The 126,356-nt window shown below is 40.4% G+C and overlaps 2 protein-coding genes across 2 annotated transcripts; both read right to left on the bottom strand.

Moving 5' to 3' along the window:
• Window positions 1-12,652: 12,652 nt before the first annotated feature.
• LOC308687450 (uncharacterized protein) lies at window positions 12,653-90,358 on the bottom strand. The gene is made up of 20 exons (XM_081360013.1): window positions 90,260-90,358; window positions 89,825-90,157; window positions 85,825-86,133; window positions 69,477-69,508; window positions 65,390-65,461; window positions 65,045-65,234; window positions 46,263-46,610; window positions 44,927-45,244; window positions 37,908-37,939; window positions 33,074-33,145; window positions 32,730-32,919; window positions 21,478-21,597; window positions 21,171-21,352; window positions 20,900-21,061; window positions 20,618-20,824; window positions 20,308-20,540; window positions 20,158-20,224; window positions 19,984-20,075; window positions 15,734-15,884; window positions 12,653-13,032 (listed from the first exon to the last, which is right to left on the bottom strand). The coding sequence occupies exons 1-20, from the start codon at window positions 90,312-90,314 to the stop codon at window positions 12,898-12,900; spliced, it is 3,300 nt and encodes a 1,099-aa protein (XP_081216139.1). The 5' UTR covers window positions 90,315-90,358; the 3' UTR covers window positions 12,653-12,897.
• A 13,989-nt stretch (window positions 90,359-104,347) lies between these two features.
• LOC308687451 (adhesion G protein-coupled receptor E3-like) lies at window positions 104,348-125,118 on the bottom strand. The gene is made up of 11 exons (XM_081360014.1): window positions 124,640-125,118; window positions 122,849-122,920; window positions 122,504-122,696; window positions 121,422-121,541; window positions 114,527-114,708; window positions 113,974-114,417; window positions 113,664-113,896; window positions 113,514-113,580; window positions 113,340-113,431; window positions 106,493-106,643; window positions 104,348-104,943 (listed from the first exon to the last, which is right to left on the bottom strand). The coding sequence occupies exons 3-11, from the start codon at window positions 122,670-122,672 to the stop codon at window positions 104,809-104,811; spliced, it is 1,593 nt and encodes a 530-aa protein (XP_081216140.1). The 5' UTR covers window positions 122,673-122,696; window positions 122,849-122,920; window positions 124,640-125,118; the 3' UTR covers window positions 104,348-104,808.
• Window positions 125,119-126,356: the final 1,238 nt, after the last annotated feature.

The following is a 126,356-nucleotide window of genomic DNA, read 5'->3' as shown; positions in this document are numbered from 1 at the left end:
AAATGAAGATAATCTATTGGACAGTTCAGGGTCTAAAATCTGTCAGTGAAGAAGACATAGGCCTTAAAGCAAACCTACTGCCAGTAGCTGATCTTCAGTCTCTGCAAAACTTGGAGGAGCGATTGAGAACATTTCCTGACTTTCAAAAGCAATTGGTAAGTCAGTTATATTCAAGATATATATGTTTTGTTTAAATTATTAGTTCACCTCAAAATGAAAATGTCCAAATAATTTCTCTTCCACTGAGGAAAGAAAGACATGGATATCTTGGATGGCATTGGGGTGAGTAAATTATTAGGAAATTTTCATTTTGAGGTGAACTAATCCTTTAACAACATTTAAAAAAAAAAAAAATTCTGCTGTGTTCAACAGAAGAAAGAAACTCATACAGGCATGGAACAAGTGGAGGTGAGGAAATGATGGCAGAATTAACATTTTTGGTTGAACTATCCCTTTAGTGGATAATTGCCATTTTATTTTAACAATTAATAAAATAAATGTTAATTCACAGATAAGCATGTTGCCAATGAAAAGTGGGACAGACACCAGAGATGGAGTTTGGAGAATAATGACAGCAACAATCACAAACTCCCTGGCCAAGAATATAAATATGTGTGCTTTTAAAGGCAAGGTAGGTAGGATTTTTCTAAAAAAAAAAAAAAAAAAAAAAACATTCCAAATTTGTTTAAACTGCCTTTATATACCAATACATAATTAAAATGTAAGTACTCTGAAAAAGAGAGTATACAAATCGAGTGTCTGTAGACCTCTCACGACTGTTGTAAACACAGCTCATTATTTCCATTCACTCCACCCCCTCCCTTCTGGGCTCCTTCCTATGTAAAATACCCAACTTTATCACTATGAATATAAACAAATAAGATTTATTTTAGTACTCACTATCAAGCTAGCATATCGATACTGGTAAAGTTTAAAATATAGCCTACTTTGTTTGATTCGGTAACGAGCTATATTTATAGGTAACGAGCTATATTTATAAGGCAAAGCTAAAAACAGGTTGCATTGATACACGTTTTTCCATTACCATCAGTTACACTGTGATGAAGGTGAATTTCGTTTAAGATTCATAACATATACGGTGTTTTGCGAGTTTCCATGATGAAAACATTGTTGACTCTAATGAGGACTACACTCCGGTGACAAGTACCGCATCGTCGGTTCGACGACAGGTCCGGGGTCGAGGGCGAAGCAGAGGAGGTCGTTCAAGAGTGCGGCCAACCAGGGTCCGAGGAAGTAGTTTTTGACTTGTTTGCCTTCGCTGACTGCATATGCAGGTGCTTTGAATTTTGAATGCTCTTTCTCTGCCATAATTTTACTCTTCGTAGGTTCCGCGCCTCTCTTGCACTCCTCAAATCAAACGGGTGCGCGCACATGGGCAGATCTAGCAACAGGGGTGGTAGCCATGGTTGCGAGAGTGAGTGACAGTCGCCCAAACCAATCAATTGTTTCGTCCCGAATGGAAATAATGAGCTGTGTTTATTGCAGATTAAAAGGTCTACAGTCACTCGATTTGTATACTCTCTTTTTCAGAGCACTTGTAACTAAATTTGTTTATTCACAAATTCTGTGGGATACTTCTGTGGGATCTTTTTGGATTGTGAGATTATGAGTTAGAAATATGGTTTGAGTTTTGAATAGATTGTTTAAAGAAAATAAGGTTTGAAATGATTTATGATTTGCTTATAGGGACCAGTTACAAAAGAACGAAGCATGGGATAAAATAGCTGGGATAGTAGATGATTTATAATATTTTTAACTAGTACTGATAGATACTCAAATTTGTCTCTGTCTTAGCAGTAGGGCTGCACTATGTATCGTTTAAGCATCGATATTGTGATGTACGAATCATCGATCGTCACATCGCAGGATGTGCGATGTCAAGAATAGGTAGGCTATCATAGTTGATCCGTGATTCATTGACCGTACGGGCCAGCTGCTCGCATGTGATTCGCGCATGTGATTCGCGGATTAATTGCACAGTTTAACCATCATAGAGTGAAAGTTTATCATTTGCCTGTGTTTTTAAGTCCTGTCAGTTTAACAGGGCGCGCTTGACAGGGCATATATTAGAAAGAGCAGAGAGAGAGAGAGCCCCGGCCGCACTCACCTTCACCCTCTTCAAACAACACGAGAGCGTCAATGTATTGCTTGTTTTTTTTCTGTTTACATTTCATGGTGTGACACTTCTCTTCTCCCATGATCGAACATAGAATGCTGCTACGTCAGAGCGGCCAAAGCGTCAACAAGCTTCCACGTACTTTTTGACAAGCGTCCTTGACAGGGCGGCCAGAGTTTCTTTGCAGCTCAAGACGGCGGTGGTGTGTATGTACAGTTAACTCCCCAGAGCCATGTGGAGCACTTTTATCATGAATGGATTATCAACAGAAACGGCCATTCACTGTCATTATAAAGCTTGGAAGAGCCAGGACATTTTTAAATATATCTCTGATTGTATTCGTCTGAAAGAAGAATGTCACATACACCTAGGATGACTTAAGGGTGAATAAATCATGGCTAATTGTCATTTTTGGGAACTAACCCTTTAATTTAAAGTAGGTGAGAGATGATTTTCTGGTAGTCTGTCTGTACTGATTGTAGCGACAATGCCTGACATGCGGTCACATGCTGTTCAAATTAGTAATTCCTTGTTTCCAAACACATCCTTCGTTGTCTTTTTAGACAACGGGTCTCTCCACGGCGTCACTAAGTCTGCTTGGACATGTCAAAATGGCAATTTGGGGCTCCCCAGAGGGACATTTTTAGTCACAAAAGGAAACCTGTTCTGGACAATCTCCTCTAAAACCCCCATTTCAGCATGGACTTCCTGTGACTTTTACAGCCTCGTGACATTCCACACACACACACACACTCGTGGACTTTCAACCAGAAACCCACCACGAGATGCAACTGAAGCACATTTCCATATATGGACATCCACATAGTAAAATTTCATTTTACCATTCATTACAAATTTATAATAGAGGTGTGACTTGCTAGAGTAAAATCTTTAATTCTGAAGGTTCATGAAAGAAGTTCCTCAATAGTGTCTTGTGGTAACCCTACCTCAGACCATAAAACCTTACAACCCAGGAAAACTAACATTCCAGCGAGTCACGTCCCAAACGCATCACACACACACGCACACACACACAGAAACACACATGGATCCTACCACGCGTGATCAAAATCATTTGGTACAATGTTTAAAATGTATTTTCTTGATGTGTGCATGATCCCTTGTCCCAAATATTATGCCTATATAACTTTATTGGTTTGTAATCAATGTGATGTGACTATAATCGTGTATCTGTGTGTAATTATGTCATAGCAGTGCCATTCATGGTATCGTCTTGTTCCAGATATCCCAACGGTCTCGAATGTTTAACGCAACATATCAGAGGATGCTTTGTTTTATTAATACCAGTGATATTAATGTTACGAACGAATCTATCGTTCCAATTTCTAAGAGGAAGGGGGGTATAGATCTCGAAACGTCAGGAGGTGTGCCCGATCCGTTGTTAAAGACGGTTGGCCCACGTCCGTGAGAGGGCGTGAGTTTTGGCCCCTTCAAAATATCATGCTTCCCTTCTCTCTCTCTCTTCTCGCTCTTATCCCGCTCTTCCTTCTTCGCTCACCTCTTCTCCCATCGATCCCGCTGACCTCCTCCTCCTCCACGTGCAGCGCTGCTCCAGATGAACGGGCCTTGCCTTGGCCTCTGGGACACATGGCCCGCACCATGAAAAAGCCTGCCGTCTCTGCAACCAAGATCTGAAACCTCTCCCCGTCCCGGGAGACGAACCTAATTTTCGCGGTAACTTAAATTCAAGTAAGCCTTTACATCGTCTTGCAAAACAACCCAGAAGACGAAGCCAGACGCAAACCAGCCGGACACGCGCGCCTCTTTTACAGCATCGCACTGAAAGAGCACAGAATACTACAAGCAGTGGCGTAACTTTGTTTTAAAAAGTGGGTGGGACGGTTTATTTATTTTTTTAACGGGGGGGGGGGGGGGGGGGTTATGAATGCTGAATCATAAATCGATGTATGTACAATAACATTACGATGTCCAGCAATCGATTGAAATAGTGCATGGGTTTAATTTGTCGTTTAATGAGGTTTGATATGTTGGTGTGAGTAAATCCATAATATAAATGTGTATATTGAAATGGTCCAGTGGTAGAATTTTTGCCAAGCGTGTCAGAGGTTGTGGGTTCTAATCCACACTCGTATAGGTTTTTTTTTTCTCTTCTCATTAAAACCGATTATGTTTATCAGTGGTTGTATATCAGGCAAGCATACGTTTGTATGCATTTTGTTTGGTAATTTCACCGGAACGAATAGAGATCTCCACAACGGATTGAAGCGCGCGTCCGAGTGAAGACTGTGCGCGAGCCACAAGAGAACACAGTATCCGCGCCACTGATCGCAGCGGCAACGAGCACTGTCTTTGACCACTTGATTTCAAAAACAACACATTTCAGCGGTAGATCGCCTCTTACAAACGAACTAAATGAATGCTCTGCTAGTTAACTGGAGATGTTTTATTTATTTGTATTGGTACATTCGTGCCGCGAGATGTTTCAAAAGTGGTGGGGAAAATATCGACCTTAGCAAAAAGTGGTGGGGACATGTCCCACCCGTCCCACCCGCAAATTACGCCTATGACTACAAGTATACTGAGTTGATAAAAGCTGTTTTCCTGGTGTCTATCTCTTAGGACTGTGAATTAAGTTCCCCTTCTTCCTCTTCTCTTTTCCTTTTTTTTTCTTTCTTTCATTTCATTCTGATCACTTATGTTATTGTTTGGTTATATGTTGTTTGTTTATTGTTTGCATTGTTACGTACGTTTATATTCGTAGCTCATATAATCATAGTTTTGCATTTATTAAAATTCATAAATACTTTTCACTGCCTCAGTGTTTGAAAAATCCACCTTATAAGTCAATGAATCTAAAAAGATCTAAGCTACAAGCTCGATATTAGACTACATCCAGTAGTTTTAATTAATAAACTCAGGAAGTTGGGTGTCTGTGGCCAAGACATGAAACTCTCCTGAAGTTGGTGAATACCTCTTTTTGACTATAATGATTTTACATTTGTTTCGCTGGACGAATCAAATGTTGGTCAGATAGTTATAGAACAAGGTAATCTCGATAATTGATCAAATAAATGTACATGCGACTTATGAATTATGACCATGAGTCATAAATATTAATATTCCCAAGATTCCCCATATTCTTGAGCTAATTCATATTTACCCCGAGTCGTAAACGCTACAGTTTTGGTGGAAGAACGCTTGGCAGTTTCAAACGTTATTTGGTGGAACAAATTCAGTTTCAGTGAATGTGTATTATTGGTATTAATAATTGTAACGTTACACGCGCGTTTTGAATTGTGAGGTAAGTCGCTATAAGGTGAACTCACCCAGCTGATGGTATAGGCACAAAGCCAGCTCAGCTTTATATATATATATATAAAAAAAAAACTGCAGTTCATATTACAATTGTCTCTGGACATGTAATTTGATTTAAACCGACTAAATAAGACGAAGAAATCGCTTTTTAGTGCGAAGGCGTAAAACTGACCTGGGCAGTGCCTCAGTTTCAGTCGTAATAGGCCTTATGATAATACGTTAACGATAAACTCCTGGTCAGAAATTGGCGTCGCGAACCAATTTTGAAAAACCTACGCATAAAATCATAAAAGGGCTATTTTGATTAATGCTTATGGGAGATGAGTAGATGATAATTCCTGCTCATAGCTGTTTGATGCATGTGTGCTCACGGCTTAAGTTCACAGATGTCTAATTCCTGTCGTGCTCATAGCTCTAGTGATTAAAACAAGAAGTTTTAATACCTGTTTTATTGTAAACAGTTTCAGAGATAATGTGTAATTGAAGACCAGTTTTATGAATTAAGAAAAGATGATAATCCCTGTTCTTATGCTAAAACCGTCTCAATGTGTAATGTAAATGTGTAATATAAATGTGTAATCCCTGTAGTTACATGTTGTGAAACTCGCATTTTCCGCATGCAACAGAACGCGAAATACTCGTGATTTCCCCAGATAAAAAAAATCTGCTGTCTAAATTGCTGAATCACGTCACCGACACTAGAGGGCAGCCTCTAGGTGTGTGGCAGTTCTCAAATCACGCGCGCCCCACCGACGTCATCCTGCGTGAGTGTCGCCTCCCACTGACGTCAGCCTGCGCGAGCGCAACTACGCCATCTCGTGGCGTTCTAAGATAATACCTGCTTTCAATTTATTTTTCTCTCTGCATTCATTTTCTCTCTCAAATACTTAACTGCATTCAAGCTTAGCTTATGCTGATATTATTTGGAGTTAGACAATTCCTTTTTCTGTTTTTGACTGTCACACTTTAAGTTAAGTTCGAAAAAAAAGAAAACTTTTCGAATTAAAAACTTAGATTTGATTCACTCAGTTCATTGATAGGTCCACCTAGGAAGAAGCACGCCACCGTGTGGCCATCTTGGGTCGACTTATCAATATCTGTTTAACCCCCAGTCTGCAATTGAAGTGTCTCATTGCTAACCTTTTCGTTTGATTAATTTTTTTAATCAATAGTAATAACTTCAGTGTTATTGTAAGGATTATGGGAAGTCATTCTGAATTTCAGTTTAATTAATTTTAGTATTGATACATCACTGTCATCATTCTAATTTTCTTTCCTTCCTTATTTTTATTATTTTGAACCTCCCCTTGCATGCTTAGTTGAATTTCAATTCAAACTAGTTTGAATTTTAATTCAAAATTGTGTCTAATCAGCTAGGGAAGACCACTGAGAAGACATACGGCCCTCACCCTAGTGGCACAAACCCACTGCCGGGGCCTATCCCTCTGCCTGCGTCTCAAGCCTGTGTTGTTATTCGCATTTTATTTCATTGATAATTTTTTTTTCTCTTCCCTCTTTTCTCCAAAGGGGGGGGGGGGGGGGGGGGGGTAGGTTATTCTGATAAATCACCATCAGTTATCATAATTTATTTTTTTTTGTTGTATCACTATTTTAGTAAAGCCTTTGCCTCTGACTCCTGCATACATATTTACCCAATTTGATGAAACCAGAAAGCCTTAATTCACATTAAGTCCAACCTCTTAATCCCTTATTGTGTATCTATTGGCAGGACTCAGTCAGTGTTTATAGGCTTAGGCCTCTTTATTTTTATTTATAACACTCCCCGTGTTATTGTTTGTGACATTTCATTGCAGACCAATTCACTTCCTTGTGTTGTGTTTCCCTTTTCTTCCCTACCTTCAACTTTGTTGTTATTTTAATTTTTCTCCATTTCTGTTGTGATTTGTTTCTCTCATTTCACTTACAGACAGAACCTGAGAGAGACCCCAGGAAAGCTGAGTAATAGAGTAAACAATCCAAGCGGGCGTCTTTAGACGACTCCCAGGCTACCGCCTGTCAAAATCTCTATTGTGGGTTTAGCCATACCCACGAAATTGGCTCCGCTAACTGTCGGCATCAGTTAGCCCGAAATTCTCATAAACGGCCTAGCCCGTATGAGTATAGCTCATTTGACCCTAAAACAAACTTGCATTTTGTCTCTTTTTGTGTGTGCTGTGCTTCTCTCGCCAACAGTAAGCCGAGATGTCGAGCTCACCCTGTCCTGCAGTCCGCTGGGACGACCTTGAGGCATGGCTGAGGGACATAACAAAGACCGTGCTGCCCCAGGACCCACATCGCTCGAGCCAAGAGCAACGGGACACAGACCTGAGCCAGTTCGAGTCCCATGATCCAGCCCAGACATACAGCCATGAGCAGCTGTCCAAAATCTTCGGAAACCTCGCACTCAAACTCGTCGCCAGGGCCCGGGACAGTGAAAGAACCAACCTCGATCTGGAGCAGAAGGTAGCCGCACTACAGCTCCAGGCCAGAGGCCCTGAAGGACCGAGCACACACACAGAGCCATCTAGACCAGCTCCTCTCCCTGACCGAGGAAGAGGACGAGACGGACACAACACTACAACAGGAAGTTGAAAGACTTCAAAATGCCCTAGACGATCTTCATCGGCACACAGACCAAAGACAACAGTCGGAGGAACTCACCCGGAAGGAACTCAACTAAAGGCTCCAACGGGCTGAAGCTCTCCTTGAGAGAGCAGAGACTAAAATCCATCAGCTTGCTCAGCAGAGACACGAGCTCCAAGATGAACTTGACACTGTTCATGCAGAACTAAAAAATGCTTACAGATTGCAGAGTGGCTGGAACAGAGAAACACACCTCACAGAGTTTCTCCCAATCAGCCACCCCAACCCTGTCAGCCAAAATCCAAAGGCTGAAGGGGGCGGAGTTGTAAAGGGTCAGAATCCTCTCCAGACGGATTGGGCCCCCAGCAACAGCTCTCCTCCCAAAAGCCTTGACAAGCTGGCCAGACACATTCCTACGTTTGCCGGAGACGGCAGTGTTTATGCGTACCTTCAAGACTTTGATTTTCACCTGCAAACTGTCGCTAACGTGACAGCTTGGTACAAGTTGTATTTGTTACGAATAACCGCAAATAGAGAAGTGCGTAGCTTCCTGGATCGACAACCAGAGGCTGTCAAAGCAGATTACAAGCAACTGCGAAAAGCTTTGATTCGTGAATTCTCTGACCCAGAATCAGACCAAGGGTTTATCAAGGCCTTTGACGTCAAACAGGCCCGACTTGAACACCCCCAGTCCTACTATGGCCGACTTCGACAAACGTTCTTCGGAGCAACCAACGCTCCACATTTGGAAGAAGATGTAACTTTTAGAACTTTGTTTCTGCGAAATCTACATAGCACTGTGAGTAAACATCTTGATGTGCTTGTCTGCCCACGAACCATGTCCATTCGAAGACTCAGAGACTTAGCCCACAAGGCTTACACCAAGCAAAGGGCTATGGATGAAAAGACTGTCGAAACACACACCATTTACTCCGTCTCTGAGCACTGCTCAGAGCCAGACAGCAGGTGGCAGCACGACTGTGGCGGTGCTCATCCAAAGCGTCGGACCAAGCGCTCAGAAAGATTCTGGAACCAGCATCACCCGCCGTCCAGAACTCCAAGCCCTGACCGTCAAACCTATAGCCACTCTCTCCAGAACCCTGATGAGCCCGCGTCTTCTTACACAACAGATGAAGACGGTGCAGCCACGTCTGACACCGACACAGAAAACGAACACTGACACCTGCTGCTTCAAGGTCATCTCTGACCTGCAGCTGTGCAACCAGACCAATGTCTGCGCCACATACCTACCACCATCACGATTGCAGTGACTACACAGCACGAACAAACTTTACCAACTACACTGCACGCCTCAGAGCCGCTTACGCCACCTCCGCTGTGTACAAAGATAGGTCATGCGGACCTCTGATGAACAGACCTTTCCTATGCCAAGGGTGCCCATGTGTTGAACACCGCAGCACGAAAGCCACGCATGGCACATCGAAGCACGTGGCATACCAACCTCAGCGAAGCAACTAGACTGTCCTAGCCAACCAAGGACATCCATCGCTGAAATTTTTCCTCCCTTTCTCTCTCTCTCCCTTTTTCCTCTAACAGGATGCTGTGGTGGTTCGCGAGGAAGCAGCCACAATCGGACATCACCAGGCCCGGCATCCGGCATCGCATTAAGAGAGAACACCCCCGACTCCTGATCACCAAGGCAAGACTCACACTCAGGAAGTCTAACATGGTGATGGGCATCTCCACGGTCACCGACCATGCCCCGACACTCGTCTTGGCTTTCATCCTGCACCAGACTCAACCTCACTTGAGCTGAGTCATCAGCCTAGCAACCACCTGCCATCTGACCATCGCTACCGTGATGAGTCGACTAAGCACATACACGCCCGTCAACTCCTCAAGGGGGGAATGTAACGCAAAGAAGATGATCAGATTACCAGCTCTCTCTCTATATATATTTAAAATTACTGAAATTACCAACAAACGGACTCTGTCCTTCTTGAACTGTCTACAAACAACAGATGGCATCTATCAGCTCAAGTAACTCATTGATGGCTGTCTATAGACACCTCTTTTATGAGTTTACACGGGAAGCCACGAGCGCAAGGCGCCCCGATGTCTGAGATTACGTAGATCCCCTAGGGGTATTCTTAGACACTGATTTATACGTCAGAAAACAACAAGACTTTGTCCGGCCAGATGTGCTGGCTAATGATCTCATCAAACCAAACACACACACTCGTGGACTTTCAACCAGAAACCCACCACGAGATGCAACTGAAGCACATTTCCATATATGGACTTCCACATAGTAAAATTTCATTTTACCATTCATTACAAATTTATAATAGAGGTGTGACTTGCTAGAGTAAAATCTTTAATTCTGAAGGTTCATGAAAGAAGTTCCTCAATAGTGTCTTGTGGTAACCCTACCTCAGACCATAAAACCTTACAACCCAGGAAAACTAACATTCCAGCGAGTCACGTCCCAAACGCATCACACACACACGCACACACACACAGAAACACACATGGATCCTACAACGCGTGATCAAAATCATTTGGTACAATGTTTAAAATGTATTTTCTTGATGTGTGCATGATCCCTTGTCCCAAATATTATGCCTATATAACTTTATTGGTTTGTAATCAATGTGATGTGACTATAATCGTGTATCTGTGTGTAATTATGTCATAGCAGTGCCATTCATGGTATCGTCTTGTTCCAGATATCCCAACGGTCTCGAATGTATAACGCAACATATCAGAGGATGCTTTGTTTTATTAATACCAGTGATATTAATGTTACGAACGAATCTATCGTTCCAATTTCTAAGAGGAAGGGGGGTATAGATCTCGAAACGTCAGGAGGTGTGCCCGATCCGTTGTTAAAGACGGTTGGCCCACGTCCGTGAGAGGGCGTGAGTTTTGGCCCCTTCAAAATATCATGCTTCCCTTCTCTCTCTCTCTTCTCGCTCTTATCCCGCTCTTCTCTCTCCGGTCCCTGACCTCCTCCTCTCCTCCCCGGCAGCGCTTCTCCAAGGATCATCTGAAGAAGGCCTTAGTCTTCTCCTCGGACAACACATGTTCGAGTCGTAGCTGCCGTTCTTTGCAACTAAGCTCATCCGTGCCTTTCCCCTCAAAAAGGGAAATGATCTAACTTTCTCGGTAACTTAAATTCAAGTAAGCCTTTACATCGCCTTGCGAAACGACCCAGAAGACGAACTGAACCTTCTCGGTAATGTTACATGCAGTGAGCCTTTAAACTTCGCGGCACCTGAAGACACAGCAGAAACAGGATCGACATCGTCACGCTGCCCTGCCTCAGCCTCACGCCGAACAGAGAACAAACGTGCAAGTAAAACATTATTCTGATAAAACTGCTTTCCAGGTTGTCTCGTGAACTTAGGTTCTATTTGTATGTAATAATTACTAGCTTCCCCATTCTCTGCCTTTCTTTCTATCTTTCTTTCATTTCATGTTACTTCTGATCACGTATTTTTATTGTTTGGTTATCTGTTTGTTTGTTTATTGTGTGCATTTTTACGTACGTTTATGTTCGTAGATTATATAATCATAGTTTTGCATTTATTAAAATTCATAAATACTTTTCACTGCCTCTGTGTTTGAAGAATCCACCTTTTAAGTCAATGAATCTAAAAGATCTAAGCTACAAGCTCGATATTAGACTACATTCCGTAGTTTTAATTTATAAAATCAGAAAGTTGGGTGTCCATGGCCAGGACATGAAACTCTCTTGAAGTTTGTGAATATCTCTTCTTGACTGTAATGATTTTACATTTATTTCGCTGGACGAATTAAATGTTGGTCAGACAGTTATAGAACAAGGTAATCTCGATAATTGATAAAATAAATGTACATGCGACTTATGAATTATGACCATGAGTCATAAATATTAATATTCCCAAGATTCCCCATATTCTTGAGCTAATTCATATTTACCCCGAGTCGTAAACGCTACATGATTCAAACTACTGATATTGTGGTTCATTTCTTATGCAAAATCATATGGAACCTTTTTCTGTTTTATTACAGGTAATTTATAGCCTGGCTAACGTCAGACCAAGTCTCATTTGAGACTTGGTCTGGGAACCACGTGTTCATTTTCTCGTATTTGAGGCGGGGTTTATGAATGCCCAGAGCCGTTTATTGGGCGCTATGAATGTCTATCAAATGCGCCTGTATGTATCTCATAGCCAATCGCTTCAATTATACCAGATGACGTATGTAGAGTGACAGAAATCCGACGAGGAAAAAGACGATGGGTCAAAGATTTATTTGTACACGATGGCGTTTAGCGAATATTACCGTTTGTGCAAGATAAACATGAGGTAGAAGGTAATGTCGAGTCTGATGCCATGTTGGATCCATAGATATAAACAAACTGCTTCGGTGTCGTCATTGTCTTGCTGCTCCCTCCCCGTTCTGTGATTGGTTCCCTTTTTCAGGGGAAAATCTGGTCCATGGTGTCCAGACTGCCTAGCAGCGTGAATAAAATCTGCGCTGCGAGCAAGGCAGTATGGGGAAACCCAGGCTAGGTAATTTATGTTATTGTTTTTAATTGTGAAACTAAATTTGTTTATTCACAAATTCTGTGAGATACTTCTGTGGAATCTTTTTGGATTGTGAGATTATGAGTTATGAATATGTTTTGAGTTTTGAATAGATTGTTTAAAAGAAAATAAGATTCGAAATGTTACAGATATCACACTGCTTTAATAAAACACTTTAAGCTGAAAAACAATTGCTTTATCTTATTATTTTTTTAGCGTATTAAAAGTGTAACCCAGTATACAAGCCTCTAAAAATCATGGTAGTTCCTCTACCAAAGAAATGTTGCACTTAAAGAAATTTATAGATTCACATAAGTGTATTGACTGCTGTAAATATATAGCATGTTAACTAGTTAAATTTGTAACTGAGACGGTCATGTCACTTTCATAAGAATGGCACTTCCTTTGCTGAATATGGATGCTTGTGTCTTCACTGTTTCTTGATGGACATCTGAAGAACTTCCTGTACTGCTGCCTGACCTGGACAAGAATGAGAAGAGAAATAGTTTTAATTTCTGGTTAAAAAAACAAAAACACAGAACATGTCCAGGTTATTTTTCAAGAATTTTTCAAGAATAGAATATGAGAAGAAAAATTAACTTAACCCTTTAGAACCTGAAGCTAAAATACACTGTAAAAATTAATACGCTATATTTACTCAATAAAATTGTGGCAACAGATTACAAGCAATATTATTAATTAAATTGAACAAATTAGAATTGAGTAATAATTAATCAAATTAATTGAGTAAAATTTACATAAAAAATATTGAAATAACAGACAGAGGTCAAAGATGAATTAAGAACTCTTTATTTTTTATTGGCAACATTGAAGACACCTGATGTTAACAAGCAGAATCACTGAAGGAGAAAACCGTAATTGTAAGTCACAGATCACATCTGATCATAAGCTCATTATATATTCATGCAGCAATGCATGATGGGAGCCATGAATGAGTTTTGATTGGTGGAACCCAGAATGCACTGAAACATGCTTCATAAATGTCACCATTGTTGAGAATCACAGGCTGATTATTGATGTCTGTGTATTTAAAAATGAAATTGATTTTTTTTTTTGAATATTAGACAATTAATTATAGCAGCTCTGTCCCTGTACAGTATAATATTTTTAACTATATGAGTTCAGAGAATCAGGTCAAATGATTGTGAAATAATGATTATGTTAAAACACAACCAACACCATCAGATCACCTTTTCTCATTGTTCATCTGGCTGTTACAAGTCAGGTTCAGCAGCCAAACAAAATCTAAAGTTAATGATTTAAGGTCAAGAGCCCAACTAAAACACACACTGATCAACATAATGGTGACTTACAATTACGGTTTTCTCCTTCAGTGATTCTGCTTGTTAACATCAGGTGTCTTCAATGTTGGCAATAAAAAATAAAGACTCCTTAATTCATCTTTGACCTCTGTCTGTTATTTCGATATTTTGTTTAATTTTTTTTTTAATTTTACTCATTTTAAATGGTTAACTTTTAAGGAATTAATTTGATTAATTATTACTCAATTCTAATTTGTTCAATTTAATTAATAATATTGCTTGTAATCTGTTGCCGCAATTTTATTAAGTAAATATAGCGTATTCATTTTTACAGTGTAGGTGTTTTTCACATATTTTGATTTTTTGACTGTACAATTCTAAAACAATGTGCTATCTTAATGTGCAAGAAATTAAGGTTGAAATTGCACATTTCTTTTTCAGAAAAATATAAGCTTTCAATAAATGACAGTTATTGACCATTGTGTGTGGTAAGTTTGTAAATAGAATTTAAATAGACAAAAATAAAAAAAACGAGAATGAATTTACTGATTTTTATTTAGAAAAATAAACAGAAAAAAATCAAGAACAAAAGAAACTAACACTTTAAAGTTGAAAGACGAACTATAATACATATAAACAAGTCTTTTTTGTGACATTGGGTGGCACAGTTTTCATTTAGGACACTTTTTTTCATACACGCACACATACAAATACACGCATTCATAGGCACGCACACATACACATGCACTCACTACATGCTTAGATACGTGAAAGAGTAACGGCCATCCGCTTCCCAAGTTTAATTAAAAATCATCCTTATCCCCTCTTCTGCTGTCTAACACTTCTTTCGCCATGTATTTGTTCGTTTCTTTTATTATTTTATGCAATCCAAAACACTCTAACCTGCTGCTCGTCGTATCTCTCTGTTCAAATCCTCCTTCCCGCGCGAAAGCATGAAATTACGTAATAAGCCATATATTGCCGAAAAGTGTATGTTATCTACTGTCAGGGGCAATTTGAATGGTTTTGATAGTGCAAACGGTTGAATAGTTATGGTCAAATGAATACAGCTTGCTGGTATGTGTCGGCGGCGACACAGCCGGTTCTAAAGGGTTAAAGGGTTAGTTCACCCCAAAATGAAAATTAGCCCATGATTTACTCGCCCTTAAGTCATCCTAGGTGTATATGACATTCTTCTTTCAGATGAATACAATCAGAGTTATATAAAAAAAATGTCCTGGCTCTTCCAAGCTTTATAATGGCAGTGAATGGCCGTTTCAGTGAAAGAATGACCTTTGACCTGACGTGCAACGTAATGACGAACACGGAGATCGAGCAAAACAAAACACCAGTCACAAATTAGTTTAAAAAGAAGAGAAAATATGAGAGGAGCTTGAGTTTGTTGCCCAGCCCTGTTTGTTTGAACCGTGAGAGGCGTCAAAGCTTACGCCACTCCTACATCTACGTCATACATGCGTCACTGGTTACTCTTTTGGTGCAAGTCGACTTGAGTACGGCTGTCTGCCGGAAGCTAGTCGTTTTAGTCGATATATTTTTCTCACACAAACACATCGCTTCACTTCAGAAGGCCTTTATTACTGTACGTACACACCGCCGCCGACTTCAGCTTCCAAAGTTACCGGAAGTCATTCATTTTCAAAGGAAACTGGCTTGTTAACAGAAACGGCCATTCACTGCCATTATAAAGCTTGGAAGAGCCAGGACATTTTTTTTATATATCTCTGATTGTATTCATCTGAAAGAAGAATGTCATATACACCTAGGATGACTTGAGGGTGAGTAAATCATGGGCTAATTTTCATTTTTGGGAACTAACCCTTTAATATAAAGTAGGTGAGAGATGATTTTCTGGTAGACTGTCTGTACTGATGTCTGACCTGATCATTGAGGACACAATAGACCAGGAACATGAAGGTTCCCTGCTGGGAGTTCAAGATCAGGAAGAGGATCTCCAGCTCCTTCCAGAAACCCAGAATCCAGGAGCAACCAAGAACCACAAACTGAGCCAGTGTTTTAAATGTCATATTCCTGCAGAGAAAGATGGAGAGTTAATATATATTTATTGATTATATTGATCTGGAAAATCTGCAATTATCCTGTTTTTAAAAAGTTTTTTTTCCTGTAGAACACTTCTGTATTGTAATCAACCACACTGATTTATGAAGAAAAACTCTGCAATTGTTATTGTACACATTTGACTTTACCTAACCTGTATGGAAGTAAAATAATGTCAAATGTTTTTGAAATAAAAAGCCTGTTGAATTGCACTACTTGAAAGAAAATAGGCATTGCATTAACCATGCTTGCATTTTAATGCATTGTATTTTTAGGGCTTGCATTTTTATGGGCTGAAATTCAACATGGTTGAATATTTAAGCTGTGAATATTTGAATTAAAAACATTTCAAACACCTTTTCATTATTAAAAATTCAATAATCCATATTCACCTTTCATATTTCACTTCCAAAATATTCAAACTGTTTAAAAAAACAACCTATAATATTCAACAGGCAATTTTCGGTCCATTTTATTTCGCTTTGCAAATTCGCTTCCACAAATTCAGTGGTTCAAATTCGACAGTAAATTCAACATTGATGTCCAGGAACTGCAGGAAAAATAGTAGATTGCCGAGCATACTCTCCATCTGCTGTTAGTCGACCTCACCATCAGATGGTGCCAAAGCGCTTATTGTTGACGAAGACATTCATTCATAAAATGGAAATGATTATGTGTCAGTATATGCGGAAAAGATGATAAACACACAAAAGCTGTGTTTATGTTTCATTCAATAACTTCATTGTTACTTTCCCTGTGTATTCTACATGTCATCAGCTTTCTCTACCATGAACAGGATTATAATCGTTTTCCCTCAATACCTCATACTCAAGGATTCACCTTCCGTTGGGACAAAACGCTTAACACATACAGTGATATGAAAGACCAATCTTGCACCTTATTGGGGATGTAGGCTGTAGGCTATATAGGCTACAGGCAAGAAGATGGACTCAGAATATGAACTTAACGCACAAAGTTTCATGCTGAGCGTTTTGTGATATACTGGCATAAAATCAACACTTGATCAATTAATACTAACACTTTCTATTCTATTCTATTCTATTCTATTCTCTTCTATTCTCTCTCTCTCTCTCTCTCTCTCTCTCTCTCTCTCTCTCTCTATATATATATATATATATATATATATATATATATATATAGTATGCCTACGTGTATTGCATTAGCTTAAACTGTCATAGCACTTGCATATTGTTGTCCTATCGTTAACTGTAAATCGCTTTGGATAAAAGCATCTGCTAAATGACTAAATGTAAAATTGGCTTGACTTTGGACATTCGCACATTTAGGGACCGTCTCTAAAGTTGCATACAACATTGGCATACACGTTTCTAACTTCAATAGTAGGGCTGTGCGATATATATCATGAGATTGTTATGCGCATCTCGTCAGTAAAGCCGGTTCCTTGATTAGTAGTAAATCGCCATCACCTGCTTTCAGATGGAGCGGCATTTACTACAAAGAGCCGTAATTAACTGACAAGCTGAGCCATATCGCATTAATATCGCGGACGTATCGCCAGCGATACTTAATGCGATATGGCTCAGCTTGTCAGTTAACTACGGCTCTTTGTACACAGCAAAAACTCCAGTGTTAAATTAACACTCCTGGGAGTGTATGAGTCCACACTCAAGAGTGTTTAAGTTAATGAGATAATTAAGTGATTAATTTAGTGATGATTGAACATTATTGAAGACTCCTGATGTTAACAAGCAGAATCACTGAAGGAGAAAATCTCAAATTGTAAGTTACCATTAAGGTGATGGGTGTTTGCTTTAGTTGGGCTCTAGACCATTATATGTTTACTTTAGATTTTATTTGGCTGCTGTATCTGAGTTATAACTGACAGATAAACAAAGAAAAAAAAGTGATCTGATGGTGTAGGTTATATTATGACAATCATCATTTGAACTTGATCACTGAACTCATTAAAATCCTTCTTTCTGACTTCAATTTATGTTGTTGGTTAGTGAATCTGCATAAATGCCCAGCATTTTTGATATAATATAAAGGATTTCTTAAAAGTTGCTTAAAAAAAATCATTCTTTTAGGCACACACAGATGTCAAGATTCAGTCTATGCATCTCAACAATGGTGAGGAGCAGAATATTCAATTAGGAAAAGTAAATTATATAGACAATTCAGATCATAATTTATTCATACCGCAATGCATGATGGGAGCCATTAATGAGTTGTGATTGGTGGCAGCCACTGCAACATGCTTTATTATTGTCACCATTGTTGAGATTCACAGGCTGATTATTGATGTCTGTGTTTTAAATGAATTTATCTGAATGTCTTTTGATCAGAACAATGTTTATTAAATATTTAGAATTATAAGTAAAGTACTGTTAATCATAGGTTGAAGAATCACTAAACTGCTGCTAACAAGTTAAACCAAACTATCTCAATAAGTTTCCTTTTTCAGATCACAGCATGATTATATCAAAACATAACCAACACTATAAGATAACATTTTACTTTGTTCATTTAACTGTTATAAATCAATAACAGCAGACAAACAACAGTAAATATTAAAGTAGACATATAATGGTCTAGAGCCCAACTAAAGCAAACACCCATCACCTTAATGGTAACTTACAATTTGTGATTTTCTTCTTCAGTGATTCTGCTTGTTAACATCAGGTGTCTTCAATAATGCTCAATCATCACTAAATTAATCACTTAATTATCTCCTCAGCCCTAAATGCCGCTTCATCTGAAAGCAGGTGATGGCGATTTACTACTAATCAAGGAACCGGCTTTACTGACGAGATGCGCATAACAATCTCACGATATATATCGCACAGCCCTATTCAATAGCAAACTTAAATTTATTTGAATAAATATCAAAAATCCAAAGGGTGCGCATTATGCCTGACACTACATGAACACGTTACAGTTGGTTTTATGACTGTACGTCGTTCTATTCAAATGCTATCGGAGTTAGAAACGTGTATACCAATGTCGTATACACTTTAGAGACGGTCCCTAAATCTGCGAATGTCCAATGTCAAGCCGTCTTTATGCCAGTCTATCACTGGGAAACGCTCAGCTTTGCGCGTTATTCTGAGTCCATCTGCTTGCCTGCGAGTTTGGTCTTTTATATCACTGTAATTAGTCCATTAAGATACGTTAAGCATTTTATATGTCCAGCAGGGGAATCCTGAAGTATTGAGGCAAACCCAATAGCCTGCATGAGGCACATCGCCACAATATAAAGTTAAGGCAACTAAACAACCAAGAAAAATATATGTCAACCTCAAAAATGTAACATTGGACCTGTACATCCGCATCGGGGGAATAACATTATAATCTCGTTCACGGTAGAGAAAGATGCATGTAGGCTACACAGGAAAAGTAACCGTGAAGACACTGAATTTAACATAAAACAGCCGTCATAATAATCACAAATACATTGCTGTAAATGAGTTTTATGAATGAATGACATGCTCTAATTTTGCTGGTCTTCGTCAACAACAAGCGCTTTTGCACCATCTGATGGTGAGGTTGACTAACAGCAGATGGAGAGTATGCTCGGCAATCTACTGCTTTTCCTGCAGTTCCTGGACGTCAATGTTGAATTTACTGTCGAATTTGAACCACTGAATTTGTGGAAGCGAATTTGCAAAGCTAAATAAAACGGACCGAAAATTGCCTGTTGAATATTATAGGTTGTATTTTTAAACAGTTTGAATATTTTGGAAGTGAAATATGAAAGGTGAATATGGATTATTGAATTTTTAATAATGAAAAGGTGTTTGAAATGTTTTTAATTTAAATATTCACAGCTTAAATATTCAACCATGTTGAATTTCAGCCCATAAAAATGCAAGCCCTAAAAATACAATGCATTAAAATGCAAGCATGGTTAATGCAATGCCTATTTTTTTCAAGTAGTGCAATTCAACAGGCTTTTTATTTCAAAAACATTTGACATTATTTTACTTCCATAACCTGAGAATAATCAAAATAAGGTTAAAGGTAGATATGCAGCATATAACAATATATATATACATATTTCATGGAGTGTTCAAATCATATTGTTTGTTACTTGGTTCGTTTCATATGTGAAACTTCAGCGTTCAGATTTTTCAAGGTGGAGGTCAGACTGATGATGATGTAGATGAAGAGAATCATGTTTAACTGCACAGTAAGAGAAACAACAGTAATTAATCTTTAATCACTTTTCCTTTTAACACAAAGTCATGATGAGAAATGTGCTTACTGCTAGTATGACGCAAACAGGTCCCTGAAAACTCCAGTTAAAGCCTTTATCCATTTTAATCCAGCACCTGTTTAGAGGAAGAAAAATAATGAAATGAACAAACATGAAGGATGAAGGTGTTGATCTCTGAGTCGTTCAAACTAAACTCACTTTTCACTTCCGTAGCCTTTAGGATTCACCCCAGCAGACACAGCCACCACAACCAGAGCAACCGTATATCCAATCACACACAGGAATCTACTGCTAAGCACCCCCCTCCTTTTGGAGCTGATCTGTGATAGGTTCTTCACACAGATGAAGAGCAGCACAGCTTCAATGAACATCCACACAAAGCCGGAGAGAAAGAGGAAGTGCAGCACACCTGCTATCACGGCACACAACACCTGGAGATCATGAGAGACGGTTATGATGATTCTCAGTGAGACTGTGCTGAGCTGTAGAGCTCCTTCATCATTCTCACCTGATGAGGGCGTATCAGGCTCAGGAACTGTTGTGTGAGCAGGAACAGAAGGTGAGCCAACAGAAGACTCACGCAGAGGTTGATTCGAGCCACATTATTCACTCCAGGACTCCATTGACAAAGGGCAAAGGTCAACAGGGTCAAACTGAAGAACACCAGCCCCACGATCACACACACCAAATTCAACACGTTCAGCTTTGAGTCGCTCTGAGGAAACATGTCAGAGTACATGAGTGCCAAATCTGTGCTGTTCTTCAATGCTCACTATAAATGTTCTCGTACCTCTGATGGGCGGCTGGTTTGCATGATGAGAGCGAATGTGGACAGATGAACACAGGAACACACAGTGTAGCTGCTGTTGGTCTCTAAAACAGAACAGCCATCTACAATCCACTCGCTGATGTTCCAGTACACACAGGACAGAGGACTGCCGGGCTCAAACTCCTGCAAAAAGAAGAAAGAACATGCAGAAAATAGTATAACACTGAATATTAGATGTTTTCAGATGTTCATCAGTTGTCAGGTTGGACAAAAACACATTTCAGTCTCTCACGCTGATGTGTTTGAGGGTGAAGTTGACTGGTTTAGTGAGTTTAGTGTTGGTGGTTTTGGGAAGAGTAACTGAGATCACAGTGGACATCATGGTGTTATTCGTGTCATTTGATGTGTTGAAGAAGTCTGGCTTCAGTAAATTCTCCATTGTGTTATAACTCATGAAAGCCACAGCAGCTGATCCTGTGTGACAGAAACAGAAGAAACTTGTACTGAACACATTAAAACCTTTAGTTAAATGTGGTTTAGTGATATATCTTCTAAAAATGTATTATTTAAAATGTTGTATTAAAACACATCTCACATACTTGTTTCATTGTTGTTCTTGGCGATCCCAATGAGATCGATGTCCACAGAAGAATTTGTCGTGACAAGTCGAGGGATTTTATCTAAGGTGACACTGGGTCCAACCATGAAGACTTCAACCTCTGATTTAGAAAATAAGCAGTTATGTTTTGTTTTTTGTTTTTATTAAAGTTGATTCAATTTGCACAAATGTGCAAAAAACAAAACAATAAAAAGACTAAAATAAAATAACTATTTAATCTAATTACTAGTTTGAACTAATCAGTTAACTTTGTACACAGCAAAATCCCCAGAGTTAAATTAAGTCAAGCTGGTAATGCTGTTTGTGGAGTTGTTTAATCCTCTTCTGCTGAGATCTTTAGAGTTGTAATGTCTTCTTTTATCTTTAGTTGATTCATCTTAGGGCAGGGAAGACCGGGGAGTGTTGCAACAGGGGATGGTTGCAACATGTCATTTTTCTCCAATCAGAAACAGGCTAGAGTGATGATACTCATACTGCACATGCACAGTTTGACCCTTCCCCCACCAAGAAGACAGTAGACATATTCAGCATCTGCTGCTGCATTTATTGAATAAAACTTGTTTTGGAGGTATGAAAGTAATTTTTTTCATGAGATGTATTTTTGTCATACAGTCCTGACATTTTGTATGAATTAATTAAAACTGTCAAAGTCAGTGTGTCATGGCTGATAGGTTTGGGGACAGTTGCAACAAGTTATAAATTGCATGTTTATTAAAAGTTTGTTGCATTGCAAATTGTTCAATTCTTCCTGTCTGGCACTGAAATATGGAGAGATTGAATAGCATCTGTAATACCTGCACACTGAATATATGTAGACCTATGTTCTACACATAAACAAACAAAACTCATTAACTGTTATTTGATAAATATCACTAAATAAATAAATAATAGGCTACGATAATATTATTGAAATAAATAATACTATAATATTATAGTAGGCCTAAAACAGTTAATATTTTCAGAATTCTATATGCTCATTGAGACAAAAAGCTAAAGTTAATTAGTGAAATTTAAAGTAATTTTAACATGTTGCAACCGTCCCATGGTTGTGTTGCAACTGTCCCCTGGGTTGGGGTCAGTTGCAACATCTGGCTTCTTCCAATTAAATAAATACTGTGAACGATATGTCATATATAATCATCTTTATATGGTATGGGTATCTAGCAGACAGATGCAAGTTTAATACACTGCTCAAAAAAATAAAGGGAACACTTTTTAATCAGAGAATAGCATCAAGTCAGTTAAACTCCTGGGATATTGATCTGGTCAGTTAAGTAACAGAGGGGGTTGGTAATCAGTTTCAGCTGCTTTAGTGTTAATGAAATTAACAGCAGGTGCACTAGATGGGCAACAGTGAGACAACTCCCAAAACAGGAATGGTTTTACAGGTGGAGGCCACTGACATTTTTTCCCTACTCATCTTTTCGGACTGTTTTTCACCAGTTTTGCATTTGGCTAGGGTCAGTGTCACTACTGGTAGCATGAGGCGATACCTGGACCCTACAGAGGTTGCGCAGGCAGTCCAGCTCCTTCAGGATGGCTCATCAATACGTGCCATTGCCAGAAGGTTTGCTGTGTCTCCCAGCACAGTCTCAAGAGCATGGAGGAGATTCCAGGAAGACAGACAGCTACTCTAGGAGAGCTGGACAGGGCGGTAGAAGGTCCTTAACCCATCAGCAGGACCGGTATCTGCTCCTTTGTGCGAGGAGGAACATGATGGGCACTGCCAGAGCCCTACAAAATGACCTCCAGCAGGCCACTGGTGTGAATGTCTCTGACCAAACAATCAGAAACAGACTTCATGAGGGTGGCCTGAGGGGCCGACGTCCTCTAGTGGGCCCTGTGCTCACTGCCCAGCACCAGGGAGCTCGATTGGCATTTCCCATTGAACACCAGAATTGGCAGGTCCGCCACTGGTGCCCTGTGGTTTTCACAAATGAGAGCAGGTTCACCGTGAGCACGTGACAGACAGGAAAGGGTCTGGAGAAGCCGTGGAGAATGTTATGCTGCCTGTAACATCGTTCAGCATGACCGGTTTGGTGGTGGGTCAGTGATGGTCTGGGGAGGCATATCCATGGAGGGTCGCATAGACCTCTGCAGGCTAGACAATGGCACCCTGACTGCCATTAGGTATTGGGATGAAATCCTTGGATCCATTGTCAGACCCTATGCTGGGGCAGTGGGTCCTGGGTTCCTCCTGGTGCACAACAATGCCCGGCCTCATGTGGCGAGAGCATGCAGGCAGTTCCTGGAGGATGAAGGAATGATACCATTGAAGGGCCACCACGCTCACCTGACCTACATCCAATAGAACACCTCTGGGACATTGTGTTTCGGTCCATCTGACATCACCTGGTTGCACCTCAGACTGTCCAGGAGCTCAGTGATGCGCTGGTCCAGATCTGGGAGGAAATACCCCAGGACACCATCCGTCGTCTCATTAGGAGCATGCCCCGACGTTGTCAGGCATGCATACAAGCACGTGGGGGCCATACAAACTACTGAGTACCATTTTGAGTTGCTGCAATGAAATTTCAGCAAAATTGACAAGCCTGCTGCATTATTTTTTCACTCAGATTTCCGGTGTCTTTGAATTCAATCCTCTGTAGGTTGATCATTTTCATTTCCATCAAACGATGTGGCATCCTTTCGTTCATAACACATTACCCAGTCCATATTAGTATAGATATCCAGCATTATCTTTTTCCACATTGAGATCTGATGTGTTTTCAAAGTGTTCCTTTAATTTTTTTGAGCAGTGTATATCCAAATTGGGTTGGTCTAGTCCCAATAGTCTCTGAGTAACTGAGAGAAATGCAAAAAGTGTTGCAACTGTCCCCGGTCTCCCCTACGTTTAAGTTTTTTAAAACTTTGCATTTTCAGGCACCCAAACTGACTCTTTGTTGTCGTGGAAACGAACGGCCAAAAATTATAAAAAGTTTTACGTTTTTAGCCGAGCCCAGGACTCTGATAGTGGGGGACTCCATAATCAGAAACATTAGCAGCAGGGATACAACTACGTGCTGCCTTCCACAAGCAACAACTTCTGATGTAAACAGGGAACTTCAGAACATTCTGATGAAACATAAGACTGCAAATCGACTCATCATTCATGTGGGGAAGAATGATATTCATAAAGAGCAGTCAGAACGCCTTAAGAAGGATTTCAATTGAACTTTTTTAAACACTTAAAAGACTGAAAGTTCAAACATTCATCAGTGGACCACTCCCAGCAAGAGGAACAAACAGGTTTTCACGGTTGCTTGGGCTAAATACATGGCTGCAAAAAACCTGCAATATAAAAGGAGTAAACTTCATTGACAATTTCAATCTTTTCTGGAGTTAGAGACAACTGTTTCATCGGGATGGCCATCACCCAAACAAACTTGGGTCAAGAGTGTTAAAGGACAATATCTACTTCTCCCTCAATCATCCTTCTGCAGTGTGTGCCAATCCACTCAATCTGAACGGTACACACACACCTGGACACAGTATGAATGACCACAGGACTTTACTTCAGCAGCAAAATGGACATGCGGTTGACATATCACATAAGGGCAATGATAACACCACTCCGCCACAACAACCTCTGCTCATGCACCCAGTCTCAGCTGAGCCCTGCCCACAGAGCTCCCCACAGACAGACATATTAGAACTGCTCCAAGATTCAGCACCCAAGGACATCTTCCTGGAAAACAGCCAGGGAAGCCAGGACAGCATATTACAGCCTCCGATAACACCAGAGCAACAGCCCCTTTCACCAGACACTTTTTCCCTCTCTCCAGCATCGCCACTTCTCTGCTTCTCACAGAAAATGGAAGAACTGGTGTGTGCTGGAACCAAACTATCCCACTCTTTTGCTGCAAGCCCCCAGATACCAACCAAAAAACGGCAGGCACCTCAACCACCAAAGCCTGCGGGCCCAGCTCGCCCTCCCCCATCCTCCTGTGAGAGCTCTTCGGCCTCTGCCACAACGCCAGGGCCCACACCCTCCTCCATCTGCTCGAGGTGAACCAAAAACAACTGATACCAGCTCTTAGTGATATGTGTCGGGTCTCCGCTCTGATAACAGTAACTTTCTCAAATGTTTACAGAACAAGCGGGAACCCAGTGTTCCTGTATCATCTGTTCATTCACATGTTAGAAAGTCTAAGGCCTTTAAAAGCCGTACAGCAAACCCATCTAATCTGGTGCCTATCACACGACAAACTAAGATTGTGGACACAAAAAGCAAGACTGTTAAGTTAGCACTTTTAAACATTCGCTCACTTAAAAATAAATCACTTCTAGTCAACGACTTAATAACCACAAACAACCTGGATTTTATGCTTCTAAATGAAACCTGGCTAGAAGACAGCTGCAGTGCAACAGTCCTCAATGAAACAGGCCCTCCTAACTTTACTTTACCTTTTTTAACTTTACTACCTTTTTACTAGTAACCAAAAGTCCAAATCATAGTCTCTGCTGCACCAAATTAACTGATATAAATACTAGTGTAGAACATTGCATAGAAACTGTGTCTATTCCTCGTTTAGTGCGATCAAATAATAAATCTACTGCAGGATCTAGGAAAAATCTAATTGTTATTAAAACAGAAAATGTTGCTATTAGTAAACAAAAACAATTTCTAAAGCTAGGTCTTTTAAACATTAGATCACTCACACCTAAGGCAGTTATTGTAAATGAAATAGTCACAGATAATAGCATAGATGTACTTTGCCTTACTGAAACCTGGCTTAAACCAAATGATTATTTCGGTCTAAATGAGTCTACTCCATCAGGATACTCCTATAAGCACGAGCCCCGTCTGATTGGTCGTGGCGGCGGTATTGCAACTATCTATAGAGATATTCTCAATGTTACTCAGAAAACGGGTGATAAGTTTATTTCATTTGAAGTACTTGTACTAAATGTTACGCTCTTAGATGATAGAAAAACATCCCTATTATCTTTAGCCTTGGCTACCGTATATAGACCACCAGGGCCTTACGCTGATTTCCTAAAAGAATTTGCAAATTTTCTCTCAGATCTATTGGTCAATGTCGATAAAATATTAATTGTTGGAGATTTTAACATACACGTAGATAATCAAAATGATACGTTAGGGGCTGCGTTTATAGACTTATTAAACTCCTTTGGGGTTAAGCAAAACGTTACCGGACCAACTCATCGTTTTAATCATACACTCGATTTAATTATATCACATGGAACCGATCCAACCGATATAGATATCATTCCGCAAAGTGATGATGTAACTGACCATTACATGGTAACTTGCATATTACGTACCCCGGTAATATATCATGCTGCGCCGCGTTATCGATTAGGCAGAACAATCCTTCCATCCACCATAGATAATTTTTCAAATTGCTTATCGGATCTGTCTCAGCTGCTGCCTGAACCTAAACAAACAGATGAACTAGACGAACTAACCAGCACTATGAGCACCGTTCTCTCTGGAAAATGGGATATTGTTGCACCTATGAGACTAAAAAAGGTCAGAGAGAAAATTAAAGCACCATGGTACAACAATACTACTCGTGTTCTAAAGAGAGAAACCCGTAATTTAGAGCGTAAATGGAAACAAACTAATTTAGAGGTTTTTAGAATCGCTTGGAAAGACAGTACGTCACGCTATAAAAAGGCCCTAAAAGCGGCCAGGGCTGAGCATCTCCGCAAACTAATAGAAAATAACCAAAACAATCCTAGGTTCTTATTTAACACCGTGGCTAGACTAACAAATAAACAAGCGTCACCTGAACAAAATATTCCGTTACAGTTTAGTAGTAATGATTTCATGAATTTTTTCACTGAGAAAATAGAAAACATCAGATCCACAATTGTAAACGTTCAATCTTCAATCGCGCCTTATAATTCAGCCTCGATTATCACCCCGCAAGAACAATTACAGTGCTTTACAACTATAGAACAAAAAGAGTTAAATAAACTTATCATTTCCTCTAAAACAACAACATGTTTATTAGATCCCATACCAACTAAACTATTGAAAGAAGTGTTACCTATAGTGGAAGAGCCTCTCCTCAATATTATTAACTCGTCTTTATCTTTAGGTCATGTTCCAAGAACATTTAAATTGGCAGTTATAAAACCTCTCATTAAGAAACCACAATTAGACCCAAATAACCTAGCAAATTATAGACTTCCTTTTATGTCCAAAATATTAGAAAAAGTTGTGTCCGCCCAACTGGGCTCTTTCTTGCAAGAAAATGACACCTATGAAAAGTTTCAGTCTGGGTTCAGGCCGCATCATAGCACTGAAACTGCGCTCGTTAAAATCACAAATGATTTACTCTTAGCTTCTGACCAAGGCTGTATCTCAATACTAGTTTTACTTGATCTTAGTGCTGCGTTCGATACTATAGATCACACAATACTCTTAGATCGGCTACAAAACTATACCGGTGTTCAAGGACAAGCATTAAGCTGGTTCAGATCATACCTATCTGACCGCTACCATTTTGTCTATTTAAACGGAGAAAAATCGATCATAACTCCAGTAAACTATGGAGTGCCGCAAGGATCTGTGTTAGGCCCTCTATTATTCTCAATATATATGCTGCCACTTGGAAATATTATAAGGAAACATGGAATTAGTTTCCATTGTTATGCTGATGACACTCAACTATATATTTCATCACGGCCGGATGAAAACGCTAAATTATCCAAATTGACAGAGTGTGTTAAAGATATAAAAGATTGGATGACGCACAATTTTCTTTTATTAAATCCAGATAAGACAGAGGTAATACTTATCGGTTCAAAAAACCGCCCACAAAACCTCTTACAATACAACTTTAACATAGTAGGGTGTCCTGTTACTTTATCCTCTACAGTAAAAGACCTGGGTGTTATATTAGATTGTAACTTGTCTTTTGAAAATCATATTTCATATGTTACAAAAACAGCCTTTTTTCACCTTAGAAATATTGCTAAATTACGTAACATGCTATCTGTTTCTGATGCAGAAAAGCTAGTTCATGCATTCATGACCTCGAGACTAGATTACTGTAATGCTATATTAGCTGGTTGTCCTGCATCCACAATAAACAAGCTACAGTTAGTCCAAAATGCCGCCGCTAGAGTTCTTACTAGATCAAGAAAGTTTGACCATATAACACCAATTTTATCATCACTACATTGGTTACCTATAAAGTTCCGTATTAATTACAAGGTATTGCTACTGACTTATAAAGCCCTAAACGGCTTAGCTCCAGTTTATTTAACGGATCTTCTATCGCCCTATAATCCATCGCGCTCTTTAAGATCACTAAATTCGAGGCTTCTGGTCATACCTAGGATATCCAGATCCACCAAAGGAGGGAGAGCATTTTCACATTTAGCACCAAAACTCTGGAATAGCCTTCCTGATACTGTTCGTTGCTCAGATTCGCTCTCCCAGTTTAAAACTAGATTAAAGACGCATCTCTTCAGCCAGGCATTCATATAATATTTTAATCTTACAGTTAAATCCGGTCTCTACTTCATAAACGCCAGAGGAGAACTGGCCCCCGACTGAGCCTGGGTTCTCCCAAGGTTTTTTTTTCTCCATTAGGTCACCTGATGGAGTTTTTTGGTTCCTTGCCACTGTTGCCTTTGGCTTGCTCAGTTGGGGATACTTAAATTGATTAATCGATTCACCAGTGCTATTGATCTGCATTACCAAACGTGGATGTTTTACACCAGAAACAAACACTGATGTACTATTTTATTTAATACTGTGAAGCTGCTTTGATACAATCTGTATTGTGAAAAGCGCTATATAAATAAAGTTGACTTGACTTGACTTGACTTACTTTTATGAGTGTCTGCAGAGCTGTAAAGAGAGGTGGGGGTCTAGCTGCTCTTTTTAAAGATATCTATCAATGTAAGCAAATATCATTTGGGAATTACCCTTCTTTCGAATAACTGGGTATTGTGTTAAAAGGTGCTCCACGCATTTTACTTACCATTATTTACAGGCCTCCAAAATATTCTCCAGCCTTTGCTGAGGACTTTACAGAACTGTTATCAACAATTACCTCAGAGTTTGACTGTTTTGCCATTGCTGGAGATTTTAACATCCACATAGATAGTGCAGAAAACAATATGGCAAAAGAAATCAAAACTGTTTAAAAAACTTTTGATCTGACTCAGCATGTACATGGACCCACACACAATCGTGGACACACTCTAGATTTACTTATCAGTAAGGGTCTACATTTCATCGATTGTTATTAAGGATGTAGCACTGTCTGATCATTTCTGTATTTTCACTGAAGCTAGATCTGTGTGTGTCAAGAAGAGATGCTTAAATGAGAACACTAGAGTGCTATTTATGAAGGCTATATCCTTAACGCCAAGCATATCTGCAGACTCTGTTGATTTTCTCCTTGATTCTTTTAACTCAAAAGTTAAAAGTGTAATTGATGATATTGCTCCTGTTAAAGTCAGGAAGAAGAGTGGCAGACAAAAAGCACCTTGGAGAAACTCAACAGCAGTGCAAAATATGAAAAGACAATGCTTACAAACTTGTAGTCCATTATAACATCTACAAAGACAGCCTTCATGCTTTCAATATGGAACTAGGCAAAGCTAGACAGACTTTCTTCTCAAATATAATAAACAGCAATTTAAACAACACATGCACTCTTTTTGCTACTGTAGAGAGACTGACAACCCCCCCAAGCCAGATTCCCAGTGAAATGCTCTCAGACAGCAAGTGCAGTGAGTTTGTAATAATATCAGAAAGGTGATCAGCACATCCTTGAGTTGCACTGAGGTCAGACAGATCAAACCACCTGAGAAAGTAGTTACTATGTCTGATTTCAAAGAAATTGATGGCAAAATTTTGGAAGAAACCGTACAGCACCTTAAAACATCAACCTGCGCTCTTGACACACTTCCCACATCTTTTTTCAAAAGTGTGTTAAACAGTTTAGAAGCAGATCTTCTAGAAGTGGTAAATGCCTCACTTATCTCTGGGAGTTTTCCAAACTCCCTGAAAACTGCAGTTGTCAAGCCCCTCCTGAAAAAGAGCAATCTGGATAAGACCATATTAAGCAATTATAGACCAATCTCAAATCTTCCTTTCATAGGCAAGATCATTGAAAAAGTTGTCTTCAATCAGCTGAACAAATTCTTATGCTCGAATGGATACTTTGACAATTTTCAATCTGGTTTCTGACCGCACCACAGCACAGAGACAGCGCTCATAAAGATAATAAACGATATTCGCTTAAATACTGATTCAGGCAAATTATCTGTGCTGGTGCTACTCGACCTCAGTGCTGCATTTGACACTGTCGATCATAACATACTTCTGGACAGGCTGGAAAACTGGGTGGGGCTTTCTGGGACAGTCCTAAAATGGTTCAGGTCATACTTAGATGGGAGAGGTTATTATGTGAGCATAGGAGACCATAAGTCTGAGTGGACATCCATGACATGCAGAGTCCCTCAAGGCTCAATTCTTGCGCCACTCCTGTTCAACCTGTATATGCTCCCAATGAGACAAATAATGAGAAAGAACCAAATCTCTTACCACAGCTATGCAGACGACACACAGCTCTACTTAGCCCTATCGCCTAACGATTACAGCCCCATTGACTCCCTGTGCCAATGCATTGATGAAGTCAAAAGTTGGATGTGTCAAAACTTTCTTCAGTTAAACAAAGACAAAACTGAAGTCATTGCGTTTGGAAACAAAGATGAAGTTCTCAAGGTGAACGCATACCTTACTCTAGGGGTCAAACAACTAAACATCAAGTCAGGAATCTTGGTGTGACACTAGAGTCAGACCTTAGTTTCAGTAGTCATGTCAAAGCAATAACTAAATCAGCATGCAAGAATTAGATGCTTTGTTTCCAGTCAAGACTTAGAAAAACTAGTGCATGCTTTCATTACCAGCAGGGTGGATTATTGTAATGGACTCCTCACTGGCCTTCCCAAAAAGACCATAAGACAGTTGCAGCTCATACAGAACGCTGCCGCCAGGATTCTGAGCAGAACCAGAAAATATGAACATATTACGCCAGTCCTCAGGTCTTTACACTGGCTCCCAGTTAAATTTAGGATTGATTTTAAAGTATTATTACTGGTATATAAATCATTCAATGGCCTAGGACCTCAATATATTGCAGATATGCTCACTGAATATAAACCCAACAGATCACTCAGATAATTAGGATCATATCAGCTAGAAATACCAAGGGTTCACTCTAAGCATGGTGAGTCTGCTTTTAGCTATTATGCCAGCCGCAGCTGGAACCAGCTTCCAGAGGAGATCAGATGTGCTCCTACTGTAGTCACTTTCAAATCCAGACTCAAAACACTTCTGTTTAGCTATGCATTTAATGAATGAGCACTGTGCCACTGTTTGTCCGACTCTTTGTACTGTACTGTATTTTATTTTTCTAAACTGTTTTAATTATTCATATTTCTTTTTATTATTTTAATTTCTTCTATGTAAAGCACTTTGAATTGTCATTGTGTATGAAATGTGCTATATAAATAAACTTGCCTTGCCTTGCCTTGCCTTGAAAACGGTGTCGTGTAAACAGATCCTAAGGCTGTGGCTGAAGATATGATTGAATGCTCAATCATATCTTAATTAATCACTTAATTATCTCATTAACTTTAACACTTTTAACACTCTTTAGATTGGGACAATATGTACTCTGAGGAGTGTTGATTTAACCCAGTGGGCATTTGATGTCAATTTAACATCAATATGACATCAAATTGATGTCAAAATTACGTCAAGAAATTGGTCAAAAATGAAAGTCAAATTGATGTCAAAGTGTTGATGTCAATTTGATGTCAAGATTTGACCTCTGCTGATGTCATTTTGCCAAACAAAAAGGTGAAACGCATGGCCGTACACTTATTACCAGCTTCACTTACACTAACCAAATTTACAATTTGACTTTCCTTTTTGACCTATTTCTTGACCTAATTTTGACATCAAGGTGCCCGCTGGGAACTCTGTGTGCCTGTAACGTTGTAGTAATCATGAAGACATTGATTAGCTTGTTCAGGTGTGTTTGATTCGTTTTGGAGCTAAACTCCAGGAAAGTGGATCTCGTGGTCCAGAGTTGAGAACCCCTGCGCTAGACTATATAAACTATATCATATATAAGCTCAGTTTCATCATCAATAATAACAGTTTTTTATATAAACTATATCATATATAAGCTCAGTTTCATCATCAATAATAACAGTTTCTCCACTCACCAACAGCAGCAAGAGTAAAATTGACTCTGTCATGTGTGTCTGTCGGCTTCACCAATGTAGAGATGAGTTTCTCGTTGGTTTTTATCACACGGTTTCCGTTGGAGGCTAGTACAGCTAGGCTGACTGATGATAAAGACTCTGAAATCTCTCCTGAAGCGTTGAGGACCATATTCAAAATATCGGTCACATTCTAATTTATTGATCAGAAAAAAAAAAATACTTTAAATGTAAATGTAAATGTATTAAGAAATTAATCACACCTGCAATGTCAATAATGTAACTGACAATTACTTTTGATTTGATTATTTTATATATATATAAAAAAAAATATCTTGAGGACTTACAGTCAAAGGAAGCTCTTGAGCTGTAATGTTCTCGATCTGCTCTAGAAGATTTTGAAGCTTTTCAGTCTGACTCTGAAATCAAAATTGAGAAGACAGAATTTGAGGATGTGTGAGTGATGACTTTAACCGGGTATGCTGAGTGCCTCTGAAATGAGACACAGACAGTGTTTTTGAACGAATTTCTTTAACAAATGATTCAATGACATATTTTTTTTAAACATTTGTCACCACCTACTGGTGGAAATAAAAACACTTTTCCAAAGGTGCTTTTCAGTATTTTGCTCGCTACAGTGGACAGTGTTTGTATCCAAACCAGTGCCGACCCGAGCCTTTTGGGGGCCCTAAACAGAATTTGATTTGGGGGCCCCCTCCCACCACGCGGAGTCACCTGTGCTTGACGATTAATGACACAAATATTACGCTATAATGTTACATTATAAATGAATACAATGAGGTTACACACACCGCTATGAGGCGCCACGTAGGATTTAAATCAAACTTCGCTTATCAATACATACATAACACACGTGCATATACACCTATAAATTACTCGCATATACATGTATACTATTGGATGTTCAAAATACATATATGAAATACACGTGCACACTAATATGAAATCCATACCAATACATATTATGTTAGTCATGAATACATATACACTTGTGAATAACTTGCATATACATATAAACTTGACGCACGCATACACCTATAAACACTCGCACATACATATATACTTCCATGCATATACACCTATAAACACTCGCACATACATATAAACTTCCATGCATATACACCTATAAACACTCGCACATACATACGCTGTAAGAAAAGTTTAATTCCATCACACTGTAAAGTGTTTTTAGATATTAGCCTACATATAGATTACAAATACCAAAGATTTTACATATAAACTGGGTCAGCATACTGTTAATTACAGTTAGTACCATGGGAAGTATAGGGGTGCTGATGTGACCCCTGGAGTGGAGCCCATGAAGAAATATGGTTGGGGATAAAAGTTCACACAAACAAAACCAAAAAACTGTGGTGTTTAGCCTATAGGCATACATATTACGTGTGTTTGTTTTTATTTATGCAGTATTATAAAATACCCATATTATAACAAATAAATAAAATATATTTGGAAATTGCCCTTTAAAACGAAGGCTCAGTTTGTGGTTCACAATTGTTTGATTAAAAACAACAAAAACAATAAAACAAAGACAAAGTCACTTATATCAAACACTTTTTTATTGATATTTTTGTTAACAGAAGATATATCTAGCACCTTTAATTGCCTCCGCTATCATCCTGTCAATCATCTGTCTCATTCTCGCGGGTCGCGGATATGATTACAGTTTCAGTAAAAATGTATTTCACCATCATCGGTACCCACCCTCAGCCGATTGGCATTACAGTATTTGCAATCACCATCCCGTGGCAAAACGGAGCGTCTAAAAGAAAAGTTCTGACTGCTGATCTGAACATTGGTCCGGTGAGCCTCTCCCGCTCGGCGCTGTCAAGCGGATTTAACTCCGCACAGCTAAATAAAACAGGCTGGTGGCAGACTAATAATTAATATTTTTGATGTAAAGATTTCTGTGAAATGCGTAAAGTTACACAGAAGAAAGCCCACACAGCAAAAACTCCAGTGTTAAATTAACACTCCTGGGAGTGTATATGAGTCCACTCTCAAAAGTGTAAAGTGTTAAAATATGAGTGTTAAATGAACACTCAACGGTGTTAAAGTTAATGAGATAATTAAGTGATTAATTTAGTGATGATTGAGCATTATTGAAGACACCTGATGTGAAGCAGAATCACTGAAGGAGAAAATCTCAAATTGTAAGCCACCGTTATGGTGATGGGTGTTTGCTTTAGTTGGACTCTAGACCATTATACATTTACTTTAGATTTTGTTTGACTGTTATATCTTATAACTGCCAGATGAGCAAAGAAAAAAAAAGTGATCCGATGGTGTTGGTTATATTATGACAATCATCATTTGAACTTGATCACTGAACTCATTAAGACCCTTATTTCTGACTTAGATTTATGTTGTTGGTTACAGCATAACTGTGAATCTGCATAAATATCCAGAATTATAGATGTAATACAAAGGATATCTTAAAAGTTGATTTGAAAAAAAAAAATCATTCTTTTAGGCACATACAGATGTCAAGATTCAGTCTATGCATCTCAACAATGGTGAGGAGCAGAATATTCAATTAGGAAAAGTACATTACATAGACAATTCAGATCCTAATTTATTCATACCGCAATGCATGATGGGAGCCATTAATGAGTTGTGATTGGTGGCAGCCACTGCAACATGCTTTATTATTGTCACCATTGTTGAGATTCATAGGCTGATTATTGATGTCTGTGTTTTAAATAAATTTATTTGAAAGTCTTTTGATCAGAACAAAGGTTATGAAATATTTGTGGATTATATGAAAAATACCGAAAATCATAATGTAGAATCACAGAGCTGCTGTAACTATCTCAATAAGTTTTGTTTTACGGATCACAACATGATTATGTCAAAACATAACCAACACCATCCGATCACATTTTTTCACATCTTTGTTCATCTGACTGTTATAAATCAATAACAGCAGACAAACAAAATCTAAAGTAAATATATAATGGTCTAGAGCCCAACTAAAGCAAACACTGATCGCCATAACGGTAACTTACAATTTGAGATTTTCTCCTTCAGTGATTCTGCTTGTTAACATCAGGTGTCTTCAATAATGCTCAATCATCACTAAATTAATCACTTGATTACCTCATTAACTTTAACACTCTTGAGTGTTCATTTAACACTCATATTTTAACACTTTACACTTTTGAGAGTGGACTCATATACACTCCCAGGAGTGTTAATTTAACACTGGAGTTTTTGCTGTGCAATAGGACCTGCCCTGTACAGTTTAAGAATCTGTAGCCATAGTACTAGAGGACTATTATTTTGTTGAACAGACCCGAGCAACAACTGATGACGTCACATGCTCAGACTTGCTTGACCAATCGGCGTAAGGGGGTGTGTCAGGCCACCCACATGTGGAAAACGAATTTTGAAGTCATTTATTCGTTTTTTGCCTGTGAACTAAAAAACGAAAAATCCAGCCGAAATCTCGTTTTTTTTTTTTTTTTTTTACAAAAAAATGAATAAAGGGGCGTTTTCTCGTTTATGCTTATTTCATTTCAAATTGGAAAACAAACTATCAAAATTACACAAATGACTTCTACACTGAAATGCCTTCCGGTTACACTGAAATGCCTTCCTTTTACACTGAAATGCCTTCCGGTTACACTGAAATGCCTTCCTTTTACACTGAAATGCCTTCCGTTTGCACTGAAAAGTTCACGCACATCCACATATGAAATCACTCGCATATACATATATACACAAAGCATGCATCCACGTTTTATTTTGAATGTGCGAGTGTTTATAGGTGTATATGCATGGAGGTTTATATGTATGAGCAAGTGTTTATAGGTGTATATGCTTGGAAGTTTATATGTTTATGCGAGTATTTATAGGTGTATACGTGCCTCAAGTTTATATGTATATGCAAGTTATTCACATATGCATTCATGACTAACATAATATGTATTGGTATGGATTTCATATTAGTGTGCACGTGTATTTCATATAAGTATTTTGAACATCCAATAGTATACATGTATATGCGTGTAATTTATAGGTGTATATGCACGTGTGTTATGCATGATAAGCGAAGTTTGATTTAAATCCTACATGGCGCCTCATACACCGCGCCTCACACACACACACACCATATTCCAGCATTGCAATTCTTGATATCACAGCCTGTTCATTATAGCCGTAATAAATATATAATAATAAAATAGTCAACCAAACAAAATTACACTGCTCTGTTTAAATAGTCAGTAGTACAATTTGTACCATTCATGGTAAGCACCGCTCCACTGTGATGTTTCCAAGCACATTTTTGCGTGTGAAGAGGATGATTTTTTCCGTCAATATTGGAACGTGAGTGAAGTACAAAGAAGCTTATAATAAAGAATATTTTACCATCCAAATACATCGCGAATGTTGAAACATTTTGATTCTAATGAGAGAGATACGTGAGCCCAATGCCGCTTACTTTTACTTTCGCTTTAAATTATTTTGTTTTGGCTTGTTTATAGTTACTTTTTTATTCTTGTTCTGTTCTGAATGCCATTAAATTTAAAGGATAAATCATTGATTTAAATGTCAATCATCAATCACTGATCAAACATTACCGTGACTTTGCACACGAATTGTCTGCACGCGAGGTTATGCGTATGACTCAAACACTGGCAGATACAGCAGCAGTTGTAGGCAGGTATATTGATCATGAAATCAGAAATTTACTTGTCTTGAATTATTCATTCATTCATTCATTCATTCATGTCACTTGTTTATGTTAATTAATTTGTAAAAAATCATCATCACAAACTTTTGTCACAGAAGTACTGTAATAAAAGTATATGTTTGTACAGGTTATGGACAGTTACGTATTTCCAACATTTTATTATGTAAGCTTTATGTTACTCCTCAAATAACAAGAGAATTTGTAGTAATTTATAGTGTTAATTAATTAGCGAGTCCACAAGCTCATTCTTTCAATTGGCTTTTGTATGCAGAGTATTCACAGCTTATATGGACTGAATGCCCCATAAACCATCAGCAATTATTAGAAAAGCACATTCATATTTCAGATTACACAAATATTTAAAATGCACATGTTATTGCACTGCTTCAGTTTGGACTATTAATGATAGGACTCTCTACAACTTCAATTTCAGAAACTCAACTTACGTTGCGTCCTTCCAGCAGTGTTATATTTATACCTGCAATGACAGAAATCAGAATGAAGACAATAATATAATAAACTGCAAAACTTAAAAAAAATTACTATTTTATTAAGCAGCAATTTCAGCAAGATTGTGGATTCAGCAAGATTTCAGTGGTGCGTACCTCCTTCTGCGTACCCCTTCTCTTCCACTTAGACTTCAGTCATACCTTTTCCATTAAGGGACAATATTTGCCCCCTACATTTATTTCCCAGTGCTTTTTTTACCTTTATGAATAACTTTATGAAATAAAAAATGTTTTCAATGAAAAATGTTCAATAGAGCAATATGCAATGACAGAAAAACAAAGTGATACTTTGAAATATTAAACTAAAACCAGTAAGTCAGTGTCTTCTCAATGAGCGAGTCATTGAGTCATTCTTACATTCAGTAACAAAGCAACTAGCTGTATTTATAAATGAATCATTGAATGATTGACTCACAATTTTTCAAAGCTGCAGAATTGTTTACGAAACACCGGTGTGTGCTGTAGTTCTGATGTGTCCTTCGTTGGAACTATTATTTTGTTGCAAAATAGATTAAGTACTGACAGTACTGTGTTTAAAATACACGTTTTGTGTTTCAGATTTTGTTGACCTGTTGTATGATAATCAATGTCACGTTTGCCATCATGTGGATATTTGGGAGCAATTGCATTCTTGCTAATTATCAACATTAAATACAACAACTCGCACAAGGTGTTTTTGTATCAAAGAAAGTTTGAGTCTTAAATTTCTCACTCTGTGTCTATATTTGTTCTTCATGTGAGTACGTACTAAATCCCCACTTTTAGTGCGTTGTCAAGAACGACAGTAATGTAGCGCAGCAATACTCTGCAGGCAATCTGTCATATGCTCACTGCCTGTCACTTATCACTTATCAACAGATAAGTAGGAGTCAAAATGAAAGAAAGATTCAATTTGTGAAATATTGATCCAACACACATAAAAAAGTACAATATTGGAAAATCAACCATGTGACCATGTGAGGAGATGACCAGAAATTGACCTATCGGTAAGCTCCGCCCCCCTTAGTTACGGTTGCTAACTCGAACAAACAAACGGAGTGGCTAACTGTCTTACAATTAGTGGTGGGCGATATTGCAAATTTCGGTATCAATCCGAGTAAATACAGGGCCAGTATCGCCGATATCGATACCGATACCAATACTTTTTTCATTTTAAAAGCATGCACTTGAACTTGTATGCACTTTCCTGTGCTAGAGCAGTGTGTCATGATTTATGAGGTGAATGCATCATTAATATGCTAAATCTGAATACATTTTCATGACTACTAAATATTTTTTGATTTGTGCTCTCAACTTTTACAAAACTACCCTAAGTATAATACTAGCCTAATAGTACTAGCCTACACAATAAATTCCAACACACACACACACACACACACACACACACACTCTAACATCAAGAATCAGCTTATGAATCACAACAATGGTTACATGCTTCATGCTGCAATGCATGCTGGGAGCCATTAGTTTTATAATATGGTGGCTCCCAGCATGCATTGCTGCAGGAAGCATGTCACCATTATTGAGATTCATATGCTAATTCTTGATGTCTGTGTGTGTCTTAAATAATTTGCTCCACAATGTTTGCAAAAAAAAAAAAAAAACATTCAGAATGTCTGTTCAGTGGCAAGAAATTATCATTGGTGAAAAAGTTATCTTTTAATAACAAATACCATTTGTTATACCAATTTATGAGATTAGTGAATTGTTCGACTTCATGATGGTTAAAACTATATCACTTGATCATCTTTGTTTCTGGCATACTTTGTAACAAAATTATGTGTTTTGGTAAACACTGTCACAAAGACCACAAACTTGCATTGCAAAGCCAAGAGTCAAACTGCCCAACTAAAGCAAACACTGATCACCATAATGGTGAATTTACTAAAACATATTATTTCCAATAAAACATCAACATCTACACCTCTATTAATTGTCAATAACTAGTTGTTAATAAGTGAAGCTGGTAATGCTGTTTGTGGAGTTTAATCCTCCTCTGCTGAGATCTTCACAGATTTAATGTCGTCTTTTATCTTCAGTTAATTTCATCTCCAGAAGTCAGTTGTAGTTCTTGTGTTTCTCTTTTCTTCAGTGATTCTGCTCGTTATCATCAGGTGTCTTCAATGCTCAATCATCGCTCAATTAAACACTTAATTATCTAATTAACTCTAACACTGCTTCAGTGTTACTTTTAACACCCTGCTGGTGGTTCCCATATGAACACCGAGCGGTGTTAAATTTAACACCAGGGAATTTACTGTGTACTGTTCAAAAGTTTGGGGTCTGTAAGATTTTTAATTCTCTTCTGCATTTATTTGATCAAAAATACTGTAAAAACTGTAATATTACAATTTAACATAAGCTATCTGTTTTCTATGTCATAGTAAACTGTAATTTATTCATGTGATCAAAGCTGAATTTTCGACATCATTACTCCAGTCATGATGATAATTCATTCTAATATGCTGATTTGCTGCTCAGGAAACAATTTGTTGAATTGTTGAAAACAATTTCATATTTTTGTGTAAACCATGATACATTTTATGCTTTAAAGTTGAAAGAACAGCATTTATATGAAGTAGATTTTTTTTTTAACAGTGTAAAAACCCTTGAATGTCACTTTTGATCAATTTAATGCATCGATCCTTGTTGAATAAAAATATTAATTTCATTAAAAAAATCTTACTGATGTCAACATTTTGAACCGTTATGTACACTTTTGGTTTGTTTTATTGTGAAATAACTCCCGATTGTTTCTCTGTCATCCAAGCAAGGCTTCGTTTCCCAAACGCACTGGGCCTGTGAGCTCAGCGAAGCACCAGCATCGAATGCTCTCTGTGATTGATTGGTTTCGTCTTGTATCCAGATGACTAGGAGAAAAAGTTCTATCCTACACAATTATCCTACACACACACATATTGCACACTGAACGGCATTATAGAGAAAATAATTGTGCCTTATGAGATCAATGCACTGTGTTGTCATTCATAAAAGGACATCATAGGGGAGACCGGGGACAGTTGCAACACTTTTTGCATTTCTCTCAGTTACTCAGAGACTATTGGGACTAGATCAACCAAATTTGTATATATTAAACTTGCATCTGTCTGCTAATTACCCATACCATTTAAAGATGATTATATATGACATATCGTTCACAGTATTTATTTGAATGGAAGAAGTCAGATGTTGCAACTGACCCCAACCCAGGGGACAGTTGCAACACAACCATGGGACGGTTACAACATGTTAAAAATACCTTAAATTTCTTTTAGCTTTTTGTCTCAATGAGCATATAGAATTCTGAAAATATTAACTGTTTTAGGCCTACTATAATATTATAGTATTATTTATTTCTATAATAATATTATTGTAGCCTATTATTTATTTATTTAGTGATATTTATCAAATAACAGTTATTGAGTTTTGTTTGTTTATGTGTAGAACATAGGCCTACATATATTCAGTGTGCAGGTGTTACAGATGCTATCCAATCTCTCCATATTTCAGTGCCAGACAGGAAGAATTGAACAATTTGCAATGCAACAAACTTTTATTAAACATGCAATTTATAACTTGTTGCAACTGTCCCCAAACCTATCAGCCATGACAGACATCATATGCCTGCTAGACACACTGACTTTGACACAATGCTAACTATGTCACTTAGAAGTCAACAAAACAATAATTCAAACTAAGTAAGTTTTGATTAATTCATACAAAATGTCAGGACTGTATGACAAAATTACATATCATGAAAAATGTACTTTCATACCTCCAAAACAAGTTTTGTTCAATAAATTCAGCAGCAGATGCTGAATATGTCTACTGTCTTCTTGTTGGGGGAAGGGTCTAACTGTGCATGTGCAGTATGAGTGTCATCACTCTAGCTTGTTTCTGATTGGAGAAAAATGACATGTTGCAACCATCCCCTGTTGCAACTGACCCCTGTCTCCCCTACCTATTATGAAACAGCGCGTCTGTCATAACTCCACTGAAATCTCCATGTTAAGCAAGCGTTCACAATATAACATCCATCTGCAGTTTTTACACGTTTTTAAACATATTACATATGAGAAATATTGATATTCCGTCGGATTTTGTATAAAATAATCATCAATCCTATTGTTTTTCAATAATTGCGCACGCAGCGCGATTCTACTATGGAAAAAGCATACGCGATCAGGGCAGTTAGAGTCTCGTGTGTAAAACAAACCCACACATATTATGATTAATATGATTAATCATATATATTATGATTAAAATGGAATTTTGATTTTGTGATGAAAATTCTCTGTCTGTTTTTTTTTTTTTTTTTTTTGCTTCTTCGCCATTTTGAATTTATACATTTCTCATATTTGTGTTATTGCTACTATTTGTGTTATTGACCTTTCAGTAATAAAAAAAAAAGACTTAAAGGGATACTTCAGGATTTAGCATTAAGCTTTGTATTAGTAGAAAACCTGTAGTATTTTCGAATTACCATGCTTTCCACCCTCATATCCCTCTGAGACAAGAGATTTATGTATTTTTTGTCTGGAAAAAATCCTCCGATGACGCGATGTCGTCCTTTTGCGTCATCAGAGGATTTTTTGGCCAGAGGCGAGAGACTACAGCCAGTAGAAGGCGTTGTTCCGCATGTTTTCAGCCCGCCCATAGAGGGTGGGATCTCACTCACAGAGTGTACACAGAGTGTCAGCCGTCTTTCTTTGGAAGCTAAGCTAGCAGGCTCTTGTTCTGTGGAGAAAGCTGAGTAGTAGGAGAAAGCTGAGTAGTAGGAGAAAGCTGAATAGTAGGAGAAAGCTGAGTAGTAGGGGTTACCATCCTCTTTTTCCCTATGTCCGGCCGTCGAGATCATCCAAAATGTCCGGGATTCAGCTTTTGCTTTCTGCGGTCGCCATTCATTGTTTACATGCACACCTTTTGTTTCAATCTAACTGAATTCATTCCGATTGGTGAATCTGAACATGAACGCTAAACAAGTGATCGCTTGATGTGCGTTTTACCATTGCTAAGAAAATTCCCGCTCCTCTGTGAGAGATACGAGACCGGCGCGTCTCACGTGTTTCGCTCATCAGTAATCGTGTCACCGGCCTCGCGCCGTTCTCCCTCAGCCTCGTCCTGCTCGCCACAGTAAACATAATGAATGGCGACTGTAGAACACAGAAGCCGAATCCCGGACATTTTGGGCGATCTCGAAATCCCAGGCAGACTCGTCACAGAGACTCACTAGTAGTCTAGTCTTGTTCTTTAACTGCGCGCTCTTACCGGTAGGCGTGGCTTGGGAGTGGCCTCCTAGGGCAGCGAAGCAAGTGCATTCTGGGAGTTGTTGTCTTTCATCCACATAAGCCAAAAAATACATTTTCTGGCTTTTCTCAGTCTAGAAGGCTCCAAATTCAAAAATAATTTGTCTATAAATATTAATATAATAATTATAATAAATAATAATTAATAATGTCTTCTACATAAATGACCCATTTTAAATACACATTCATCCAGAGGTGGAGTATCTCTTTAAGATTATTGTGGGAGTATTTTTGTATTTTCAAAATACTAATTACTTATTTTATTTTATTTAAATACATTTTCACATCAGTATTTTGTATTTTATTTTGTTACATTTCATGAGCCAGTATTTGTAGTTTGTAACAAAATAGTTTTTGATGTATTTGTGCCCACCTCACCCAGTGCTATTCCAGAGTTACATTTTAACACACATTGTGTGCACAATATACACAACATGTGTCAAAATACCATCAACACATGCTGTGTGTTGTTTTTTAACACATCTCTTTTTAGAGTGTGTGATTGGGCGACACAGAAACAGCCGTTAATCTCGTAAATTCGATATAAAATAGGTAAGAATAGATTTGTTTTCATCATGATTTTTATTAATTGTAGAGTGTTTCATATCTACCAGATAAAATATGTGTATTTATTTCCTCTGCCAACACAAATGTTTTCCCATCAGTAAATAACACATGTATGGTGTCAACTTATCCAGAGCGTGAGAAAAAAAAAACACATTGTGTGCAAAAATCTACACAACATGTGTCAAAATGCTATCTACACAGTCACATGTGTTGTTTTTTGACACATCTCTTTTTGCAATGCGGTTTGTGCTGTAGTTCTGCTTTTCTCTTTCGTTGGAACTATTGTTTCGTTGCAAAATAGAGTAAGTACTGATAGTACTGTGTTTAAAATACACATTTTGTGTTTCAGATTTTGTTGACCTGTTGTATGATAATCAATGTCACGTTTGCCATCGTGTGGATATTTGGGAACAATTGCATTCTTGCTCATTATCAACTTTAAATACAACAACTCGCACAAGGTGTTTTTGTATCAAAGAAAGTTTGAGTCTTAAATCTCTCACTCTGTGTCTATATTTGCTCTTCATGTGAGTACGTACTAAATCCCCACTTTTGGTGCGTTGTCGAGAACGGCAGTAATGTAGCGCAGCAATACGCTGCAGGCAATCTGTCATTTGCTCACTGCCTGTCACTTATCACTTATTAACAGATAAGTAGGAGTCAAAATGAAAGAAAGATTCAATTTGTGAAATATTGATCCAACACAAAAAAAGTACAATATTGGAAAATCTGGATTCTGTCCAGTCTCAGCAAACACGACAGACACTAAATCAGGGCAAATGAGAGATTTAATATCCCAAAGTATCTTTATGGCACAGCAGTACTGATGTCCATCCTTGAGTCTCTGTTATAGTGACAGTATGGGCTGTTTAGTCTAATTTAAATCATGTCAGCTAAGTTTTGTATGTTGTTACACAGCTTCTATTAATGCTTCACTGATGTCAAGGGTGTGGTGCAAATATAGCGCTGTATGTGTGTCCAGCAACACTTGTTAAATACAGTCTTCTAGACTGCAAACAACGAACAAATGATTTTACAATCAGATTTTGATCTTAAAAATAATATCAAATGGCTGCATCTTACCGTTACTAATGTTCAGATGTGTCACTGAAATCCACTTGTTCTTGTTCTTTTGTCCCGTCTCTCCAGCTCCACACCAGTATATCCCAGAATCCTTTAGTGTCAGATCAGTGATGGTCACAGTAAAAACTCCTGCAGATTCATCATCCCACAGAGAGAATCTGCCGTTACTGTTTGTTTCTGATGAAACTTTGATACCCGATGTCTCACAGAGCGACAGGTCGCTTCCTTTGCACATGAACCTGATCTTGTTCTTCAAGTCACTGTTATAATGGCAGGTGATGTTCAGATGCTCTCCAGTCACAGCAAACATGTGAAACACTAAATCAGGGCATAAATGAGAGATGTAAGTGTCCCAAATTCTCCTTAATTCTACACTGCATCCTTGAGTCTCTGTTATAGTGACAGTATGGGCTGTTTTATCAGATCTAATCTAATCTAATGTAAATCATGTCAGCTGTGTTTTGGTGTGAACGGCTTTTCTGTTAACAAAGACTGATAATGGAATAAATATAAAATGAAAAGGTATTTTACAACAGAAAGTCCTGAACTTTTGTGTACAGATAATGTATACTTTGTGTTTTGAATGAGCGATTTCTTCATAACTGAGACAGTGTTGTGTGTGAGGAAGTGATGCGGGTCAGTGTCTGTGGTGTGAACACTCGCTTATCATCATCTACAGAGGATACTGTGGTTTCTGTTACCTCACCTCTTTACACCCTTACACAGGTTTCCCACACCTTGGTTAACTTCCAATTCAAGGACCTTTCAAGGACTTTCCAGGTCCAAAACCCTCAAATTCAAGGACTTAATGTGGGAACACATTTGTTGTGTCGAATAACAAACGTTGAGGTTCCATCATAGTTGTTTTGTGCGCACGTGAACGTCATGGCAACGTACAACACAAAGTGCCTCACGCGGGAAACACTTAATGTAACGCGTAAATGCGCGTAGCTAACATAAATCAAGCAAGTATGCATGGGCCACGAAGTGTTGGCAAAATAACACATTAACGGACCTTAGGAAATAATATGGATTTTTTTTTTTTTTTCAGAAGACTAAATAAACAAAATAAATTCAAGCACTTTCAAGGAACTGTATCTATTATGTTCATTTTTCAAAAACTTTCCAGGGCCTTGAATTTTATTTTTTTCAGATTCACAAACTTTCAAGGATTTCAAGGACCCTTGGGAACCCTGCTTACAACACGTGATACAGCGCTCTCTCAGACACACACAGACCTCTCTGATGTTACTGATATATTAGTTATGATTATATGTGTTTTACACCATATCTGTGTGCACTGTCCACTTCACTCATGCAGAATATTCTGACTTACCAGGTTTAATTTCCAGGTTAATCTCTGTGTATTTATCAGGTTTTCCCAGTCCTGTCCTCACACCACACCAGTATTGGCCTTTATCCTCTGTTCTCAGATCAGTGATGGTGACGGTGAAGATGTGGGTCGTTCTGTTATCGGTCAGAGTGAATCTCCTGTCTTTAGCTGGAGATCCAGATTCAACAGGAATGTCTTTCAATTGATCTTTCACTAGGCTTATTGGACACTCTCCTCTGCAGAGATACTTATTCTTCTCTTCATATCCAGACTCATAGTCACAGCGTATTTCAACTTTTCCTCCTTCATAACCAGTGAAAGTCAAGATCTCCGTCGTCTCACACGCCAAGACTAAAAACATAAGAGAGAGAAACTCAGCTCAGAGCGAACATGGACCTGATTGAGAACAGGTGCTGTTTTAGAAAGACCCGGAAACACAGAATAAAGTCTTACCTGACATGATGAGCAGGAGAAATATGAGAAGTTTATGATCACAGATCTGGATCATTTTCTGCTTTATCTGTGAGCCGCTGGTGGCCTGTGTTATGAAGAGCTCTCTCTCTCTCTCTCTCTCTCTCTCTCTCTCTCTCTCTCACTCACTCACACACACACACATCCGCGCACACACACACACACACACACACACACACACACACACACACACACACACACACACACACACACACACACACACACACACACACACACTTTATCTCACTTCCAGTGCGATTGTTGAGCAAGTGTGTCTGGGGAGGTGTGAACGTTTTTTTATTTGTCGTGTGTGAGTGTTAAAGTGGTGTGGTGTGAACGTTTTTTTATTCTCTTCTTTCTGCTACATTTCAACTAACATTTGTTTTTCTTGCAGGAATGACATTCCTATGCTTTTAAATATTTCCAAACTCTTTGGGGAAAACTTGTGACTCTGAGTGTGTGTGTGTGTGTGTGTGTGTGTGTGTGTGTGTGTGTGTGTGTGTGTGTGTGTGTGTGTGTGTGTGTGTGTGTGTGTGTAAATAAAAATTAGGGGAAGTGAAACTAGATAGATTACTAGTTCTCAAACCTTATGATATAATATACTTATATACTTATATACTTATATATAAGTAATCACAAAAATAGAGTTTGCTTGTGCCAGTGACAGAGGGAAAAGGTTTGGGCTTTTGAACCAATTGATCCAATCAAATTGAAGGTGACATGTTAGTCACTATAATCTTATTTGTTGTCTTGATTCTATAAAAACTGTTGTATCCGTGTTTTCTGGTGGGATTCTCAATGGAATTTGTCTGAGATCCTCCAGCCTTGCTTCTTGGGAGAGATTCCCTGAGAACTGCTCGGGAAGATGATTAAAGCCGTGATTAAAGCATTTAAAGGACATTTGCTGAAGTCTGTTTGTCGATCATTCCTGCGCAGGAAGTAAGCTAGTTTAGGGGAACAAGTTAGTTAGGTGACTATTATTGAACTGGGACGTCGATTTGTAGACATGACCCAGATAGTTATGTTTAGGGAAAAATCTCCCACACTGCTTATCTTTGTGTTGATTTTTTTGTTGTCCGGTTTGTTAATAGTTTTTGTTAGTTTAGTTTGAGGGCCGTGTGCGATCCGTTATTTGGAGGCACGTCGGCCGAGGAAACACAGGGTTTGAGTTCACTCACGAGACGCCATGAGATTAAGGTGGCGTCTGAGGTGAGCGTCGAGGAACGTTGTTTGGCCGTTGGGGAAGTGGTGGGACACGCTAGTGTTTTGTCCGCTTCTAGAATGAACAATGCAACAGTGTTTTTTCTGGATAGTGTAGACAAGGTGAATGAGTTGGTAGAGCGGGGAATTGTTATTGATGGCGAATTTATTTCAGTTCTCCCACTCTCCTTACCAGCGAAAAAAGTTTATTCTATCTAATGTACCACCTTTTGTTAGTGATGGATTTCTAACGCAAGCTTTGACATGCTATGGAAAGTTGGTGTCCCCAATAAACAAGATTCCAATTAGTAGCGAGTCGCCTTTTATTGAAACATCCCACTAAGCAAAATGATGTCCGAAAGACGTCTTTTCAATGTCTTTGTTACAAAAATCAGACGTTGAAATGACGTCCACTGAGGAGCCAGAATGAAAGTTTTTATGACGTCTTTTTTTGACTTGTTCTGCACGTCCGATATAGACGTTCATCGAACCTTCGTACAAGTTTAAAAACTAGTTCAAATGTGACCATTGTGGACATATTTCAACATAATTTATGGTCTCATTTAGACATAATTACTTTGACTATTGCTGTCAGATGATCTCAGTGAGAATTAACAGAGGTTTAGATGTTGATATTTGTTTAATTTGAAGTGTCACCATTGTGGTGATCAGTGTTTGCTTTAGTTGGGGTCTTGGTCCCTGTTCCTTTTACTTTAACTTTTCTTTGGCTGCTGTAAAAGTGTGTTTGTGTAACACAATTGTTGTGGTAGAGAAAGCCTAGAAAAAGTTTGAAGTGTTATCAGCTCAATGTTGATGACGACATGATCACCACAAAATGGGCCTTTAATATTGTGTTTAAAGTTTTGTGTTTATATTTGGCATTAATAACCACCAACCTTGTTGGACTGCATTATTGGTGCCAAAAGCATTAAAATGATCACTTATTTGAGTGTGTGTGACTATATGATACACTTGCTCAAAACATCATGTGCACATGCTTTTTATACACCTTCAAATAAGTGATAATATCCAAATTATTTAATATCAATTGTGGTGTGTTGTCTTTAGACCAAGAGTAAGCGTTTGATCAGGTTGAGCATGATTATCTATGGATTGTTTTAGGAGCTTTTGGTATTAATGAGAAGTTTTCAAACATGTGACATTGAGAGTGTTATTAAGTTTAAGTTTAATAGTGCTCTTATGTGCTTCATTCGAGGTCAGTAGAGGTATTAGACAAGGATGTTCACTATCAGGAATGTTATATTCTCTTGTTATTCAATCACTTCTACAAACAATCAGGAATATTTACACATTTAGATGGTTTTAGGATACCACTTTGTGATGTAAAGTTTTGTATATCAGCTTATGCAGACGACCTTATAATAATTATTAATAAACAAAGTGACATATATGTTTTATCTAAATTGATAGAAGACTTTGGAAAATGGTCTTCAGCAAAAGTAAATTGTAAAAAAAGTGGGGCATTTTTATTAGGGGATTGGAATGAAGGGAAACCAATTCTTCCTGAAGGTCTGTGTTGAAATAGGTAGGGTTGCAGAGATTTTTTAGGGGTTCAAGCATGAAATGCTGAAACCCTATTGTAATTGTAAGGATTTGTAAATCGCATCGTGCAGGCCAAACCGTAAGGCCTAGAGACTTGAAACCTGGCCAGATGGTAGGCCTCAATTTTGGGACAACCTATCAGAGTATGACCCCGAATAGCCCATAGGTGGCGCTACAGCAACCAAAAGTTCAAAATTGCTCATTACTCTTAGACCGTTTGTCCCAGGATCAAGTGTCTTATATCGGAATCCGTGGCTCAAGGCGGACAAAATGGCTATCTCTGATATAACCAAAATATTTGATGGCACTTTTACTAAAACGGTTATAAATTGTTAACGGAAAGAGATTTTTTTGCTAAACTTGGGATACGTCTTCCTGAGCTCAATCTGATATCACTTGAAAAAAAAAAAATCACAACAATTGGCCACTTGGTGGCACTATAGAACGGTTATAACTTGTGAACGGAAAGAGATATTTTCGCAAAACTTGGGACACATGTTCATGAGCTCATTCTGAGGTCACGTGAAAAAAAATCATGACAATTGGCCAGTTGGTGGCACTATAAAATGGTTACAACTTGTGAGCGGAAAGAGATATTTTCGCTAAACTTGGGACACATGTTCATAAGCTCAATCTGAGTTGACATGAAAAAAATTGTGACAATTGGCCACTTGGTGGTGCTATAACAGTGAAAAAAAATCATGAAAATAGCTATAAGCGCAACCCAACTGTTAGTCTACTGAAAATTGGAACACAGTGTCTTTGTCCAGGGTGCCATGATAGTCTATGAGAACATTGGTGTATCTCAAAAAACTCAGAATCCAACAAAGGAAACATTTGGAGTACATTACCAGCTGAGGTCGTCTCTGGTGTGACTGTTGTATCGGGGCTGATGATGTTAATGATGCTGATGCTGATCGATTGCTCCTGTCTGCCTCGCTGCCTGCTGTGAGTGTGTTTGCTTCGGTGCTGTAAGCTCCGTCTTAGCCTCGTATTTCCTTGTTTTGAACCATCATTTACTACAATTTCTAGTTGTTTATACTACTACTAAATACAGCTTACCCAACATCTCAGATTAACCTGACATCGCTAGCTTCCGTTGCTACTTGCACAACACGCTAGTAATTCGCTAGCCTGCTAACGCGCCACCCGTGCGCTCAGCTATTTTTATTTATTTATTTTTCTCTCGCGCCTTTGAGTTCATAAAAGCTCAGGTGAGTAAGAAACACTCAACAAACACGGTGAGTAATGTCTTGTCCTGTTATTGTCACCTGCACTTCATGTCACATGTTTAGCATAGCCTTCTCTGTCGGCAATATAGGATTTATATGTGATAAATGTAAGGAGACAGTTAGGTTGACAGAGAAGATTTCAGAATTAGAAACACGCATCCAAACTTTAATTGAGGATAGTAAGAGTGCTAGAGCTTCAGATGTTTTGGATGCGCATAGCATAGTGAACACTTTACATGAGTCGGTTCCGGCTGAAGTAGAGCTTTTGCAGCCGGGCAAATGGGTGACAGTGAGGGATCGCTCTAGTCGCGGATCTAAAAACCACTCTTCCGTTCCGATTACCATAACAAATCGATTTGCCCCACTTAGTGAAACACGCACTGAGAATGATTGTGCCCTAGTTATTGCCGATTCTATTACACGGAACACCAACCACCATAGTCACATGTTTGCCGGGAGCCAGAGCGCCTGACATCAAAGCAAATTTAAAAGTGCTGGCTAATGCTAATCGTAAATTCTCTAAGATCATTATTCATGTCGGCACTAATGATGTTCGACTCCGCCAGTCGGAGATCACCAAAATTAATATTAAAGTGTGCACATTGAGAGGGGTCAGTTGAGGTGGCTCGGGCATCTTTTCCGGATGCCTCCTGGAACGCCTTCTCGGGAAGGTGTTCCGGGCATGTCCCACCGGGAGGAGACCCCGGGGAAGACCTAGGAGACGCTGGAGAGACTATGTCAAACAGGAAATCTCTCACTAGCGCGCGTTTCAGCCTCATGTTCTTAGAAGTTTACCTTTCAGTTAATATGCATAACGTTATATATTTAGTCTTTTCAAATTGTAATTTTTTAACACTGCTTCAGTGTTCGTTTAACACTCTGCTCAGAGTTTATATAATTCACACTTTTCACACTTTTCGTGTTAATTTAACACTGGGGATTTTGCTGTGTACTTCTCTTTCTTTGACACTAAACAACTGATTTATTGTTGCATCACTGCATCAACAGAAAGAGAATCATAATAAAGAAAATATAGTTCCAAGTGCCCAACCAAAGGGATCACTAATCGCCATAAATATTTTAGGAAAATCAAAATCAATTTATGAAGTCAACTTATGTTATGTTATTAACTAATTTCATCTAATTAATTAACTATTTCATCTAATTACTAGTTTGAACTAATCAGTTAACTTTGTACACAGCAAAATCCCGAGAGTTAAATTAAGTCAAGCTGGTAATGCTGTTTGTGGAGTTGTTTAATCCTCTTCTGCTGAGATCTTGAGAGTTGTAATGTCTTCTTTTATCTTTAGTTGATTCATCTTAGGGCAGGGAAGACCGGGGAGTGTTGCAACAGGGGATGGTTGCAACGTGTCATTTTTCTCCAATCAGAAACAGGCTAGAGTGATGACACTCATACTGCAGATGCACAGTTAGACCCTCCCCCCAACAAGAAGACAGTAGACATATTCAGCATCTGCTGCTGAATTTATTGAATAAAACTTGTTTTGGAGGTATGAAAGTAACTTTTCAACTTACTTAATTTGAATTATTGTTTTGTTGACTTCTTAGTGACATAGTTAGCATGTGTCAAAGTGTGTCATGGCTGATAGGTTTGGGGACAGTTGCAACAAGTTATAAATTGCATGTTTAATAAAAGTTTGTTGCATTGCAAATTGTTCAATTCGTCCTGTCTGACACTGAAATATGGAGAGATTGAATAGCATCTGTAACACCTGCACACTGAATATATGTAGGCCTATGTTCTACACATAAACAAACAAAACTCAATAACTGTTATTTGATAAATATCACTAAATAAATAAATAAATAAATAAATAAATAAATAAATAAATAATAGTTTACAATAATATTATTATATAAATAAATAATACTATAATATTATAGTAGGCCTAAAACAGTTAATATTTTCAGAATTCTATATGCTCATTGAGACAAACAGCTAAAGTTAATCAGTGAAATTTAAGGTATTTTTAACATGTTGCAACCATCCCATGGTTGTGTTGCAACTGTCCCCTGGGTTGGGGTCAGTTACAACATCTGGCTTCTTCCATTTAAATAAATGCTGTGAACGATATGTCATATATAATCATCTTCATATGGTATGGGTATCTAGCAGACAGATGCAAGTTTAATATATACAAATTTGCTTGATCTAGTCCCAATAGTCTCTGAGTAACTGAGAGAAATGCAAAAAGTGTTGCAACTGTCCCCGGTCTCCCCTACGTTTACACGAAAACGACACACTTAAAACTCAGAAGTGTTTCCTTTGAGTTTCAAAACTTAGCATTTTCAGGCACCCAAACTGACTCTTTGTTGTCGTGGAAACGAACGGCCAAGAATTATTATTATTTTTTTTTTACGTTTTAGCCGAACCCAGGACTCTGATAGTGGGGGACTCCATAATCAGAAACATTAGCAGCAGGGATACAACTACGTGCTGCCTTCCACAAGCAACAACTTCTGATATAAACAGGGAACCTCAGAACATTCTGATGAAACATAAGACTGCAAATCGACTCATCATTCATGTGGGGAAGAATGATATTCATAAAGAGCAGTCAGAACAAAAAAAAACTCAATAACTGTTATTTGATAAACATCACTAAATAAATAAATAAATAAATAATAGGCTATGATAATATTATTGAAATAAATAATACTATAATATTATAGTAGGCCTAAAACAGTTCATATTTTCAGAATTCTATATGCTCATTGAGACAAACAGCTAAAGTTAATCAGTGAAATTTAAGGTATTTTTAACATGTTGCAACCATCCCATGGTTGTGTTGCAACTGTCCCCTGGGTTGGGGTCAGTTGCAACATCTGGCTTCTTCCATTTAAATAAATGCTGTGAACGATATGTCATATATAATCATCTTCATATGGTATCGGTATCTAGCAGACAGATGCAAGTTTAATATACATAAATTTGGTTGATCTAGTCCCAATAGTCTCGGAGTAACCGAGAGAAATGCAAAAAGTGTTGCAACTGTCCCCGGTCTCCCCTACGTTTACACAACAACGATACGCTTAAAACTCAGAAGTGTTTCCTTTGAGTTTTCAAAACTTTGCATTTTCAGGCACCCAAACTGACTCTTTGTTGTCGTGGAAACAAACGGCCAAAAATTATAAAAAGTTTTACGTTTTTAGCCGAGCCCAGGGCTCTGATAGTGGGGGACTCGATAATCAGAAACATTAGCAGCAGGGATACAACTACATGCTGCCTTCCACAAGCAACAACTTCTGATATAAACAGGGAACTTCAGAACATTCTGATGAAACATAAGACTGCAAATCGACTCATCATTCATGTGGGGAAGAATGATATTCATAAAGAGCACTCAGAACGCCTTAAGGGGGATTTCAATGAACTTTTCGAAACACTTAAAAGACTGAAAGTTCAAACAGTCATCAGTGGACCACTCCCAGCAAGAGGAACAAACAGGTTTTCACGGTTGCTTGGGCTTAATGCATGGCTGCAAAAAACCTGCAATATAAAAGGAGTGAACTTTATTGACAATTTCAATCTTTTCTGGAGTCAGAGACAACTGTTTCATCGGGATGGCCATCACCCAAAGAAAATTGGTTCAAGAGTGTTAAAGGACAATATCTACTTCTCCCTCAATCATCCTTCTGCAGTGTGTGCCAATCCACTCAATCTGAACGGCACACACACACCTGGACACAGTATGAATGACCACAGGACTTCACTTCAGCAGCAAAATGGACATGCGGTTGACATATCACATAAGGGCAATGATAACACCACTCCGCCACAACAACCTCTGCTCATGCACCCAGTCTCAGCTGAGCCCTGCCCACAGAGCTCCCCACAGACAGACATATCATAACTGCTCCAAGATTCAGCACCCAAGGACGACTTCCTGGAAAACAGCCAGGGAAGCCAGGACAGCATATCACAGCCTCCGATAACACCAGAGCAACAGCCCCTCTCACCAGACACGTTTCCCCTCTCTCCAGCATCGCCACTTCTCTGCTTCTCACAGGAAATGGAAGAACTGGTATTTGCTGGAACCAAACTATCTCACTCTTTTGCTGCAAGACCCCAGATACCAACCAAAAAACGGCAGGCACCTCAACCACCAAAGCCTGCGGGCCCAGCTCGCCCTCCCCTCCTCCTGTGAGAGCTCTTCAGCCTCTGCCACAACGCCAGGGCCCACACCCTCCCCCATCTGCTCGAGGTGAACCAAAAACAACTCATACCAGCTCTCAGTGATATGTGTTGGGTCCCTGCTATGATAACAGTAACTTTCTCAAATGTTTACAGAACAAGCGGGAACCCAGTGTGCCTGTATCTTTCTCTATTGCTGTTTAATTACAAGATAGAATGTCTAAGGCCTTCAATAGCCATCCAGCAAACCTAACTAATCTGGTGCCTATTACACGTCAAACTAAGATTAATGTGAGGACAAAAAGTAAGACTGTTAAAGGTATAGCGGAGGATTTTTTACTTCCGGGTGGATCACCTATACTATTGGTCCTCCTAATTGTCAATCATTCTGGTGAATCAATCAACTTTTCAAAAAGTGGAGAGGGCGGGTCTTATCTAAAATTCGGAAAGATCCTCCGCTATACCTTTAACCTGTTAAGCTGCAACGCCACTTTTGAAAAATCCACAGAAATGACATACCCAAACTTAAACATACAGTTCATGAACCCTTTGTACTAAAAGCACAAGTATGATCTCATTTGAAAGCTGACACCTGGCAGTTTATTGTAAATGTAGAATTAATTATTGTCATAATGAAAAAAATTGTTATAAATAGCTTCAAAGTTTTGTAAAGTTATTAGAAATTAATTTTTATGAAACATCCTCATGAAAATAAAATTGAAGTTGGCACTGGAGCAATCTAGAAATGCACTACAGCTAAAGCCACATGTCTAAACATTTTATATTTAAAATCTGAAGATAATAAGTCCAAAACTCTGTATTTAGTTAAATGTTTTTCAAGACCATGTCAATGACTTTATTTTGATTTGCTACTTTAAAATGCTACTGATGTTTATTGCCATCTTCTAAACATCAATTCAGTATATTGTCTCTATTGTTTTGTGGTGCAAACGAGCCCCATTCAGTCTCAGTCTCCCCCTGCACACATTCACACCTCTCCAGCCTGGTTATGGCTCGAAATATGCATTTCTTTTGTCTGCATTATAGTTACTAACGACTGGCTATTCACAAGCTATTCATAGGGTTTCAATCCCTAATTTCTTTTATCAAAGTTCTCACTTAACATTTAAAAACTGGGTCAAATGCCCTGCTTGAATTTCAGTAAGCATATTTAGAAAAAAAAAACATAAAAGGATAACTGCTATATGTGGCAGGTGCACCTAGGGCTAGCTAGCATGTTAGCTTAGCACACCATCAATACACGACAATTTATGAGATTAAAACCATGTTTGTGCTCCAAACTTACTTCATAACGCAAGTAGAGTATTTTAAATAATCTTCTGTGATTTAATTTCGCTTCAGATAAAAAAATCAGACAGAATATATATATATATATATATATATATATATATATATTTTATTCTGCACAATGATAAAGTCTATATCGATTAGCATTACATTATAAATATAATCTATAATTATGGAAATACCTGACATTACTCGAAGAACACAGGTAAACCAAATATCATTTCAATCATGTTTATTGTCTTCAAAACATGTTACAGCGATCTCTGATAGCTTTGAATGTGTTCGATACTTCCTGGAATGTCACATGATCATGCCTCTTCTTCATGTTATATATATGGACTATTATTGTGCATGTAGCGCCCTCAGGCTGTTGGTATGGATTGAAAACACAATACATCACAGTATCCAGCACTCATAATGATTACATCGACGCATTTGGGCATAAATTCAATAAATATTATTCCTGTCTATAGAAATCTGATGAAAACCTATGAAAATATATCAATATTTCTCCAAATCTGCACAATTTTGAGCTAAAGCCCTGAGGGACGTTGTTTTGTGTATCGCTGTCATGACGACGGCACGGGAGTTTTTTATGAATGAAAGCGGTTGACGTGCATAATTCATATTAAAGGTATCGACTCATTTTTTCATTTCATAACTCCTGACACAAATTAAGACATAACTGTCACTATAAGTTTTTCAGAATACAATAGTGGTCAAATACTGAAACTTGAGTCTTATATCTTTTTAATGATGTATAGTTTGTCAATGTATAACATTAAATCTGATAGTAATTTTTAACTAAATAAAAAAAAAACGCTTCAGTGCGCCGACGCACTGGTGAAGCTTAACAGGTTAAGTTAGCACTTTTAAACATTCGTTCCCTTAAAAATGAATCACTTCTAGTCAACGACTTAACAACCTGGATTTTATGCTTCTAAATGAAACCTGGCTAGAAGACAGCTGCAGTGCAACAGTCCTCAATGAACATCCTCTCCTAACTTTACTTTTATGAGTGTCTGCAGAGCTGTAAAGAGAGGTGGGGGTCTAGCTGCTCTTTTTAAAGATATCTATCAATGTAAGCAAATATCATTTGGGAATTACCCTTCTTTCGAATACACAGCAAAATCCCCAGAGTAAAATTAACTCTGTTCAGAGAACATTTGGTCCCTCTCTACAGAGAGTTAAAATAACTCTGAAACAGAGTAAAAGTTAATGAGCTACTTAAGTGATTAATTAAGTGATGATTGGGCATTAATGATGAACATCTGCTGTTAACAAGTTCTCAGCAGAGGAGGATTCAACAACTCCATAAACAGCATTACCAGCTTCACTTATTACTAACCAGGGGTGCGTTTCCCGAAAGCATCGTTGGCCAACTATGGTCGCAAGTTCATCGCAATGTCCATCGAACTCTATTGGTAACGACGGAACTTGCGACCATAGTTAACCCACGATGCTTTCGGGAAACGCACCCCAGACTGACTTTATTTCTGTCAGACATCTACAGAAGGTCTTATTAAGAATTAACAGAGGTTTAGATGTTGATGATTTATTGAAAATGTATGATTACCATTATAGTGATGAGTGTTTCCTTCAGTTGGGCAGTTTGACTCTTCTTGCGAGTTTGTGGTTTTTGTAACAGCTTTTACCAAAACATGTAATTTGTTACAAAGAAAACCAAAAGCAAAGATGATCAGGTGATATAGTGTTTAACAGCAGATGTCCAAAAGTGGTCATTTGATGTTAATAGATTATATTCACTAACAATTCTCTATACTCTAAATCCCACAGATTGGACATTTTGAATTTTTTAAATACATAATAGGGGGAATTTTTTCGTTTTTTTTTAGACAAAGACATCAATAATCAGCTTATGAATCTCAACAATGGTGAAATGCTTCATGCTGCAATGCATGCTGGGAGCCACAATAGTATAAAACTCATGGCTCCCAGGATGCATTGCGGCATGAAACATGTTACCATTGTTGAGATTCATAAGCTGATTCTTGATGTCTGTGTCTTAGAAAAAAAAAAATCCCTTTTATGTATTTAAAAAAATTCAAAATGTCCAATTTGTGGCAAGAGAGTATTGTTAGTGAACATAATCTATTAACATTAAATGACCACTTTTGGACAGTGATGATATAAGTGCATCATTATACTTTTTGTTGTTGAAAACTAGATCACCTAAACATCTTTGCATCTGGCATTCTTTGCAACAAATTACATGTTTTGGTAAAAGCTGTTACAAAAACCATAAACACTCAAAAATATAAGCTAGAGTCAAACTGCCCAACTAAAGGAAACACTCATCACGATAATGGTGATCATACATTTTCAATAAATCGTCAAAATCTAAACCTCAATTCTCAATACGAACTTCTGTAAACGTATGACAGAAATAAAGTTAGTCTAGTTAGTAATAAGTGAAGCTGGTAATGATATTTGTGGAGATGTTTAATCCTCCTCTGCTGAGAACTTGTTAACACCAGGTGTTCATCATTAATGCCCAATCATCACTTAATTAATCACTTAAGTATCTCATTAACTTTTACTCTGTTTCAGAGTTATTTTAACTCTCTGTAGAGATGGACCAAATGTTCTCTGAACAGAGTTAATTTTACTCTGGGGATTTTGCTGTGTATCTGGGTACTGTGTTAAAAGGTGCTCCACGCATTTTACTTTTCATTATTTACAGGCCTCCAAAATACTTTCCAGCCTTTGCTGAGGACTTTACAGAACTGTTATCAACAATTACCTCAGAGTTTGACTGTTTTGCCATTGCTGGAGATTTTAACATCCACATAGATAGTTTTGATTTATTTTACCATATTGTTTTCTGCACTGTTTTAAAAACTTTTGATCTGACTCAGCATGTACATGGACCCACACACAATCGTGGACACACTCTAGATTTACTTATCAGTAAGGGTCTAAACATTTCATCGATTGTTATTAAGGATGTAGTGCTGTCTGATCATTTCTGTATTTTCTTTGATATATTGATCTCTCCTGCCACTGAAGCTAGATCTGTGTCTGTCAAGAATGCTTAAATGAGAACACTAGTGCACTATTTATGAAGGCTATATCCTTAACACCAAGCATATCTGCAGACTCTGTTGATTTTCTCCTTGATTCTTTTAACTCAAAAGTTAAAAGTGTAATTGATGATATTGCTCCTGTGAAAGTCAGGAAGAAGAGTGGCAGATAGGGCTGGGCGATATATCGCGCGATATTGTTATGCGCATCTCGTCAGTAAAGCCGGTTCTTTGATTAGTAGTAAATCGCCATCACCTGCTTTCAGATGGAGCGGCATTTACTACAAAGAGCCGTAATTAACTGACAAGCTGAGCCATATCGCATTAATATCGCGGACGTATCGCCAGCGATATTTAATGCGATATGGCTCAGCTTGTCAGTTAACTACGGCTCTTTGTACACAGCGAAACATCCAGTGTTAAATTAACACTCCTGGGAGTGTATGAGTCCACACTCAAGAGTGTTTAAGTTAATGAGATAATTAAGTGATTAATTTAGTGATGATTGACTATTATTGAAGACACCTGATGTTAACAAGCAGAATCACAGAAGGAGAAAATCACAAATTGTAAGTTACCATTGTGGTGATGGGTGTTTGCTTTAGTTGGTCTCTTGAGCCTTATGTGTTTAGTTTAGACTTTGTTTGGCTGTTGTATCTGAGTTATAACTGCCAGATGAGCAAAGAAAAAAAAGTGACTTGATGGTGTTGGTTATAATATGACATTCATCAATTGAACTTGATCATTAAACTCATTAAGATCCTTCTTTCTGACTTCGATGTATGTTGTTGGTTTCAGCATTACTGTGAATCTACATAAATGCCCAGAATTTTTAATATAATATAAAAGATTTCTTAAAAGTTGTTTTAATTTTTTTTTTTTTAGGCACACAGACGTCAAGATTCAGTCAATGTATCTCAACAATGGTGACGAGCAGAATATTCAATTAGGAAAAGTAAATTACATAGACAATTCTGATCATAATTTAATCATACCGCAATGCATGATGGGAGCCATTAATGAGTTGTGATTGGTGGCAGCCACTGCAACATGCTTTATTATTGTCACCATTGTTGAGATTCACAGGCTGATTATTGATGTCTGTGTTTCTAAATAAATTCATTTGAAAGTCTTTTGATCAGGACAATGTTTATTAAATATTTTTGAATTACAAGTAAAATACTGATAATCGTAAGCTGAAGAATCACAAAACTGCAGCTAACAAATCAAACCAAACTATCTCAATAAATTTCTTTTCCAGATCACAGCATGATTATGTCAAAACATAACCAATACTATCAGATCACACTTTACTTTGTTCATTTAACTAATATAAATCAATAACAGCAGACAAACAACAGTATAAATTAAAGTAAACATGTAATGGTCTAGAGTCCAACTAAAGCAAACACCCATCACAATAATGGTAACTTACAATTTGTGATTTTCTTCTTCAGTGATTCTGCTTGCTAACATCAGGTGTCTTCGATAATGTTCAATCATCACTAAATTAATAACTTAATTATCTCATTACCTTTAACAGTCTTGAGTGTTAATTTAACACTCTTATTTTAACACTTTACACTCTTGAGTGTGGACTCATATACACTCACAGCCCCAGGAGTGTTAATTTAACACCGCTCCATCTGAAAGCAGGTGATGGTGATTTACTAGTAATCAAGGGAACCGGCTTTACTGATGAGATGCGCATAACAATATCGCGCGATATATCGCCCAGCCCTAGTGGCAGACAATAAGCACCTTGGAGAAACTCAACAGCAGTGCAAAATATGAAAAGACAATGCAGAAAAGCTGAGCGCATGTGGCGGAAGACAAAACTTGTAGTCCATTATAACATCTACAAAGACAGCCTTCATGCTTTCAATATGGAACTAGGCAAAGCTAGACAGACTTTATTCTCAAATATTATAAACAGCAATTTAAACAACACACGCACTATTTTTGCTACTGTAGAGAGACTGACAACCCCTCCAAGCCAGATTCCCAGAAATAATAATATCAGATAATATTCAATAATATCAGAAAGGTGATCAGCACATCGTTGAGTTGCACTGAGGTCAGACAGATCAGACCACCTGAGAAAGTAGTTACCGTACAGCACCTTAAAACATCAACCTGCGCTCTTGACACACTTCCCACATCATTTTTCAAAAGTGTGTTAAACAGTTTAGAAGCAGATCTTCTAGAAGTAGTCGAGTCCCAAAATAGATAAATAGCCCTGGATAAGATGCAGTAGGCATTTTTGAGGAAAAGTACTTCAAGTGTTGTTTCTATATGATTTTTAGGTGCTGAAAGTTGTAAACATCACTGTTTTGGCATAAACAATAAAAACAAAATGGCTGCCAAAAAAATAAAAAAATAAAAATAAAACGTTTTAATGCATTTATTGCAGTTTAAACATTAAACATTAGAACTAAACTATGCATTCTCAGAATATTTAAACATGTAAACAATGAAAAAACAACATTAACATGAAAGGGACCGTTTTTAATGGCTGCTGGAATTATGCCAAGGTACCAAGGTACACTGGGAAGCATATATCAGTGGAAATATGCAATTATGCCCAGCCCGAAGGGGGGGACTTGGAATACACATGACCCCAGATGCTTCTGACTCCATATGAGGAGGTGGCGGGCGAGTTGCGACATACGGCGGGAGCGTAGACCACCTTGTCGGTTGATGTACTGTGGCGGTATTGTCTGATCGGACTAATACGTGCTGACCCCTGAGCAACGAACAGAAGCGTTGCAGGGCAAGACGTACAGCCTGCAACTCGAGGCAATTGACATGCCAAAGGCGCTGGGGTCTTGTCCAGGAGCCCGCGGCAGCATGTCCATTGCACATGGCGCCCCAGCCCATTGTGGAGGCATCTGTTAATACAACAACATGCCAGGAAACTCGTTCTATGGGCACTCCAGCCCATAGAAAACTCAGGTTCGACCAAGGGGTGAAGGTCTGACGGCAGGTCGAAGTCACTGGGACTCGGTGCGTGCCGTGTTTCCATGCCCACCTCGGGACTTGATTGCAAAGCCAAAGCTGAAGCGGTCTCATATGAAGCAAACCGAGCGACGTTACTGCGGCTGCGGATGCCATATGCCCCAGGAGCCTCTGAAATAGTTTCAGTGGAACCGCACTCTTGCCCTCGAACTGACGAAGGCAAGTTAGCAGTGACTGCGCTTGCTCGCTCGTAAGCTGCGCGCACATGGCGACCGAGTCGATTTCCATACCGAGAAAAGAGATCCTCTGCACGGAGCAGAGTTTGCTCTTCTCCCAGTTGACCCGAAGGCCCAGACAAGCTAGGTTCCGGAGCACTAGGTCCCTGTGTTCGCAAACCTTGTCTCGAGAGTGAGCTAGGATCAGCCAGTCGTCGAGAGGAACAAGGGCTGCCTCGACAACCTTCGTGAAGACGCGAGGAGACAGGGCTAGCCCGAAAGGGAGAACCGCGTACTGGTATGCCTGCCCCTCGAATTATTTATATATATATATATATATACTGGAATGCCTCATTTGCATATGTAAACATGACATTTCAGAAAACTTGTAATACAAAAAATGTCTGTCTCTATGTAAGTGAAAAACTGGAAAGGTTTTATGGTGATATCTATAACTTAAACATTTTACCCTATCCACCTCTAGTGTTTCGGCTGTGAATAATGCACCTATTGTTTCAATAACAATTACAAGAAAAAGGGACCGTTATTTCAATGTTATACGGTGGATCCTTATTCAGGAGACATTGAACTTTCTAAAAATGTGGTATAACAACTTTTCCTCAAAAATGCCTACAGGGTTACACAATCTTGAAGATCCGTACCTGACTAAAGTGGTAAATGCCTCACTTCTCTCTGGGAGTTAACTCCCTGAAAACTGCAGTTGTCAAGCCCCTCCTGAAAAAGAGCAATCTGGATAAGACCATATTAAGCAACTATAGACCAATCTCAAATCTTCCTTTCATAGGCAAGATCATTGAAAAAGTTGTCTTCAATCAGCTGAACAAATTCTTATGCTCGAATGGATACTTTGACAATTTTCAATCTGGTTTCCGACCGCACCACAGCACAGAGACAGCGCTCATAAAGATAATAAACGATATTCGCTTAAATACTGATTCAGGCAAACTATCAGTGCTGGTACTACTCGACCTCAGTGCTGCATTTGACACTGTCGATCATAACATACTTCTTGACAGGCTGGAAAACTGGGTGGGGCTTTCTGGGATAGTCCTAAAATGGTTCAGGTCATACTTAGATGGGAGAGGTTATTATGTGAGTATAGGTGACCATAAGTCTGAGTGGACATCCATGACATGCGGAGTCCCTCAAGGCTCAATTCTTGCGCCACTCCTGTTCAACCTGTATATGTTCCCAATGAGCCAAATAATGAGAAAGAACCAAATTGCTTACCACAGCTATGCAGACAACACACAGATTTACTTAGCCCTATCGCCTAACGATTACAGCCCCATTGACTCCCTGTGCCAATGCATCGATGAAGTCAACAGTTGGATGTGTCAAAACTTTCTTCAGTTAAACAAAGACAAAACTGAAGTTATTGCGTTTGGAAACAAAGATGAAGTTCTTAAGGTGAATGCATACCTTCACTCTAGGGGTCAAACAACTCAAAATCAAGTCAGGAATCTTGGTGTGACACTAGAGTCAGACCTTAGTTTCAGTAGTCATGTCAAAGCAATAACTAAATCAGCATACTATCATCTGAAAAATATTGCAAGAATTAGATGCTGTGTTTCCAGACAAGATTTGGATAAACTTGTTCATGCTTTCATTACCAGCAGGGTGGATTATTGTAATGGACTCCTCACTGGCCTTCCCAAAAAGACCATAAGACAGTTGCAGCTCATACAGAACTGCCGCCAGGATTCTGAGCAGAACCAGAAAAATTAACATATCACACCAGTCCTCAGTTATCACAACTGGCTCCCAGTTAAAATTAGGATTGATTTTAAAGTATTATTACTGGTATATAAATCATTCAATGGCCTAGGACCTCAATATATTGCAGATATGCTCACAGAATATAAACCCAACAGATCACTCAGATCACTAGGATCATATCAGCTAGAAATGCCAAGGGTTCACTCTAAGCATGGCGAGTCCGCTTTTAGCTATTATGCCAGCCGCAGCTGGAACCAGCTTCCAGATGAGATCAGATGTGCTCCTACTGTAGTCATTTTCAAATCCAGACTCAAAACACTTCTGTTTAGCTATACATTTACTGAATGAGCACTGTGCCACTGTTCGTCCGACTGTTTGTACTGTACTGAATTTTATTTTTCTAAACTGTTTTAATTATTCTTATTTCTTTTTATTATTTAAATGTTTTTCTATGTAAAGCACTTTGAATTGTCATTGTGTATGAAATGTGCTATATAAATAAACTTGCCTTGCCTTGCCTTGAAAACGGTTTTGTGTAAACAGACCCTAAGGCTGTGGCTGAAGCGGGTGTTCATCACTAATGCTCAATCATCTCTTAATTAATCACTAAATTATCTCATTAACTTTAACACTTTTAACACTCTTTCGATTGGGACAATATGTACTCTGAGCAGTGTTGATTTAACACTGGGGATTTTGCTGTGTGCCTGTAACGTTGTGGTAATCATGAAGACATTGATGAGCTTGTTCAGGTGTGTTTGATTAGGATTGGAGCTAAACTCCAGGAAAGTGGATCTCGTGGTCCAGAGTTGAGAACTCCTGCTCTAGACTATATAAACTCCCTGATATCATATATAAGCTCAGTTTCATCATCAATAATAACAGTTTCTCCACTCACCAACAGCAGCAAGAGTAAAATTGACTCTGTCATTTGTGTCTGTCGGCTTCACCAATGTAGAGATGAGTTTCCCGTTGGTTTTTAACACATGGTTTCCGTTGAAGGCTAGTTCAGCTGGGCTGACTGATGATGAAGACTCTGAAATCTCTCCTGAAGTGTTGAGGACCATATTCAAAATATTGGTCACAGTCTAATTTATTGATCAGAAAAAAATAATAATAATTACTGTAATGTAAATATTAAGAAAGCCAATTAATCACACCTGCAATGTCAATAATGTAACTGACAATTACATTTGATTTGATTATTTTATATATATAAAAAATATATATCTTGAAGACTTACAGTCACAGGAAGCTCTTGAGCTGTAATGTTCTCGATCTGCTCTAGAAGATTTTGAAGGGATTCAGTCTGACTCTGAAATCAAAATTGAGAAGACAGAATTTGACGATGGTTGAGTGATGACTTTAACCGGGTATACTGAGTGCCTCTGAAATAAGACAAAGACACTGTTTTTTAACGGATTTCTTTAACAAATGATTCAATGACATATATTTTTTTAAACATTTGTCGCCACCTACTGGTGGAAATGAAAATACTTTTCTAAAGGTGCTTTTCTGTATTTTGCTCATTATAGTGGACAGTGTTTGTATCCAAACCAGTGCTGGCCCTTTTGGGGGCCCAAAACAGAATTTGATTAGGGGGCCCCCTCCCACAATGTGGAGTCACCTGTGCTTGACGATTAATGACACAAATGTCACGCTATAATGTTACATTATAAATTAATACAATGAGGTTACACACACCGCGCCTCACACACACACACACACACCATATTCCAGCATCGCAATCTTGATATCGCAGCCTGTTCATTATAGCCGTAATAAATATATAATAATAAAATAGTCACCCTAACATATAAAACTTACACTGCTCTGTTTAAATAGTCAGTAGTACAATTCATACCATTCACAGTAAGCACCGCTCCACTGTGATGTTTCCAAGCACATTTTTGCGTGTGAAGAGGATGATTTTTTCCCGTCAATATTGGAACGTGAGTGAAGTACAAAGAAGCCTATAATAAATAATATTTTGCCATCCAAATACATCGCGAATGTTGAAACATTTTTATTCTAATGAGAGAGATACGTGAGCCCAACGCCGCTTACTTTTACTTTCGCTTTAAATTATTTTGTTTTGGCTTATTTAAAGTTACTTTTTTTATTCTTGTTCTGTTCTGAATATCATTAAATTTAAAGGATAAATCATTGATTTAAATGTCAATCATTGATCAAATAAAATTTTTGTGACATGGCTTAACATTACCGTGACTGTGCACGAATTGTCTGCACGCGAGATGTCTAGTTTATGCGCATGACTAAGCACTGGCAGACACAGCAGCAGTTGTAGACAGGTATATTGATCATGAAATCAGAATTTTACTTGTCTTGAATTATTCATTCATTCATTTATGTCACTTGTTTATGTTAATTAATTTGTAAAAAATCAAGCAGTCACTTAGTTTGCTTATGCCTCGGGCCGGCCCTGATCCAAACTAACAAACTTTTGTCACAGAAGTACTGTTATAAAAGTATATGTTTGTACAGGTTACGGACAGTTGCGTATTTCCAACATTTTATTATGTAAGCTTTATGTTACTCCTCAAATAACAAGAGAATTTGTTATGATCAATTTGTTTGTAAATCAACCCATGATTTGCTCACTCACCCTCAAGCCGTTCGAGATGCATATGTCAATCTTTTGTCAGACTAACACATTTTCAGTTATTTTAGAAAATGTCTTATACCCAGGGGGCAAAGGGGGTTTAGCAGACATGGGCTGCTGTAAAAGGTTGTCATATAAAAATTAAATCTATGATGTCTGAGGATCACAACCTGGGTGGACAACCCGGTCAACAAGCTGCTGGAAACTTGTAATTAGGGTCAAAACAATGCTACCTCAAATTCTGCTTTAACTCCCGGAATCACCCAAACATGCTAAAAAGGTTTAATTATATTCATGAATCATGAGCCATATCTCCCTGATACTTTATGCTAGAAACAAACTGAGCACACCTTTCAAAAGAGTGAAAGATAAGCTTTCATATGATGCCTGGATTGTACATGTAATTAGAATGTAAGAGTTAAAAATGCCTCTTAATTCATAGGTAGGCAAAAAAAAGAAAAAAAAATATATTGTCCACCCAGGTTGTGATCCTCAGACATCATGGATTTAATTTTTATATGACAACTTTTTACAACAGCCCATGTCTGTGTAAGAACTGATTTTCCTGCTAAAACAAAACTCGCCCTGCAATAATGCCATAAAATGCCCCCTGGACAGCAGATAGCAAAGACAGAGCACAGAACCTTGTCCTGCCCAAACTTATCTCCTTGTCCCTTTGTTTGACTTCAACTCATCCCCCCTCTCCCTCCTCTTCTCCCTCCTCAAGTCACTGAAAGTTAAATTAAGAATGTCTATATATCGCATATCTTGTGAATGTGTTGTTTTTTCCTTTTCATGTTTGGTATCATTTTAAGGGTCTCAGTGCGATTGGTAAAATGGTCTTAATTTCATTGCAGTCATTGGTTTAATGAGAAAGATTGAGAACTTAGGAGAATCCTGTATCTCCTCTCTGGCTGATATCTCTTTAAGATATCTCAAGAAACCAGGTGCTACCCCCCTGGGGTACATGGATTGGCCCAAACAACTCTAAACAACATTTGTATAACCCCTGTTGTTCTGGTCTGGTATTTAAGGTGAGGGGACAGAGCAATCTTTGGGACTCTTTTACCAGGATCATCCCCCACAGTAATGTTTCAGTGCTTTCTGGTTGGGAAGCCCTGGCACATTACTGTGTCTTTGTCAGGAGAACATTGCTTACTTTTAGAGTCATCTTTGAGTAAATGATGTCATGTATTTTCTGAATTGGCTTTTAATCATTTACTTCTGTAATTGGCATGATACATTTTTACCTGACAAATAAATGTTACATCTTGATTTATTCTGAAGTATTCTGAAATCATTATTTTTAATATATTAAGGAGGCTGGTGCTACCGCAAATCTTAGTTAAGGTAGGTCAAACTTAAGGCGCATGTATGAACGGAGCAGTAGGCACGTCATCTGAAGACCTTGTGATTTCTGTCTATCACTGGTTCAGCAAGTTGTATGGAAGTGGCTAAATAAAACTACACTCTCTAGTTCGAGTGAGCAGTAGGCAACCGACTTTAGGGGTATTAGCAAACTCTACATCCTCTGACTGAAATCAGAATTAACTGGTTTGTGTCCGTGAGAAACACGATTTGGCCGACGTGATCTCTAAGCGGCATTCGGGTCCATAATGAATTAATAACTGAAAGTATGGGATACTCAGAGTAATCAAAGATCTAAATTAATTCATAATCAATATTTATGATTATTTTCTAATCAGAAATACGATCTAAATTTGATTATCATTTGAAATTGGAGTCAGATTACGCATAGAGCTAAAGTAATACTAAAATAAGTTCCAATAAATTAAGTGAACTTCACTGGATCGCTGAAAAGACATACACGCTTTAAACCTTCGCCAGGCCGTTGGATTCCGTCGTTGGGCCAATGGATGGTCCTTACATCTGATTTCCTAAAAAACAGGTGTTTTGCCCCCTGGGTATTAGATCTTTCAATAGTTATAATGTGAAGTAATGGTGTCGTGACGTAGAACGAACGTAGAGTTTTGTTTTGCTCTGCTCCAGAGAATGTCTAATAGGAAGAGAATTGGCACTCTCCGGTAACTTCCGGTTTCTGCTCTCAGGCTGCGCTGTCACGTTCGTTCTACGTCACGACGCTTCCTACGCTACGTCCTACGTCATACATCAGCATCCATCTCCGTGAATGCGCATTGACCGCTACCAGAAGCCAGTTATTTTCATTTATAAAGTTTAAATATGTAAATTTTTACGACAAAACCGCACGGATTACCCTCAGAAGGCCTTCGTTTATCCCCCTGGAGCCGGATGGATTACTTTTGTGAAGGATGTATGCACATTTTGGGACTTGAATGAGGTGGACCACATAGGTTCACATTATAACCACTAAAAGATCTAAGACATTTTCTAAAATAACTGAAAATGTGTTCGTCTGAAAAAAGATTGACATATGCATCTCGAAAAGCTTGAGGGTGAGTAAATCATAGGTTAAATATCATTTTTGGGCGAACTATCCCTTTAATTAGCGAGTCCACAAACTAATTTTTTCAATTGGCTTTTGTATGCAGAGTGTTCACAGCTTATATGGACTGAATGCCCCCATAAACCATCAACAATTATTAGAAAAGCACATTCATATTTCAGATTACACACATATTTAAAATGCACATGTTATTGCACTGCTTCAGTTTGGACAATTATTGATAGGAGCCTCTACAACTTCAATTTCAGAAACTCAACTTACGTTGCGTCCTTCCAGCAGTGTTATATTTATACCTGCAATGACAGAAATCAGCATGAAGACAATAATATAATAAACTGCAAAACTTTTAAAAATTACTATTTTATTAAGCAGCAATTTCAGCAAGATTGTGGATTCAGCAAGATTTCAGTGGTGCGTACCTCCTTCTGCGTACCCCCTCTCTTCCACTTAGACTTCAGTCATACCTTTTCCATTAAGGGACAATATTTGCCCCCTAAATTTATTTCCCAGTGCTTTTTTTTTACCTTTATGAATAAGTTTATGAAATAAAAAAAATGTTTTCAATGAAAAATGTTCAATAGAGCAATATGCAATGACGGAAAAACGAAGTGATACTTTAACTTATATTAAACTAAAACCAGTAAGTCACTGTCTTCTCAATGAGCGAGTCATTGAGTCATTCTTACATTCAGTAACAAAGCAACTAGCTGTATTTATAAAGGAATCATTGAATGATTGACTCACAATTCTTTTCAAAGCTGCAGAATTGTTTATGAAACACCGTTGTGTGCTGTAGTTCTGCTTTTCTCTTTCGTTGGAACTATTATTTCATTGCAAAATAGAGTAAGTACTGACAGTACTGTGTTTAAAATACACGTTTTGTTTGTTGACCTGTTGTATGATAATCAATGTCACGTTTGCCATCGTGTGGATATTTGGGAACAATTGCATTCTTGCTCGTTAAATACATTAAATACAACAACTCGCATAATGTGTTTTTGTATCAAAGAAAGTTTGAGTCTTAAATCTCTCACTCTGTGTCTATATTTGTTCTTCATGTGAATACGTACTAAATCCCCAGTTTTGGTGCATTGTCGAGAACGGCAGTAATGCCGGCAGTAAAATCTGTCATATGCTCACTGCCTGTCACTTATCAATTATCAACAGATAAGTAGGAGTCAAAATGAAAGAAAGATTAAATTTGTGAAATATTGATCCAACACACAAAAAAAAGTACAATATTGGAAAATCAACCATGTGACCATGTGAGGAGATGACCAGAAGCTCGGTAAGCTCCGCCCCCTTTAGTTACGGTTGCTAACTCGGACAAACAAACGGAGTGGCTAACTGTCTTACAATGAGCTAACCATAGATATCTATAATAAAGGCTACACTCTCAGAAAATAAAGTACATAATTGTACCTTTAGGGGTACAATGGCTTGTCACTGGGCATAGGGTACATATTTGTACCCTTGTGATTTGTATCTTAAGAGACCAGTCTTGTACCTGTGGTGACAATTTTGTACCTTTATTTAACAGTACATAAATGGACCCTTCAAAAATGGTACAAAATTGGCTTTGACAGGGTACAATCGTTGACTATAATGATATGTATATATTACACACACGCTGAATTAAAATCAGAGTTTGTTAAATCCTTTTCATTTTCACATTTTCCAACATTTCATTTTAAAGTCAATGTCTAACTGTGACATATAAATTATTATCATCTGAGTAAGTGTCATTTGCCTGAAAGTCCATTTCATCTCCTTTCATCTCGACGACGGTTACTTCTATTCCTGCTTCTGATATTTTCTGAAGGACCTCCTCGGTTGAACCATGAGTAACCGTGCTATGACTTCTTCTCCACCGATGGCCAAAAGAAAGAAAGACCGCAAACTGGATGTTCTTTTAAACTGAGATTCAAGCAGCCAATCAGGGCTTGCTCCACATACACTCTCAGAAAATAAAGTACATAATTGTACCTTTAGGGGTACAATGGCTTGTCACTGGGGCTGTACCCTCAAGGGTACAATATTGTACCTTAACCTTTAAAAGAAACGGTACATATATGTAACTTTTAATGCTTTTTGACCCTCAAAAGGGTACATATATGTACCTTGAGGTCCAACAGCAAAAATGTCTCGGGTTACTAATGTAACCCTCGTTCCCTGAGTAGGGAACCTCGGCTTTGGAAGGGTCAAAGCAAGTCGTTCTCAGGGGCGTGAAAAGTGTGGCCGAGGGATGCAGCGTCTCGTTCCCTACTCAGGGAATGAGGGTTACATTAGTAACCCGAGATGTTCCATTTCGTAAAGGGAACTCCCGCTGCATCGATACTCGATACTTTGGGGAACGGATACCCACGCCGCCACACTGAGAGAAAAACGCCCTGGTATAAAGCATCTGGTACACTCACGGACGATAGAAAGAGTAGAGGGCAGATCCAAACTAGCTTGTCATAAGATTTGGTGTAGGAAGAGGAGGTCTGGAGCCGGAGGCTCGACTGACCTCCTGGATGGGAGCCCTAGACAGTAGAAAGCATTAGATAAGAGGTGAAGGCAAAAGCGCACCTTGTACTTCAAATATGAATGGTTTTTAGATAACCAGCTGTCTTTTTAATAAAAGGAAATAGCTCCTAACCCTTGACCTAACTAGATGGAATGACTCCTCTCAGCCTGAGGCCTATATAGGAACCTCCAAGGCTATGACCTTGATCATCCGACACATGCGATGGAGAATCATGATATTGCCTACAGGCACCTCAGTACCGGGGCAAAAATCATGTAGAGTGGCTCCCACGCTAGCAAGTAAGAGGGGGCAGCACCACCACTCTTCCAGGGAGTAAGACGAGCAGGAAGCAGACTCAATAGATTCTTCTATATATTCATATAAACTCATATATATATATATATATATATATATATATATATATATATATATATATATATTCATATATGTCATCCACAGGACATGATGGGTGCCAGGGATAACCCATCAGCCTGATGCCAATAGGCTGGATGAAAGGATTCATCCTCCAATCTACAGGAACATGGAGTTTGAGTGGGAATGTCCCTACATGCACACCCTTAGAGGCTTGCGGAGGGCACTAAGGCCGCCACAGAGGCCCTAAGCATGAACGGGAGATCCCGTTAGAGAGTAGGATGGAACACCAGTACTGAAGCCAGTGGGCAGTAATAACACTGGGTTCAATGCCCTCCCTAACTTAATTGTTTAATTCCTGGTAGAGTGGGGTTCTAGAATGGATGACCTGACCACCTCGGTGGAAAAGGCAACCTTGTTATGGGTGGGACCCCCTCAGGGGCCAGACCCAAAGTCTCCATAACTCTGGTCGTGGATGAAATAATGTACCACTGGCCTGGGACAGAAGATCTCTCCTAATAGGAATTTTCTATGGAGGACTCTTCCAAGAGACTAATAAAGTCTAAAAACCAAATTCGGGCCGGCCAGCACAGAGCTACAAGGAGTAATCTCACTCCGTACCTCCTGACCCTTTCTAGAACCCCAGGGAGCAGAGCGATAGGGGGAAAAGCGTACAGATGTGACTCGGCCACATCTGTACCATGGCATCCAAGCCTAAAGGAGCTGGATGTGAGAGAGAGTACCAGAGCAGGCAATGAGAGTTCTCATGAGAAGCGAACAGGTCAACCTCCGCCCGGCCAAACTCTCTCCATATAAGCTCAACCACTTAAGGGAGAAGCCGCCATTCCCCGGGCCTCAGCCCCTGCCTCGACAGGATGTCTGCTCCCATATTTTCAACCCCAGGAATATAAATAGATCTGACCGAGAGAAATTTATCCTGGGACCAAGAAGAATCTGATGCGCCAGTCTACAAAGAGGGCGAGATCTCAAATCTCCTTGGCTGTTGATATAAAAGACCACCGACATATTGTCTGTCCTAACAAGAACATGATGGCCTGTGAGGTCCACTAGGAAGTGCCTCAGGGCAAAAAACAATACAGCCAACATCTCCAAGCGATTAATATGCCATGTGAGATGATGGTTCTTCCAAGTACCTCGGGTGTAACGGCCCTCCATAACCGCACCCCAGTCCGTGAGGGACGCATCCGTAGTCAAAGTCTTTCTCTGACATGGTGCTCCCAAAACCGGGCCTTAACATAGGAACCATGGTTTCTTCCACATGACAAGAGAACGAAAGCATCTGCGCGTAACTCTGATCATGCGAAAAGGGTTTCCCAGAGGAGAAAATCCCTTGTTCCTGAGCCACCACTGCAAGGCCCTCATATGGAGCAGACCAAAGGGTGCTACCATGGAAGCTACAGCCATAAGACCCAAAACCCTTTGAAAGTGTTTGACAGTGATAGCCTGGTCTAACCTAATACTCTTCATTGTGTTTAAGATAGTATTAATACGAGCAGAAGACAATTGTGTCCGCATCGTAACTGAGTCCCACTCTACTCCTAGGAACGTAGTCCTCTGAAGAGGAGTTAAGGAACTTTTCTTCACATTGAGTCTCAATCCAAGCACCTCAGATGACGCAAAACAACATCTCGATGTTGAATTGCTAGTTCTTTCGACTGAGCCAAAACCCTGAGGTCAAACCCTGTTGATCCAGTACCCTGAGATCCAAACAAGGCCTAACTCCTCCCCCCTCATAGGAACTATGAAGTGCCGGCTGTAGAACCCGGGCTCCCGTAACCAAGGAAGAGCCCACTTTGAGGTTTCCTGTGATAAGAGGGACTAGACTTCCTGTTCCAAGAACCGACCCTGCTCGGGGCTGGCCAACATGGGAACCACCCCTAGTAGATAATATTTGTATATTAGCTCCACTGTAAGCAGTCCACTAGGCTATGTTCTGAAGACCCCTGGGGGTGTCTAAATTTGCCATTATAGGGACCAGTCCCTCGAGACTGGCCTCGGCTATAAATTCCCAAATGGCTTCGGTGACCTGAAGCAGCTAACTGGCAGGAACTAACCGAAATATGCTCTCTACAGACCTCCTGAGAGGCGGCGAACCCGACAGGGCCGCAACGTCCTCGGGCAGACACTGCGATTTGTGTTCGCTGGAAGCCGATGTGTCCCGAAGCGCCATCGGCGGGAGGCAGACATCGATTTCCTAAGGGCTGCATAATGGGGCGAGACTCTTGTACTCGCTCTCCTGGGGGAATGCTCATAAGGGTCCGCGTGTTACGACAAGACCTCTTAGTCGAAACCCTCTTAACCCGTGAGACAGTCCTCAGACCTGTCTTCGGTATGGAGGGCTTCGTGCGAGAATGTTTCCTCTGACCCCAAGCCTTATACGGAGGGGGGGCACGAGGGGCAACCTTCTCAAAGTATGAGGAGCTGGTGGCTGTCCCATGAGGCTGCCCTCTGGCAGCAACCCCATGAGACCTGGACTGACAACTGGGGATAGCTGATTGTCGCTCTGCCTCCTGAAGCAGAGCGACAATCAGCTGAACAAAAAGAAAAGTTGATTAGGTGGTGTTGGTTATATTTTAACATAATTATAATTTGATCTGAATCACTGAACTCATTTAGAGCCTAATCTCTGACTTAAATGTATATTGGTCATTACAACATCACAGTGATTCTACAGAATAAGATCCAGATTTTTCAATATAATTCAAATTATTTCTTAAAAGTTGTTCTGATAAAGAAAAAGAAAATATTTATTTAAGGCACACACAGACATCAATATTCAGTGTATGAATCTCAACAAAGGTGACAAAAAGAATATTCAATTAGGAAAACAAGACAATTCAGATCATAATTTATTCATACCGCAATGCATGATGGGAGCCATGGATGAGTTTTGATTGGTGGCACCCAGAATGCACTGCAACATGCTTTATTATTGTCACCATTGTTGAGAATCACAGGCTGATTCTTGGTGTCAGTGTGTCCAAATAATATATTTTTTCAAAGTCTTTGATCAGAACAACTTTCAAGAAATCTTTCTGATTACATTGAAAATGATTAACATGGCATAATATTAGAATCACAGGCAGCCATAATCATCAAGGTAAACTTAACTCTCTAAATAAGTTTTGTGATTCAGGTCAAATTATGATTATGTCAAAACATAACCAACACCACCTGATCAACGTTTCTCTTTGTTCATCTGAGAGTTGTATCCCAGATACAACAGCCAAACAAAATCTAAAGTTAGTAGTTTAAGGGTCAAGAGCCCAACTAAAGCCAACACTGATCACCATAATGGCAACTTAAAAAAGAGATTTTCTCCTTCAGTAATTCTGCTTGTTAACATCAGGTGTCTTCAATAATGGTCAATCATCACTCAAACAATCACTTAATTATCTCATTAACTTTAACACTCTTGAGTCTGGAGCCAAATAAACTCCCAGGAGAGTTCATTTAACACTGAGTTTTTACTGTGTGAGTTCATGGGTGGAATAAACATATGGCAGGACTTTTACTTTCTGACCCCTGGACTCTCCACCTCTGCATTTAACCAGTTTAATATGGAGAGGCACTCCCAGTCAACTATTTAATTTCACAGTGATGTCAGCATGAGCTCCCAGGATACTCGTGATGTGTTCACAATCTGAGTTCACAGTGAGCTAAAAGTGTAACCTCACAGCGCCCTCACTGTGTGCTCATGCTATAGTCACAATGTGAGGTCAAAGTGCACACAAAGACTAGACTGATTTGATTTCGCCCTGCAGCTCAGGCTGGAAACCTGTACATTATTTTATCCTGCTTCCGCTACAAATATGTGGGAACCAATCACAAATTGCCTTATCCACCTGGCGCGCTATTGGCGGGTTTAACACAATGACGATAGAGAAGCAAAGTACGTCACCCTGATTGTTGGTCTGATTGGTTGAAGGACTATCCAATTGCATTCAGAGTCATTTGAACTATACCCGTTGATCACGCCTCTTGTGCAGGAGAAAACACAGAGCAGACTCACCAGACTAATGTTCAGTCTTAACCCTCAGAGGTCGGAGATCACGCCGGCGTGATCTGCTCGCTTTTTTCCTTATGAGTTGAATTGAGACCCAAAATACTCTTTTGACTTTGATTTTACAAAACAAGTTTCATACATCAATCGATTCTGTTAAATGTGTATTATTTTTGTGTATACTCACAATAAAAACAAAGTGTTGTGCTTTTTGCCAAATAAAGAAAAATAAACGTGATGCGAGTTCTGCCTTCTCTCTGCCAGTGTCGTCCATTCTGAAACGCGTCCGAAAATGAACAATAACTCAGCGAATACTCAGTCAAACAGACATACAGTCACACAGGCATGAAGCTTGAATTCTCTTCTCTTAAATGAAGTAATTTATATAAAAAACAAATATTCTCATGTTGTGAAATCTGTATTAAAAGAGAGCGATTCCAGTCGACCTCATTAGAGCTAATTCAAATGTAATGTGACTCCGCCTACGGAGAGCGCGCACTACTCAAACGCAAATGAATGAGGCAATCCAAGCAAACCTGTGAACGCCCACATATCAGTTTATTCAGATCATTACTTTAACACCGTCTCAGCAGCGCTGTGAGCAATAACAATAATGAAAAAAGTACCTCAGAAGTGCGGGTATATCGAGGAGCGAGCTGAGGAATACTGTAAGTTTTTTTTTCTTCTCACGTGAATCGGGTTTCTGTTTTTGATGAATGAACGGCAGAGATGCGCGCTGTTTACCACAGCTCGCAAAAAGACAGTTGAAATTTAAATGGCGTGTGTGAATGAATGAGGATGTTTTAGCAAACTGTATTACTATACTGAGATGAGTAAAAATCGACTGAAATATGTTGAAATAAAATGTAGGCTATTTGTATAAGCAACGTATTAAACTGCAAATTAACATTTATATGCCCTAATATTTCATAAAAACAACGTTACAGTCAGGCGAAATATGAAAGACAACATTTTGTTGACTAGATTTACAGTTTTTACTGTAGAATATACTGAATATATATATATCAAATAAGCTTTTGTTTAGCAATTTATATATATATATATATATATATATATATATATATATATATATATATATATATATATATATATATAAATAAAGTCATCAACTAAGATGTTAGCTGTTCCAATTTTGGCTATATTCAAACTAATGAATACATAGATAGGCCTAAAATGTAGGCCTATAATCTTTTTTTTTTTTTACAAAGAAAGAGTACACTTGAAATATTGTTGAAATTTTAATTATTGTTGTAATTGTAACCTTTTTAATAAAATAGCAAAACATATTTACAAGATAGATGTAAGCAAAATCTTAAATGGTCAATATAAGTCTTCTTCTAATTTTTTGTCCTTGCATTGTGGCTCAGTCAGAGTCACACCTGAATGAATGGCTAATTATGCAGAGTCATTATGCATAATGGGTGGGACATTTTGTATTCCAAGGTGTAAACCACTCCTCGTTCACGCCCACTCGCATAATGGCTTTCCAAGCAAAACCTGTTTTACATCAATTTAAATCAATGTATTGTTTTATCTGAACGATAAAGCAAGACTATTTTCACATAATTTTGAAGCCAGAACTCGAAGGAAGAACATCCATTTCTCAAAAGTCTTATTCATGCATATTTATTATGAGTTTTGAGGTCTTCTTTCAGCACCTTTCACACAGCAAAAACTCCAGTGTTAAATTAACACTCCTGGGAGTGTATATGAGTCCACTCTCAAAAGTGTAAAGTGTTAAAATATGAGTGTTAAATGAACACTCAAGAGTGTTAAAGTTAATGAGGTAATCAAGTGATTAATTTAGTGATGATTGAGCATTATTGAAGACACCTGATGTTAACAAGCAGAATCACTGAAGGAGAAAATCTCAAATTGTAAGTTACCGTTATGGCGATCAGTGTTTGCTTTAGTTGGGCTCTAGACCATTATATATTTACTTTAGATTTTCTTTGTCTGCTGTTATTGATTTATAACAGTCAGATGAACAAAGAAAAATGTGATCGGATGGTGTTGGTTATGTTTTGACATAATCATGTTGTGATCCGTAAAACAAAACTTATTGAGATAGTTTGGTTTAACTTGTTAACCCTCTGGGGACCAAGGTGTTTTTGGGGCCCTTGAGAAGTTCTGACATGCCTTGACATTTGTGCTTTTTTCAGTTATTTATAAACATGTTAACGACAAAGGTGTAAATTCACTCTATATAGCACAAACAGGGCTACCATAATATGCAAGCAACTTGTATGTAGATGTTTGTATTTTTAAGAGAATAATGTTTATGCGTGGTTATTGGAAAAAATAAAAATGAAAGTTGCTGAATTAAGACCACAAAACACATATTAAATATGTGTCCACAAGACTTTTGACCAATGGATGTGGTCCCTTTGAGTTCTAGCTTCAAAATTATATGAAAATAGTCTTGCTTTATCGTTCACAAAAAAAAATACATTGATTTAAATGGTGTAAAACAGGTTTTGCTTGGAAAGCCAATATGCGAGGGGGAGGAGTAGTTCACACCCACTCTGCATAATGACTCTGCCTAATGAGCCTTCCTTTCAGGTGTGACACTGACTGAGCCACAATACAAGGACAAAGGATGTATTTAGAAAAAGACTTATATTGACCATTTAAGATTTTGCTTACATCTCTCTTGTAAATATGTTTTGCTATTTTATTAAAAATGTTACAATTACAACAATAATTACAATTTCAACAATATTTCAAGTGTACTCTTTCTTTGTAAAAAAGAAAAAGAAAAAAGATTATAGGCCTACATTTTATCATATGTATTCATTAGTTTGAATATAGCCGCATTGGAACATCTAACATCTTAGTCTATGACTTTATATATATATATATATATATATATATAAAACGTTAGATATGAGCAGAAATTGCTAAACAAAAGCTTATTTTATGTGGCAGTATATTTTACAGTAGCCTAAAAACTGTACCCAAATCTAGTCAGCAAGTGACTGACTGTAGCGTTGTTTTTATGAAATATTAGGGCATCCATCCATCTTCTACCGCTTATCCGGGGCCGGGTCGCGGGGGCAGCAGTCTAAGCAGGGATGCCCAGACTTCCCTCTCCCTAGACACTTCCTCCAGCTCTTCCGGGGGGACACCGAGGCGTTCCCAGGCCAGCCGGGAGACATAGTCTCTCCAGCGTGTCCTAGGTCTTCCCCGGGGTCTCCTTCCGGTGGGACATGCCCGGAACACCTTCCCGGGAAGGCGTCCAGGAGGCATCCGGAAAAGATGCCCGAGCCACCTCAACTGACCCCTCTCGATGTGGAGGAGCAGCGGCTCTACTCTGAGCTCCTCCCGAGTGACCGAGCTTCTCACCCTATCTCTAAGGGATCGCCCAGCCACCCTGCGGAGAAAGCTCATTTCGGCCGCTTGTATCCGGGATCTTGTCCTTTCGGTCATGACCCACAGCTCATGACCATAGGTGAGAGTAGGAACGTAGATTGACTGGTAAATCGAGAGCTTCGCCTTGCGGCTCAGCTCCTTCTTTACCACGACAGACCGGTACAGGGACCGCATTACTGCAGAAGCTGCACCGATCCGCCTGTCAATCTCCCGTTCCATCCTTCCCTCACTCGTGAACAAGACCCCAAGATACTTGAACTCCTCCACATGAGGCAGGAGCTCTCCACCAACCTGAAGCGAGCAAGCCACCCTTTTCCGACTGAGAACCATGGCCTCGGACTTGGAGGTGCTGATTTTCATCCCAGCCGCTTCACACTCGGCTGCAAACCGTCCCAGTGCATGCTGGAGGTCCTGGTCTGATGAGGCCAACACGACAACATCATCCGCAAAGAGCAGAGATGAAATCGTGTGGTCCCCAAACCCGACCCCCTCCAGCCCCTGGCTGCGCCTAGAAATTCTGTCCATAAAAATTATGAACAGAACCGGCGACAAAGGGCAGCCCTGCCGGAGTCCAACACGCACCGGGAACAAGTCTGACTTACTGCTGGCAATACGAACCAAGCTCCTGCTCCGGTCGTACAGGGACCGGATAGCCCTTAGCAAAGGGCCCCGGACCCCATACTCCCGGAGCACCCTCCACAGGCCGCCGCGAGGGACACAGTCGAATGCCTTCTCCAAATCCACAAAGCACATGTAGATTGGTTGGGCAAACTCCCATGAGCCCTCCAGCACCCTGTAGAGGGTATAGAGCTGGTCCAGTGTTCCACGACCGGGACGAAAACCACACTGTTCCTCCTGAATCCGAGGTTCTACTATCGGCCGGATTCTCCTCTCCAGTACCCTGGCATAGACTTTCCCAGGGAGGCTGAGAAGTGTGATCCCCCTATAGTTGGAGCACACCCTCCGATCCCCCTTCTTGAAAAGAGGGACCACCACCCCGGTCTGCCAGTCCAAAGGTACTGTCCCCAACCGCCACGCGATGCTGCAGAGGCGTGTCAGCCAAGACAGCCCCACAACATCCAGAGACTTGAGGTACTCAGGGCGGATCTCATCCACCCCCGGTGCCTTGCCACCGAGGAGTTTCTTGACTACCTCGGTGACTTCAGCTTGGGTGATGGATGAGTCCGCCTCCGAGCCCTCAGCCTCTGCTTCCTCAATGGAAGACGTGACGGCGGGATTGAGGAGATCCTCGAAGTATTCCTTCCACCGTCCGGTGATATCCCCAGTCGAGGTCAACAGCTGCCCACCTCCACTGTAAACAGCGTTGGTAGGGCACTGCTTCCCCCTCCTGAGGCGCCGGACGGTTTGCCAGAATCTCTTCGAGGCCGACCGATAGTCCTTCTCCATGGCCTCACCGAACTCCTCCCAGGCCCGAGTTTTTGCCTCCACAACCACCCGGGCTGCAGTCCGCTTGGCCCGTCGGTACCCATCAGCTGCCTCAGGAGTCCCACAAGCCAGCCAGGCCCGATAGGACTCCTTCTTCAGCTTGACGGCATCCCTTACTTCCGGTGTCCACCACCGGGTTCGGGGATTGCCGCCTCGACAGGCACCGGAGACCTTACGGCCACAGCTCCGAGTGGCCGCGTTGACAATGGAGGTGGAGAACATGGTCCACTCGGACTCAATATCTCCAGACTCCCTCGGGATCTGGTCGAAGCTCTGCCGGAGGTGGGAGTTGAAGATCTCTCTGACAGGAGATTCGGCCAAACGTTCCCAACAGACCCTCACAGTACGTTTGGGTCTGCCGAGTCTGTCCAGCTTCCTCCCCCGCCATCGGATCCAACTCACCACCAGGTGGTGATCAGTTGACAGCTCCGCCCCTCTCTTCGCCCGAGTGTCCAAGACATACGGCCGGAGGTCGGATGAAACGACCACAAAGTCGATCATCGACCTCCGGCCTAGGGTGTCCTGGTGCCATGTGCACTGATGGACACCCTTATGCTTGAACATGGTGTTCGTTATGGACAAGCTGTAACTAGCACAGAAGTCCAATAACAGAACACCACTCGGGTTCAGATCAGGGGGGCCGTTCCTCCCAATCACGCCCCTCCAGGTGTCACTGTCGCTGCCCACGTGGGCGTTGAAGTCCCCCAGTAAAACGATGGAGTCCCCAGTCGGAGCACTTTCCAGCACCCCTCCCAGAGACTCCAAGAAGGCCGGGTACTCTGCACTGCCGTTCGGCCCGTAAGCACAAACGACAGTGAGAGACCTATCCCCGACCCGAAGGCGTAGGGAAGCGACCCTCTCGTTCACCGGGGTGAACTCCAACACATGGCGGCTGAGCTGGGGAGCTATAAGCAAACCCACACCAGCCCGCCGCCTCTCACCATGGGCAACTCCAGAGTGGTGAAGAGTCCATCCTCTCTCGAGGAGTGTGGTTCCAGAGCCCAAGCCGTGCGTGGAGGTGATCCCAACTATCTCTAGTCGGAATCTCTGAACCTCACGCACAAGCTCAGGCTCCTTCCCCGCCAGAGAGGTGACATATATAGGGCTTCCCCGCCAGAGAGGTGCCCCTCCTTGAACTGCCACCTTACCGTGGTGGAGGGGTTTGAGTACCCGAATGAACCTAGGAGCTATGTTGTCTGGGGCTATATGCCCCTGGTAGGGTCTCCCAAGGCAAACAGGTCCTAGGCGACGGGTCAGACTAAGAGCGGTTCAAAACCCCCTATGATGCCCAAAAAAAGGAGGACCGTGACGTCGCCCGGTATGGCGCAGCCGGGGCCCCACCCTGGAGCCAGGCCCGGGGTTGGGGCTCGTATGCGAGCGCCTGGTGGTCGGGCCTCCCCCCATGGGGTCCGGCCGGGCTCAGCCCGAAGGAGTGACGTGGGGCCACCCTCCCGTGGACCCACCACCTGCAGGAGGGACCGTAAGGGGCCGGTGCTAAGTGGATCGGGCGGCAGTCGAAGGCGGGAGCCTAGACAACCCGAACCCTGGACGTGGAATCTAGCTCTAGGGACATATTAGGGCATATAAATGCTAATTTGCAGTTTAATACGTTGCTTGTACAAATACATTTTATTTCAACATATTCCAGTCGATTTTTACTCATCTCAGTAGGCTATAGCAAAGCAGTTTATTCTTTCACACACAGACGCGCGATTTATATTTAGGCTAAACAGTCTTTACAAATATGTACCCTTCATTCATCTCACAGAAAGGCGAGTCATATTATAGAAATGCGATTCATCTTTTTGCGGTTTGCATAGGCCTACACTAACGTTATTCCATAACGTTATTCCACACGTGAGAAAAGAAAACAGCCTACCTCACTCCTCAGCGGGATCTGCACCTCATATCAGGATATATTGTTCCTCATATCAGCACTGTTCTGAGGAATCTTTTCTCCATAAGGTAGGCTATATTATGCCTCACTCGATCGCGACGCGCTTTGTTTACAGCTGATGTGGGCGTTTCACAGATCTTCAATAGTTCTCAGAATTTGCGTTTGAATAGCACGCGCTCTCCGTGGGCGTGTCACATTACTGTGAATTAGCTCGTAATGAGGTCGACTGGAGTCGCTCTCTTTTTATACAGATTACAGAAGCTGATAATATTTGTTTTTTATATAAATGACTTCATTTAACAGATGCGATCTCAAGCTTTATGCCCGTGGGTCTGTTTGCCTGTTTGACTGAATTTTCGCGGAGTTATAGATCATTTTCGAACGCGTTTCAAATGGGAGTTTACGGATAGAGAGAAGGCAGAAATCGCATCATGTTAAAGTTTCTTTATTTGTCAAAAAGCAAAACACTTTATTTTTATTTTGAGTATACAGAAAAAAAAAATAGAAACTGAACAGGATCGATTGATGTATAACACGAAAACTAAAGATCAAAATTAACAGAGCATTTTGTGTTTATTTTTCATTGCTAAAAAAAAAAACGAGCAAAACGCGCCGGCGCGTTTTTGGTCCCCAGAGGGTTAATTACAGCAGCTCTGTGATTCTACATTATGATTTTCGGTATTTTTCATATAATCCACAAATATTTCATAACCTTTGTTCTGATCAAAAGACTTTCAAATAAATTTATTTAAAACACAGACATCAATAATCAGCCTATGAATCTCAACAATGGTGACAATAATAAAGCATGTTGCAGTGGCTGCCACCAATCACAACTCATTAATGGCTCCCATCATGCATTGCGGTATGAATAAATTAGGATCTGAATTGTCTATGTAATGTACTTTTCCTAATTGAATATTCTGCTCCTCACCATTGTTGAGATGCATAGACTGAATCTTGACATCTGTATGTGCCTAAAAGAATGATTTTTTTTTTTCAAATCAACTTTTAAGATATCCTTTGTATTACATCTATAATTCTGGATATTTATGCAGATTCACAGTTATGCTGTAACCAACAACATAAATCTAAGTCAGAAATAAGGGTCTTAATGAGTTCAGTGATCAAGTTCAAATGATGATTGTCATAATATAACCAACACCATCGGATCACTTTTTTTTTCTTTGCTCATCTGGCAGTTATAAGATATAACAGTCAAACAAAATCTAAAGTAAATGTATAATGGTCTAGAGTCCAACTAAAGCAAACACCCATCACCATAACGGTGGCTTACAATTTGAGATTTTCTCCTTCAGTGATTCTGCTTCACATCAGGTGTCTTCAATAATGCTCAATCATCACTAAATTAATCACTTAATTATCTCATTAACTTTAACACCATTGAGTGTTCATTTAACACTCATATTTTAACACTTTACACTTTTGAGAGTGGACTCATATACACTCCCAGGAGTGTTAATTTAACACTGGAGTTTTTGCTGTGCATTTTTAATTTTTTCAATAACCACGCATAAGCATTATTCTCTTAAAAATAAAAAAATATACATGCATGGTGATCACATATTTTGGTAGCCCTGTTTGTGCTATATAGAGTGAATTTACACCTTTGCCATTAACATGTTTATAAATAACTGAAAAAAGCACAAATGTCAGAGCATGTCAGAACACCTCCAGTGCCCAGAAAACACCTCAGACTCCAGAGGGTTAAAATATTGAGCTTGGTCTGGTGATAGCCAGACTACACAAAGACTAGATACCCAGCATGCATTGCAGCATGAAGGTTTCGATCGTCCATCGAACAATAATAGACCATCAACATCTAAATCTCTATTAATTCTCAATAAGAACTTCTGTAGACGTCTGACAGAAATAAAGTCAGTCTGGTTAGTAATAAGTGAAGCTGGTAGTGATGTAGTACTCGAGTCCGGTCTCGAGACCGATTTCTGCTTTCTTGGACTCGACTCGGACTTGTTCCTTCAAAGACTCGGTCTTGACTTGGACTCGACCCTTCAAAGACTCGGTCTTGACTCGGACTCGGCATAGGCGGTCTCGTCCCCATCACTAGTCCACTAGAATACATACCACTAGAAAATTTTCATTTGCTCTGCATGTCCTAACTATGATTAAAAAAGTCAGGGTGGGCTTAACATGTTGATGACAGAGCAGCACTGTTGAAGCAGTTTAGAAAAATAGGCAGAAGATGATGCATGTGGTAGGGATTTTTTTAATGATAGTAAAAGCATTGTCCATATTAAGACGTTAAAACTGCTCTTTTAAACAAATCCCAATCTAGCTTAATCTGTAGGCCTAACTGTTGATTATTAACTGGGGTGATATTAAATCATGAAAATGAAAACTGACATGTTTTTATGGTCTTGGTCTTGACTCCTAAAGATTCGGTCTCGACTCGGACTTGCTTTCTCAAAGACTCGGTCTTGACTCGGACTCGACTGAATTTGAAAACCAACGGACTCGGTCTCGACTCGGACTCGACCCTTCAAAGACTCTGTCTTGACTCGGACTCGGCATAGGCGGTCCCGTCCCCATTACTGGAAGCTGGTAATGCTGTTTGTGGAGTTGTTTAATCCTCCTCTGCTGAAATCCTCAGAGATTTAATGTCTTCATTTCATCTAAGGCAGTGGCTGAAGTCAGTTGTATGTTTGGAAAACGTTCTTATGAGAAAGATCTGTTATCAGTGTGTGCACTCATATTGTGAGCTGACCATGTGACACCACGCACGTCCCATCATTGCCTCTCTCATCTACTACGTACAACGCTTCACTGATGTCAAGAGTGTGGTGCAAATATAGCACTGTATGTGTGACCAGCAACACTTGTTAAAAACAGTCTTCTAGACTGCAAACAACAAACAAATGATTTTTAGTTAACTCATTTTACAATCAGATTCTGATCTTAAAAATAATATCAAATGGCTGCATCTTACCGTTATAAATGTTCAGATCTGTCACTGAAATCCACTTGTTCTTGTTCTTTTGTCCCGTCTCTCCAGCTCCACACCAGTATATCCCAGAATCCTCTAGTGTCAGATCAGTGATGGTCACAGTAAAAACTCCTGCAGATTCATCATCCCTCAGAGAGAATCTGCCGTTACTGTTTGTTTCTGATGAAACTTTGATACCCGATGTCTCACAGAGCGACGGGTCGCTTACTTTGCACATGAACTTGATCTTGTTCTTCAAATCACTGTTATAATGGCAGGTGATGTTCAGATGCTCTCCAGTCACACGAGACACTAAAGACATTAAATCAGGGCATAAATGAGAGATTTAAGTGTCCCAAATTCTCCTTAATTCTACACTGCATCCTTGAGTCTCTGTTATAGTGACAGTTTGGGAAGTTTTATCAGATTCAATCTAATATAATGTAAATCATGTCAGCTGTTTTGATGTGAACGGCTTCTCTGTTAACAAAGACTGATAATGGAATAAATATAAAATTAAAATGTATTTTACAACAGAAAGACCTGAACTTTTGTGTACAGATAAAGCATACTTTGTGTTTTGAATGAGCGATTTCTCCATAACTGAGACAGTGTTGTGTGTGAGGAAGTGATGCGGGTCAGTGTCTGTGGTGTGAACACTCGCTTATCATCATCTGCAGAGGATACTGTGGTTTCTGTTACCTCACCTCTTTACATCCTTACACAGGGTTCCCACACCTTGGTTAACTTAAAATTCAAGGACCTTTCAAGGACTTTCCAGGTCCAATACCCTCAAATTCAAGGACTTAATGTGGGAACACATTTGTTGTGTCGAATTACAAACGTTGAGGTTCCATCGTAGTTGTTTTGTGCGCACGTGAAGGTCATGGCACCATACAACACAAAGTGCCTCACGCGGGAAACACTTAACATAACGCATAAACACGCGTAGCTAACATAAATCAAGTAAGTATGCATGGGCCACGAAGTGTTGGCAAAATAACACATTAACGGACCGGAGGAAATAATATGGATTTGTTTTTTTGTTTTTTGTTTTCAGAAAACTAAATAAACAAAATAAATTTAAGAACTTTCAAGGAACTGTATCTATTATGTTCATTTTCAAAAACTTTCCAAACAGCAAAATCCCCAGTGTTAAATTAACACTCCTCAGGGTACATACTGTATGTGTCCACACTACAGAGTGTTAAAATGAACGCTGAAGCAGTGTTGAAGTTAATGAGATAATTAAGTTAAGACTGAAGCAGTGTTGAAGTTAATGCGGTAATTAAGTGATTAATTAAGTGATGATTGGCCATTAGTGGTGACACCTGATGATAACAAGCAGACTCACTGAAGGAAAGAGAAACAAGAACAGAAAAAAGAGAAACACAAGAACTACTGACTTCGAGCCATTATTGCACTTATTATTTTACCAGTTTGACTTTATTTCTGTCATACATCTACACACAGTCTTATTTAGATTTAACAAGTTTAGATGGTAATGTTTTATGGAATGTTTCGTTTCATGTCACCATTATGGTGGTCAGTGGTTGCTTTAGTTTAGGCTCTTGACACTTTATTATTTAACATTACTTTTTCTCTGGTTGCTCCAACTCTCTGTTCATAAAGCACATTTGTTGTGGCAAGAGAAACCATAACCTGGGCTGTGTTTCCCGAAAACATTGCAAGCCAAATTTGATCGTACAAACCATTTGTTGAGAACAAGTTAGTCTTAAGATGCTTTTGGGAAACACAGCCCTGGTTATGTTTCAATGATGAAATTACACCCATTGTCACCCATCATTATAAACTGATTATCCAAATGTTTTATTAATTTTTCACTACAGTAGTTACTTCCAGCAATATTTTAATGATCTGAAAGTTTTAAAATCACACACAGACATCAATAATCTACATATGAATCTCAACAATGGTGACAATCAAACAAATGCTTAATGTTGCAGTGCATGATGGGAGCCACCAATCAGAACGCATCAATGGCTGACATCATGCATTGCAGCATGAATAAATTATGCAGCTGAATTGTCCTGTAATTTTCATTGTTTGCTTTTATTTTGCTATTGTTTTGTTCTGACTTTAATAGCTTGTTTTGTGATGTTCAGAGTTGATCTGTTTGTCACTAGTTTGTTTATTGTCACCATTGTTGAGATTCATATGCTGATTCTTGATGTCTGTGTGTTTAAACACAATAACTTCTGTGCAAAAAGTATTTTCAAAATTTTTGATATTGCTGTTGGATCTCAAACTGTAGAATCTCAGAGCTACAATCACCAATAATAAAACAAGACATCAAGCATATAGTCAATAGTCTGATGTCGTCATACTCAGATTCTAGTCAGAATGTCCCATTCATGTATATTTATCTTTGCTTGTTTTTCTATATAATTTAGAGCATTACACTCATTGTCTTTAAACCAGTATAAACAGGTTTGTCTTTGCCTGTCGTCGTCATACTCAGATTCTAGTCAGAATACAGATACTGCTCCATTGAGCTTTGATTATGGGGCGTGTTTCAACCGAACCAGGAAGGAAAATGCCTCTGCACTCAGTTGGATAGACCTACAACCATTCAGAGCAACGGAGTAAGTGACGTATGTTTTTCATCCATGTTTCCGATCGACAAATGCCATGATCGCGGTTCTCTGTTCCTCTTTTAAAATTAATGCGCTGTCGATATCTTCTATAACAGACGCGATGGCGGAATCTACACATAATGTTAAACAAAGTTCGAGAGGAGCACGTTCAAATAATCAATCCAATCAACTTGTCATCAAACAATTACCGTCTACGGTCTACCCTATCAGCATGAGAGGAAGCATATATTTATTAAGTCTGTCAACTCACCTAACATTCCTTGACAGTTTTCAGCATCCCTCCACTCACTCTCGGCTTGTTCTTCCACAGCCAGGAATACGGGGGGAGAACTTTGGGTTTGGGTCGAATACCGAGCCCAGAGCCTCTCCTCGGACAGCATGCCAAATATGCATTTATTCTATCTGACTTATTTGTAAGCGTGAACTCGTGAAATCTCAATTCTCCAGCGCCAGTCATAACGAATTCAACCCAAGCGCTCGTTGATGACGTGGATGATTACGTTGCTCATCTGTCCATCATCGTATAAAGCCTGCCCTGACAATTTGATTGGTCCGAACAATTTTTGTTCCCCTCAACGGATCGAGTCCAGACCGAACTTCCCGACCTAAGAAGTTTGTGGGCAGGGCTAAGTTTGGCTGGCATCCAGGCTATATAGTCAAAGATTCATGCTGATAAAGTCATTATCATCAAAACATACTGTGAGCAGGTCATGTTTTCTCTTGCAGTAACAAATGTGCTTTATAAACACAATGTTGGAACAGTCAGAGAAAAGGGTCAATAGCCCAACTAAAGCAAACACTGACCACCATAATGGTGACTTGAAAAGAAATTCCATAAAACATTACCGTCTAAACTTCTGTTGAATCTCAAGAACTTTTGTCGATGTATGACAGAAATAAAGTCAAACTGGTAATAATAAGTGCAACAATGTGTAATGACTCGAAGTCAGTTGTAGTTCTTGTTTTTCTCTTTTTTCTGTTATTGTTTTTTCTCTTTCCGTCAATGATTCTGCTTGTTAACATCAGGTATCTTCAATAATGCTCAATCATCACTTAATTAATCACTTAATTATCTCATTAACTTCAACACTGCTTCAGTGTTAATTTTAACACCCTGTAATGTGGACACCTATGTACACTGAGGAGTGTTAATTTAACACTGGGGATTTTGCTGTGCAGGGCCTTGAATTATTATTTTTTTCAGATTCACAAACTTTCAAGGATTTCAAGGACCCGTGAGAACCCTGCTTACAACACGTGATACAGCGCTCTCTCAGACACACACAGATCTCTCTGATGTTACTGATATATTAGTTATGATTACATGTTTTACACCATATCTGTGTGCACTGTCCACTTCACTCATACAGAATATTCTGACTTACCAGGTTTAATTTCCAGGTTAATCTCTGTGTATTTATCAAGTTTTCCCCGTCCTGTCCTCACACCACACCAGTATTGGCCTTTATCCTCTGTTCTCAGATCAGTGATGGTGACGGTGAAGATGTGGGTCGTTCTGTCATCGGTCAGAGAGAATCTCCTGTCTTTAGCTGGAGATCCAGATTGAACAGGAATGTCTTTATTGTTTTCTGGACACTCTCCTCTGCAGAGATACTTATTCTGCTCTTCATATCCAGACTCATAGGGACAGCGTATTTCAACTTTTCCTCCTTCATAACCAGTGAAAGTCAAGATCTCTGTTGTCTCACACGCCAAGACTAAAAACATAAGAGAGAGAAACTCAGCTCAGAGCGAACATGGACCTGATTGAGAACAGGTGCTGTTTTAGAAAGACCCAGAAACACAGAATAAACTCTTACCTGACATGATGAGCAGGAGAAATATGAGAAGTTTATGATCACAGATCTGGATCATTTTCTGCTTTATCTGTGAGCCGCTGGTGGCCTGTGTTATGAAGAGCTCTCTCTCTCTCTCTCTCTCTCTCTCTCTCTCTGTCTCTCTCTCTCTCTCTCTCTCTCTCTCTCTCTCTCTCTCTCTCCACACACACACACACACACACACACACACACACACACACACACACACACACACACACACACACACACACACACACACACACTCTCTTTCTCTCTCACTTCCGGTGCAATTGTTAAGCAAGTGTGTCCGGGGCGGTGTGAGCGTTGTGCAGACTGGTGTGAGTGTTAAAGTGTTAAAGTGGTGTGGTGTGAAAGTTTTTTATTCTCTTCTTTCTGCTGTGTTGGATTTTTTAATTAATCAACTAACATTTGTTTTTCTTGCAGGAACAACATTCCTATGCTTTTAAATGTTTCCAAACTCTTTGGGGAAAACTTGTGACTTGTGTGTGTGTGTGTGTGTGTGTGTGTGTGTGTGTGTGTGTGTGTGTGTGTGTGTGTGTGTGTGTGTGTGTGTGTGTGTGTGTCTGTGTGTATAAATAAAAATTATGGGAAGTGAAACTAGATAGATTACTAGTTCTCAAACCTTGTGATAAGTAATCACAAAAACAGAGTTTGCTTGTGCCAGTGACAGAGGGAAAAGTTTGGGGCTTTTGAACCAATTGATCCAATCATATTGAAGGTGACATGTTAGTCACTATAATCTTATTTGTTGTCTTGATTCTATAAAAACTGTTGTTTCCGTGTTTTCTGGTGGGATTCTCAATGGAATGTGTCTGAGATCCTCCGGTCTTGCTTCTTGGAAGAGATTCCCTGAGAACTGCTCGGAAAGATCTCCCAGCCGTGATTAAAGCATTTAAAGGACATTTGCTGAAGTATGTTTGTCGATTATTCCTGCACTGAAGTAAGCTAGTTTAGGGGAACAAGTTAGTTAGGTGACTATTATTGACCTGGGATGTCGATTTGTAGATGAGACCCAGATAGTTAGGTTTAGGGAAAAATCTACCACACTGCTTATCTTCGTGTTGATTTTTTTGTTGTCCGGTTTGCGTCAGCGTTTTTGGGGCTTAAAAACGCAAAAAAGTGAAACCACCCTCCAGAGTGGAAATCTTAAAAACGCTCCACCGTCGCGTTCCCGTCTAAACGGGTAAAAACGCAAAAGTATGCTAGACAGTGAAGGCACCGATCACCGGTCCATTGCCACCTAGCCGCCTGGAGTGCATACTACATCGAATTTCACACACTTTTGCGTCACCATATGCACACAGATTTCCCCCTCAAAACCCTCGTCTAAACGCAGAATAAAAAAGTGATAACACAACGCCACTTTTGCGTTTTCTCTTCAGATCGTTTCCGTGTAAACATAGCCTAACTCTGTTCAGAGAACATTTGGTCCCTCTCTACAGAGAGTTAAAATAACTCTGAATCAGAGTTAAAGTTAATGAGATACTTAAGTTGTTAATTAAGTGATGATTGGGCATTAATGATGAACACCTGCTGTTAACAAGTTCTCAGCAGAGGAGGATTAAACAACTCCATAAACAGCATTACCAGCTTCACTTATTACTAACCAGATTGACTTTATTTCTGTCATATTACGTTTACAGAAGTTCGTATTGAGAATTAACAGAGGTTTAGATGTTGACGATTTATTGAAAATGTATGATCACCATTATCATGATGAGTGTTTCCTTTAGTAGTCCACCACGTATCCACAGTGGGATTCGAGTTCCACAGCTGTACTGAGTAACACATGTGTCTGGGATATGAGCGCTCATGTTGTCAATGAAGAAGCGATACCAGCCTCTCCAGGAGACAGACCTGTCACACTTTATGACTGAAGCATGTGTATTATTGATGGATCTCCATGTATCATTCAGTGCAGTGTAGTTGTAGAAGGGGTCTGATAGATTTTCTGTTATGAAACTATATTAAGAAATCATTACGTTATTGTTAATAAAATTTCATTGTTATAAAATCTATTTAGAAGTGCAGCTTTAGTCATTATCTATTTTAATTTCCAATTAACACAATATTACTTCATAAAGGGGAAGCACAGCACAAGTGAACATTATAGCAGCCGATCACACACACAGTATCCTTCAAAAATGTAGAAAAAGATGACTAATCACCAGAAACACATTGATTTCCCAAGATTTATATGTTAATACCGGTCCAAATTAATTCATACACTGTCAGCAGACATGAGCTGAGAAAAACTGGACATTTCAGCACAATACATTACCAACGCCGGTTGTCTCTTGTGTGACAGTTATAGAGGCCAAGAGATCTGAGATAAAAATGATAATGAATACAAATGAATCAACAACTTACAAAAGATGCAATATTTTAACCAGAACATTCTAGGTGAACTCTATTAAACTCTCATTAATAATGTCACAGCTCAGTCATCTCAATGAAAGAAGTGTGTGTCACATATTAAGAGGGATTCATTTTGAGTGGCTGCTCTCCGAAGATCATCAAACACACATCATTAGATCAATGAAGGCCCAATCTTATAAAGTCTTATTTAGTATCTACTGTGTTGAGCTTAGGGAGGATTTAAACATGATGAAATGTTTTAATCAGATTGGAAACGCACAATAAAATTAGCCCAAATACTTCTTAAACAAACACGTGGACCTACATGTGTTATTATCACAAAAATAAATAAATGAGCAAAAATCACTGCTTATTGACTTACACAGCATAACAGAGATGATAGTCTGTGCTCTTATAAAACCTGTCATGAAATACGAAGAAAAAAAAAATCAATAAAAACTAATGAAAATGTATTTGATTGAATTGAAATTTTGAGTTTCAGAAAAGTACATTCATCATCTGTCATAAATGTTTTTGCAGCAGTGAAAAGCACTTTTATAATATACTCACCTTTATGAAGAGAGAGAGCCATTTTCAGTTTGGTCACACCGGTGTATTTCTCTTTATATAAAAACAGTTCAGATGATGAGTTTCCTTTACAGTTTAGAGAGAGAGAGAAAACAAACAAATGACCCGAGATATTCATGCATGACTTTAGTTTGTTGCATGACTTTGCATGATTTTAGTCAAACACACACAGAAATCCCACTGTATTTGTGAGTTTACAGTACATGTTGCAACAGTCATAAATGAGGAGAGTCTGTAATGGTTTAGAGACACACGATGGCGCCATTAAGCTACTCTATCTTACTTTTGTTTGTGAAAAGAAAGAGAGAATGAAGAGGTTTGGGTGTGTGTTTATTGCAGGGCCGTCGCTAGACTCTTTTTACAGGGAACGAGTCCCAGTGAAATACAGTAAAATATTGCTGATATAAATTCTTGGTTGATGGTGGAGATTAAATTATACCGTCCTGCTCATCATTCACTGATATTTCAACTATCACGTAATATGTGTTTTCTGTCAGAACTAGCCATTCACGAATAAATCACTATTGGTCTAATTGGGGCCGTTTACACAACACTGTTTTCAAAAAAAAAAAAAAGTGATTTCAAAATTGTATGCTTTTGGGGGACTGAAAACAAACTTTTGAAAACAGGTTTTAAAGAGCAAGTTTTTGAAAACGATAACGTTATCGTCTCCATGACAGTAAACTTAAAAATGCGAATCTGTGAAAACAATGGCAGCATGCACACGTGTATTACGTGTTTAGTGTAGTAAAATAAAGCATATCTATGCCCAGTGTGAATAGTTTCATATGAACCTATTGTTTCTATATTGTAAAAATCTTATTTGCAGCAAATACTAGGAGGGGTTTGAAAAGGCCCAGAGTCTAACTCTTCGCCTATGATCCTAGTTGGGATATTATTTGAACTGATTATGATTTGAGTGTGAATTTCACTTATTCAAAGTGAATAGTTGTATGTTGTATGTATTACTTTCACACTACATTTATGTCCATTTTGGAGCATGAAACCTCTGAACCCAGTTTATATTCACCTTGGATCCGAGAAACACCTTATCTCTTTATTTCCATTCTGCTGTGACAAGATAAACACAGATCTGCCCACTACTTTACACTACTTTTACATCAAAGATGCAAATCCACTAGGATTAGAGGAATGCGTGACGTCTTTTGAGCTAATATTTAATAACTTCATTTTATTTGTTGCTGATGTAGCTTATGGGAATTAATCAATAAGTTATGACAACATACGTTTTTACATTGCTTTAACTCATTAAAATAAGTTAAGCAATTTTCCACTTTTTTATTAGTTATACAAGATTCAACTCAGTCAGCTTAATGTAATTTAAGATTACTTATTAATTATACTTTAAAATTTAAAGCAGATCTTTTTTTTTTTGTATTTGATTGATCAGTAGTTTTTCAGTAGGTGAAAGGATAGTATTTGTAGTAAAAAATGAATAAAAAAGCCTTGTGGCAGAAAAAGACCCGATCTGGCCTGAAACGCCATTGAAAAAACTGCAGGAGGAAGATACAGAATGCCTGAACTGCATTAAATTGTTTTCCGTACACTGTAAAATCAAATTAGTTAGGCTTTTAGCTAGATCTAAAAAAACAAGTGAAATAGGAATAGTATGTTGTACAACATAGACAAATGCTATTTTTAAGTTCACTTACACAAGAGTTCTAGTAACTAAAAAAAGAACTGAGAGTACTTGACGATTTACTTTAAATAAAATGTAATTTTTACCACTGTTGTATTTTGCATGCTAAATGTTGAAGTCTGTGTATGACTCAAGCATGATCAATTTTAATTTATTTATTTATTTATTTATTTATTTTATTTTATTTATTTTTTTTTGTGGGAGGGGAGTGTTATTGGTATTATTATTAAAGGAATTAAAATTAATTTCTGGGAAGAAAAAAAATGTTTTGGGTCTATTGCAGTTTTCATTTTAAACTCTTTGCAAATATTTTATTTTTCAAATTTACACATATTCACTCTTATTTGTATGTCATATACAGTATGTCAGTATGTAGGCGAGACCAGGGACAGTTGCAACACTTTTTTTCTCTCAGAGACTATTTGGACTAGACCAACCAAATTTGTATATATTAAACTTGCATCTGTCTGCTAATTACCCATACTATTTAAAGATGATGACATATGACATATGTGTCATCACTCTAGCTTGTTTCTGATTGGAGAAAAATGACATGTTGCAACCATCCCTTGATGCAACTGTCCCCGGTCTCCTCTTCGCAAAATTTGAGTTTTTTGCATCACTGATATTAGCCTGTGGCCGGCCGGTGAACATTTCTATCGTAAATCAGTTGTCAAATATTTACATCTAGTTACACCTCACCCCACAATCTTTCAATGCAAAAACTGGAAAGGGACTTGAAAGGGACTTTGGTTGGAATTTGCACTTGTCTTATGTGAACATTAAGCCCCGCCTTCTTTGATTTGATTGGTCATCTCAAACATTTTGACATTGACGAGCACTGTTAGACAGCATTTTAATTTTTCTAATTACATTATGGCCATTTCTAATTATTGCGGGGGACTTGTTGGTAATTATTATGGTGGTTACGGCCCTAATTTAAACTACAATAACTGATTGCATTAACCCTCTGGGGTCTGGGCTGTTTTTGGGGTCCTTGAGATGTTCTGACATGCCCTGACATTTGTGCTTTTTTCAGTTGCTTATAAACATATTAATGGCAAAAAAAATTACACACTATTTAGCACAAACAGGGCTACCATAATATGTGAGCAACAAGAATGTACATGTCTGCATTTTTGAGAGAATAATGTTTATGCATGGTTATTGAAAAAACTAAAAACTAAAGTTTCTGAAATAAGGCCATAAAACACATTCTAAATATGTGCCAATAAGACTTTTGTCTAATGGATGTCATCACCTAGTGTTTTTTCTTCAAAATGATGTGAAAATCACCCTGCCTTATCATTCACATAACACAATACATTGATTTGAATTTTGCAAAGCACTTTCTGTTTGGAAAGGCCATATGCGGAGTGGGGGTCAACGATCATGTATATGTAGTGGTTCACACCTGAGGAGACAATGGGGCCCGCATACTTAATTAGCTATTAATTCAGGTGAGTCACTGAGCCACAAGAATGCAAGAGCAACAGTTGGAAGCATCTCAATTCTTTTTTTATTTTTCCACAAATTGTGCTTGCAAATTGGCCTATAATATCCAAGGAAAACATGTCTAGTAATTGTGCAGTTAATTCTCATACTGTATTTTCAGTTTTGGAATATTTATCCTCTCCCCAAATTTGTCACTAATAAAACACAATAAAAATTATTTAAAGAAAAGGCTTATATTTACCTTTTAATAATTTGTTTACATCTACCTTGTAAATATATATTTTTAATTAAAAAGGTTACAATTACAACAACAATTCAAGTGTAATCTTTCTTTGTAAAAACTAAAGTATACATTTTATCATACATATTTCAAAGCTAAGGATTTGATTGATTATTTGATAACTTTATTCTTGACAAAACATACTTAACATGAGCAAATATTGGCAAACAAAAGCTTATTTGAGGTGGTAGATATTTTACAGTAAAAATGTATAATCTATCAAGAACTAATCAACGAAATGTTGCCTTTCATATGTCTGTAACATAGGTCTTTCATTTTTATTCTAAGAAATATAAATGTTAATTTGCAGTTTAAAACGTAGCTTATACAAATACATTTTATTTCAACATATTTCAGTCGATTTTTACTCAGTATAGCAATAGTTTGCTAAAACCGAAACATTCATTCACAAACAGAAACGCCTGACTGTAACGTTGTTTTTATGAAATATTAGGGCATATAAATGTTAATTTTCAGTTTAATACGTTGCTTATACAAATAGCCTACATTTTATTTCAACATATTTCTGTCGATTTTTACTCAACTCAGTATAGCAATACTGTCAGAAATGTATTTTCTTTATCTCAGCTTTGTCCATGCAATAGCTTTATTCATAATTATGTTTTGTCCAGAGCATAAGTTTTGTCCAGAGAACAAAAGACCCTGTGCTGTACAGTAAGAAAGCCTTGCTTGCAAATTCCTTTGTATGTATGTAATGTCACATCTGTTTCATATTAAGAAGCACCCCCAAATATAGAAGGGGGGAGAGAGATGTGTGTTTTCTATGCATTGTGTGTTACAGAAGCCTTTTGGACCACAAGGCTCAGAAGGAAAACTTTACCGGATATTTACCATTTATAGGATTGTTATATAAGTATATCTGATATGATATGATGTCATGTATGTTCTCATTGGTTAAGATTGTGATACTCCCTATACATTTTCAGTATATATTCTTTGTCCAGACTCTTGGAAAAGCTAAGCTATTTTCCTGAGCTTCCCAGCGCTGGTTTCTTTCTTTTGTTTTATTCATTCACTACCCAAATAAAGGACGGAAAGAAAAGGCACTTCGTGTTGGAACAATTTTATTTCTAACAAATACAGTTTGCTAAAACACCATCATTCATTCACACAGAGACGCAATTTAAATTTAAACTGTCTTTTTGTGAGCTGTGATAAACAGCGCGCATCTCTGCGGCTGCCGTTCATTCATTCACAGAAACGCGATTAACTTGAGAAGGGAAAAAAACTTACTACATATTCGGATCCTCTCTCCTGCAATACCCGCACTCTGAGGTAGATTTTCCATTATTATTATTTCTCACAGTGCTGCCAGATGGTGTTAACACGTAGTAGGCTACAATGATATGATTAAACTTGTGTTTTCTCGAGCTGATATGGGGGCGTTCACAGGTTTGCTTGGATTGCCTCAGTAATTTGCATTTGAATAGCACGCGCTCTCCGTGGGCGGAGTCACATTACATTTGAATTAGCTCTAATTAGCTCGACTGGAATCGCTCTCTTTTAATACAGATTTCACAAAATGAGAATAATTGTTTTTTATATAAATTACCTCATTTAAAAGAAGATAATTCAAGCTTCATGTCTGTGTGTCTGTATGCCTGTTTGACTGAGAATTCGCTGAGTTACAGTTCATTTTCGGAAGCGTTTCAGAATGGTCTTCACTGACAGAGAGAAGGCAGAACTCGCATCACGTTTATTTTTCTTTATTTGGCAAAAAGCACAACACTTTGTTTTTATTGTGAGTATACACAAAAATAATACACATTTAACAGAATCGATTGATGTATGAAACTTGCTTTTAATATCAAAAGTCCACAGAGCAAAATTAATTTCTTTTTGAACTGAACTTGAATACCGTCGACCCCAGGGGGTTAATGATGAGATTTTGCATACAAGTTCAGTTTCTGTGAATTTGAGTTAGGAAGAGTATGTAGTAGTTGGGTAATCAAGGTAATGAACAGTTCCATGAAAAATAATAAACATTTCATTAATTCATTCAATTTTGTCCCTTGGTGCAGTTTTTATGAGTTGTCTATCATTTTTGTACAACACCACACAGTTCTGTAATATGTGCCCTCTTTGTTTTCCCTTAGAACACGTTTGCCGTAACGGTGGCATGGACGAGGGAATGGAAACTGACCCATTTGCTAGTTTTGGCATGGGTGGCATGGGCGGTTTCCCACGCTCCTTTAACACACGAGGTCCCAGCGGGGCACTGGCCAAAAAACAGGATCCTCTCGTGGTCAGTCTAGAAGAAGTGTTCACTGGCTGCACCATGAAGATGAAGATCTCCCGCAAACGCCTGAATCCCAACGGAAGAACGACGCATACTGAGGACAAGATCCTTACAGTGGAAGTGAAGAAAGGCTGGAAAGAAGGAACCAAGTTTCCGCCCTATTTTAGTTTCCTTGGGTCAAGTCTAGCAGAAAGCCTCCAGCTGTGAACTCTTGGCCAGCATTTGGTTGTCAACTACACACATCTAACACATCAAACTTTACTTATTCCAAAGATGGACAGTAGAGCATGATGTGATGTTGCGGGGCTATAATATAGTTTCTTATCAGCAGCCTGATCCTTTGGACACCTCAGGGAAGTCTTTCTGTGAAAGTAGCTTGTACTTTTTCTGCTAATACGGTCTAATGTGACCATTTATTGATGCCATGTCACGGGTCATGAATCGGCTGTCTCATGCTGATGTGTCTGTGTGAATGTAATTGTGTGGGTGTGGTTACTCGTTGTGTTGATTAGTGTCTCCAGCTGTCATTAATCCCAATTCCCTTTATATGCCCAGTAATTTCCCTCTCATGTTGTCAGATCGTTGTGGTTGGTGGAAGTGAGGAAGTGTGTCCTGTTCCCGTGCCTCGTCTGCTAGTTCCTCGTCTGGATTTCGTCAGTACTTCGTGTCGTCTGGATGTTCCACGGTTCCTGTTGTTTCACTCGAGCACGCTGATCACCACACCACCACCGGATCGCCATCTCGTCCCTGCTTAATTTGCCACCTGAGTGTTTGTCCCCAATCTGTGTCTTACATCTGACCACTACTAATAAACTGAGTTTTACTTGCATCTTGCATCCTCCTGTTATTTCCTCACAGAATGATCTGACCAACCATGGATGCAGCAAGTGTGACCCAAGTCAACGACTTCATTGCTCACACCATCACACGAATGGACCTACAAGAGGAGAGCATCTCGGGCACAGGTCGTACGGTACAAGCACTCGTGAAGCAGGTGACCGAGCTCACCCAACAAGTACAACTTCTAAGGATTCCCACTGCGCCCCCCACGCCAACCGTTCCCCCACCATCAGCGCCTGCAGCAGCGGAAGGATCGGCGCCACGCCTACCCACACCAGGGGGATATTCTGGTGAGCCTGAATATTGCAGAGCGTTCCTCACGAGATGTTCCATGCATTTCGCCCTACAGCCACGCACGTTCCAGAGCGAACAGGCTAAGGTGGCATTTGTATTAACCCTGCTGTCAGGGAAAGCAGCGCTTTGGGGAACGGCGGTGTGGGAGAATGGAGACAACTGCTGCACCTCGTTCCAGGCACTCTCCGAAGAAATGAAGAGAGTTTTCGATCGCCCAGTGGCGGGTAAGGAGGCGGCCAGATTACTCGCCGAACTGCGACAGGGAGAAGGCTCGGTGGCGGACTTTTCCATTCGGTTCCGCACCCTGGCCGCAGAGTGCCATTGGAACGAGGCGGTGCAGTGGGATATGTTCCTGCATGGGCTGGCTGACCGCGTTATAAGGGAGATTTACGTGATGGACTTACCGAGACGCTGAACGGACTGGTGGAACTTGCTCTGAGAGTGGACGCTCGACTGAATCGTGTGACCAGATTGACGCACCCCAGCCGTCCACAGCCCAGCACGGAGGACCACCAGCCCGGTGGTGCGAGCGCGGTCAGCCCCGCATTCGACCACGAGCCCATGCAGGTGGGGAGAGCTCGGCTTTCCCGGGAGGAGAGGGAAAGGCAGAGATCCCAAGGACTCTGCCTATACTGTGGCCGGGCGAGTCACTTCATCCACTCCTGCCCGGTAAAAGAGCAAGCCTGGCAGTAAGTATGAGGCTACTATCGGGTGGGATCTCCGCCGAGAAGACCTCATCACCATCATCGACCCTCCTCCCGGTAAGACTGAGATGGCGAAAATCGACGCACTGCACCAACGCACTACTGGATTCGGGAGCGGAGGGTAATTTCATGGACTTCAAACTTGCACTTAAGCTTCAGATTCCCGTCACTCCCCTCCCGCACCAGATTACCGTCAACGCACTCAATGGTCAAGAACTTCCCCGGATTACACATTCTACTGAAAACGTCACCCTCATCACTTCTGGCAATCACACATAACTCCTCTCATTTCTACTCATGGACTCACCACTTGCACCAGTGGTTTTGGGACACCCGTGGCTTTCCAGACACAACCCCCGTGTCGACTGGTGCACTAATACTGTTTCCACATGGAGTAACCACTGTCATGAGTCCTGTTTAGTGTCTGCCTGTCCCTCTGTGTCTGGTTCTATGTTTCAGAGTGAGGCAGCAGATTTGTCTAACGTGCCTGCGGAGTATCTCGAACTGAAGGAGGTGTTCAGTAAGTCTCGTGCTGCTTCTCTCCCTCCGCATCGTTCCTATGACTGTGCGATAGATCTACTGCCAGGTAAATCTCCGCCTAAGGGCAAACTTTACTCTCTTTCTGTTCCTGAGAGGGAGGCCATGGAGAAATATATTTCTGATTCTCTAGCCTCTGGGTTCATCCAGCCTTCCTCTTCTCCTGCGGGGGCGGGGTTCTTTTTCGTTGGGAAGAAGGATGGTTCTCTGCGACCTTGCATTGATTTTCCAGGCACTCGTGAATGACGTGTTGAGAGACATGGTAGATCAGTTCATATATGTTTACCTGGATGACATATTGCTTTTTTCTTCGTCTCTCCAGGAACACATTCAACATGTCAGACGAGTGCTCCAGAGACTGTTAGAGAATGGGCTTTTTGTCAAGGCGGAGAAATGCGCATTTCATGCACAGTCTGTTCCCTTCCTAGGGTACATCATCTCCTCTGAGGGAGTGCGCATGGATCCTGACAAGGTTCAGGCTGTGGTAGATTGGCCAAGTCCAGATTCCCGTAAAGGCCCTACAGTGGTTTTGGGGGTTCGCCAATTTTTACCGGCGTTTCATTCGCAATTTCAGCCAACTAGACGCACCTCTGACTGCCTTGACCTCCCCCCGAACGACGTTCATGTGGTCGAACACTACCGAGGCAGTGTTCACCAACCTCAAGAGTCGCTTCGTTTCGGCTCCCATTCTTGTCACCCCTGATCCCACACGTCAGTTCATGGTGGAGGTCGACGCGTCAGAGGTGGGAGTAGGAGCAGTGCTTTCACAACGCGCTTCCTCAGACGACAAGATGCATCCCTGCACGTTTTTTTTCTCATCGACTATCGCCTGCTAAAAGTAATTATGACATTGGTAACAGAGAGTTGTTGGCAGTCAAGTTAGCGTTGGAGGAGTGGCGTCATTGGTTAGAGGGTTCGGGGGTACCCTTTATCGTTTGGACGGATCATAAGAATCTTGAATACATCAGATCTGCTAAAAGACTCAACTCCAGGCACGCTCGGTGGGCTCTTTTTTTCGGACGTTTTGATTTTGTTCTCTCGTACCGCCCGGGTTCCAAAAACATCAAACCCGACTCTGTCTCGTATTTTTGATCCATCCGAACGCCCAGTGACTCCCGAGTGTATTTTACCTGAGAAAGTTGTCATCTCCACTCTGGTATGGGAGGTCGAATCGAGGGTCAAGACAGCCCTAGAAGGGGTAACGCCTCCGCCTGATTGCCCTGATTGATTTGGTCGTTTGTTTGTTCTGGAGGGGTTACGGTCCGACATTATTCGATGGGGTCATTGCTCCAACGTGGCTTGTCATCCAGGAGTGACTCGAACCAGTTTTTTAGTTAAGCAACGATTCTGGTGGCCATTAATGGCTCGCGACATTCACGATTTTGTGTTGGCTTGCTCAGTCTGTGCCACTGGTAAGACATCTAACCAACCCCCAGATGGGTTACTTCGACCGCTGCCTGTCCCTTCGAGACCCTGGTCCCATATCGCTCTAGATTTTGTCACCGCCCTCCCGCCCTCCAATGGCATGACGGTCGTTTTAACCGTAGTGGACCGGTTCTCGAAGGCGGCACATTTCATCCCCTTGCCCAAATTACCTTCAGCCAAGGAGACAGCGGTCACAGTCATAGATCACGTCTTCTGGTTACATGGCCTCCCGATGGATGTGGTCTCTGACAGGGGTTCCCAATTCGTATCCAAATTTTGGCGAGAATTTTTAAGTTACTGGGGGCCATGGTCAGCCAATCAGGACCTCAAGAGAATGTTGCGATGTTTGGTTGCCAAGAATCCGTCGTCCTGGAGCCAACAGCTTTCTATGGTGGAGTACGCCCACAATTTGTTACCAGTGTCATCCACGGGCCTCTAGCCATTTGAGTGTAGTTTAGGTTACCAGCCACCAATTTTTCCGAGTCTGGAATCCGAGGTCGCGGTCCCCTCTGCTCATGCATTCGTCCAGAGGTGCCGCCGTACTTGGACTAGAGCCCATGAGACTCTACTCCAAGCAGGGGGGCGCATGAAGGCCAAGGCCGACCGCCACCGGTCAAAGCCTCCCATTTACGTTGTGGGTCAAAAAGTGTGGCTTTCTACCAAGAATATTCTGCTCCGTTCCGTGTCTAACAAGTTAGCTCCCAAATTCATTGGCCCGTTTCCTGTCACCAAAATTATTAGTCCGGTGACAGTCTGACTCAAACTCCCTCCTGCGTACAGGAGAATTCACCCCGTCTTCCATGTGTCTAAAGTCAAGCCCGTGTTTTATTCTCACATTAATCTGCCTGCCCCGGTTCCCCCCCCCCCCGCCGCCACTCGTAGATGGGGAACCCACATATTTGGTACATCGCATTCTGGACTCGAGACGGAGGGGACGCGGATTTCAGTACTTGGTGGACTGGGATGGTTACGGTCCGGAGGAGAGAAGTTGGGTACCTGCTAGAGACATTCTGGATCACTCCCTTATCGATGATTACAATCGACAGGTAAGGTTGTCTGGGAACGCCAGGAGGCATTCCTAGGGAGGGGGGGGGGGTACTGTCACGGTTCATTAATCGGCTGTCTCATGCTGATGTGTCTGTGTGAATGTAATTGTGTGGGTGTGGTTACTCGTTGTGTTGATTAGTGTCTCCAGCTGTCATCAATCCCAGTTCCCTTTATATGCCCAGTAATTTCCCTCTCATGTTGTCAGATCGTTGTGGTTGTTCCTCGGTGTGTGTCCTGTTCCCGTGCCTCGTCTGCTAGTTCCTCGTCTGGATTTCGTCAGTTCTTCGTGTCGTCTGGATGTTCCACGGTTCCTGTTGTTTCACTCGAGCATGCTGATCACCACACCACCACCGGATCGCCATCTCGTCCCTGCTTCATTTGCCACCTGAGTGTTTGTCCCTGATCTGTGTCTTACATCTGACCACTACTAATAAACTGAGTTTTACTTGCATCTTGCATCCTCCTGTTATTTCCTCACATGCCACTAAAAGTCATTTCCAATATAGTGGTGGCTCAAAGTGATGCTTGGATCCTCTCTCTTCTAAGTATGTGAAACAACACTTGATGCAGAAGTTATATGGGGAGAAACTCAAAAGCTCAAAGTCAGATAGAGGACAAATTTGTAACAAATACTAGATTTATTTAAAATAAATGATTTAGACTACTGATATTGTGGTTCATTTCTTATGCAAAATCATATGGAACCTTTTTCTGTTTTATTACAGGCAATTTATGTTATTGTTTTTAATTGTGAAACTACATTTTTTTATTCACAAATTCTGTGGGATACTTCTGTGGGATCTTTTTGCATTGTGAGATTATGAGTTATGAATATGTTTTGAGTTTTGAATAGATTGTTTAATAGAAAATAAGTTGAAATGTTACAGATATCACACTGCTTTAATAAAACACTTTAAACTGAAAAATAATTGCTTTATCTTATTATTTTTTTAGCATATTAAAAGTGTAACCCAGTATACAAGCCTCTAAAAATCATGGTAGTTCATCTACCAAAGAAATGTTGCACTTAAAGAAATTTATAGATTTACATAAGTGTATTGACCGCTGTAAATATATAGCATGTTAACTAGTGAAATTTGTAACGGAGACAGTCACGACAGAATCACTTTTATAACACTTCCTTCGCTGAATATGGATGCTTATGTCTTCACTGTTTCTTGATGGACATCTGAAGAACTTTCTGTACTGCTGCCTGACCTGGACAAGAATGAGAAGAGAAATAGTTTTAAACTCTGGTTAAAAAAAAACAAAAACACAGAACATGTCCAGGTTATTTTTCAAGAATTTAATTTTAGAAGATGAGAAATGAAAAATTAACTTAACCCTTTAGAACCTGAAGCTAAAATAGGTGTTTTTCACATATTTTGATTTGAAAAGTGTATGTTGTCTACTGTCAGGGGCAATTTGAATGGTTTTGATAGTGCAAACGGTTGAAGAGTTACGGTCAAATGAATACAGCTTGCTGGTATGTGTCGCAACAACACAGCCGGCTCTAAAGGGTTAAAGGGTTAGTTCACCCCAAAATGAAAATTAGCTCATGATTTACTCGCCCTTAAGTCATCCTAGGTGTATATGACATTCTTCTTTCAGACGAATACAATCAGAGTTAAATTAAAAATGTCCTGGCTCTTCCAAGCTTTATAATGGCAGTGAATGGCCGTTTCAGTGAAAGAGTGACCCTTGACCTGACGCGCAACGTAATGACGAACACGGAGATAGAGCAAAACAAAACACCAATCACAAATAAGTTTTGAGCGACCAGAGCGTCAATCAGAAAGTTGAAAGTAGCTCAACTTTATGGTAATGAGCTATGACGCATTTCAGCGGCAAGCAGCGGCAAAACGCCAGCAACCAATCAATCTCAAAGTTTCCTATCATTTATGATATTGTTTAGGGACCAGTTACAAAAGAACGAGGCATGGGATAAAATAGCTGGCAGAGTTGATGATTTATAATATTTTTAACTAGTACTGATAGATACTCAAATTTGTCTTTGTCTTACCAGTAGGGCTGCAATATGTATCGTTTAAGCATCGATATTGCGATGTACGAATCCACAATAGTCAGGATGTGCGATGTCAAGAATAGGTAGGCTATCGTAGTTAATCTGTGATTCAGTAACCGTACGGGCCAGCTGCTCCCCGGCCCTTGACACATCTGATTCGCGGATAAATTGCACAGTTTAACCATCATAGAGTGAAAGTTTGCCTGTGTTTTTAAGTCCTGTCAGTTTAACAGGGTGCGCTTGACAGGTCATATATAAGAACGAGCAGAGAGAGAGAAAGCCCCGGCAGTGTGTCAATATATTGCTTGTTTTTTCTGTTTACATTTCATGGTGTGACACTTCTCTCCTCCCATGATTGAACATAGAATGCTGCTATGTCAGAGCGGCCAAAGCGTCAACAAGCTTCCCCGTACTTTTTGACAAGCGTCCTTGACAGGGCGGCCAGAGTTTCTTTGCAGCTCAAGTCGGCGGTGGTGTGTACGTACAGTTAACCCCCCACTTTTATCATGGATGGATTATTAACAGAAACGGCCATTCACTGCCATTATAAAGCTTGGAAGAGCCAGGACATTTTTAAATATATCTCTGATTGTATTCGTCTGAAAGAAGAATGTCATATACACCTAGGATGACTTGAGGGTGAGGGAATCATGGGCTAATTTTCATTTTTGGGAACTAACCCTTTAATATAAAGTAGGTGAGAAATGATTTTCTGGTAGACTGTCTGTACTGATGTCTGACCTGATTATTGAGGACACAATAGACCAGGAACATGAAGGTTCCCTGCTGGGAGTTCAAGATCAGGAAGAGGATCTCCAGCTCCTTCCAGAAACCCAGAATCCAGGAGCAACCAAGAACCACAAACTGAGCCAGTGTTTTAAATATCATATTCCTGCAGAGAAAGATGGAGAGTTCATATATATTTATTGATTATATTGTTGTGGAAAATCTACAATTGTCCTGTTATAAGTATGCCTTTTGTCTGTAGAACACTTCTGTATTGTAATCAACCACACTTGAAACTCGTTTATTAACCTGTTAAGCTGCAACGCCACTTTTGAAAAATCCCCAGAAATGACATACCCAAACTTAAACAGATACAGTTCATGAACCCTTTGCACTAAAAGCACAAGTAGGATCTCATTTGAAAGCTGACACCTGGCAGTTTATTGTAAATGTAGAATTAATTATTGTCATAATGAAAAAAAATTGTTATAAATAGCTTCAAAGTTTTGTAAAGTTATTAGAAATTATTTTTTATGAAACATCCTCATGAAAATAAAATTGAAGTTGGCACTGGAGCAATCTAGAAATGCACTACAGCTAAAGCCACATGTCTAAACATTTTATGTTTAAAATCTGAAGATAATAAGTCCAAAACTCTGTATTTAGTTACATGTTTTTCAAGACCATGTCAGTTGACTTTATTTTGATTTGACGTTAAAGATGCTTCTGATGTTTATTGCCATCTTCTAACCATCTATCCAGTATATTGTCTCTATTGTTTTGTGGTGCAAACGAGCCCCATTCAGTCTCAGTCTCCCCCTGCACACATTAACACCTCTCCAGCCTGGTTATGGCTGTAAATATGCATTTCTTTTGTCTGCATTATAGTTACTAACGACTGGCTATTCATAGGGTTTCAATCCCTAATTTCTTTTATCAAAGTTCTTACTTAACATTTAAAAACTGGATCAAATGCCCTGCTTGAATAATGAAACATTTTAGTAAGCATATTTAAAAAAAATTTATAAAAGGATAACTGCAATATGTGGCAGGTGCACCTAGAGCTAGCTAGCATGTTAGCTTAGCACACCATCAATACACGACAATTTATGAGATTAAAACCATTTTTGTGCTTCAGACTTAATTTATAACGCAAGTAGAGTGTTTTAAATAATCTTCTGTGATATAATTTCGCTTAAGATTAAAAAATCAGACAGAAAATATATATTTTTTATTATTCTGCACAATGATAAAATCTATATCGATTAGCAATACATTATAAATATAATCTATTATTATGGAAATACCTGACATTATTTGAAGAACACAGGTAAACCAAATATCATTTCAATCATGTTTATTGTCTTCAAAAAGTCTTTTTTCTGCATGTAACAACGATCTCTGATAGCTTTGTGTGTGTTCGAGACTTCCTGGATTGTCACATGATCATGGTTCTTCTTCATGTTACATAAATGGACTATTATTGTGAATGTAGCGCCCTCAGGCTGTTGGTATGGATTGAAAACACAATACATCACAGTGTCCAGCGCTCATAATGATTACATCGACGCATTTGGGCATAAATTCAATAAATATTATTCCTGTCTATAGAAATCTGATGAAAACTTATGAAAATATATCAATATTTCTCCAAATCTGCACATTTTTGAGCTAAAGCCCTGAGGGACGTTGTTTTGTGTATCGCTGTCATGACGACAGCACGGGAGTTTTTTTATGAATGAAAGCGGCTGACGGTCATAATTCATATTAAAGGTATCGACTCATTTTTTCATTTCATAACTCCTGACACAAATTAAGACATAACTGTCACTATAAGTTTTTCAGAATACAATAGTGGTCAAATACTGAAACTTGAGTCTTATATCTTTTTAATGATGTATAGTTTGTCAATGTATAACATTAAATCTGATAGAAATTTTTAACTAAATAAAAAAAAAACGCTTCAGTGCGCCGACGCACTGGTGAAGCTTAACAGGTTAAGAAAGTGGTTTATGAAGAAAAACGTGCTCAGGTTACGTATGTAACCTATGTTCCCTGAGAACAGGGAACGAGTACTGCGTCGAAATGACGCTATGGGAACCGCCTCAGCGTGACCAATGACTGAAGTACCTATAAAAACCCGCCAATAATATTGGCCCGCGTCAGCCATGACGTCATGCTCTGACGCACCCGGGAAGTATAAAGGGGCCGTTCGGAGAAAATGACATCCTCTTCGTCTGAAGGGACTGAGTAAGCAGACCGGAAGCATGGCAAGGAGACGCAGTGCTCGTTCCCTGTTCTCAGGGAACATAGGTTACATACGTAACCTGAGCACGTTCCCTTTCGAAAGGGAACTCCCACTGCGTCGAAATGACGCTATGGGAATGTCTATACCAGTGCCACCATGCTAAGGGGATGCCAAACAACTAAGTGTAACAAGCACAAAAAACACAATAACCCAAGGTTAAAGCCCCTACTGCTTAAACGTCAGGCTAACAGTAGCACCTCTCCCTAGGGCCACTGCCGAGCTCCAGCTCAAGGCATGGAAACCACATCTACAGGAAGGGTTCCTTAAAGGGAGTATGGCCCCGAGCCAAAAAGGTCTCTGGCCTGCTACTTTCAGGGGACCAAAGTCGACCCCTATGACCAGGGAGGCTATCACGTTTAGTGCTGAAGCCAACAACCTGTTTAGACCTAAGGGAAGCGGAGGCCTCAGCAGGAAGACTGCACACTCACATGGTCTCCAGAACTTTTTCACAAATAGTGAAAGTTCAACCTTTGCAGAGCTCAACAGGAAAGGCAAAAAATACAAATATGGTGGCCTCAGCAGGAAGACTCTCACAGAGAGGAGGCCTGACACATATCTAACCATAGACAACTTAATTATGTATATGGAGGCCTCAGCAGGAAGACTCTCAATGGAGAGGAGGCCTAACACAATCTAACCATAGACAGCTTAACTATGAATATGGTGACCTCAGCAGGAAGACTCTCAGTGGAGAGGAGGCCTGACACATATCTAACCACAGACAGCTTAACTATGAATATGGTGGCCTCAGCAGGAAGACTCTCAGTGGAGAGGAGGCCTGACACATATCTAACCACAGACAGCTTAACTATGAATATGGTGGACTCAGCAGGAAGACTCTCAGTGGAGAGGAGGCCTGACACATATCTAACCACAGACAGCTTAACTATGAATATGGTGGCCTCAGCAGGAAGACTCTCAGTGGAGAGGAGGCCTGACACATATCTAACCACAGACAGCTTAACTATGAATATGGTGGCCTCAGCAGGAAGACTCTCAGTGGAGAGGAGGCCTGACACATATCTCACCATAGACAGCTTAACTATGTATATGGTGGCCTCAGCAGGAAGACTCTCAGTGGAGAGGAGGCCTGACACATATCTACCAAAGCAAGGCAGGTCTACAACAAACGTAGTGTATATGGAGGCCTCAACAAAACGACTCTCGAAGGAGAGGAGGCCTAACACATATAGCTAACTATATATATATATATATATATATATATATATATATATATATATATATATATAGAGAGAGAGAGAGAGAGAGAGAGAGAGACATACTTATGATAGCTACCAATCTGTTCGCAAGAAGGCCTAAACCTAAGGCATGCACTGCATATATGGAGGCCTCAGCAGGATGACTCTCAATGGAGAGGAAGCCTAACTCACACATTAACAGAGCTCAGGGAGCGAAGGGCCTAGAGTTCAGTTTTTTGTTTTTGTTTTTTTTTTACCAAAAAGGGGAGGGGCCACTTCCCAGCTCTACCTGCAAAGCTGTTTGCATGGTAGCTACAGACAGAAAAGTGTATATGGAGGCCTCATCAGGATGACCCTCAATGGAGGGGAAGCCTAACACATATATCTATCCATCAAAGCCAACCTATGTATATGGTGGCCTCAGCAAGAAGACTCTCAATGGAGAGGAGGCCTAACACATATATCAAGGAAATCTAGCTTATCTTACCAAGGCTCATGGCTCTAAAGATGTAACTGCAAAGCGTAAACGTATGTAAACCTCAGCAAAATGACTCTCACAGGAGAGGAAGTCTAATGCACACTATGCACAGTTTAAGGTAAATATGGCCTGCCATATAGCGGAGGCCACATATTTAACAAAACAGAAACGTTTATTTGCAAGGAAGAACGGAGGCCAAAACTCAGTTTTGCAGAACATAACAAAAAATATCACTTCCCAATACAGGAACAGCCTGTTCTACGTTCAAAGATGCATAATAAGCTTGACACAGACCGTCAGATTAAAATTATCATCATGGGTCCAGCACATGAGCCTGAAGTTTCACTTAAAACAGGGGGAAAGAGGGAAGGCAGGGCATGTAAAGGGAGAATGGCCATTATCTGCCTCTTCCAGGGCGCTTCTCATTACGATTACCCTGGAAGTCTTCTCTCCTTACCCCCTGCCTTTTCCTCCTGGCCTCGCGCCGTCTCACGGTCCTACTCCTACCAAGAGGAGGGGCACGAGCGGCGACTGAGTCCCGCTGGCCCTGTCTGCGCTCCTCAAAGCGAGATGGGCCAGGACCCCCGGGGTGTCTGGGTGCGGACCTGGACCGGCGCGGAATGAAAGATTTATACGCTGCTGACCGCACCCTCGCCTCTCTAAACTTCCCGACCACTGCCTCGACAGAAGTACCGAAAAGTTCAGAGGGCGAGACCGGGGCATCAAGGAGAAATAATTTCTCTTTCTCCACGATGCCTGAAAGGTTCACCCACAGGTGCCTCTCCGTGACCACCATAGCAGCCATAGAACGCCCAACAGCCGTAGCTGTCTGCTTGGTGGCCCGGAGAGCCAGGTCTGTGGTGCGGCGCAGTTCAGCTACCGCATCAGGTGATAAGCCCTGACCCTGGTCCAGGTCCTTCAGCAGATCAGCCTGGTACGCCTGCAATACGGCCATTGTATGCAGTGCAGAACCAGCCTGACCTGCCGCCGCGTATGCCCTGCCATTCAGACGAGACGTGGTCTGAAGAGGTTTAGATGGCAGGGTTGGAGCTCTTAGTGTCGATACCTCCCCCCGCGCTAGATAGTTCGCGAAGGTATCCTCAACAAGAGGCATCGACACATACCCGTTCTCCCGCACCCCTTCCACATTGGAATAACTCCTCGCTTGGAAGCGATGGATGCGGGAGGAATACGGGTTCTTCCATGCCTTCACGATCTCAGAATGGAGATCAGGAAGGAATGGAAGGCTCCAAGGGACTGATGGGGTGTGGCCAGAGAGAAAGCGCTCGTCGAGCCTTCCACGAGCAGCTCCCTCCTGAACGCGCTGCCAAGGCAAATCCAGCCTAGCGGCAGCCCGCTCCATCACCTCCATCGGTTCTTCATACGCGGGGCAGGAGGGCTGGGCAGACTCATATAACATATCTTCGTCTGCCTCACGCTCCGCCTGCTCGTCTTGGTTAAACACCAGAGGAGCACTGAGAGCTGTTATCTTCAGCCAGCAGCTCATCCTCGTCCCGCGCTGACGATCGAGAGAGACTCACTCCTCTCTCGAACTCGTCAGCGAGGTCTCTTTGCGACCCCCACGATCTGAGCCTCCTCTCGGCCTCAGCGCGAGAGGGACCCGAACCGCGGGGCAAAGAAGACTGTCCCTCCTCCCTCGAGAAGAGGGACAGACGAGAACGAAGAGTCCTTAAGGGTAGACTCTCGCAATGCGCGCACCTCGCCCCCTCGAGAGCAGAGCGCGCGTGCTCCTCACCCAAACACCAAACACATAGGTCGTGCAAGTCACCAGGTGTAAGACATCTCTCACACGGGTCAACACACTTCCTAAATGCTTTTGCAGGTTTATCCATTTTCAAGTACTCAGTAAATCAGTCCCTGAAGACGAAAAGAGGATGTCATTTTCTCCGAACGCTCCCTTTATACTTCCCGGGTGCGTCAGAGCATGACGTCATGGCTGACGCGGGCCAATATGATTGGCGGGTTTTTATAGGTACTTCAGTCATTGGTCACGCTGAGGCGGTTCCCATAGCGTCATTTCGACGCAGTGGGAGTTCCCTTTCGAAAGGGAACTCTGCAATTGTTATTGTAAAATATTTTTTTTAAGAAAGTGGTTTATAAAGAAAAACATACCACACTTAATGTTTTAAGCATTAATTAAAAAGCACGAAGAGGAACAAAACATGTATTAGAAAGAGCTTTGCTAAAGAAAGAAGATAAATGCAAGCATTACCGTCGGATGTGTTGCGGACGAAGCGCAGAATGCAAAGAAGAAAAGTCTGAAGAAGGAAGACTAAGAGGCGAAAGGCTTTATAAAGACTTATAAAGGAATGAATTCCCAGAACTCATGACACCTCAAGACTTAGATTTGGATAAATTGTCTGTAAGAGACTGATCATTTATGAGGGAATTTCCAAAGATGACGACCTCAAGAAATCAGATGGTCTATAAAAGGCTGAAAGGAGAAGATGAAGGCAGACGCTGATTCGTAATGGCCTCTCCGGTGTTACAACGCTTGTAAACGGTTTACTCTTGATGTTGTTTTGTCTTGTTTTTTTATATATTAGTACTGTATATGTAAACTAATTAACCTGTAGACAATAAAACTATATTTAATTGAAACTAAGAAACTCTTTTGCTACTCTCGCCTGCCAAAAGTCTTTGATTTCTAAAAAAGTGAGCTGAACAGACCATGAAGAAGTCTTCTGACCTGTGGATTGTGAGGATGAAAATTCAGATGCTTATGATTTAGGACACATTTGACTTTACCTAACCTGAGAATAATCAAAATAAGGTTAAAGGTGTCTAGAAACATGCAGCATATAACAATATATATATACACATTTCATGGAGTGTTCAAATCATATTGTTTGTTACTTGGTTCGTTTCATATGTGAAACTTCAGCGTTCAGATTTTTCAAGGTGGAGGTCAGACTGATGATGATGTAGATGAAGAGAATCATGTTTAACTGCACAGTAAGAGAAACAACAGTAATTAATCTTTAATCACTTTTCCTTTTAATACAAAGTCATGATGAGAAATGTGCTTACTGCTAGTATGACGCAAACAGGTCCCTGAAAACTCCAGTTAAAGCCTTTATCTATTTTAATCCAGCACCTGTTTAGAGGAAGAAAAATAATTAAATGAACAAACATGAAGGATGAAGGTGTTGATCTCTGAGTCGTTCAAACTAAACTCACTGTTCACTTCCGTAGCCTTTAGGATTCACCCCAGCAGACACAGCCACCACAACCAGAGCAACCGTATATCCAATCACACACAGGAATCCACTCCTAAGCACGCCCCTCCTTTTGGAGCTGATCTGTGATAGGTTCTTCACACAGATGAAGAGCAGCACAGCTTCAATGAACATCCACACAAAGCCGGAGAGAAAGAGGAAGTGCAGCACACCTGATATCACAGCACACAACACCTGGAGATCATGAGAGACGGTTATGATGATTCTCAGTGAGACTGTGCTGAGCTGTAGAGCTCCTTCATCATTCTCACCTGATGAGGGCGTATGAGGCTCAGGAACTGTTGTGTGAGCAGGAACAGAAGGTGAGCCAACAGAAGACTCACGCAGAGGTTGATTCGAGCCACATTATTCACTCCAGGACTCCACTGACAAAGGGCAAAGGTCAACAGGGTCAAACTGAAGAACACCAACCCCACGATCACACACACCAAATTCAACACGTCCAGCTTTGAGTCGCTCTGAGGAAACATGTCAGAGTACATGAGTGCCAAATCTGTGCTGTTCTTCAATTCTTCACTATAAATGTTCTCGTTCTCTGATGGGCGGCTGGTTTGCATGATGAGAGCGAATGTGGACAGATGAACACAGGAACACACAGTGTAGCTTCTGTTGGTCTTTAAAACAGAACAACCATCTACAATCCACTCGCTGATATTCCAGTACACACAGGACAGAGAACCGTTGGGGTCAAACTCCTGCAAAAAGAAGAAAGAACATGCAGAAAATAGTATAACTCTGAATATTAGATGTTTTCAGATGTTCATCAGTTCTCAGGTTGGACAAAAACACATTTCAGTCTCTTACTCTGATGTGTTTGAGGGTGAAGTTGACTGGTTTGGTGAGTTTAGTGTTGGTGGTTTTGAGAAGAGTAACTGAGATCACAGTGGACATCATGGTTTTATTCGTGTCAGTTGATGTGTTGAAGAAGTCTGGCTTCAGTAAATTCTCCATTGTGTTATAACTCATGAAAGCCACAGCAGCTGATCCTGTGTGACAGAAACAGAAGAAACTTGTATTCAACACATTAAAACCTTTAGTTCTCTTACGAGAGTTCTCTCGTACTGCGTTTTATCAAAACGCTACGGGAAAAGTCTCTTTTCACGAAACACTGAAGCAAAAAATTATCCTTTAATTTTCATATATGTAAAACGCGTTGCGGCAGCAGCAGTCAGCTATGGCGAGACGGCTTGCTCGCTCATTGGCTGCTCTGCGGCAACTGCTTAAGCCTATCGAGCGAGGCCTGAGATGACGTCAGGCCAATGAGGGCGCTTCGCGCCCTCCTCGCCACTTCCCGCCGAAACGGGCGTGGCTTACCTCTATAAAAGGAGCTCGAGAAGGCTGATTCACTTGATTTTAATCTCTTCAGCGAAGCGCACGCATCGCTGGATCACGGAAGCAAGCGTCGTTCGAAGCAAGCACTTCAGCGGGACGAGCCCTCGAAGCCGCTGGCCAACGCCGCCTTCTACAGCCGTACCTGCTGCGCTTTCCGACGCCTATATCCTTTATTGCTATATTGCTCTGTTTTCTGTGTGTGTGTGTGTGTGTGTTCGCTGCAACACTCACCCCTAAAAGAGCTGCGTCTTTTTCAAGACGCCTTCTCATGCAGCGCTCGCGCTCGCTCCGAGCCAATTGCCTACGGTGACTCTGAGGACTCGCCAGGCATCCTTTCCGAGGCTGCCCTTCCTGGAAGCGGACGGCGGGATTAGTTTTTCTTTACGTTACAAGAAAAGCTACCCTGCCTCTGCACGCGTCATTCACCGGCGAAGGAGAAAAGAGTGTTTTTAGTCCCACCGTTGGTCGGTCTGACCTCTTTTCTCTCACATTTCTCAGTTCCCTGTTCGGCGACTGGAAATATTATTGCAGCAAGTGAGTCTGTTACACGCTTGCCTGCCAGCAAACGCCGAAGAATACATGTTGACGCCGCTTTCAAAGCCTGTATCCCCCTGTGGCTCAGTGGTGGAATTATAGGTTCTCCTCGCGGGAGACCGGGGTTCGGATCCCGGTCTGGCGGCATATATATTTATGCCGCCAATGCTTTGCTCTGTAAGTCCCCTGAAGGCGACTGCAGAGATGCATTTTGCAGCCAGCGAGCGCGTAGTACCCGCTTGCCTGCAACCGAACACCGTTTCTACTGTTCCCGCGCGTCACTGGCGAAAGAGAATGGAGTGTTTTCAGCCCCGCTGAATCTGGGCGATTTCCACTCTTCTCACATTCTGGCATTTTGCAGGCGTTCTGAAAATGCAAATCACTCTGTCTGTTCCCCGAGAGGCAACTGCAGACGTGTTTTTTGCTGCCCACGAGCACGTGGTACAGGCCTGCAAGCAAACGCCAGTGTGGATAATACTCGCGCTGACTTTGACTATGTATCTTCACTGTAGTCCAGTGGTAGATTCTTAGACTTGCGCGCGGCCGATCGGAGGTTCGAACCCCAGGCTGGCCGGCAGAAAATATTTATGCCGCCGAATGCAAATCACTCTGTTTGTTCCCCGAGAGGCAACTGCAGACGTGTTTTTTGCTGGCCACGAGCACGTGGTATATATGCCTGCGAGCAAACGCCAGTGTGGATAATACTCGCGCTGACTTTGTCTATGTATCTTCACTGTGGTCCAGTGGTAGATTCTTAGACTTGCGCGCGGGCGATCGGAGGTTCGAACCCCAGGCCGACCGGCAGAAAATATTTATGCCGCCGAATGCAAATCACTCTGTTTGTTCCCCGAGTGGCAACTGCAGACGTGTTTTTTGCTGCCCACAAGCACGTGGTACAGGCCTGCAAGCAAACGCCAGTGTGGATAATACTCGCGCTGACTTTGTCTATGTATCTTCACTGTGGTCCAGTGGTAGATTCTTAGATTTGCGCGCGGCCGATCGGAGGTTCGAACCCCAGGCCGACCGGCAGAAAATATTTATGCCGCCGAATGCAAATCACTCTGTTTGTTCCCCGAGTGGCAACTGCAGACGTGTTTTTTGCTGCCCACAAGCACGTGGTACATGCCTGACAAGCAAACGCCAGTGCGGATAATACTCGCGCTGACTTTGTCAATGTATCTTCACTGTGGTCCAGTGGTAGATTCTTAGACTTGCGCGCGGGTGATCGGAGGTTCGAATCCCAGGCCGGCCGGCAGAAAATATTTATGCCGCCGAATGCAAATTACTCTGTTTGTTCCCCGAGAGGCAACTGCAGACGTGTTTTTGCTGCCCACGAGCACGGCCGATGATGCTATATGTGTAGAGAAGATGCCCACTGCTAGTGCCCATCCCTACACACTAGCACAGCCCTTCACACAGGGCCCGCGCTCATATATTCGACTCGGGTCGATCACGCACGCAACATAGTGAACGTGCCCACTGCCTAGTGCCCACAAACACTATGTTCTGCATGCCTTGTGGTTTCTGTAAAGACGAAACCTGTGTGCATTCACTCTGCTCAGACAGACAGTGCACTCATTGCAGTAACTGTGCCCGCTCTCCCGCGCCCACACTTACTCACGGTACTTCTGGTGTCCCGGCCACGGCCGATGGTGCTATAAATGTAGTGTCGATGCCCACTTCTCAGTGCCCATCCCTACACACAAGCACAGCCCTGCACTTAGGGCTCGCGCAAATAAAATCGACTCAGGTCGATTGCGCTCCCCACATAGTAAAAGTGCCCACTACTCAGTGCCCACGAACACTATGTCTATCAGATCACAGGCTCTCTGTAAAAACGAGACCTGTGAGCGCGCGCGCTGCTTACACAAGCAGCGCGCCCCAAGCAGTAAATGTGCCCGCTCACAGCCCACATCTACTCGCACACATGAGTCCCATGGGACTCGCGCAGCCCCCCCTCACTCAGCCAAACACTGTTGTAAGGTCAAGGGCGAGCGCTCCGCCCGCTGTATTAAGCGCGCCCCCCGCCTCAAATGCCGCAGGCATAACGCCTATGTTTGTGAGCCCCATAGCACCTCTGTCGCACGGCGAACAGAGCGCGCTCTGTATCCGGCCCTTAGCCAACCATGCAGATGCATGGGCAGCGCTTCCAGGGGTTTCGGACTGGGTCTTAGGCATTATAAAGAGAGGCTTCTCGCTACAGTTTTGTCGACGCCCTCCGCGCTTCACAGCGCGCGTCGAAACTTCGGTTCCGCTGAATGTAGCACACCTACTTCGCGCCGAAATATCAAAACTGATAAGCAAAGGGGCGATAGAGCTTGTTCCCCGAGTTCAAAGCGAACAGGGGATATACAGCAGATACTTTCTAGTCCCCAAAAAGGACGGCGGTATCAGACCCATTCTGGATCTCAGACAACTGAACAGAGTATTAGTGAAACGCCGTTTCAAAATGCTCGCAACCAGCAAAATTCTCGCGCATGTTCGCCGAGAAGACTGGTTCATGCCGATAGATCTGAAGGACGCGTATTTTCAAATACAGATAGCGTCACATCACAGGCGATTCTTGAGATTCGCCTTCGAGGGTCAGACATACCAGTATACAGTCCTGCCTTTCGGCTTGTCCCTGGCACCTCGTACATTTACGAAATGCATGGACGCAGCGTTCGCTCCTCTCAGACTCAGAGGCATGCGAGTGCTGAACTATTTGGACGACTGGTTGATCCTAGCCCAATCACGATCTCAGCTCATAGAGCACAGAGCCATTTTACTCGATCACCTCGAGAATCTTGGTATCACGGTCATTTGGGCGAAGAGTTCACTGAACCCCAGCCAAACGATTCCGTTTCTGGGTATAGTTCTGGACTCACAGTCTATGACAGCGCGGCTGTCGCCACAGCGCGTGCTGAACATTCAGCGCGCGGCGATGTCTTTCCGCCGCGGCGCTTTCACCCCGCTCAGAAAATTTCAAAGGATGCTGGGTCTCATGGCCTCAGCATCGTCAGTTCTCCGGCTGGGCTTGCTCCGCATGCGCCCGCTGCAGTTCTGGTTGAAAGCGCGGGTTCCGCGCAGAGCGTGGGTGTCCGGTCATTTACGCCTCAAGGTCGATCAGGACTGTGTCACAGCCCTGGTGCCTTGGATGGCGAACGACTGGTACCAATCAGGTGTAAGCCTGGGGACTTCCTCGAGGGTGAGGATGGTGTCTACGGACGCATCCACCTCGGGATGGGGAGCGCTGCTCGAGGGCAGACCGTCCTTCGGCCTATGGTCGGAACGGGAAAAGCTCCAACACATAAACTGCCTAGAAATGCTGGCAGTGCACAACGCGCTGACGTGTTTTTGTCCCCACATCAAGGACCAACACGTCATAGTCCGTTCGGACAACATGGCAGTGGTGTCCTACATAAATCGCCAGGGCGGTCTGAATTCCATACCCCTGTACAGGTTGGCGAAACGCCTCCTGCTATGGGCTCAGCACAACCTGCGCTCGCTGAGAGCAGTACATGTGCCCGGGCTGCTGAATGTGGGCCCGGACAGACTGTCCAGGAACAACGTTCCTACGGGCGAATGGTCTCTACACCCACAAACAGTCCGGCTGTTGTGGGAGAGATTCGGCAAAGCGGAGGTGGACCTATTCGCGTCCCGCGAAAACGCTCACTGCCCCGCATTCTTTTCAAAGACTGACAGCGCGCTGTCCCAAAAGTGGCCGCGCTGCCTGCTATACGCTTTTCCCCCCATCTTCCTCCTGCCTCAGGTGTTGGAACGGGTCAGGAAAACGAAATGCCCAGTGCTGCTTGTAGCACCGTTCTGGAAGAACCAGGCATGGTTCCCAGTTCTGATGCAGTTAGCAGACATCGCTCCATGGCCAGTGCCGTTGAGGAGAGATCTCCTCTCGCAGGCCAGGGGCTCGATCTGGCACCCACACCTGGAACTATGGTCCCTTCATGTGTGGGCGCTCAACGGATACCCGTTGGTCTCGCAGAGGGAGTCATGAATACCATCACGGAGGCTAGAGCGCCGTCGACCAGGCGACTCTATGCTTCAAAGTGGTCGGTTTTCTCCGGCTGGTGTACAGCTCGGAGCCTTTCACCCCTCGAATGTGAGGTAACGGAGGTTCTCTCCTTCCTACAAGAGCTGTTGGATAAGGGCAGATCCCCTTCCACGCTCAAAGTGTATGTGGCGGCTATTTCAGCGTTCTCCGGTTCAACGCTGGGTCAGTCACTGGGAAGGAATGATTTAGTCATCCGCTTCCTCAGGGGAGCTAGGAGACTGAATCCACCCAGACCTCCTTCAGTCCCTATGTGGGACCTTTCTACGGTCCTGGCGGCCATGAAAGGTGCCCCTTTCGAGCCTATCCAGTCTATTAGCCTCAAACATTTGTCTTTCAAAACAGTGTTTTTGATGGCTCTCGCTTCAGTGAAGCGCATAGGCGATCCGCACGCGCTCTCTGTGAGCCCGGCGTGCTTGGAGTTTGGTCCTAATGACTCTAAAGTCATACTCAAACCTAAGCACGGCTATGTGCCGAAAGCCCTCAACACGCCTTTTCGGGCTCAGGTTATTTCCCTGGCTGCCCTGCCGGCATCGAGTGAGGAAGGGGACTCGAGTTTTCTTTGCCCTGTTAGGGTTTTAAGAGCTTATATGTCCCGCTCTGCTGTCTTCAGACAGACAGAGCAGCTCTTTGTCTCGTTCAGTGGACGTTCCAAAGGAATGGCTGTTTCGAAACAAAGTCTATCCAGATGGATAGTTGACGCCATAGCGCTGGCTTATACTGCCAAGGGCATTCCATGCCCGTAGGGAGTTAGAGCGCACTCTACGAGAAGCGTTGCTTCTTCGTGGGCTTGGTCCAGCGGGATTTCCCTACAGGATATATGTACGGCGGCAGGCTGGGCCTCTCCGTCTACATTTATCAGGTTTTATAACCTAGAGGTTCCCGCCTTACAGGCTAAGCTTTTGTCGGTGTAATCTGTTCAGCCGTCTAGTCAGACCACTGAAACCCATGCGCAATGCGCTACCGACTATCTTGGGCAGAACTGTGTAAGACCCACATTTCCCACATTAGTTCAGGTTCCCTACCCTGTCTATGTGATGTTATACTTGCGTCTGTGGACATGTCTATTCTACGACGCTACAGTATAGGGAATTAAGGCTCCCACCCTTATTCCCTGACTCTGTGTGAGTCAATCTGGTGATTATGCACTGTGTGCCTGAAATAGCTTCCGGTGATCAGTGTTTTTATCCCAGCACGCACGGCGTTTTGCAAGGGGTTCCCGTAGCGTTTTGATAAAACGCAGTACGAGAGAACTCTCGTAAGAGAACGTACTCGGTTACTAACGTAACCTCGGTTCTCTCTAGAAGAGGGAACGAGTACTGCGTTCTCTGCCGTGCGTACGGTTCACTCTGGTTCGCTTCGGCGATCAAAATCAAGTGAATCAGCCTTCTCGAGCTCCTTTTATAGAGGTAAGCCACGCCCGTTTCGGCGGGAAGTGGCGAGGAGGGCGCGAAGCGCCCTCATTGGCCTGACGTCATCTCAGGCCTCGCTCGATAGGCTTAAGCAGTTGCCGCAGAGCAGCCAATGAGCGAGCAAGCCGTCTCGCCATAGCTGACTGCTGCTGCCGCAACGCGTTTTACATATATGAAAATTAAAGGATAATTTTTTGCTTCAGTGTTTCGTGAAAAGAGACTTTTCCCGTAGCGTTTTGATAAAACGCAGTACTCGTTCCCTCTTCTAGAGAGAACCGAGGTTACGTTAGTAACCGAGTACGTTAAATGTGGTTTAGTGATATATCTTCTAAAAATGTATTATTTAAAATGTTGTATTAAAACACATCTCACATACTTGTTTCATTGTTGTTCTTGGCGATCCCAATGAGATCGATGTCCACAGAAGAATTTGTTGTGTCAAGTCGAAGGATTTTATCTAAGGTGACACTGGGTCCAACCATGAAGATTTCAACCTCTGATTTAGAAAATAAACAGTTATGTTTATTTATTTATTTTTATTAAAGTTGATTCAATCTGCACAAATGTGGAGAGAAAAAAAACAAACAAAAAAAAAAACAATAAAAAGACTAAAATAAAATAACTATTTCATCTAATTTCTAGTTTGAACTAATCAGTTAACTTTGTACACAGCAAAATCCCCAGAGTTAAAGTAAGTGAAGCTGGTAATGCTGTTTGTGGAGTTGTTTAATTCTCTTCTGCTGAGATCTTGAGAGTTGTAATGTCTTCTTTTATCTTTAGTTGATTCATCTTAGTGTAGAGGAGACCGGGGAGTGTTGCGACAGGGGATGGTTGCAACATGTCATTTTTCTCCAATCAGAAACAAGCTAGAGTGATGACACTCATACTGCAGATGCACAGTTAGACCCTTCCCCCAACAAGAAGACAGTAGACATATTCAACATCTGCTTCTGAATTTATTGAATAAAACTTGTTTTGGAGGTATGAAAGTAACATTTCAACTTACTTAGTTTAAATTATTGTTTTGTTGACTTCTTAGTGACATAGTTAGCATGTGTCAAAGTGTGTCATGGCTGATAGGTTTGGGGACAGTTGCAACAAGTTATAAATTGCATGTTTAATAAAAGTTTGCTGCATTGCAAATTGTTCAATTCTTCCTGTCTGGCACTGAAATATGGAGAGATTGAATAGCATCTGCAACACCTGCACACTGAATATATTAAAACTCAGAAGTGTTTCCTTTGAGTTTTCAAAACTTTGCATTTTCAGGCACCCAAACTGACTCTTTGTTGTTGTGGAAACGAACGGCCAAAACGTATAAAAAGTTTTACATTTTTAGTTGAAAACGGTGTCGTGTAAAAAGACCCTAAGACTGTGGCTGAAGCGGGTGATTTCTATATAAACTATATCATATATAAGCTCAGTTTCATCATCAATAATAACAGTTTCTCCACTCACCAACAGCAGCAAGAGTAAAACTGACACTGTCATGTGTGTCTGTCGGCTTCACCAATGTAGAGATGAGTTTCTCGTTGGCTTTTAACACACGGTTTCCGTTGGAGGTTAGTTCAGCTGGTCTGACTGATGATGAAGACTCTGAAATCTCTCCTGAAGTGTTGAGGACCATATTCAAAACATCTGTCACTGGAGTCTAATTTATTGATCAGAAAGAAAAAATAAAAATACTGTAAATGTAAATGTTAAGAAAGCCAATTAATCAGACCTGCAATTTCAATCATGTAACTGACAATTACATTTGATTTGATGATTTTATATATATAAAAAATTCTGTTGAAGACTTACAGTCAAAGTAAGCTCTTGATCTGTAATGTTCTCAATCTGCTCTAGAAGATTTTGAAGCTTTTCAGTCTGACTCTGAAATCAAAATTGAGAAGACAGATTTTTACAATGTGTGAGTGATGACTTTAACCGGGTATGCTGAGTGCCTCTGAAATGAGACACAGACAGTGTTTTTTAACGAATTTCTTTAACAAATGATTCAATGACATATATTTTTTAAAACATTTGTCGCCACCTACTGGTGGAAATGAAAATACTTTTCTAAAGGTGTTTTTCTGTATTTCGCTCGCTACAGTGGACAGTGTTTGTATCCAAACCAGTGCCGGCCCGAGCCTTTTGGGGGCCCTAAGCAGAATTTGATTTGGGGGCCCCCTCCCACCACGCGTAGTTAAAGTTTGAACTTTTTCTTTACTCTTTTACTAACTCTTTGAAACTTCTGAAAACAAACTGTAAACACATTCCAGCATTGCAATCTTGACATCGCAGCCTGTTCATTATAGCCGTAATAAATCTATAATAATAAAATAGTCAACCTAACATATAAAAATTACACTGCTCTGTTTAAATAGTCAGTAGTACAATTCATACCGATCACGGTAAGCACCGCTCCACTGTGATGTTTCCAAGCACATTTTTGCGTGTGAAAAGGATGATTTTTTCCGTCGATATTGGAACATGAGTGAAGTACAAAGAAGCCTATAATAAAGAATAGTTTACCATCCAAATACATTGTGAATCGCTTACTTTCACTTTCGCTTTAAATTATTTAGTTTTGGCTTGTTTATAGTTATTTTTTTATTTTTGTTCTGTTCTGAATATCATTAAATTTAAAGGATAAATCATTGATTTAAATGTCAATCATCAATCATTGATCAAATCAAATTTTTGTTTCATGGCTTAACATTACCATGACTTTGCGCACGAATTGTCTGCACGCGACGTTATGCTCATGACTCAAGCACTGGCAGACACAGCAGCAGATGTAGGCAGGTATATTGATCATGAAATCAGAATTTTACTTGTCTTGAATTATTTATTCATTCATTCATTCATTCATTCATTCATTCATTCATTCATGTCACTTGTTTAAGTTAATTAATATGAAAAAAAAAACACTGAAAAAAGTGAAACATCAGTGCAATTCATTCAAAATATATATTTGCATTGGTCCAATGGAAAATTGTGATTTTCAGTTTATACCTTCTGTTTTCACTTTGCCTCAAAGTAAGTGTTACGCCCTCTATCACTGAAAAAAAATTATACTTTGGTTTAACTTAAAAAAAAAATGATGTAATTTGTTAGAGCTAATTTTTTTAGATTTTCTCAAATTGTATTTATGATTTAGTTAAAACCATTATTTTTGATTTAATGTCAAACCAAAATTATTATTTTTTTACTCAAGAGTGTTAAAGTTAATGAGAGAATTAAATGATTAATTGAGTGATGATTGAGCATTATTGAAGACACCTGATGTGGTGTCCCCTGGGCGCCACGGTCGAGTTTACTCGACAAGATGCGGCACTGAATAAAACGGCCGATTTTGTCAAATAGGGTGTCAAATTTCGTTCAAACTCCCCTCCACTAGTTGGCAGACATGTCATACTTCATCCCCGACTCAAAAAAAGTCATGCTTCTATACAAAATCTTCGAGCTAGAGCGCATTGAATCAGTGCGAACAAAAGCGGAGCTTGTGTGCGAGTGAGCCATTTTATCAGAGCAATATTGTCAACATCAGCGAGTATTTGCATTAGAATATTATTATTATTATTATCTAATGGCATCAATAAAGCTTACCCGGAATGAAGTGTTGTGTCTTCTATTCGCGGACCCTGATTCTGAAGGGGAATAACGTTATCTGCCTTCAGAAAATGACGGTGATTCTGAAAGTGAAAGTATAGCCCTACATCAAGCACAAACGGTGAATCCTTTGCCCAATATAACGTTAGATGGTCCTTTTCCCAGTGTCAGTGGTGGGAACAATGTTTCCCGGGGTCGGAGTGTTCATCGCGAAGTTAGCAGGCGTGTTAGTGTTGTGGGGAACGAGGCGGCCGCGGGAGATTTTTACCGCACTAGCCGTGACCGTGTGCCCCTCCGCAATCGCGGCGACAGTATTGTGGTGGAGACTTTGTCTAATGCCACTGGGTATGTTAGACGAGGTCGAAGTATTCATAGGGCAGTTAGGGGTCAACGTGGAGGCAGGGTGGGGAGTCGCAATGACAGTAGTCCAAGCTGTGCACATTCGGCGCGCGCGCGAGGCAGATCTGGCCGCGCCTGCGCGCGCTGCTGCTCGTAGCAGGAGAAGAGGCGATGTGACACGGGGCAGAGGGGCTATTATGCATAGTCTATCGCAAGACCACACCATGAAACACTACAAGAAATGTCACCTGGATGAATAGGGAGTCATTATCTCTACAGCAAAAGCCCTGCAACAATTGTTTTTGTCTGCCATTTATTACACTGTTGATTTACTATCTATTTCCCTGACCATTTAGTAGTGTACAATATGTGTTCTTTTTTTGTGTGTTCATGTCCTTGTGATGTGTGCGTCTTTGTCAGTAAAAAATAAAAATAAAAAAAAAATAAACATCAACAAAAAACATAAAAATTCTATAATCCAAGATGGCCGCCACCATATGACGTCATAATATGCAAATTAGATGGGAAAATGTAATCCCTACATAAACTTTGGGTCATCCTTAATATTTCTCTAATTTACAGAAAGTCTCTATCTTTTATCACTTTTAAGATATAGCCTTTTGAAATTAAGATGTCAAAATCGAACGTTTTAGGAAAAAACCTCTGGCGCCTAAAGGGTTAACAAGCAGAATCACTGAAGGAGAAAATCATAAATTGTAAGTCACCATTATGGTGATCAGTGTTTGTTTTAGTTGGGCTCTTGACCCTTATATGTTTACTTTTTTTTTTGGCTGTTGTATATGAGTTATAACTGACAGATGAAAAAAAAAAAGTGATCGGATGGTGTTGGTTATAAATAAATAAATACAAATTGAGAAAATCTAAAAAAAAAATTGCTGTTACAAATTACATCAATCCAAAGTATAATTTTTTTTTCAGTGCAGGGGGTGGCCAGGGGGCCCCAAGCAGCCACTTAGTTCGCTTATGCCTTGAGCCGGCCCTGATCCAAACTAACAGAAGTACTGGAATAGAAGTTTAAGTTTGTAAAAGAAGTAATAAGAATGTATGGTTGAAATGGACAGCTTTGTGGACAGCTTTCTCTGCGCATTAAATCCCCCATATTGAATGCAGAACAATGATGATGACAGAGAGTATAGGCTTCAAAGCTATTGTGGACCCGCTTACCCAAAACCCTGGTTTGGCTAATAAATGAATGACGGACAGTTACATATTTCCAACATTTTATTATGTAAGCTTTATGTTACTCCTCAAATAACAAGGGAATTTGTAGTAATTTATAGTGTTAATTAATTAGCGAGTCCACAAACTCATTCTTCCAATTGGCTTTTGTGTGCAGAGTATTCACAGCTTATAT

This window comes from Scardinius erythrophthalmus, assembly GCF_964197995.2.
Source record: "Scardinius erythrophthalmus genome assembly, chromosome: 3".
NCBI lineage: Eukaryota > Metazoa > Chordata > Actinopteri > Cypriniformes > Leuciscidae > Scardinius > Scardinius erythrophthalmus.
Note: the sequence above shows the minus strand (reverse complement) of the source record. Positions and strands in the feature narration are given on the sequence as shown.

Coding starts and splice junctions, on each gene's coding strand:
- LOC308687450 (XM_081360013.1), bottom strand. CDS start 90,314: ATGATCCAGATCTGTGATCATAAACTTCTCATATTTCTCCTGCTCATC. Junction 65,462..69,476: donor CACTGCTGGAAGGACGCAAC/GTAAGTTGAGTT, acceptor TTTTGATTTCAG/AGTCAGACTGAATCCCTTCA. Junction 13,033..15,733: donor ATTGTGTCCTCAATGATCAG/GTCAGACATCAG, acceptor ATTCTTGTCCAG/GTCAGGCAGCAGTACAGGAA.
- LOC308687451 (XM_081360014.1), bottom strand. CDS start 122,672: ATGGTCCTCAACACTTCAGGAGAGATTTCAGAGTCTTCATCATCAGTC. Junction 121,542..122,503: donor TTTTACTCTTGCTGCTGTTG/GTGAGTGGAGAA, acceptor TTTCTAAATCAG/AGGTTGAAATCTTCATGGTT. Junction 106,644..113,339: donor TCACATATGAAACGAACCAA/GTAACAAACAAT, acceptor CTTTCTCTGCAG/GAATATGATATTTAAAACAC.